Source organism: Myotis nattereri, assembly GCF_964212035.1.
Source record: "Myotis nattereri genome assembly, chromosome: 11".
NCBI lineage: Eukaryota > Metazoa > Chordata > Mammalia > Chiroptera > Vespertilionidae > Myotis > Myotis nattereri.
The window spans coordinates 27,794,239-27,932,791 of NC_138086.1; the positions used below are offsets into that span (position 1 = coordinate 27,794,239).

The 138,553-nt window shown below is 39.6% G+C and overlaps 2 protein-coding genes across 4 annotated transcripts in view; both read right to left on the reverse strand.

Moving 5' to 3' along the window:
* Window positions 1-25,679: 25,679 nt before the first annotated feature.
* Window positions 25,680-118,929, reverse strand: PTN (pleiotrophin). Of its 3 annotated transcripts, none has more exons than XM_081102235.1 (5): window positions 118,593-118,929; window positions 47,969-48,084; window positions 46,877-47,050; window positions 43,956-44,117; window positions 25,680-26,557 (listed from the first exon to the last, which is right to left on the reverse strand). In XM_081102235.1, the coding sequence occupies exons 2-5, from the start codon at window positions 48,081-48,083 to the stop codon at window positions 26,505-26,507; spliced, it is 504 nt and encodes a 167-aa protein (XP_080958361.1). In that variant the 5' UTR covers window position 48,084; window positions 118,593-118,929; the 3' UTR covers window positions 25,680-26,504. The 3 variants fall into 3 exon arrangements, with proteins under 3 accessions (XP_080958361.1, XP_080958362.1, XP_080958360.1); XM_081102236.1 differs by having other exon boundaries at window positions 25,680-26,560; window positions 118,593-118,830; XM_081102234.1 differs by lacking the exon at window positions 118,593-118,929 and adding an exon at window positions 49,402-50,121 and having other exon boundaries at window positions 25,680-26,560.
* Window positions 118,930-122,372: 3,443 nt separating this feature from the next.
* The window catches only part of LOC308527338 (uncharacterized protein), a gene marked incomplete at its 5' end in the record, with an annotated part of 26,533 nt that continues 10,352 nt past the window's right edge, over window positions 122,373-138,553 (reverse strand). Inside the window, 3 exons of the mRNA XM_081102649.1 lie at window positions 122,373-123,642; window positions 127,173-127,324; window positions 130,385-130,497. Coding sequence (XP_080958775.1) covers window positions 123,541-123,642; window positions 127,173-127,324; window positions 130,385-130,497 — 367 coding nt within the window. The 3' untranslated portion in view covers window positions 122,373-123,540. The remainder of the gene's footprint in view (window positions 123,643-127,172; window positions 127,325-130,384; window positions 130,498-138,553) is intronic.

Genomic DNA, 138,553 nt, shown 5'->3' on the forward strand with positions numbered 1-138,553 from the left:
CAGAAGTTCCAGGCACCATCAAACTTGGTTCCTTCCCTATAAGCAGTGATCGCCTTCATTTCTATTAATATGTTTGAGATCACAAGACATGGTATACAAGTTTATCGGGCAGTAAAACTGAAATCACAAATTATTCCACTATTCTGGTAGTTAATGAAAAATATAATTTGTGACAAACCATCACTAAATTGTTACAAAGAATATAAGACTTGCTGACCAAACATGGCCACCTTGCTTATCCCAGAAAGTTAATAAGAATTTTTTTATTACGTGAGGGCTTGGTTTCTATGCTATCAGAATTCTGTCCCCCACCTTATCCCACCAAGATCAGATAGTCGGCACACTTTCTAGGAGACGGTTAAGCAGAACATCAGGAGAAGGTGGAAGACGTATCTGGGGAGACCATCAGGAGGGTCAGGATCAGCCTTGGCATTGGAATGCTCCAGACATAATGTACCTCATACTTAATCAGTTCAGAACATGGAATCTAAACCCAGAGGGTCTAGAGATCCATTGTATGCAAGACGGTATGAGATTGTACACACATGGTTGGCTGCATATTAATAAGAGTTGTTGTTTTTTCCTCATTGAAATGACCCAAATCCAAAAAGTTTATGAACTTCTGATGTGGAGAGAAAACCACCAAGAGACAGAGAGGTATTGCTCAGGTAGGAATACGAAGTAGCGTCTAAGGCAGTGATGGCGAACCTATGACACGCGTGTCAGAGGTGACATGTGAACTCATTTTTTTGGTTGATTTTTCTTTGTTAAATGGCATTTAAATATATAAAATAAATATCAAAAATATAAGTCTTTGTTTTACTCTGGTTGCAAATATTAAAAAATTTCTATATGTGACACGGCACCAGAGTTAAGTTAGGGTTTTTCAAAATGCTGACACGCCGAGCTCAAAAGGTTCGCCATCACTGGTCTAAGGTCACACAGCTGAGTCAGGGTCCTTGCTCTCCCACTTACCAACTGAGTGATCTCAAAAAGTTACTTAACCTCCTGTTCCTTACTTTTCTCATCTGTAAAGTAGGATTACAAATAGAATCTACCTGAGAAGGCTTTTGGGAGGAGCCAGTGATGTAAAGCTTTTGGAACAACACCTGGTATATGGTAAATGCTAAGTACATGTTGGCTGTTATTATCATGATGAAATTTTGTCTGGCACTTGGAACAGAGCTTAAAATTCATTGTTCCCAACTATAAACGGAAATAGGGATTTGACCTTTGGAGATAGGGTAAATATGAGGCATTTTGCTCCTGAAAAAAAAAATGTCTGGAAAATAACTCATTATTCAATAAGAAGTTGGAAAAATTAAAAAAGAAAAAACCTCACACATGGATTCTATAAAGATACCAAGTTAAATAGAGAGCTATTTAACTTAAAGAAACTTATTGAAAGACTATCCTCTAAAATATATATATAAACAGAAAAAAAAGTTATGAAATGTTTTTTAATTCTCTAGAATATTAAAAAAAAATATTCTATAAAACAAACCAGAAAAAGCGCATAGTCTATTTAAAGACAAAATAAGGTAGAATGTGTTAGAGCTGAGTAGGATAAGAAATATTTTCATGGAAACAAAAAATAGCTAAAAAGAATATTAATCTTCTTTGGCAACAGTAAGAAGTTGAATTGGCATTGCCGAAAATTGAATCAATGATATATCAGACAAACTTGAGAACTTCCCCATGAGGCATGAGGCAGAAGGGAAGGGAAAGATAAGAAAATAAGGGGGATGCAATAGATAATGAGAAGAAATAATGCAGGTGCAAACTAAGAATAACAGTTGCTCCTGAATGAGCATCAAAATAACTGGACTCAAAACAGATACTAGTAAGGGACATAGCTAACATTTCCTTAGCTAAAATCAAACAATTAGAAAAACATGAGCATGAGGATAGAATTGGATGGTCATGTACAGAAGAATTCAATGAAAATAAATCCACACAACTTTTTTTGTTGTCATTACAAGAGCAAAAAATAAATGTCTGAAGGTATTATAAATGTTAAAATGTCAGAAAAGCTGGTTATGTCCAAAATACAAAACCTGCCTATACTTAGACTACCTTCTGCAATAGAACAACAAAGTAAATTCAGTAGCTACTTGAAGATGGTGAAATTGCATACCTAGAAAACCCAGGTGAATTAAAAAAAAATTTATGAGAAAAAAAATCAGGAAGTACCAGGGCTATAGCATAGCCATGTCAGGTTTATACTGGGTTGTTTTTTTTGTTTTTAAATCATGGTTTATCTATATACTGGTTAATGTGCCCACTGAATCATTGAAAATTGGCTGTAGTTTTTCTATTTTTTTTATATATTTGTATTGATTTCAGAGGGGAAGAGAGAGAGAGATAGAAACATGATGAGAGAGTATCGTGTTTGAGAGTATTGATTGGCTGCTCCCTGCACACCCCACCCTAGGGATTGAGTCCACAACTGGGGCATGCGCCCTGACCGGGAATCGAACTGTGACCTCCTGGTTCCTAGGTCAATGCTCAAACACTGAGCCACACCAGCCAGGCTGTAGTTCTTGTTTTAGCCATGATTTGGAATTATCCAATACCCCTCTCACCACCCACACCTGTTAGTCATGTTACATACTGACAATTAAAGTACACCCTCATTTAAGAGTTGTTGGTATGTTGGCCAAGACTGATTAGACACTTTTCCTTAAAAAAAAAAAAAGCCTCAATAAATTTCAAAATTAGAACTTATCATGTCATAAGGTTTGATAATTAGGTGATAAAACAAGACGTCAAACCAAGATTTGAACAAAAGTAACAACAAAAGCACCTAGAAATTAAATTACTCCTAAGTAAGTCTTGCAAATATTCCAAGAATTCAAATGTAAACTGACGGGGTGGCCTGAGGAGAAAAATATCCCAAAGTGTTTCGCTGTCTCTCTGGTCAGCCAATAGCCTTATTATCGCCTCACTGCTGGGGATCAGACGACTCTGGCTGGGGTACCTTCCCTCTCTTTCTGCCAGGGTAGTGATCGATTATACGTCTCCATCACCTGATCAGTTTGCGCACTGAATGTGGAATGGATTCAGCAGCAGAAAAACAAGGCTGTGGTTATTTGCAATGGGATATGACAGGTAAAAGCTCTGTTTTACGCAGCGTCATTCTAAGTCCATCACCATCCTGTTGGGCTCTCTAAAGAGCTGTTTCCTTTAAATTTGGTGCAGAGGTGAATTTGGTGCATTGAATCTGAACCACTAGACCCTCAGCCAGACACACTACAAAGCACCATTAAAAGAGATTGAGAAACAAACCAACAAACGTTGCCCTCGCTGGTTTGGCTCAGAGGATAGGGCGTCGGACCTTGAGAATGCGAAACAAGTCAGTCAGAAAAAGCTAAGAACCATAGTTTTCATTCATACGTGGGATATAAAACTGAAACTCATAAACACAGACAGCAGAATGGTGGTTACCCGAGGGGATGGGGGCCACAGATATGGTGACAGAAGAGGATTTGACTTTGGGTGGTGTGCACACAGCACAATATGCAGATCGTGAATCATAGAGATGGACATGTGAAACGCATGTAATCTTATTAACCAATGTCACCCCAATAAATTTTATTTAAAATAAATTTGGTGCAGAATGCTCAAACCCTAGAAACATTCTTTGCAGAGAGAATTCGGGAGCCAAGTCACCCCCTCTTTTCAGATATCCCCAAACACATTAAATAAAATGGTTTCATTCTCAAGAACAGGTATGTGCCTTCTATCCCCATCAGATGGGGAGCGTTTGTGCTGACCACATTCCTGAGAGCCAAAGTAGGCGGCAGTCTGAGAAAGAACATGGCTGTATGTCCACACAGCTGGGGGGGAAAGTTAGAGACAACTACGTTTGCGTCTTTCCGAAGAACCAAAGCAATTGTAGATCACGAGTTCTTTCAAAACAGAAGCTCGGCCCTCTGCCCTGGAATGGTGGTCGTTTGAATAATTGGAAGAGATAGGTGTCCACAGGCAGAATCTGGGGCCTCAGTCATGGGTCCATGATGACTGTTCCTCACTCCTCAGCGAGCCATGAGGTTTGGTCTATTAAAAATAACGATAAATGCCCTGAGAGGAGGAAACACGGGATGCTTTTCCATGTCCTTAGAAAGATGAGATGAGAAAGCTTGAGGAAGTGTCCAGGAAGGATGTGGGGAAGGAGGACATACACAGAAAGCTGGAACTGGATGCTGGCACAGAGAATTTATTGAAAACTAATAAAAATCTTAAGTTATTGTAGTGTTTTAATTTTAAAGGGTAATGCTTCACAAAAGGACAAAGATGAGCAATTCAGCTAAAGAAATCTTACCATACAGGTGAATGCACTGTGTGGCTATCTTAGGTGCCCCTCCTATGTTATATGTGATGCTCCATGTTTGTCCCTTGACCCACTGTGTCTATTTCCATTAGACTCCGAGACTCACAGGTAGGCTGCCTGCCTGGTAATAATCACTATTGGTCCAAAGAATAAGTAACATGGTTGTATAGATGAGAATTAGTGGTCAACCATGCAGTCAAACTTCAACTGAGAGCAGGCTTTCCAGAGAGCTGGTAATTCACACTGCCTTGAATAGCTCATTATTTATCAAGGCAGTTGGGGTAATTTAAATTATTAGGGAATTTAATTGGCTAATTTATTATTTAAGTTGTCATTAGGTAATTTTGATTATTAGAATATGTTAAATTAAAACCCTTTCTTCTATGTATTTTTTACCTCAAGGAAATATGTTGAGTTCTATGTATTCCTTTCTTAAAATCTAACTTTTGCTAGCATCTGTTTTTGTGGTTATTTTCATAAGCAATTTACAGATGCAGAAACTGAGGCTCAACAAACAAAATAACTTGCCCAAAGTCAGAATACCAAAGTTAATGGCTGTTCTGGGACTTGGAGTAATTCTTTCTGATTCCATGACATACGAGCTTACCCACTCTGCTGTCCTGAAAATAACTATAATTCCTTAAAATGGATCTTTTTAAAAATGGCTTGCTATCTCAAAATCCTTTCTCCATATACCTTTTGTCAGTATCTCTCTCAAAATACAATAGAGAAATAAACACAACGCCTCAGGTGTTATCTGGCTAGCATGGCATGCACTGGGACTAATACCAAATCTGATTTGGACCCAACAGTTCCATTTCAGCAAAATCAAATTGTGTAGGAGTTACAAAACTTGTATTTATTCTGTGGTAAAAAAAAAATTCCAAATTATTTCTACATGAGTTGTTTCAAAGAAAGGTCATTCTCAATTCATTTGTAAATTTTACTATTTTAACCAAAACACGAACTCATTTATCTTTGTTACATATATATTATCACTTTGGAATAGGCCTGTCACAGTCATTTTAAAACTTGATTCTGACATCTATCATATTAGCTAGCCTCCAAACCCTATGCCATCTGCACATCTTGTCTAATAGCCATATTTTCTAAGCATTTAGTCATGTCATTGCTAAAGTATTTTTAAAAGATAAGATAAAACACAGAGTTTAGCAATATTCTATTAGAAATATCCCTGAAAATAGAAAGAACTAAACATGTCTGGAGAACTAAATGGTTTGCTGGACAATAACCAGGCTATATTTCACCACAGTATTAACCAGGAAATAAGAGTAACATTTGTTTCAATGTTGTGTAGAAATCATTATGCCTTACATGTCATTCCTATCAGAACAGACTCCTTCGTTCTGACATATTGGCTCCTGGTAGTCACATAACACTAGTATTTTCTACAGGCTCAGAAACCATATGGCTGATAATAAATCCTGGAATTTTCCAAGGAGCAATTATCTGTGAGCTTGAGGGACTTTCTTTCACTTTTTAAATAATGCAAGTACGTTTGTTTGATAAAAATTTAATAAAATGAAACAAACTACCTGAGTTTTTATTTTTAAAAATATGCTTGTTTAAAAACATCCGAGAAGGTACACGCAGTATCACTTTGAAGAATGTAAGGATGGTTGACTTTCATTTTCTTCTTTTTGTTTGTATCATCTAACTTTTTTTATGAGGATCTTATTTCTGGAAAAGGGAAACTTGGATCTTTTTAATGGATGATATGGTGCATACACACTATGATGTTTGCAGTGGTTTTTTGGATATTACATGACTTTTCACCCCATTTTCCAACTCGCACACATCCTGGTCCTTTCATTAACTTCACAATGACATGAGCTCACATTTTGTGTGTTGGGCTATTTTGAGGCTCTCCTCACACTATATACAACGTTACAGTTTTTTCAAACGGGAAGATGGACTATGTTCAAAATTTTCTTACTGTTAGGCTAAGTTCCTTAAAATTCCAAACAATTTGACATTTGGAAGACATCTTGTCACTTCAGATCTTCCTGATGACTGACATATACATATAGTGTCTTGAATAGTCTTCTAAATTAATAACTCATCCGCCCATAACAATTTATTAAAAACCTCTATCTTCTTTAACAATGAAGATTTCCTAAAAGTTCCCGGTTGTGAAGCGTGAATTTTACCATATTATGCTTTAAGCTTTCCCAGGTGAACCCTGGTTTCAGCTCTCAGACATTTGTCTAAAGCCCCAGATAACATTTTATGATTTCATTGATTTTGATCACATATTATCTCGTTATTTCAGTCTTTCATTTCTTTCTTTTGAAATAGTAATTGGTCTTCCCTGAACCTTCTCTTCAGTTCCCATTTCTTAGGTACGCGAGCAGGCAACCTCCACGTTTTCTTCCAGGGGACACACTGGTAACTTGGGCATTGGAGTCTCCTCCCGGCAATGGGAACGTGAATCTCACTGCAGTTCCGTCAGGTTCCACATGATGGCGGCCTTGTCTCCACAAACCGGACCTCAGGTCCCTAAGTCCTCGAAGTGTATTGGCCTTGGTTTCAAGCTCCTGTAAGAAAGCAGCTAGCAAGTTGCCCGCGTAGGTCAAATAGCTGAGGTGTGGGCTTGCGCTCCACAATCTGGGGCAGAGACACAGGGACTGTGCGTAGTGTGACGCCTGCGGAGAGCGGTGGGAAGACCAAACAGTTTCAAATGCTTCTCTCATTTACACCACTGTGTTCGGGGTTTGAGTTTGATTTTTCTGTTGAATATTTCCCCAGCACATTTTTCCCATTTTGAAGATGGAAGAGGAAGATGCATAATGAAAGCTTAAATCACACTACAGTCCAAATTGAGGTTTGCAGTAAGTCTGAAACACACACAAGATTTCAAAGTCCTAATACAAAAAGCAAAACAAAACGGTCATATACAATTATGTTTCTTTAACATGAAAGTGTCCATAATTTGGAATTAGATTGAATTAATTTTACTTGTTACTTGCTACTTTAAAAAATATTGCTGCTTAAACACAATAAGAAAAAGCTAATGATAATAACTAGACTAACAATTTTGAGCAACTACTAGATGTCACGAATAGTGCTACTTTTCATATATTCTATCACAACAATTCTTTGAAAGAGGTAATATCTCTATTGTCACTATTTTGCTTGTAGGGAAATCTAGGTTCCCTGAGTTTAAGTTCAAAGTCACAAAAGAATTGAAGAAGCTGGCATATTAATCTAAGTTGTCTAGTGGCACTATTCCCAAACCATTGAAGATAGTACAAAGGACATACTTTAACTTTTTACAAAAAGAGGGATGTCTTAATTATCTACAATGAAGCCTCTCACCAAGGCTCAGAACAAATGCTTTATTCATTACCTTGTGAAATAATTGAATTGGCTTCACAAAAAATGAAAACCAGAATTCATTGTTTGCATATATTTTGGTTTGCCTATTTTTCACGAACAAGTTCCTTCCAAAGTATATGAGTCATGGGAACAAAAAACCTCTTCACGATAAATAGGTATCCCGCAACTTTAATCTAAAGATGAAGGTGTTGTCAACACAGTCTTCTCCATTTCCTCACCCTTCACTTCCTGGACCTCTCTTCCTATATTAGTATCATTTTCTGCTCCAGGAGGGGGACAACAAGGTGATTCAGGCTGGTCCGGGAACCCCAGAAAGAAAGGGGTAAAGTTATTCAGCCCTGGATCCCATTTGGCAACCACTAAATAGGAGTCAACATGCCAGCAAGAGTTGGGTAGTCACAATGGAAAGATTTAAATTCCTGAGTTCAAGTAACTGTGAGATCTAAGACTATGTGTGCACTTCATTGAATGGGCATCTGTTATTGCAGGGACAAGCCATGACATCATATTTATTCTTCTTACTCTGTTTTGTAAACTTGAATAAACAAAGCAAATGCAAGGGGCAAATGCACCTTGAGGAAATTACAGTTTTTATTTTACATATGAAGGAGGTGAGGGGTGGGGAGGTTCTTGAACTATCATGCTGAGTTTATATCTACTAATTGACTTTTGTGCTGATATGGTTAGGTGTTTTCACAATCATATGTCTACCCAACATCTCTAAATGGTGCACAGCCCCAGTGAGTCTAAACTAAGGGTTCAAAATTACATATACAACCACTAACTCTTGGCCCAAAGTCATACAGTTCTGATTCAATTGTTCTGCGATAGGCCCTAATATCATCATCATTTTATTTTATTTTTATTTTTTGGTTTGGATACTTTTGGATACTTGCTTGTTTTTTGCTCTCTAGGAAATCACAATGTGTAGTTCAGTTCATCCATTTCTCCCCCATCCCCTCCCCTGCCTCTGACAACCACCTATGGTTCTCTGTATCTATGAGCTTGGTTTATGGGTTCGTTTGTTCACTTGTTTGTTTTAACATCCATATGTAAGAGGTTTGTCTTTTACTGTCTGATTTCTTTCACTTAGCATATGAGTCCTTTGGCATCATCAAGGGCAGACTCTGGCTCCAGTTTGTTTGTATGGCTTCTGGTTCCTTTCCGCAAGTTACACTTTCTCTGCTCTCCCTGCTTCATAAAGACTTCAAGCCCAGCCCAGCATAGAATTGTCTGCAGATCCCACAAGTGGGTATGCTCTAAATCTCTTGTTCTGTATCACCCATTAGGATAGGTCCTTTGATAAAACCCTTCAAAAATTGCTGCTGAAAGTGAGTCCAGAGAAACAGATCCCTAAGGAGGGGTTCTCTGAGTTGATTCTGTGTTATCTGTACTTGTTATTTTGTTGGTGGTGGTCTTCTGACTAGATTGAAAAGCATCCATGACCTTGTTTCCAGTGCTAAAGGAGACACTGATACTCCGTGCCATGTGCCATGTGTCAACATAATAGTTACCTAAATTGTCACCTATAGGTGTCTGTAATGAAGTGCCTATAGAACAGCCCTTTATGTCCAGCTAGGAGAGTTAGTCTCCCTTTTCCTGAAGACCCTGTAATGGCCTGCTCTGAGATAATTTCAGAATAATTCAATAATCTTTTTTTTTAAATATATTTTATTGATTTTTTGCAGAGAGAAAGGGAGAGAGATAGAGAGTTAGAAACATTGATGAGAGAGAAACATCAATCAGCTGCGTCCTGCACACCTCCTACTGGGGATTGTGCCTGCAACCCAGGTACATGCCCTTGACCGGAATCAAACCTGGGACCTTTCAGTCCGCAGGCCGACGCTCTATCCACTGAGCCAAACCGGTTTCGGCAATTCAATAATCTTATAAGTTCAGGGAACCACTAGTCCTCCTTAGGAACTGCCTCCAACACTTCTCATTGTTTCTAGTCCTGTAAACAGACTCAAGTATTAGCAGTTCCCAGCGTGTAAAGTACAAAGTGTAACCGTCGAAGAGGTGTAACACCCAAAAGAAGAATTGCAAAAACCTGCCAATTTATATCAACAGAAATCTTGGAAACATATATGGTGGATTCTAATGAGTTTGATGAGGGGAGAAGGGATATACTGTTGGATTGGGTCCATTCTATTGCTCTTGGCGAATTAAGACGCAATTCTGTATTCAAAGCAGTGGCATAGGAAGCTGGAATATGCCCTAGTAGTTTGCTTGACCGACTTAAAAGCCGAGACTCGAAAGCGATGTACACAGAATGAAGATAAAATGCTTGCTAAAGATTCATCAGAGAGGCTGTTAGGACTTTTCTCAGTACTGAGTATGTATAAGGATCGGATTTCTGTTCAGCACTGCCATGTGATGCTGTGAGATGATATAAAAGGTATCAAATATGGCCGAAACTGGTTTGGCTCAGTGGATAGAGCGTCGGCCTGCGGACTGAGAGGTCCCAGGTTCGATTCCGGTCAAGGGCATGTGCCTGGGTTGCGGGCATATCCCCAGTGGGAGATGTGCAGGAGGCAGCTGATCGATGATTCTCTCTCATCGATGTTTCTAACTCTCTATCTCTTTCCCTTCCTCTCTGTAAAAAATCAATAAAATATATTTTTTTTTAAAAAAAGGTATCAAATATGTAGTTATCACTAGGCAGAAATTCATCTATAGCAGGTGGTATAGACTGCATGTTTGTGTCCTCCCAACCCTCCAAAACGTACATACTTTGAAACCCTTACCCCCAATGGAATGGTAATAGGAGGTGGGGTCTTTGGCAGGTAATTTTGTTCAGATGAAGTCATGAGGGTGGAGCATCCATGATGAGATTAGTGTCCTCATGAGAAGAGAAAGAGACTAGAATCTGCACTCTCTCTCTCTCTCTTCCTCCGTCCCTCCCTCCCTCTCTGCCGCTTGAGGGTATAGCAAGAAAATGGCTCTCTGCAAACCAGAAAGAGTGCCCTCCACCAGACACCACATTCACAGTCACCTTGATCTTGGACTTCCTAGCCTCCAGAACTATGAGCAATAAGTGTATGTTGTTCAAGCCACTTAGTTAATGGAATATGTCCGAGCTGACAATGACAAAGCATAGGCCATGCTTTGCTCTTTGAGGTAGTCACATGTGGGGTTAAGGAAGGGGGGCACGTGCACACTTACACTCCTTTGACAGTATGTTGGAACATTTATTTAAATAAATAAGTTTAGGACAGCACAGTTCAATTTAAATCCCTAGTTAGGAAACATATTTGAGAGATTTTTCCGGAAAACACAAAAGGCAAATTTACTTTGTTGTATATTCTACTTAATTAATCAAGATGATAATAGAAAGACCACACCTTTTCTATATTTTCCACATGGCTGAGATATTTTATTCCTTAATAATACTTAGTGTGCTTAGTGTATGTTGGAGTATCACTAAACATGAGCCCATGATACAACAGGATGAAAGAAAGAAATCTCCCTTTCCACATGCTGCCCATCTCTCCCCGATTAAATTTTCCTCCTTGAATTGACCTTTTAGGTAGTCAGGACATGGTCAGACACTTTGATCATGACACAGTCTATACACACTTTTTAATGAGCCTTAGTGCAGCTCATATAAATACTACGAATGTCACTCCAGTCTTGAAGATTTTTCTTGATACATAAGAACTCTACTCTCCCTACTTATTATTTTGACATCTCTCTTTTCTCTACTCTCATAAAATGTGAGACGAGGCTTCTTTCAGAAGGTTATTAAAGAGTGTTTTGCAGTCCACTGATTAAGAATGAGATTTCCTGGTAATTTAAGTTTGATGTGTTTTCTAATGGTTTTAATTCTATCCATCCCAATAGATATCAGAGTAAAGAAGTACATGTTACTGTGAATATATATAGTATGACTCTGAAGCTGATATTTGAAATAATTTAATACAGAGCACTTTCTAGTCTAGTAATTTTAATGACCCATGACAACCATAGAAATTCCAAAAACAGTTACATGAGACAGAATTATCACTTGGAAAAGGCAAGCTGCACACTGGAAATGATCCCGTGGGGCAGCATTACATTGACTAGTATTTCATGGTACAAGGGCTGACCCTGACTGACTCAAAGATTGAATTATCATCATACTAATATTAGACACATATCCTGATCTCCATGTATTAATTTATAGTGATGAAAATGACTATATTTCAGGCTACAATACTCACTTTGACATGACATTGATTTTCTCTCTTTCTGTAGACCTAAGTGGGGTACAGATATATTTTTTTTCAGTGAGAACAGTCCTGTCAAGTAAATAGGTGTGGATGTGGTAGGTTTTTTGCTTAAGTGTCTCCCTCCCCTGAGATGTCCATAATGACACTGCAATATTGGTTACTGCAACTCCCCTTTTCTATGCTGACCACCCCTTACCACCTCCAACCCCTCCCCCCTGTCTCCTTGTTCTGGTCCACACACCTGTGTTTGATAATTCTGTCTGAGACATTAATCTTACATCACTCAATTCCTGGCTCTAATAGGCATTCTTTTTAGGTTGCCTTTGCATGTGAACTATTAAACGCTGATTTTTTATTTCACTTTCAAATGGTTATTCATTTTTTTTTTTTGTAATCCTTACCCAAGGATAAGTTCTATTGATTTTAGAGAGAAGAGGAAGAAGAAGAAGAAGAAGAAGAAGAAGAAGAAGAAGAAGAAGAAAGAGAGAGAGAGAGAGAGAGAGAGAGAGAGAGAGAGAGAGAGAGAGAGAGAAACATTGATTGGTTGCCTCCCACAACCTACGTATGTGCCCTGGTAATTAAGCCGGAACCTTTTTGAGTATGGGAGGATGCTTCAGTCAACTGAGCTACCTGGCATCTCAGGCCAGGGTGGTAATTCATTTCTTTTTAAAATATATTTTTAAATTGTTAGAGTCTGACTCTTTGTAGACAGATGAGATAAAAATATTTTTATATAATTGATTAGAAATTAAAATGTGGTGACAATACAAGTCTGAAAACAGAAGCATAATTAGGAATTATGACATATGGTCATTAAAGAAACCCAGTGCAAGGTAGATGCCAGGAAAAAAGCACATTTTAGTGCCCATCGGTAGATGAGTATTACACAATGGAATGCTATGCAGCTGTAAAAACGGAGGATGAGACAACCAAAATGGACCTGGAAATGATTATGCTAAGCAAAATAAGCCAGGTAAGAAAAAGACAAGTATCACATGATCTCACTTATGTGTGGTATCTAGTGAACAAAATAAACTGATGAACAAAATAGGTCCAGGAACATGGGAGCATAGAACAGAATGATAGAACTTATAGGGTAGGAGGATGGGGGAGCAGGAAGAGATTAACCAAAGAACTTATATGAATATATGCATAGCCCAGGACACAGATAATAGTGTGGTGAAAGCCTGGGGTGGGGTGGGAGCTGTGTTGAGGGGGGCAAATGAGCAGTATCTGCAATATTCTCAACAGTGAAAAAAACACACAACAACAAAAACATCTTTATGATTTTGGGGAACAATGTGACTTCCTTTTGAGCACCACACGTTCATTACCAACACTAAAGACGATAGATTATAAAAAGTGAAAACCCATATTATAACAATTTTCCAACCCTCGTATTAATTTATAATAAGAATAATAATGACATCTCACGCTGAAATAATCACTTTGACATGGAATGAATTTTCTCCCTTATCTATTTCTTCAGACAAAACTTATCCTATCCATCATGGACAGTCACTGTGAGTGACTTAAACTCATAGGTCACATGGGCCAGTAGAGCTTGAAGGGTGTGAGCATCAGTATTTTAGAGAAGACAGATTCCTGGTAAGTGAGAGAATCTCAGCCACAGACAGTGGTTGTTAAATATAAAAACAGGCACTGGAAAGAAAACTCAAAAATACGATTGTTTATGCATGATTCCATTTAAGATTTGAATGGACTTTTAATTTTTCCTCAGATGTTCTTGAATCCTCTAGGAAGATTTAAATATCTCACAGAGATAGCCCAATACAGCAGCTTGGGGCAAGTAATCTTCAACAGTCCCAAAATCAGTGACCTAAACTTATTATTATTATTTACATATGTATGTATATATTTACCTATATATCTTTTCTTTCTTTCTTTCTTTCTTTCTTTCTCTCTTTCTTTCTTTCTTTCTTTCTTTCTTCATTGCAATTTTACTATTTAAAGTCCTAGACACAAGAACTGGGGTATACTATATATTTTGAAAACTCTGGGATAGGTGTAATCAACAATATAGACAAAATCATTATAAAGTATCAATTGGTGTAAAGGTTATGAAAACTCCTGAAGCTTCCTTCCTTCCAAATTATAAAAGTTTATTTTCCCCTTTATTTTATTTTATTTTATTATTTTTTGCCATCACCATTTAGCCCCTGTATACCCTCTTCCACTTCCACCCAACTCCCTCACCCCCAGAGTCACCACACTGTTGTCCATGCCCGTGAGTTCTTTCTCTTTCTACTTTTTTCTCAATCCCTTCACCACCTCCAACACCCTCATTTTTCCTTGTTTTTAAACACTGTTATTTTGAGTGGAAGAAACCATGAATCTCAGCTACTTTGCCTCTACCTTACAAAAAAACTACCATTTATAATAGGCAAAGATGCTTGAAAAATCAGTGTACTTTCTATATTTTTCCATATGAATATATGGAAAAGTATAAAAATTCATCAAGTTTATATTTATTTCTTAAGAAAGTTGAGAGTTCCACAACACCAAGCATTGACAGAAACAAGGAGCAATGGAAACGCACTCTCTGCCAGAGGGGTTGGAAATTTTGTTCAGCGAATCTGCAAGAATCTGCTTGCTTCAGAATCCCAAGGGCCTGTCTTAAAATTCTTCTGGCATTTGCAATAGCTGCCCACCACATCTTCCCCCATGACTGACATACATATGCATTGCCACGGTATCTGCCAAGTCATAATGCCCAAGCTTCAGAGCTGCTTGTACCACAGCCTGGATCTGCCACTGAGCCCTTTCCTAATTAAGGTCCCACTCAGTGTTGACAGTTCTGTGTGACCTATTTGTATGGGCCAGAGCGGTAGTGGCTAGGTGTGAAATATATTAACTCTATAACCAGAAGAAGCCCACCAGGCCCTGTGCTTCCTTTGTGTGCAGATGCAAGCTGCAGCCATTTGTCTTTTCCTTTAGAGTGGCAGATGTCCTGGAAATGTAGATGTCCCCTTGCCCTTGGACCCAAAAAACTTCACTGATGTGTCAGCCCCTGAATTTTCACAAGACTTATCTTCCACTCTCTGTAGCCTAAGAGTCTTACCAAGGTCTCCCACAGATGGCCCACCTTTTGTTCATCCTCTCTAATTTGCATGGCATCATGGACATAATGGATTTGTCTGGTGTTCCGTAGGATGTCCACATGGCTCAGATCTCTTCAGATTAGATGATGACAGAGAATGGGAGCATTAATACAGACCCGTGGCAAAACTATAATGAATAGGGTCTGTTCCACAGCATCAAACTGTGTCTGGAACTCTTTTCTCATTGGAGTCAAAACAAACACATTTGCCAAATCAATGGCTGCCTACAGTGTACCCGAGGCATCATCAGTCTGCTCCAGCAATGATACCAGGTCTGGCACAGCAGCTTCTATTTGGTTAACTTACAGTTTACAGTAGTTCTTTGTTACATTTAAGAGAGATAGGTTTAGGACCTATAAACCTTGTATCCTTCAGGTTTATGATAGTGGAACTAATGTCTACTATCCACCCGAGGATGTGGTACTGTTATTGAATAACTATATTGGCTGTAGTAAGAGGGATGTTTCAGAGGTTTTCTATGATATCATTACTTGAAGTCAATGATCCAATGTGGAGGTTATTCTTGATAGCTTATTGCTAAGATATCAATACCAATGATCTATTCTGGGACTGGAAAAATTACCCCTGTGTGAGTCTTTAGATGGAGCAGCCCCACCGTGAACCATTTTGAATTGTTCCCTTAAGCCCCAACTTGAGCCAGTGGTGGGGGATGGGGAATAATGATGATCCACATCTCTGGTATCAGTCTCAAGTTACTAGTAGACACTTTATCAATGTTTCTCAAATTATCTAGGTATTCCCTCTTCTCCAGTGTAGTCACCATTTAAGTGCCCATATGTGCATTTGGGGAAGGACCAAAGGAATCATAGTATTTTCTTGCCACAGTGTTGCAAGCCTTCCCTTCTTGAGACCTGAACATCCTTTCAGTCACTGGGTTCTAAATATAAAAATTGGCTCGGATTTAGTAACTTAACAAGGAATCATAACTACTCTGGGGGCAAATACCCTCAGCCTCTTGCTCTTCTGTTCGTACCTTTTCCTGGTTGTAGATGCCCAGCACCACCCTTGTTGACAGCCTTGCCTTACCATTTAGTCTCTAGAAACACGGTGCTCCATTCATCATCTCCAAAACCCCTTGAAGGTAAAGTCAAATTGGCTTAACCGAAGGCCTTGCTGGTTATTAAGATAACTAGTAGCCCTGCACAAGCTGCTGGCCTCAGCTTGCCACCCCGCCCACCGCTGCTAGTAGCACTTCTAACTCATTGCCCCGCCCTCCTGTAGCTCCCCACCCACTGCCCCGCCCTCCTGTAGCTCTCTACCACTTGTAGATTGGTCGTGATGTTACAGCGTCCTGGCTAATTTGCATATTCCTTTATTATTATATTATATTACAGCCTCCTGGCCCCTGACCTTTAAGCACTCACATGGTGGTTACACAGATGCAAGGAGACTGGCATTTCAAAGAAAAGAAAGAGCAGAAGCAAAGGCCCCGGGAGAAAAGAAAGCCTGTGTTTGCAGCTTGGAGTCCACTCAGGAGTGCAATTGACATAGATCTGTCACAACCTTCTAGTCTCGCCTATGATTGTAACTGCCATTGGATTAGGGTTCTTAACTAATGAGTACCTAAAGTGAATTCTGGGGTCCATGACTTAAATAGGCAAAAAAATAATGTTTATTTTCACTCATCTCTAACTGAACCAAAATTTTCTTCCATTGCACATATGGGCAACCACAAATATTAGCAGTATTTGTGGCTTGGTCATGAATAGAAATCACAGATAGTCTTATCATATGACAGTTGTTGCCAATATGTACAAGTATCATTTATATGTAACACTACTTACAGTAGTTATTAAACTTCACTCCAGATCTTGTTTTTTTAATGTATAAATAGGAAAGCAAAATATTTCCATATCAAACTTTTATTTTCTTAGTATGACAACTATATTTCAATGACATTTGGATAATTTATAATTCAATACTATTTATTTTAAGCATTTAAAAACAATATTCTGGGTCCATAAACTTCTCTGAACTGCCAAAGGAAGTTATGGAACAAGCAATGTTAAGAACCCCTACATTTAGAATTAGCACTTGGTTTTAGCTTCCCTCACCCTTTTCTCTATCAGATTAGTTCTTCAACAGTCTCCAGGTAACAGCTCCTTCTATTCACTCTCTTGAGGGTTTTTTACAGAATGGGTATTGAGGACAGTTCCTATCCTCCTTTGTGTGGGTAAGATAAAGAACTTTCACATCCCCTTCCCTTGTTTTCTTTATTCTCCTTTTTTCCCCATTTCCATTGCATTTCAGTGAACTCAGCACAAATCGGGAGATGAAGGGGATAACTTCAAGCAGATAGGAAGGTTCAGAAGTGCTTACTTAAATCTGGAAACAGAAATCTCCACACATGAAGGGGAACTGCCAAAGCAAGGAAAGGAAAGGAAGGTAATGGGAAGGAGACAAAATTGCAGGGGGTAGGAGGAAAGGCCAGTCCACCAGACAGAACCCTGCACTCAACATCTGGAAGACGTAAGTGTAGTCCATAGATTCTTCAGAGCCTAGAATCAGGGAAGTCCAGAAAAAGGTGAAAATATTTCCTGAAATGTAGCCCTGGAAACGTGGCAGTAGGTAATCTTAACAGGAGGCAGAATATGGATATACACCCTGAGCTGGAGATTTGATTTACATCAGACAGGTCTGTTCTGATGTGGTAAGGGATTCAGAGCACAACTACGCCTGGATGGTGATGGTGTGATGGCGAGAGGAATTGAAACTAACAGAGCCCAGTCTTATGAGGGCTAGAATACTGGGATGACTATGAGGAAGTTAATTAAGGACAGGGTCGAAAAGGGTAGTAAGATGGAGGCTTTATCTCAGGTGTAAGAAATGATCCAGATTACATCTGACCCTGACAGAAGATTGTGAGCCTGAGAGAAGATTGGCTTGATGCTGAGTCAAATGATCTTAAATAATTAGGAGATGATGGTTTACAAAGCCAATAGTCAAGGTGACCTTATTTATGCTAATGGAATGGAGGGCTATGTGGGTGGAGAACCAGAAAGTTTCTGACAAATGGTCAGCTCCAGATCTGCTTTACCCTTTGAGCAATACCTACTCCATATGACATTAGGCTCCCAAAGAGTGAAGCAAATGTATCATTAAGTCAGCTCTCCTGGGATCACAAAGAAAATAATAAGGCAACAATGAGAGAAGAAGAGTAAGAGAAATACTCAAGAGAGAAAATGACTGAGTGGCCAGGGGCAAAATGTATGACAGATCCAAATGGCCTTCATTATTTCTCAGTTGGAAAATTCTAGTAACTTCCTAAATTGTCTCCCCATGTTAAGTGCTTCATTATTCAAATATATTTTATAAACCACTTCCAGGTGACAAATTAGTATTCTTCCAGTGTAAACACTGTTACTCACATCAGTCTTCTACTAAACAATACCAGCAACTCTTCGTTGCCTAACAAGTGATTGCCCTTTCTTTGCATTCAAATTTTTGTACGATATGGTCCCAACCCATGTCAATGCTTATTTCCTAGTGTTCCTTATTTATACTAGCTTAACATTAAACATAATTACTTCAAATATTTATTACTTTATTACTTCATTTTTCATATTTCCTTTGTATTTCTGACAAGTGTGCCCTTCCGTTAAGACCTGAGCTACTTCATTTATGTGCCATTCTGGTAGGCTGCCAATTTGAAACCATGGGCTCTTGACAACAGGGAAGCCAGGTGGCCCATGTTAGGCTAATTTGAGTCCCTTTCCTATAAAGATGTCCCAGGAATGCAAGACCACAGAGAGACCAAATGTTATCAGACTGAGTCACGTGAGGAACTCTTGCAATGCTCAATATTCAGAGTGTTTTTGTCTGATATCTCTCTTTTTAAAAAAAATATATTTTTATTGTTCAGAAAGGAAGGAAGAGAGAGAGACATCAATGAGGAGAGAGACTCATTGATGGGCTGCCTCCTACATGCCCCCTACTGGGAATTGACAACAATCGAACCATGACCTCCTGGTTCATAGATCGATGGTCAACCACTGAGCCACAGCAGCTGGGCCTAATATCTTTCATGTTCCTCTGAGCCTCTATCCTCCCTAGGCTCTTCTGCTCAATTATTTGAACTATTGATTATCTTTTCAAGACATGATTTTGCACATGTCCACATGCAGTTCGATTTAAGAACATACTTTCTATTGCTTGCAACCAACGAACACTAAATGGTACAGAAATGAGCATAAATGCATAGGGAGGGCTGTTGGGGGAGAGTAGGGCACAGATCCCCAAAGATTATAAAGTAAATGAAATTAATTATCTAGCTAAAATGGCATAATAATCGATGAAACTGGCATAAATATTTAAGTAAGGAAATTAAGCATTTAGGATATACAGTGGAGAGTTGATAAATAAGGTCATTGACTGGGATCCCTGGGACACTGAGGGTGAAACTTTTAGAAATGGACGATTTGGCAATTGACCTGGATAAATTAATCTGAGGTCGTTATGAGGTCAGATTTTTAAATTTTCACTTTGAAGCATGGACTAAACTCCAGAGTCTTCTTGTCACCATGCCCCAAACATCTCTTTTTACTAGTTGTCATAGTAAAGGACCAAGAAGTGATCAAATACAAGGATAGATAATTCAGCTTGTTGAATTAAATCAGGGCCATTAAAAACTTTACCATGTCTTACATAAAACTCAAAAAAATGAAATAAATTAAGATAGATGAGCTGTTCAGTAGATATATTAGTAAGGGTTTGAAGAACCTGAAGGAATGTGAACCACCAAAGCTCTTGCCAACTTTTCCACTTTGCCTCTCTTGATGGAGGAAACAGTGTCTCTCACAGAAGAAATAAAATGACTCTTCCAGCACCTGACCTCATTTCCCATTGCTCTGATGATCTTTTATTCCTTTTCCCTTTGATTACTTCATCTATAGGCTCCCAACTATTCTTGGAATTTTCTAGAAAACCCAATCTCAGAGTTTTCGCTCTCACTGCCTTTACTGCTCTCTCTGCCAGTAATAATCTCTACCTAATAACCTCATGAGTTGCTCCCTCACCTTCAGTCAGGCTTTTGCTGACTTGAATGTCAGCTACACCAGGAGGCCTTTTCCAGTCACTATATTTAAAATGGCAACATTTGCCCAACATTATGCCTCGCCCTTCACTGTTTTATTTTTCTCTATTGAACTTACTACCCTCTAATATATATTTTACCTTTTTGTATACTTTGTCCCTCCTAAGATTTACTCCCTACTATAGTCCCCTCCTGGGGAATCTGGGCAGGGCCTGTGACTCATTTTAACCATTAGGATGTGGCAGAAACGATGCTGGACCAGTTCCCGGCCTAAGCTTTAGGAAGGGTTGGCAGCTTCCAGCTTTGTACTTCGGAGACTTCTGTGTTGCCATATGAAAGGTGGGTTACTTTGTTGGGATAGACTTGGAGAGAGAGACAGTGCCCAGTAGAAAGAGTGAGGCCTTGAGACTACGTGGAGAAATTAAGAAGCCCACTTGAGTCCAATTTTTCAGATACATCCACTGTGAAGTCAGACATGTGAGTGAGCTGTATTGGACATCCTAGACCAGTGGTTCTCAACCTTCCTAATGCCGCGACCCTTTAATACAGTTCCTCATGTTGTGGTGACCCCCAGCCATAAAATTATTTTCATTGCTACTTCAATAACTGTAATTTTGCTACTGTTATGAATTGTAATGTAAATATCTGATATGCAGGCTGTATTTTCATTGTTACAAATTGAATATAATTAAAGCATAGTGATTAATCACAAAAACAATATGTAATTATATATGTGTTTTCCGATGGTCTTAGGTGACCCCTGTGAAAGGGTTGTTCGACCCCCAAAGGGGTTGCGACCCACAGGTTGAGAACTGCTGTCCTAGACCATCAAGCTAATACCACATGGAGCAAAAGAACCACCCAGATGAGTCCAGCCAACCCACCATGGGAGTCATGAAATAATAAAATAAGTGTTATTTTAGGTCAGCAGGTGGTTTGTTATGCAGCGATATTTAATCAAAACATCATTCATTGTGTTCATTGTCTGTGTCCCCAAGAGGTGTTAAAATTCCATGAAAACGGGGTTGTTCTATTTGTTTGTTTGTTTTTGTCCATTTTCTTCTTTGCTACATCCCTAGTACTTGATAAACATGTTGAATGAAGAGCATAAATCAGTTAATGGATTTAAACTAGTCATGGCCTCTGGGGTGAAATGTATAATCAGAATTTGAAACAGGAAATATGCCCAAAGGGATTTTCAGGAATTAATTAATCTACATAATTAACATAGAATCATATTTTTTCAAACAGACTTTAGACTTCGTAGGAGAATGGAATCATATTTTGGATATAGTTAAATTTATTGATAAGGATTCATTCATCAGAAAGTCAGAACTCAATTTTCCAGCACAAGTTAAGTTTCCTACTTTAATTAATACAAACCTAAACCAAATGCTGCCCAAAGAAAATTGCCTTAGATGGCCAGATAACTTTGAGCTTGATATAGAGGGAAGGAATTCAGAGATTTCGAAAATGCTTGATTAGAGCAATTATCCACATCGTGCTTACTATTCTCCTGGCCAGATCCCAGAATAGATCTGAGATATCTCTCCTTTCATCCTTGCTACAAGACAGTAGATTGGTGAATCTCTAAATAAAGTAGTAAGAATTTTAACTATTAATTATAACTACCTTAAAAGCATACAACTTTTGGACTTATCTCTTAGAGAACTGAGATATTAATGCAGTTCTCTAAGAAACTCATCAAGTATGATACTTGAAGACTTTTTTGTCCTGTGTTTGATGAATCTGATCATCAAAGACAGAGAGGAAAAAAATCATTCTCTATTTAGTTTATTTTAGGTAACATTTGTATCTCTATTAAGAATAAGTTGAGCCCTAACTGGTTTGGCTCAGTGGATAGAGTGTTGGCCTGCAGACTGAAAGGTCCCAGGTTCGATTCCTGTCAAGGGCATGTACCTTGGTTGCGAGTGCATCCCAGTAGGGGGTGTGCAGGAGGCAGCTGATCTCTCTCATTGATGTTTCTAACTCTCTGTCCTTCTCCCTTCCCCTCTGTAAAAAATCAATAAAATATAATTTTTTAAAAAAAAATAAGTCGAGTATATGGATACAATCAATGTATCTGTGTAGTCTCTAAGGGCTGCCTCCTTAGCCAGAGTTTATGTATATGATGTCAGGATTTTCCATGCTTTCATTTTTTAATGTAAAGTCTGCAGCTGCCATGCACAGAAGAAAATATGTGGCAACAATCTAGATATATAACCACCTTAGTTAACCCCAGGAGTAACTTAATATAGTAGTTGTAATGTATATTTACATATGAAATACATCAAACAATGTTCTGCCTGTTAAGGTTTTGTCCTTTTGTAAAAACAAAAACAAAGAAACCCAAAAACCATTTTACAAAAATTAGATATTGAGAGCTAATTGTTCTTTATTTTTCTTTTTAAATTAAAACACACACAAACACCTGTAAGTCTGCATTCCTTTGTGTTGAGATGCTATTGAATGTTATTTTACATGAGACACAAACAGGATTGAGCATTTTACTCTACTTTCAGTTCCTCACTTGAAAAAGTGAAAGATTGGGAAGAACAGAAAAAGTAGAGGAGGGGCACATTTCTAAGACTGATATGATTTTCTCTGATTAAAATGGTCCACATCTTTTACTTCTAGGGAATTAGAGTCCACCTAAGTTTGAGGTAGGCAGTACTTATGGGATGCTCAGCATAACAGTATGCCCCTCCCAAACTCTGTATCTTCTTAGAAAAGTAGATTGAAAATAAATGTATTGAACAGACCGGGAGCAGTTACTGTCTGCTGCTAAGGTTTCCAGATGCAAGAATAAAGTGTCCTCTCACTTTCTGATTGTGGCAACCAGGATTGAGTGGGAGAACTCAGGAGAAAAACATGGCAATACAGGGAAAGATGGGAGGAGAATTTTTGCAACTTAGAAATAACCTTGTAGACAGTGAAGAGTTTGTTTTACCCCAAAAGAAGAATCTATAACTCAATTTTATATGAGAAGTGTTGGAAAATTATTTCCCTACACCCTTGCTTTCTGCTTGACTCTACTGTTAAAAGAAAGTGTAAGGATTAAAACTAATGAAATTAAAAGCAAGCCAGGAAAGATGAAAGGAGATTGAACCTTTGATATCCCACTTCCAAGGATGTCTACCTTATTGTTTTGGGAGAAGATTAATGAGAAGAAAGACCTTTGCTTGACTCCATTAGGAAACCCCATAACTAAAGGTTGATAAAGTTCTGATTTTAATGTTCGGGAAGTACTTTAAAATAATACAGTTTGTGAAAGTGGTATTTTATACTTCCCCAGTCAGTGCTTCTTATAGCATATTTACCTCTGTTTTTCATTTAAAGAAGTTATAAAACAATTAAAGACTTTCAGAACTATGAAACCAAGGGTTACATATTATAGGAAGAAATGTGTTTATCTTATTCCTAAAAAAATGATCTATCTTCTCAATTTGAAAAGAATTGTAGCCTTTCGTTCCTTAAATAAGACTCCTTGTGGTCAAGAACAAACAACTGAAATTATTTAACTTCTTAATTAAATAATTTAATTATTAAACTTAATAATTTAATTAAATTCTCACCCATACAATTTAATAGAACTTTACTTAGTAAAATATTCAGAGTATTAAGTTCTGTTTAGAGTTCCTCTCTTAGAGTTAACAAGATGTTAAGATGTCATCCAGGAATATATGACATAAAACATGTCCTTCCCCCTATATCCTCCTCTTGATAACATCTGTATATAATGAGTTTGACAGCATCCATGAGCTCAGACTAAGTCAGAAAGTCTACCAGAGTATAATGCGGTGGACTCAGTCACTGAGCTAAACAAGGACACCTTCTGGTCACTGAAGAATTGTTTTACTAGGGTTTGGGCCAGGCTATTTTATGCCCTCCTAATTATTGGAAGGAAAGCTTCTCTAACTCTAAGGCTACTGAAGAAAACAAGTTGACTATTTTACATTTCCCTTTCCTTCCTCAAGGTTTAATGAACTTTAGGGTAAAGTTCATAAAACTCAGAACATTTTGGAAGCGAGCATTTGCTGGGGAACTGCTCGATAATGGTCTTTTCCCATTGTGGGGACCAATGATTTTCGAACCCTGTCCTTCTGTATTTGCGTTTCAATACATTAGGGTGATTTAGCAAGATGTTTAAAGCTGGGGCTGGAGTAGAACAATTCTCCAGACTTAGAGGAAGTCTAATTTCATACCCTATGTGGTGGAGATTAGCACTCCAACCCTTGCTTTAACAGAGAATCAGGGAGTTATTACTATATGATTTGTTAGGATTCATGGTCCACACAGCCAAGAACCCCTGGCTTCCCGCCCTGCCCTGTGAATGAGGAGGGACACCTGGATTATTTATAGGACTGTTTCCTTTGGGAGGTTTTGTTCCAGCTCACCTTAGCTCACTCCTGATTCATGGGCTGCTATTTTAGCTAAATGCTGATGGAGAAGCAACATTAGGTGAGAGGCTAAGAAATTTGCTGCAGACTCTTCCGTCATCCCTACCCTATGGGACATAGCTGTCAAAAATTCCACTGAAGGCAATGCCTTTCTTCCACCGCCTCCATCCATCCTCCTGAGTGCTTCTATCCTATTAGAAGTCTGCTTGTGAAAGGACTGCATTCACTATTCATGTTGCCATTTGCACTTTACAAGGTACTCTGCTTTCATTAGGCACCAGTCCATAAAATGGTCAGTGTATGTGGCCAGAAGCCCACCCCATTCTCCACTCCCGGCTGACAGCTGGCTTGGACTTAGTTGGGTGATATGGACCTCCTCAATATTCTTCTCTCAAGTGGAGTCTTTGACTAGATGGCAAAAATAATTTAGCTTTGAAAATACCTTGGCTGCATCCTCAGACCAGTGTGTAATTATTTCATGGCTAGCCCAAGGTAAGTTGAAGCCATCAATTTTGAAATGGACTTAGTTATTTGAGTAGATAGGTGTTGTTTGTTTATTGCATCTTGTCACTTTAAAATTAGAGGTGGTTCTTTCAGGAAAAAATGCTTTGAAGCTAATCCCGGCTGATTTCTGAGACTATTTCTCTGAATAATAGAAACATAGACTTGTTTACTTAAAGATTGTTGCTTAAAGCCTGGCTGGAGTGGCTCAATTGGTTGGGCATCATTCTATGCACCAAAGGTTGCTGGTCTGATTCCCAGTCAGGGTATATGCCTAGGTTGTGGGTTCGGTCCCAGTTGGGGTCCATTCGGAAGGCAACTGATTGATATCCCACTCTCCCTTCCCCTCTCTAAGCATGTCCTCGCATGAGAATAACAAACAAACAAACCTGTTGCTTAGAGCCCAGCAGATGACGCGAGTCATAAAGAGAATGTTTGACACTCATATGGTAGATACTAAAATAGGAATTCTTCATTTCTAGAAACCAAGTTCGAAGTACCATTTTGCATTGTATTACTTCGACTCTGATTTGGGCTGTGCAAGCCCAGGTTTGTTCAATAGAAGAAGCATTTTCCTAACTACTGAACTACTAGACTACTTTGGGACTTTTGTACCATCAATCTAACCCAGTAAATACTGATAGAAAATAAAAATATAGACATGTAGCCATATAGGTATGTCTACCCACTATAACATTTGTGTCCAAGAGTGATTTAATTAGTTTGTATGATAAACTCTCACCACTAACAGGTTGACTGGGGGAGTGTAGATGACAAATGTAGGAGGGTTACAATATCAAATTATTGCACACAAAAACACCTTTTTTAGCATCACTTTGATTTATTTTCCTAGTCTTTTATTTTCCTCAGATGGAAAAATAGTTTCATCAAGAAAACAAGTGCTTCTGCCCAAGAGAAAGAATTTCATGTTTTAATGCTTTTCTTAAAAAAAAAACTTCAACATTGAACTAGTGCATGCTCTGTCCCCTAACTCAAGTTTACTGACTAAATTTCTTTTTAAATCCATTGGCAGAAAACAAGGTCTTTTCCTAAAATAAGATGATTGTATTTTATTGCTGCCTTGTTTAGTATATATTTTTCTCATTTTGGAAAAAAAAAGTCTAGGTGAAAAAATTACGTAACAAGAGAAGTAGTTTACATGGTCATAACATTTAAATTGCTGCCAAAAGGAAAAAAAAAATGTAAAAAACAAACAAACGAGATTTTAAATGGAAAATATCACATAACTTCAAAAAAACTTACCTCGATTTTCTATCATTTACCATGTACTATAAGTAAACTTTCTAAATAGGATTACAGTCCTTTATTATAAGCCCCTAGTGGTACTATGGTATACATTTAAAAAATGCTACTACAAAAATGTTCTTTTCTTTTTGTCTCTGCCTATTGTGTACTTAAGCTATAGATAATTTTCGAATAAAAAGCCTACGATAGGTATAAATGCAACAGTTAACTGATCCTGTTTGCTGATGTCCTGTTCATGTTCCACGAAGGTGGCCTCTCTTAGTCCAGCATCTTCTCCTGTTTCTTGCCTTCCTTTTTCTTCTTCTTAGATTCTGCTGCAATTAAAAATAAAAAGAGAAAGAAAAGCATCACATTAATAAGCTATGGGGAAAGACCACTCTTCTGATAACTGGCCAGGAATGAAATGATTAAATGGGTAGACAAGGCATGTGTGTGTGTGCTTTTGCCAGGAGAGTGTCTATGAGAATAGGCAGCAGTAATACAGGCCAGTTCCATGTGAACAGTTATAAATGCCTGTGATCTTATTGGTTGCTTCCATTTAATATACACAATACTGTCTCTGGGTCCTAATAAAAAATAGAAACACATCAGTCATCTCTGAAAGGAGCCAGGTCACTGGATCAGTGGAGCACTATCAAGAGCTTTGTTTAGCCCCTCACTTCCCACATTCCCTTCCCACTGCTGATGAGCAGCATATTTTCTGATGAGCAATTTGAAAGTTCTGATTTGCCCTCTGCTTATATATTTGACCAGTTATTCATATACAAAGGACCAGCTTTGAACCACATGGAGTTTTGACCCTCTAAGGACTCCTACTCTTGAGTGAAGCAAATGGAATGTACCAACCTGAGCCAAACCAGGTAAATAAAATTATGAGGATTTAAATCGAAAGACTCTATTCCTTTTCATTCAACCATCCTGTCATCTCCCTTTTCATAAGCATAGGAGACTGCAATACAGAATAGGACATGTCAGCTTTGGCTCCAAAGATGAGAATAGTCAGAATCCCTGGGCTGGCCAGTGAAAGGACATTGCTAAGTGCCACTAAGGACATTCCCCCATTTGGTCCACAGTAGTGGCAGAAACGTATGGGTTAGGTATAGGCTCTGGAGCCGGATGGCTGGAATTTAAATCCTGGCCCTTCCCTAAGTTATAAGACTCTGGGAAAATGAACTCATGTATTTGTGTCTCAGATTCTTCACTTGTGAACTGGCATATGTATAGTATAGTACCGCTTCATAGGGTTAATACCCAAATGAAATGAGTTGTATAAAATCCATTGAAAACAAAACAGGGCACAATAGCATGTACTCAGTAAAGGCTAGCAGTTTACCATTAATGTGATAATAGACTGAGAGTAAGAGGTCATTTCCTCTGTATAGTTAGTATTCGTCATCATCACCAGGATATATTGGCTGACAGGTCATTGAATGTGCTAAGCCACAAAGGAACACGGGGACAAAAGCAGTGGCCAGCAGGGATCAGGGCACTGTTCATTGGATTAGAAGGCCTGTGTCCAGGAGGGCCCTAAAGCTTGTGATGACAGGGAACATGATGCCAACCACAGATGTACAAATCCCACTTTATACTTAAACAGAGCTTGAACCTTTTTCATTCATTCATATGAACCTTTTTCATTTCATTCAAGATTCCTTCCCTCAAGTTTTAGGGGTACACCATATACAATTGGTCAAGGGTTGCTCAAATCCTGCTAAATTGTTACTCATGAGCATTCATTTTGTTCATGCCTGTCCTCAGCTTTCCCCTTTCTATACCAAAGAGACTTACATTTCTCACTATCTCAATGTTTGTCATTTAAATATCTCCTTCCCTTGATCCATGAAAGGTGAGAAGATGAGAACTTCCTAGTTCAAAGATACCAGAAGGTCAAAGGTTTTCTGTTTAATGTCTGAACAGTTAATAATTCCCAGTCTCTGACTGATCTTTTAAGCAACAGCTTGCATGGTATCCTCAGGGAAGAATCTAGAATGTTTACCAGGATAAACTCTGATTTCCCTTGTCTCAATTTCTTCAAATTCCTCCCTGGGCAAGAGTGAATGTTTGTAGCAGTGATTTGCATATTTGGTTAGCATATCCCTATTTCATACATAAATCTGAATAAATGCTATCCTGATGAGATTTTGAATACATTCATTTAATAAGATTTGAACTTACTCTGAATATTGGACACTATTACACTATTTTTTTGTTTTGTTTTGTTAATCTTCACCCAAGGACATTTTTTCATTGATTTTTAGAAAGTGGAAAGAAGGGAGAGGGAGAGAGAAAGAAACATTGATGTTAGAGAGACACATCGATCTGTTGCCTCCCGCCCTTGACTGGGAATCGAATTGGAGACCCTTCAGTGTGTGGGCTGGCACTCCACCAGGGAGCCACACAGGCCAGGGCTAGATATTTGATAGCTAATGTAGGTTGTTCATTTCAGGGAACACTTTGGGAATGGGCCTCTTCCCTCAGTTCTCCTAGGTAAAGGAAGGGCCATTAGATAAGTGCCTTAACTGAAAAGCAAACCTGCAATCTTTTGGTGTATGGGATGATGCTCCAACCAACTGAGCCGCCAAGCCAGGGCTAGAAACAGGTTGTTTAAAGATATGTTTGAAAGTGTTCAGAAAGTCCTAAGACTTTTCTAAAGAGAAACTTCTAGAATGGATTCTTGCTTCCTATATTGCTATAAATCCTAGCACCTGGAGTGCCATCCTTACCATATCCTCTGCTAACTCAAAATTTAGCCCAGACAATTATCTCAGTACATAGTAGCTATAGTAAATAGAAGGGGTAGTGAGAAGGTGGCACAGGAGGCATGCTACGTAAACTATTTTTGCTCTGAATACAAAGCAAAATCCTGATGGACACTGAAGTAGTATGTGGCACCGTGGCCCTTTGTTCAGTAAGGCAATGAGGAAACAATTCCATTAGGATCATACTGAGAACCAAACCTTCACCCAGGGAATTGCTTTTAATGGATGTCTGCCATTTACCAGCTCTGGGATGTTGGCAGATCAATCATTCTGCATCTGTTTCCTAAAACCTGGGGATAATAAAACTTAGTATGGCCTCCTCAGCGGGCCATCAGGAGCATCATGTAAGATTATGACTTATAAGATCCCAGTTTATTACTGCTAGGAAACCATTGACTGAGCAAACACACACTCTGTCCACTATCTATCCAGTGCTATTCTAGATGCTGGGATATAATGGCAAACAAGACTAAATTCTGCTCCCACAGAGCTTTCCTGACCAGTAATGTTTTCAGGATTGCTCTGTGTGAGCGTCTTTTAACATTGTGAAGTGCTCTCTGAGTATATAGTTATATTAAAGATCGAGGTATTTGGCAGCTATTTGAGTGGCTTCAATCTTGCTGCTAGTTTACTCTGAACTAAAAATACAGGTGATGTAAAAGAATATCCACAGGTAGAATGAATTACTATAGAGAAAAACCGTATCTATAATAGCATTAGCCTGAAAGGCAGAGTTATTTTATTCTTCTTTAAAACATATTAACTATTTTCCAGTTTTAAAAGTAATATAGGCTTGTTTAGAAAAATTTAAAAACATACACGTTCACAAATTCCTCAAAGTTTCATAACACAGAGATTAACAGCAGGTTCTATTTATGTTTTTTTCTATGAATATATCTACATCTATATCTATATCTATATCTATATATCTATATACTTTAACTAGGAACATAGTGACAGTTTGATAAAGTATATTATACCTAAAATTCTATCACATTGTTTTCCACACCATTGTATATACTTTGAAACATGACAGAGCAGTATTTCTTTATGACATCCCTGCCCATAGTTTTTATAATCTTTCTCCTTTTGTTGGTCACATGGCATGTTCTCACTTTTTGCTATTATAAATAATGATGCAGTTTGTGTTTTTGCAGACAAATCTTTGTATGTTTCAGTTTTGCCTTAGCATATTATTAGAAGAGGATCTCTTGAATCAAAGCCAGGATATTTTTAAAGCTTTTGATATGTATTAGCAAATTTCTTTCTGGAAAGGAAGTATTGATTTAAATTTTTACCAGAAACTTATATAAGAGCTGATCACAGTACACTTGTTCTCACAGGACAAATAAATAATCAAACAGTGTGCACCATTTCTTTTCCCATCGATTTACAGGCCTTTTTAAGGAATGCTTTGTAGTTGGTACAAGGAAACACCCAACCCCATTTTCAATATGAGGAAAATCTAGGAGAAATAGGATTGTGAGTAGGTGTTGAAAGAAAGATGTCAATTTAAAGGATTTTCAAAGATCTTGAGGGGGGATGTTTTTCCAAGAAGTAGAGGAGTTGAGAATTCTGGAATAAGCTTATCTCATTTCCTTTTTTCTTTTTTCAGATGGCCCGCTGTGTATAGGGAAAACATTTTTTAAATTAAGAGATTGATTGAGAGAAGCATCGATAGGAGACAGTAATATCAATCAGTTACCTACCATCCATGCCTGATTTACATAGAGTGGCTTTGGGTTATTAAACCAATGGGGATAATAATTCACTAGAATAGGAAGAGGAGATGTGCACCCTCTAAGAGGTAAAATTCATATGTGAGGAAGCTATGAACACTCAGAAATGGATTCCGTGGATTCAGAGGTCAAGATCGTGAGCAACAGGGAAAGCTAGAGGCGTGCCACAGAGACCACTAAAGCGTACCTGTGGGAACTCATTTAACAAACCCTGAGAACTGTGTAAGGCAGGGGATCATGCCACTGTCAAACAGTACTATCACCATGTAAACATGCTCCAAACCCTGGATATCGCCAAGATCCCTTTCAAGCTTCATGAATTTATTTAAAAGAACTTGTCTGTGCTTAAGAATCATCTGCCCAGTCACCTAATCCCTTGCACCAGCACTGCTGAGCCTCAGAACTGATAATAAAGCTTTTGAATTGTGAATGTACAACTCAGGGATCCACCTCGAATGCAGGCTACCTTCCTGACATGGCACCGTCATTGCATTTCCCAATCTCTCCATTTCAATTGGTAGCATATATTAAGTGCCACAGTCCAGAAGGAAAGTTTTATTTAAAAATCAAAAGTATAATCTTCGAAGTTTTCTTAAAATATCGTTCTTGGATGTGGTTCTGCCTAATGTCTCTGTTAGTACTATTTTGTCGTTTCTTCTTCGATTTCTTATTTTGTAACACCGCTACCTCATGTCTTCTTTATGGATTCGATGCATTTACTTCTAGACTTATGTATGGAGCATGCATGTACATATGATTAGAATTATGAATAAATGAATACATGCATACATACATACATACATACTACGACTGCTCCTCAGTGTTGCCCACAAGCTGATACCTGTGCTTTATTTTACTGCCCGCTTTGCTGTTTGCTCATCAGCTCTCTATTTCATAACAATACCTACCACTCCCTCTCAGCTATCTGCCTTTCTACATGTTTGCTTTCTGATATCAAGTAGACGTGAAGAAAATACATCATGCATCTGTGTCTAGACACAAACTGAACATGTCCAGACCCTTTAAGGAACCTCTGTTTTGCTCCCATTTCCTTTTGAGGTGACTCCGCACTTAACTGCAACTCCCCCAGATAGAAATTTCAGTGATGAAAGGTGAGTAATGTTGATTTAACTGAAGGTTCAGTGGAGGAAATGAGGAAATTATTTCATCCACTGCATAGAACAAGCTTAATAAAAGTCCTTAAACATGTCTGCTACTTTCCAAAGCAACTCACCAGTATCAGTAGACTAAGCTCTTCTCCCTTCACCCAAAGATGCCTCTCCAAGGCTTTTCAGCCTCTTTTCCCTCCTGTCCTCCATTTCCCTTTCTTTAGGGGAAGCAAGTCAGCTATCTAGTTTCTCCGGCACAAGAAAGGGACCGTCTTTAGGATGCACTTCTTTGTACAGTAGAGTCAGGAGCGTGTTGGAGTCACTCCCATATCTGACCTATATGCATGTGCGTACCAGGTAAGACTCCCCAAGCTAAACTCCTATTTTTAGCTCAACACACCCACATCACCCTTATGCATTAGCTAAACCTAGTCTTTCATTTGGGAATGTTCACACATTAACCATAAAACAAAAAGCTGAAAGTTTTGGTGGATTTTTCCTTTAAGAGTCAGAGACAAGAGCAGCGAAGACGAGAACCAGGGGTGCTTCATCCGTAAGTCTTTCAATCCAGGGATCTCTCACTTGTACGTAGTTACAGAAGAAAGACCGAAGCTTGTGTGTGTGCGTGTGTGTGTGTGTGTGTATTCAATATTCAGCTGCTACATTTTGTCTTTTTTACCTTTAGCAAAAAAAAAAATTTTTTTTTAAGTAATAATACAATGGAAGAGAAGCAAAGATAGTTAAAGCAAGGGTAATTCTGCAAAGAACGTATACTTTTATATAGGTAGCTTTGAGCATGTGAGGATAATTATGCCTGTGAATGTACAGGTGCAGTAGCATGCATTTCTGATTGCTACATTAGAGATTCAGGATGCATGTGTGTGGTGTCTTTATGTGCATGGGGTTGATTTCACAGTTGCTTTATGCTGTCACACCTGGTAGTACTGGCAGCCCTAACTACATTCCCATGTCTTACAAAGTTAATTTTAAGAACTCTATGGACTTAGGTGGAAGAGAGAGAGAGAGGGGGAGGGGGGACTAATGTTTGGGTTTCATCTGTTCAGCAAAAGCGCCTGCCTCTTCCTCAATGTGTAGACCACTCTCAAGACCTTACATTCTTGACAGTGACCTCCCTACACACAAATTCATGACTTCTTCCACCCCAAAACAGGAAAGAAGGACATCTACTTCTGACATGAGGTTAAATGTTTAGAAACTTTGTTTCTGCAATAACGACACAGAAATTTTATAAAATTTCATAAGTTATTTCGGTAGCCTAAGTCAGAAATGGGATGTATTATTATACATAATAACTAGCTCCCACCTGGCACATCATTATTTTCTATTAACATATCTGATGTTTAATCATACACAACTGGCGCTACTGGAAAATTAAATGATTATTTATGAAAAAGGAGGAAAACATGAACGCTAGAATCTTTAAAATTTCAGCAGGCACAGCCCCGACAATCATGTCTTATTTGCTCCCAAGCAGATTTTTCTGTTCAATTGTTATGTGCTGACTTATGTCTCCCTCAAAAATTCATGTAGAATCCCTAACACCCACCCCTCAGGATGTGAACATACTTGGAGATGAGGGTCTTTTAAGGAAAAATTAAGTTAAAACAAAGTCACGAGGCTGGGCCCTAATCCAATATACTACCTGGTGTCCTTAGAAGAGGAGGAAATTTGAACACAGACACCCACAGAGGGAAAACAACGTGAAAATGCATGAGCCAAGGAAAGAGGCCTGGGACATATCCTTCCCTCGGGGACTTCAGAAGGAATTAACCCTGCAGATATCTTGATCTCAGCCCTCTAGCCACCAGAATTGTGAGAAAATAAGTGTCCTCAAGAATTTTAAATATGCATCATTTAAATATACGACTTTGGTACTAGGGAATATGGCATTTTAGGTCTCATTAAAGGTCTCACAAATGCTCGGGGCACTAATCCTTTCACCCATCTCCACACTTGTCCTCCAGATTTCAAGCAGGTGAGCTATGTTCCCCTCCCCCGCACAGGTGATTTCTCGGACCCTCCCCCACCCAATGCACTGTCTACAGTGGCAGCAAAGGTGAGATCTGAAGAAACTCCCCTGGATTCTCTGCATTTTTTAGACAGCAGCCTTCGTAGCAGCTGAACCGATTAGTCTTGTGCATCTGAGTGAAGAGCTGAAAAATGCTTTTCTGTTTTCTGTCGAATAAAAGCGATTTCTGAAAGCCTTGCTAGAGCAAGTGCTGTTGATGTGTGAACCTCTGGCAAACAGCTCTGGGCCTTGCCCGCTGTGTGCAGGAGGACACCAGGAACATTGTCACCTGCCTCCAGCTCTTTGGATTCCTAATGAGCTCTTCTAAAAATAGCATATACTTCTCAAGAAAGAGTCTTTAGTTTTTCCTTGTCCCTGCCTCTGTGTGCTGAGCACCAGCCAGCCTGCTTTGATTTCCCTGCAGGTTCCCGGAGCTTTTGCATCAGTGCAGTGCTGGCTGGAGTCACTGGGAGTGTCAAGTGTCCCCACTGGCAGCGCCTGTTACCAGGACAGCGGTGCCTGGGACCCTGAGAAGCACCAGAGCGGCTCTGAGTCTCACGGTGGAGAGGAGGCAAGCCTGGATCTAGCCCAGGGTCCTGCCTGGGGGGCCGCTGGGTGTAACAGGTGCAATGCATTGCTTTTTCTTCCTCTCAAGAAACGTAGCCCCTTTAAAGGACCCCGGCTTGAGAAACAGCACCAACAGTTATCCTTTGCTTCAATGCAATTACTACACAAAGACAAGCTTGATTCAGGGTTATTTGACATGACTGCATTATAAATGACCTCCTGCATGCTGATCCTCATGTTTGAGGATTATCAGTGAACCAAAAACCAAAAGTATTAATTTTTTTTTTTAGAATACCCAAAGAGTAGGAAGCACTCGGTTTGGGAAGCATTGGTATAATAGACAAGAACTCTGGACGTAGATTTTCCTGACTTCAAGTTCAAGCCTGATTCCCCACTGGCTGGCTGACCTTCTGCAAGTTGTCACTTTAGTGTCCTCATTTGTAAAATGTGAGCAAAACTCCTTGAGGCTGCTGTGGGGATTAAGCAAGACCATGCATCCTACGAGTTTAGCATAATGCCTGTCACATCATAAATAATAAACGGGGACGACTTTTACAGCGCTCAGAAATGCTAATGACAATAGTTACAACTTAAAACACGAAACAAAAATTCTCAACCTGGTAGAAGTTAGAGCAGCGGTTCTCAACCTGTGGGTCGCAACCCCTTTGGCGGTTGAACGATCCTTTCACAGGGGTCACCTAAGACCATCCTGCATATCAGATATTTACATTACGATTCATAACAGTGGCAACATTACAGTTATGAAGTAGCAACGAAAATAATTGTATGGTTGGGTCACAACATGAGGAACTGTATTTAAAGGGCCAGAAGGTTGAGAACCACTGAGTTAGAGAAAGAAACACAAAATCTTCAGGGGTCAAAAAACAAAGAAGGTCCCTCAATCCAGTAACTTATTGGTGTGAACATTGTTCTATTATGCAGCTTTCCTCAATACTAATTATTATTTAGCTGTATTGTGTGTGCTCAGCTAATGAGCCTCTGAGCATGGAATTTACCAAGGGACATGAAAGCAGATCCATGGGGTGAGGTAAACCCTACAAATGTTTACAGTTCCTAGACCTCACATCTGTCTCGGCAATTAGAACTAAAAGTTCTTTAATAAGGATGAGAGTAAAACACCCAAGTGAGCCTTCTTCCAGGTGAGGTGAGCGTGTTGTGCTTTAACAGTGATTTCTCTGTACATTTGTGCAGCCAATGAATGAATGATGTGCCCTAGTGAGCCAAGTCAGGACAATTTAGCTGGTCACATTGTTCATTCATTCAAATAAGTACTAGTCATGGAGTTCCTCTCATGGACTAGAAACGATGACATGTAGTAGCTCTTTCAAAGGGGCGTGAGATGTGGCTCCTGCCCTCAAGATGCTGATTGGTGTGAGCAGCAAATCCACACAGGCTACAGAGGAATGAATGAAAGTCTTGTAAGAGGAGTGAGCCCTCCCAGCAACTTAATGTTTGGGAAGGGAAGTCTGGGAAGCTTGAACACTGATCTCTTTTCTAGTCTTTGAACAAAACAAGCTCTTTGTAGCCTCAGGGACTTTGAACTTCTAGTTTCACTTAGAACGCCTGGATGGCTAGCTCCTCCTCCAAATCCAAAAGTTACCTCTCAAAGAAGCTTTCCCTGGTTACTCTAACTTAGCTCCCTCCCCGACTCCAGTTACTACTCTAGCACTTGACTCTTCAGTGCTCAAGAACATTTACTCCAGTATTGTAGTTGTCATTTTAATTATTATTTACATTTGTCATGATTATCTATGCATCTCCATCACTAGAACAGAGTAGTGAGAGGAGAGGAATATCACTAGCTCCTAGAGTAATGCCTGCGCCATCCAAGGTTCTTAACAGATTTTATAAATAAATGAATACATAGGAAGCAATGCCAAAGGACTGTCATAGCATTTGTCCTGTGCTGGACCTCAGGATTTGTCCTGCTGCTCCTCCTACCCCACTACAGGTCCAGATGGGGCATTAATTTGTCCCTGGTGCTAACTCCAGCAGACAGTACTCCTCAAAAAATATTTACTGAATACTTACGAGGGTAGGTTTTACATAATGAAATATATGAACTACGAAGAGCAGGGTCCAGGTCTCTAGAAGCACAGGTACAGAGAAATGATGTTTAAGAAATCACGGCCCATGCGGCCATCCCTGGGAGTTTGGTGTGGCTGGGGCACAGCACGTGGGCAATGTCTGGAGCAAGGACCAGACAGGAGCCAAACTGGAAGATGCCTGAGCAGCATGTCCTGCTGAGGAGCCAGGGTCTGATTCTGGAAAACCATGATGAAAGAGGGAGTTCAAGAAAGAAGAAGTGGGTCTGACATTCATTACTCTTCTTAGGTAAGAAACTGAGATCACTGCGTTGAATAGATTCAGGGGAAGGGGCTGGGCATAAAGCCAGAGATCGACAATCAGGCTGCTTGTAATTCAGTCCTGGCCACTCTGCTGAGTAGCTGTATAACCGTGTGCTCAGCATCTAATTTCCCTACGCCTCATTTTCCTCATATGCAAAATTGGGAGTCATAATAATAACGATTTTACAGAGTTTTGTGAATTTTCAATGACACAATGTATGAGTAATGTACTAAGCAATAATCAAAACATACTATGCGCTCAATAAATATTAACTGTACTTGCTATTATCATAATCACTACAAACTTTTGGCTTGAAAAGGTGCTGAGGAAACACCTATCTCAAGAAGTTCATTTGGAAGGAAGGAAATAGTCTTAAAAACACTGCACATTTATCAAACATTTTTACATATGAACTCATTTCATCTTTAAAACAGTGCTAGGAGGTATTCATTGTAGATTTCAGTTTACAGAAGACAAAGCAGATATTCTAATAAGAAAAGAGCATAATTATACCTACTCACTTGACATACAGTAGCATGGAGAGGAAATAAAATACAGATGTTCAGACAGAGCAAGGAAACAGAACAGAGAGACTAGACATAAACCCACACTTATATGATCAATTAATCTATGACAAAGAAGGCAAGAATACATAATGGAGTAAAGCCAGTCTCTTCAATAAATGGTGTTGGGCAAACTGTACAGACCCATGGAAAATAATGAAACTGGATCATTATACCAAATACAAGAATTAACTCTACATGGATTAAATACTTAAAATAAAAAGCAGATGTTCAAAGATTTTTCACAAAGCGGAATAAAAACGAAATCAAAACCTTGAGACCAAACTGAGTAAGAGTTTTCCTCTAATCAAGAACAAAATTCCCACAAGGCACTCCGGGCTGCCTCTTTCTGCTCAAATGCAAGGGCAGCAGCCATCCAAACCCCCTTCCTCCTGTTTCAGGGTCTCCGAATGGGGGAGGGGAGCCCAGCACAGGCTGGTCTGTGGTGGGATTCTGCCCCTTCACCTCTCTCAACACAGATGTCACCAGCCTAGCACAGCTCACCCACAGGGTGTTGCCATGCTCATTCCTAAGGGGTGTCAGAGCCCAGAAAATAGAACAAAAATGTCGGGGAACTTCTTTCATCTTTAAAAGAATGAACAAAAGAATCTTTTTAGAGGGTTGAGAATTGAGAATGCTGGGAATATCACTTCCCTGACCCTTTTTCCATTTAATAATCAGCTGCCAAGCGCTGTGCCCCGCATGCAGCTGAGTCTTGCACTCAAACAGTTGCTGTTCTTTTGATCTTTAAAGTTGAATCATCAAACCTAAGAGAGGCCTAGGCAACTGTCCAAAAAAAGAGCAGCAAGATGGCAATGCTTTTAGAAAGGGCTGGGAAGATATAAAAGGAATTGGGGTTATCGTGAGCAGGGGGATTTACCAAGGGTCTGGTAACAGCAGAGCGGGAATTGGTGGGCAGGACGGCGGGAGGGATTGACACTGTTCCCTGGACCACCTGTAACACAGACATCTATCCATGTGCTCCTGCTTCTGACTGTACCAGAAACATTCGAGAATACCCTTCCTCCAGACAAACTCAGGGGCTGACATCATCCCACGCTGCCCTGTTGGTATCAAAAGGAGCTTCACAATACCCCTTATTGATGTATCTCATTTAAGCCAGTCAGAGAAAGACAAATATCACATGATTTCACTTACATGTGGAATCTAATGATCACAATAAACTGATGAATAAAATAGAACCAGAGTCATGGAAACATGGAACAGATTGACGAATCTCAGAGGCGAGTAAAGGGGGTGGTGAGGAGATTAACCAAAGAACTTCTATGCATATATGCTGTTCCCATGAATACAAACAATAGGATGCTGAAGGCCTGGGGCAGAGCAGAGATAGGGTGGGGGTGGGGGGTCAAGGGGGAGAAACGGGGGGCATCTGTAATACTCTCAACAATAAAGATTTTAAAAATAAATAAAAACAAGAAATAGTAACTAATAATCTCCATGTCAACAATAACTCCAGATTCTAGAATGTTCCAAAATGATCATCAGGCCAGGTCACCTGTGGCACCTGGGAAAATCTCAGTTCATCTGGGAGCCTTCTGCACAAGCACTGACTCAGCCTCTGCACTCCAGTGATATCAGCCAGAAGCCTGACCCACTGGTCAGCTCTGCTCCCACAGACAGGACTGCCTAGGCTAGGACCATGGATCCCCATGCTGGCAGCCCCGCCTGGCTTGCCAACTTCTAATTCCTCAGTAAGCTCATCCTGCAGGCGGACCACTGAGAAACACCTGTGGCCTGAAGAGTTATTTGCCTTCCAAAGGGTTCTGTGGTCTGATATTTTATACAGAGCCATCAGCACAGGCTGACCCACGCTTCCAACTTCTCCACTTGGGATACTTGATGCCCAAGTATCCCTGAAGAACATGACTGATGGCTCCAAAGAGGAGAGATTTAACTCTCTCCATGGGTGGTGTGCTTAACTGTCCCCAATATAACACTCAGTAACTCTTCATCCGTAATGGCATCAATGCCCATCTATCCCAATAGGAGAGAGGGTGGGGTCTAATACTATACTCCAGCACAGTCCAACTCCCTACCTAGGCCCTGGCAGGCTGCTCGCTCAGCTCAGTAACTGTTCAGCTTCTCTTCTCATATTTACAGACAGAGTTTGAAAAGCTAAAGACACATTTCCCTGACTCCCTTGCAGCAGCATTTTATACGTGATCAGGTTTCCGTCAATCGGGCACACTTCATGAGTCTTAGTTGTAGAAAAAAGGGCCAAACTTGGCCTGGCTGGAGTAACTCAGTTGGTTGAGCATTGTCCTATGCAATGAAAGGTTGCTGGTTCAATTTCTAGTCAGGACACATCCTGGATTGCAGGTTAGATCCCCAATTGGGGAGCAAATGGAAGGCCACTGATCAATATTTCTCTCTCACATTGATATTTTTCTGTTTCCTCTCTCTCTCTCTCTCTCTCTCTCTCTCTCTCTCTCTCTCTCTCTCCCCCCCCCCTTTCCTCTCGCTAAGCAAGGATTGTTTTTAAAAAGCCAAATTTGGAGAAATTGGAAATTACAGCAAGAAAGGTGATAGTAATCACCTCTGGTTTTGCAAGTGAGGACAGTGTTGGTTTCTAGCATGTGACTTTTAGCATTATGTGTGTGGCGCAGTGGGTGATTCTGCTACATCAGCCACGTGCTGTGTGATTAGACATTTCTCTTGGACCTTTTGCTGCATTATTCCTGGAAATGCAGTATTCACAGATGACTTGGAGATTCTGTGAGCTATGTAACACTCTTGACTAAACCTCTTCTACTTAAACTAGCTGGAGTAGATCTTCCACAAAAAATCCCTGGCAGATACAGGGTTTTCTCAACTGACAATCTTAATACTCTCAACCTCATTTCTTAGGAAATTAAGATCTCAAGTGTCCAACACAATCAATTATTTCACTAATATATCCTGGTTAGACCCTGGCAGTGATTAATCAAGCTCTGGTTACGACCTTTCAGTCAATCAATGAGCTTCCCCAGGGTAATCCTGTCCTATTGCCAGGAAAGCTGTATTCCAATTGTGCATCTCTCAGTTCTCTTGTCTACATAAGAAGATCAAGACTCTCCTCTTCTGGGTATAGAATGCAAATGTGGAGGACTGAAAGTTTCCTCAAATTAAGTGGATTCCAACACAAGGGGATCTTTAGGTAAGGCTTTCCAACTGATTATCTCGTATCACTGAAGTTGTGGACTAAAGCTAGTGTTTGCACAATACTGACAGCAACAGGAAGGGACAATTCTGTTCCTCAAGAGGCAATGCTGTTAGACTGGTGTGTGATGAATTTTAAGGCAGTTTTTAATCAATGCACATGGGATATGTAATAATGTCCCAGTTCAGATGGCAATTCTAGGTATTAAGCACCTCTCTCCCCAAGCAAGTCTTTTAATCTTTTAATCAAGCCACCATGGTATTATTATTAGTAATCAAATCACAACCATAGCTCCAGTCTTCCCTCGATTGAATGCTGGGTAGTTACAGCCTTACCAACATCTTTATGATCCATTCTAAAAATTTAAAGCATATGTTTTCATACTGGGAGTCATGTAGTTTGCATATTAATCCACTACCATTTCCCCAAACAATAGAGGCCAACCACAAATGTCTCTCAAACAAACAAACAACAACAACAAAAACCCCAGGCAAATTAAACAGAACCTGATCATGTGTTTATCAAAGTGTTTATCAATGAGAAGGATTATAATGGGGGAAAAGGGAATTCCTTGTTATAAGCTGAGTGATATGAAATAATTACTTATCAATATACTAAGTTTCTGCAAACACATACCCTATGCTGTTTATTTTGGAAAATCTGACACCTAGGAAAGGCCCCTTTACTATAATTTCCATTTGAAAAAAATGCAGAAAATATCAAAGGAGAATAAAAACCTGAACTGATTCTTCTGCTAACCAACAAGATACACCTGGATGAATCACTGATTTTCTCTGTCCCCATCTGTTATATGAGAGAAACATCAGATGATAAGCAAGGTCCCCAGATGCTCTACTGTTTAATGATTCTAGACATAGAAAATTATCTGATACGGACACAGTTCCATGGTTTATATTACTCAGAGACAGCACATTGTTTAAAAAAGGCAATGGGTCTTTAATGTCAGTCTGACTTTGATTTTGAATCCTGGTTCCACCACTTACAAACTGTGGAACCTCAGGGAAGTTGCCTGTGCTTTCGCATATACAGAGTAGGATAAACAAAACGTATGGCAGAGAGTTGCTTCAAAGCTCAAATGAAATGATGAGGTGTGCCTATCATAGTGCCCCATTCAAAATTAGTGGGGTTACGTCCCTCTATTCTTTTTGGGTACTGAGTTAAAATAGAAAAGAGCATTCTTTTTTGAACAAAGAAAGAAATAATTATAACTGTATAACTTTGAGAAAAGTTTATTTACATGAACTCTTCTATCAGCATGCTGGATTTAGTGTGTGAAACCTTTTTCCTTTTAGCATTTATTTATTACACAAATACTAGAGGCCTGGCGCACAAATTTCTGTACTGGTGTGGTCCAGCCGGCCCTGCCCTGATGGGGGCCACCAGGGGATGGCTGGCTGGCCAGGGGTGGTTTGCTGGCCGGCCCCACCCCAATGGGGTGGGGGTGCCCTCTTGGGGGCAGGGCTGGCTGGGGCTAGGGGCCACAGGCATTTTGGCTGTTCTGCCGTTTGGTTGATTTGCATATTACCCTTTTATTATGTCAGATTTATTCAGCCCAATGTTCTACTCCTTGTTCTAGGCAAAAAGGGATACAGTAAAGAGCAAAATAGACCAGGTCCCTGTCTTCCTGAGAGCTTTATTCTGAGGGATGTCTTCCAGAATAGTTTTAGAAATAATGTTGTAGAAAATGTCACCTTTGTTTGGGAGGTCATATCGCTTATCAGGATTGAGCATTACAAAACTTACCTTCTCCTTTTTCAAAGGAGGTGAGTTTACACCCATACCTGGCTTAGGTGAGAAATCAGCAGAAGATAAAATCAGTTTAGATTCAGCCAAACTAGGCTCTGTCATTTGCTAGAGATCTACCCCCGGGCAAACAAATTAACCAGTGCGCCTCATTTTCCTTCAAAAGTACATCTACTTGCAGAGGAATATATGGGACTTTAGAAATAACATATGTCAAACACCCAGGTCAAGACATGACAGTGGAACAAAACAATACAAATGATAATGTAGATGTCATTTTATTATTATTTGATTTTCCATTGATCAGAAAAAAATGAGCTATCTTAAGGTTAGAGACTCACAAAGAGAAAGCTGTAATATCCATTCATGGTTATTTCAGAAAAAATGGAACAGAAATATACACAACCCACACATGTCACTAATTCCATTTTACTTAAACTAGGAAACATATGTCATAGAAAATGTGTATGAGTCTCTCTCATTAAGAAAATCTTCTATCTGACACATCTCCCTAGCTGAGCTCCTATGATAAGATTTTTCTTTGTGCAGATTGCCTGGTGCCAAAACAACATTCACAAACCCCTCCAAATTGAGAGAGAAAGGACTAATTAGTTTTAACAAAGACATGTTATGCACAAAGTGAAGGCTGCATTTTAATAACCAACAAAATGCATAACTGGCTGTGAAATTCAGAATTCACTCAGGATAATACCTTGAATTATATACCTTGATTTTTGATATATGAAAAATTACAGCATGTCTACCCACTTGAAATATTTTTACCACCATTTTTCAGGTTGAGAGCCTGAACCAAACTGTAAACCTTCATTGCATATGGAAGAATGTAAAAAAAGTGAATTATCCACCAGGCCAATTAAGAAAGGAAGGGAGAAGGAGAGAGAGAAACACATCCATTGGCTGCCTCCTGCACATCCCCTATGGGGATGGAGCCCACAACCCAGGCCTGTGACCTGACTAGGAATTGAACCAGCAACTTTAGGGTGCACCTGACAATGCCCAACCAACAGAGCTACACTTTCCAGAGTCTGAGGTGTTTTTTTTAAAATCATATGCCAGTTTGATGTTTACTTTATCCAGTGTGAAAGCAGGGTCTGACTTTCTGGGAATGAATAGAAAGATAGCTCTAAATAATTTAAAAATTTCATGATAAAAGTAGTGAGCTAATCAAGCCAAAAAAAGAAAAGAAAGGCTCTGAAAGAAGGATAAGAAATACAGAACTTATCAAAGTACGCGGTGAAAAGGGAAAATATAAAATAATTTAGCTGATGTTGTGACAACTATATATGTTAGATAATCTAGGAAGGACTTGATTTTAAATATCCTGCCTCAGGACCTTTATGCGTTTGTTCATACTTCTCAGAATGCAGTCCCAAGTTAGGGTTTGGATTATACAGCCACCATATAGCAACTGTCTTACTTGGCCCGTTTTGCCAGACTGTTTGTTTGTGCTAGGAGACTAGTCCCCTCATCTGTGCAGAGGGCCTCAATCGCCTGCTGAGAAGTACTTGTAAGAAACTAATACAGGGGGCTTTTTCAATTCCTTTCTTAAGGTAATTCACCTGAAGAGCCTGCCTGAGTCCATGGATCCGTTCACATTAAAACTGTGGTCAAAGAGCAGGGCCTACCTTGAGGCTTGGGCTTGGTCAGTTTGCCACAGGGCTTGGAGATGGTGACGGTCTTCTGGCAGTCAGCATTGTGGAGGGCTCGCTTCAGGCTCCCAGTTCTGGTCTTCAAGGCGGTATTCAGGTCACATTCTCCCCAGGCCTGGAATTGGTATTTGCACTCCGCTAAAGGTAAGGTAGGACCAAGAGAAACCTTTGAAAGATCCTATTATAGTGCCATGAAAATAAACACACTTTAGTTTTTAACTCTTTGTAGTGAGGTAGTTATTGTTGTGAGAAATAAGAGAGATCCCATATGCCCTCACTTGTGATGACTTCTACAGCGGTAGTCCAATGGCACAACCAGGAAACGGACATGGAAACATTCCACAGAACTTATTCAGGTTTCCCCAGTTTTACATGCATTCATTTGGGTATGTGTGTGTGGGGGGGTGGGGGGTGGGGGGTGGAGATTTAGTTCTGTGCAACTCTATCACATGCATAGATACAAGTGAACACCACCACCATTTATACACAAACCAGTTCCAATGCAAGGGCCCCTTGGGCTGTCCTTCTATAGTCAGAGGCCACCCAGCTTTCTCCCCTCCCATCTCTCTAGCCTCTGGCAACCACTAGTCTTTCCCCATCATTATACTTATTTCATCTTAATTTTGTCATCCCTCCATGTAAATGGCATCAAGTACCGTGTAACCTATTAGACTGTTTTTTTTTTCATTCAGCATCATTTCTTGGAGGTCCATCCAAGTTGTGTGTATCATTAGCCTCCCCTTTTCATTGCTTAGTAATATTCCATGGTACACAGGGTGGGCCAAAAGTAGGTTTACATTTGTTCATATGGAAAAAAATAATACACTAATTAATAAATAATAATACAAGAATTGCCCTAACCAGTTTGGCTCAGTGGATAGAGCATCTCCCTGCGGACTGAAGGGTCCCAGGTTCGATTCTGGTCAAGGGCATGTACCTTGGTTGCGGGCACATCCCCAGTGGGGGGTGTGCAGGAGGCAGCTGATCGATGTTTTTCTCTCATCGATGTTTCTAACTCTCTATCCCTCTCCCTTCCTCTCTGTAAAAAAATCAATAAAATATATATTTTTTAGAAAAGAATAAACTATGTTACTCATACAACTGTAAACCTACTTTTGGCCCATGCTGTTGTGTACCACGATTTGTTTAACCATTCACCAGCTGAAAAATATCTGGGTGGTTTCCAGCTTTTGACTATTACAAACAAAGCTGCCATATACATTCATGTATAGATTTTATGGAAACATAGGTTTTCACTTCTCTAGGATCAATGCTTAAGGTAAAGCCACTGCACTGCATGGTAAACACATGTTTAGTTTTGTAAGAAATTACCATATTCTTTTCCAATATGGCTGTACCATTTTACATTCCCATTAGTGATGTATAGTGACCTAGTTCTTCCACATCCTCTCTAGCATTTGGTGTTTTTTTTATCTTTGCCACTCTGATAGGTGAGGGGGTATAGTGATAGCTCATTAGTTTTCGTTTTCATTTCCCTAACGGGGAAACATGTTGAACACGTTTGCAGGTGTTGCCACCTATATCCTCTTTGGTATAATGTTTGTTCGTATCTTTTGCTCACTTTATAACTGAATTGTTAGTTTTGAGAGTTCATTCTCTATAATAATAAAAGCGTAATATGCTAACTAGACTGGATGTCCCTCCGGACGACCTTCCGGACAAAAGCCAGGGCTGTGAGAGAAACCCGGGTTCCAGGTGTCTGCAGGAGGCTGGACAGAAGTCCAGGTCCCAGGTGCTGGTGGCCGGAGGGAAGCCCGGGTCCCGGGTGCCAGAGGGAAGCCGGTGCCAGCAGCGGGGGAAGGAAGGCCTACTCTTGCACGAATTTCATGCATCGGGCCTTTAGTATATTCTACATACAAGTCCTCTAATACACACTTTTAAAAACATTTTGTAGGTGGGCCTGTATGGTACCCACATATAATTTATGAACAAATGTATCTGAATTTTACCAGGCTTTTATAGAACTTATATACATCCATAAAAGTACCCCAAATGTTATAGAAAATGAAAAAGATATTGTCCTTCTTCCCTGGTCTATAAGCCAGAGCACATTTCTGTAGAACAGTGAGACTATCTGGGGCATAGTGTTTCACCATAGCTAACAAAGATAAAAATTCAAGAATATGAAAAAAAATACACACACAGGTAATTGGGGTGTGCAGTAGTGGGTTTAAAGTTAGATGTGTTGCAAGATTCCTTCTCAGACAGGTAGATAAGGCCAGTGAGACTGGCAATAGTCGGTGGGAAAAAATCCACGAGAAATGGCTACCATCAGCCCTGCTGGATTCAATCGCTAAGTCTATGGACCAGTGTGGAGGGTGGGGAAAGATCAAAAGAGAGAGAGGGCCTGAAAGTAACAGAAAGAGATCAGGAGAAGGGGGAGAATAAATAAGAAAAGAGAAAATAAAGACACAAGGAACTTAGAAGAAGAATAGAAAGGAAAGAGAAAAAGATCAACGAACACTATTAGGAGGAATCAAGAGTAAATTTTAGTCCCTATTGGTAAGGCGGTAGTACTTAATAAGGGACTATTTAACACTAGGCAATATCTGGAGACATTTCAGTTGTCATAGTTTGCGGAGGTGGGCAGTGCTAACAGAAACCAGTGGGTAGAAGCCAGAGATGGCGCTAAATATCTTACAAAAACACAGAACTGACCCCCACAGCAAAAACTACCTTGTCCAAAATGCTAGTTAGTCATGCTGAGGTTGAGAAACTCGGGAGTTAGGCAAAATGTCTTGCTTATTTTGTATCTGATAAAGTAAATTTATTTAAAATAAATGGGAGTCAACCTCAAAAAGATATTTGGTGAAAGAACGGAAGAGTTATGTCAGACTGGGAGATTCAACCAGTAGGACCACAGGGATGGGACTCACCTCCAAACTGCTTCTTCCAGTTGCAGGGGATCTTACATCTCTGGGTCTTCATGGTTTGTTTGCACTCAGCTCCACTCCGGGTGCCCTCCCGGGTGCCCAGCCCACAATCCCCGCTGGTGGGCACACACACACTCCACTGCCATTCTCCACAGTCAGACTTCTTCACTTTCTTTTCTGGAAGGAAGGAGACATAATCAACACCAGAAAGTTCTTTAACTCCTACGTAAAACTAAGTTCATTCCTGAGCGCCTTCATTACAGGGTCTGTGCTATTTATCTCTATCTTCAGTGTCCGGTACATAGTGGGAACCTGATAGGGGTTAGCAGAATGACTGAATCAATGAATGATCAAGCGAAGGGATAAAGAAAACTGCGGAATGGAGCTAGAACTTATATTACTTTAACTCTTACTATGTGCCAGGAGCTGTGCTAAGTGATTTACTGACACCTCTTAGAAGAAGACATTTCTATGAAAGAGAAGATGGTCAAAACAGTTAAACCTAAAAAGTGAGAAAACATCCTATTAGAAGCAACAGTTGCCAGATTAAGCTTTTTCAATGCAAGTCATTGTTCATTTCTCTGTTTTATAGATAGAATAGCATAATATGCATGTGGTGGAAACTGACTCCCAGCTCCACAGGCTACTCATTGAGAGTGGCATAGAAAGGGTGCGTTATCTTCTCTGAGCCTCAGTTTCCTTCTTTAGACATCAAACAAAAACTCCTTGAAGGACTCTCTTTGGAGAGAGAGGCAACATAAGTAAAACACCTGATTCCTGGTCAATGGTCTATACATAATAACTACTAATATGAAAATTATGTTAATGATCATCACCTATATTTCAGGACTTTACAGTGGTGGGGGATGAGAAGGGATGTCGCTTAGGTTCCTCGAAATATTAGGGAGGAAAGGAGAGGGAGGGGGGAAGTAGGAAGGGAGAAAGAGGGAAAGGAAGGAAAGGAGAGAAGGAAAGGAGCCGTGAGAGGAGAGATGAGGGAGTGAGGAAGGAAGAGAGGAAGGACAAAAATCAGGTAATGGGATTAGAAGGACATTAATCAGCGAAGAGCCTTGCTTTCATAACCCTACTGCTTACCTGGTTTCTCTTTCTTCCCTGCTTCAGCAGTGTCCACAGCTGCCAAAATGAAAATGAATGCCAAGAAGGCAGCTGCAAATTTTCGACGCTGCTGCAGGTACTGTTGGGACTGCATTCTAGGAATAAACAGAGAAACAGAAGAAGGTGGTATCAGCCTAAGTCAGAGAGGAAGGCTCCTGGAACTCCTTGATGGAAGGCTCCCTTGCCATTTCTGGAATATTCAATTTGAAAGATTTGTATCAATTACCTTCTGTACATTCTGTCTTGTCTCTCCACCAAAATAAGTTCTCTTTTGTAATCAGTCATGACAAAATCCAACAGTTTGTGTAAGACTTCACACACAGCCATTTGCTAAGTTTGACCCAAGAAAGACAGAGCAAAGGAATTTTGATGGCATGTGTTTGAGCAGACTCCTACAGTAAGTCTTACGGACAGGGAGTGATGCTTGGTAATGTCAATAGCTATAGTCATCTTCATAACTCTTGACACTTCCTAGAAACAACCATGATGTTGAAGTCCCCGTGGATAATTTGAATGGACACAATGAGTAGATTATCTGTGCAAAATTATGTTTGCTGGTATCTTTAGATGTATCAGTATTGATCAATATCACTGACATTTTACCATTTTCCATGATCATGATTATCTTATTATCATTAGTGTTCCATTATTCATTGGTCCACCAAAGATGGAAACACAAAACAGAATTAGAGATAGCACACCTATATATATATACATATATATATATATATTTATGTATGTATATATATACATATATATGTATATGTGTGTGTGTATATATATATATATATATATATATATATATATATATCAAATGCACTAAAATACCTCTAAATTATAGGATAATGAAGAGTTCACCCTCACTCATAATTTGAAATTCTCTACATTTGATATGACTAAAAATCCCAGAATAATATTAGAAAACTCCCTTAGAATTTGAAGTCACTTGTGACAGCTGGGTGTCAATATGGTCACCTGACCCAAACAAGCTTGAGAAATCTCTGTCCAAGCCCCAGGACAACCCACTTCCCAATGGCTACACCGAGGCATTGATTGCAGCAACTCACCTATTTCTAGTTTTACATGGCTAAACTTTTATTTTTTAATTACTTTCAAAAAGCTTTCTTGTAAAAAGTTCAATCCACTTAATTTCAAGGAGAAAAATCCCACATGAAATTATGTTTGAGTGACAGAATGGTCTATTAAGAAGTTACCAGAACTGCAGCGTGAGGAAGAAAGGAGGGATACAAATTGGGATGAGGGTTGGAGAGTTAGTAGAGTGGAAATGCACCCTACCTGGTTTTGATACTAATTTATAACAATCCAGAAATTAAGAAGTGGGTAAATGGTGCATGTCAGCTTTAGAAGTTCTAAGGAGAAATGTACACAAGTACATGTGTATAGCGAGTCACCTGTGTAAGATATGTGATCAGAAACATGTTTGAGTTGGAGACTATCTTTCTTCTTCTCAACCTCTTCTCCTTTCCTTATGTTTTGTCAATATTCTGCTTAAGTCTATATTTTGAGAGCTTAGATTTTTCTGGGTAGATAAAACGAATAAAGATTATTTGAAAGAAGAAAATAAGGGGGTTTAGAAAAGAGATGATTAAAATGATCCAAAAAATCCCAGTATGCCCAAACAATACCCAATTAACATGCTGGTCCCTTGCTGTTGTGGTAAATACTTGAGTAATTAGTGCATGTGTGGATAATAGGTCCCCCCTTGTGGGTGATATTTGCATAGTTGATTATTTGTCTTTAGCATCAAGTAAAAGCAAAATCTCTCCCTGCTCATAGCCTCCATATACTTAGTTTTATATTTGTAACCCTGCCTGCTCTCCAACAGAGAAGAGGCAAGAGAAATGATCTTAAGAACGTGGTCAGGATCATGACTTTCTTTTCAAACTGAGAAACATAAAACAGTGGAAGAAGAATGCTTGTTAAGTTGGCTCAGTTCTTTTGAATGATTTACTTATTTTTCACCCTCTCCTACTGGCAGCTTTGTTGTATTTACCCTGGCAGATTTAATGTCATAGGGTTTAATGGTTAAGTTGAAGATTATCATTGATGGAGGCTGTTGTCTGGAAATTATTATTGAGAAATCTCAATCACTAATGAGTCTGAAGCTCAACAATGAAAGGAAAAATAAAGAAACCAATTAAGAGGAAGTGTTAATTTATTGTCTCTTCTCTGGAAAAATAGCTTATGAGAAGGAAAAGAGGCTCCCCTTTTCTTTAACATGTTAACAGGATCTAGGAGTTTTAAAGATGATTAACATCTGGTGTAAACAGAAGACAAAGATGCTAGAATCTGTCCCATCCTGATCTCTGTGGAAGGGCTAGCATGGGATTCGGAAGCAGCAGCTTTGGCTCAGACTTTAGCTCCTCCATCTAATCTTTAGAATGTCCATGGGCAAATCACCACCACTTGAACCTCTATTTTGACTTCTGCTATCTGGTCTGTTAAGATGTTTCAGATCTTTCTGCACATTTCCTATCCCAGACCTAAAATCAACCATTCTTTCAAAAAGCCTTGTTTGTTTTCATGGTAAATAAATTCTGGGCACTAGGGTTGCTCAACATTACTAAGTCGGTCTTTAGTTCCAGGCTTTTTCCTTTTCTGAAAAGACACAGGCAACGTTAAAAATAAATAACATAAAATTAATCATTTGATTTATCCCACATTACATAAACAGTAGTCTCAGAATAACAATATTACTGCTAAAACCACCAATTATCAATCCTAAAAGCAGTGAGAATTACTTTTATTACACTATCTCCTTTAGTTCTCACCTTGAGGATTGCTCCATATCTATGTCATCAGACGTTTTAGTCAATACACACTATGCCATCTCCCTTTCAATTCTCACTCATTTCCATTATAAAAGCAGATATATTCTTAGTGTTGACCAAAAGTCCTGTGCTGTCTCTCTAGGCCTTCTGGTGGTCTGGAAGGATTCTCTGGTAGAATTTTTAGAAAAACTTTTGGAAACCTATTACTTGAGTTCTTGAATGTCAACAGTTTATCTAGCTAGCGGCCCTTTTGTCCTTGAGGCTAAGTTTTGCTGAATGTAACATCTTTGTCTCACAGCTTCTTTGTTTAAGTATCCAAAATACGTATGTTCCTCCCTTTTCTTTCACTACAAAGTGTTACTATTAAGAAGTCTAACAATACTCTAATTTTCTGTTCCTTATTATGTATTATTTTTGCTGAGATAGCCTAACAAGTGCTAAGGATCTTTTTTCTTTAAGGTGCGATAATTTTCTAACATATGACTTGGTGTTGTTCATCTTGGGTCAATAGTCTCAGACAATGAGGGACTCTTTTAACACGCAGCTTTAGGTGATATTATCTTATTTTAAATGAATGAGAACTTTTAGTATTAGTTCTATAACCTTTCCTTGGCTTTCTTCTTCAGGATCTCATATTATTTGTGAGCTGATTCTTCTTTGCCTGTTTTCAATATTTGTAAATTTATCAAAAATGCTTTTAATCTGTTATTTTAAAAAGTTAAATATTCCTTGCTTTTATCTTCTAATTATCTTAAGGTATTACTTGTGTTTATTCAATCTTGTGTTCCTTCTAGTTCCGTGGTCGGCAAACTTCAGCTCACGAGCCACATGCGGCTCTTTGGCCCCTTGAGTGTGCCTCTTCCTAAGCCTTAGGAGTACCCTAATTAAGTTCATAACAATGTACCTACCTATATAGTTTAAGTTTAAAAAATTTGGCTCTCAAAAGAAATTTCAATCGTTGTACTGTTGATATTTGGCTCTGTTGACTAACGAGTTTGCCGACCACTGAATCTAGTTTAATATTCATTTATAAAATATTTTTCTTTCTATTTATAATTTTCACTTGAGTTCTATCACCTCATTCCTGCACTTTTCTAATTATAATTCACGAGGTTCTTTTACATCTTGTATCACCTTTGTTTTCTAAATAATTTGAAGTACTATATTACAGGCTTTTGTTTTTGTTTCTTTCACTGCCTTTAGGTATATTATTCTACTTTTTATTTTCCCTTTTAAGTAGTTACTTTACAAGATATTTGACCTCAATACATTTCTCTATAGCATATTTACAGCTGTTCTAGCTTCACAAAATTCCTTTTCTGTTCTTTTCTGTTCTAAAATGTGACACTATGTTTCTGAGATTCCCTGGTTTTATTTTCCTGTCCCTACTTTAGATGGATCTTCTCTCTCTTTTGTTTCTATTGTTGTTCTCCTAATCAATTGTGATTTTATTACCAGCCATTTATCCTCACTATGGTTTCCTGTCCTGAATGAGTCATGATGGAGTCAGCTTCCAGCCTCCGATTGCCTCACCATGATTTACGGTGACGTGTATGGGCTGTTTTAGGGTTTTCCCACTGTCGGGGCGGTCAGATGCTCTGCTGCTTCCCTCTGCCTTCTTTTGTTCAGACACCAATAGCACAGGGGTCTGGTTGTAGAGGTTTGCTCCCACCCTCTTTTATTCTGAGGTTTGTAGGAAAGAATCTATCTTGAGTTTTGCTTTTAAACCTTGTCCTTGGGTTTTAGTTTTGCTGTCTTTTGGTAGCTGCCCCATCTGTTTCTGTTTTGTTTTGTTAATGATTATCCATCTTTTTAAAAATTTTTCAATTATAGTTTACATTCAGTATTATTTTGTGTTAGTCTCAGATGGATAGCATAGTGGTTAGACAATCATTAACTTTGCAAACAAACCAAACCGAAACAAACTCGTAGATACAGAGAACAGACTGGAGGTTGCCAGAGGGTAGGAAGCTGGGAGCTGGGTGATAAAGGTGCAGAGACTCAGAAGTACAGATTGGTAGTTACAACATAGTCATGGGAATGTAAAGTACAGCATAGGGAATATAGCTCATAATATTGTGGTAATTATGCGTGGTGCCAGGTGGGTACTAAAAGTATCAGGGGAAACACTTTGTAAAGTATATGATTGTCTAATCCATCTGTTTCTATGTGAGGATTCAGGAAGATTCCAAAGGTATCCTGACACTTTCTTCCTCCCTAAATTAGCATATTATTTCATTAAACATTTTGGAGGCACCTACCTCATGCCAGCCGTTGAGCTGTATTCTCAAGATACAACAGTCACAAGTGCTAAGGCAGACATTTTTGCTTCTTCTCATGAAGCTTGCACTTCAATAAAGTTTACACTGACACATAAATAGCCAATCATAATTCACCATGCTCTCGTACAAACTACAAACTGCCATGAAGTATAAAGAATGGACAACTATTTTACATTTCCCTTTCTTAACTGTAAACTAACTTAAGACAGGGATTAAATTAAGGCCAAAGATTTAATTTCCCTGAAGTTCTCTATGAAGCGAACAAAACCACTATAGCTAGAAATTCTGTTAGAGAATATTTAGTATGAATGTTGTTCCTATAATTTTGGTCATAGAATTAAATGTCTATTTTCTCTTACTTATAAATTATTTTAATTTAGTTTAAGGAAAAGGGTTCAGCTTTCATCAGTCTGAAAGGTACTCATTTAGTTAACTATATTTGTAGTATTTACTTAAAACAGGTCTTTACCTATATCACTTCATAAATATTAATTTATGTTAATGTTAATTGACACTTGAATTATCACAAATAAAGTATCCATTTACTTAATTATTCACAAACTCTGTAGTATATGTAACGGTGGCATCCTTTTAGCATAAATTGTTCTAGAGTCTAGAATCTGGACAATGGAGACAAGGCGTTGAACAAGGTGGACAGCATTGCTGACCCCACAATGTTTACATTTAATGGGAAAATTAGAAAATTACATGTGACCAGACCTCTGCGTCTGTGTCAGCCTACGCAGTGGCTCCCGGGAGCTGGGCCTTCGGTGACACCTTGGTCTCCTCGGCCTCGCTAACCTCCATGACCTCCACCTCCGGGTGGTCCGGGACTCTCAAGCCCGGCCCGCGCCCACATGCCGTCCCACCACCACGCCGCAACACACCCTCCCCTGCCCCGCGATGCTGAGCCTGGCGCTGGAGGCGCTGCAGGCGGGGGAGCCGCGCCAGGGCACCTCGGTGATGGCCATCAAGGTGTACATCCTGCGGAAGTACCCGACGGTGGACGCCACCCGGCTCACCTACCTGCCGAAGCGGGCCCTGGACACGGGCATGCAGCACGGCCTCTGCACCAGGTGCATCAAGTCCAGGGCCAGGGAGCCACTGGCAGCTTCAAATTAGTTCCCAAGCAAAAAAAAAAAAAAAAAAAAATTCCAGCCCAGGAAGACAGCCACTGTGTCGGCCCCTGGAGACCTGGTGAGACCAAGGAGGAGGCCCCCAAAAAAGGTGGCCGGACCAAGGGTGAAGAGGCAAGAGGGGGCAAGGCCAGGAAGGCCCCCCCACCAGCCAGACAAGGCCACAGAGGCCCCTCCTGGTGCCAGCGGGCCCCATGGGAAGTCAAAGGTAAAAGGCAAGAAGGACAGCCCAGTAGATGCCAAGGCCCACAGGAAAACCAAAGCTGGGACTCGGAGCTCAAAACCCACAGTCCCCAAGGGTGAAATGGTGTGACTTCCCCAGCCAAAAGGAAGACAGGAAACAAGGTCCTTAAAGAGGCCACTGCCCAGGGGGCCAGGAAAGGCTCGAGAGCCAAAGCTGCTGCTGCTCCTAAGGACAGCGAGTCCAAGATGGTACCTGGACCACTGCCCAGGAAGATAGAGGTCCCCAAGGGCCCAAAGGCTGGCATGTCCACCAAGGCCTCATCATCCAGAGAGACCAGGGTGAAGGCAGAAGCCAAGAGCTAGAGGCGGGCGGAGAGACACTAAGACTCAGAGTTTTGATTCCTCAAAAAGACATCACTTTATTTTACTGTAACCTATTTATCAATAAAGATTTTTTTCTCCCTCACAAAAAAAAAAGATAAATAAGATAATTTCTGATTGTGGTTTATCTTGTGAAAAAGATGATGTCATGAAGAATAACTAGGAGAGAAGCCCTGGTCGGGTAGCTTGATTGGTTGGCACATCCACCTATACACCAAAAGGTTGGCACATCCTCCCATACACCAAAAGGTTGCCGGTTCGATTCCCAATCAGGCTACATACTTAGGTTGCCAGTTTGATCCCTGATGGGGGTGCTGATCGAGCTTTCTCACATTGATGTTTCTCTCTCTCCCTTTTTCTACCTCTAAAAAAAGAAAATAAATTAACAAAACAATATATCCTTGGGTGAGGATTAAAAAAAAAAAGAGTGACTAGAGGGGGGTGGTGTGGTTATGGATGGCTTCTTCCACATGACTGGGAAAGAGCTAGTGAAGCATGATATCTCTTATAGGTAAATATTTTGCATCAGGGGCCCCCAATTATCACTTGCCAGTCTTCTGAGCTGAGATGGTCTTCCTTTTGCCTCCGAGCTTTTACAATTTGTTAGGAATTCAGTAAGTAGCCACCACCTTCTCCTGATTGACCCATTCTCTTCACTCTCACAATTTCTGGATCCACCAAGCTTTGACCAAAAATCAGCAATCAACAAGTTCTCACTCCTACTGGTTCACAGATTAGCAGCCCACTCAGACCTGAAACCTTGCCAGCTTATCATCTGTGCTAATATATAAGGTCATATTATACAAAAATAAACAAACAAGTTATCATTTTAGGAAATGTTCACCTTTACCAAGAATAATATTGGTAATCATTTATTTCACTTAAACACGAATATCCCAGAGGGCTCTTTTATTCATGTTTTCTGACTTGGTAATATATTAGAAAATCCATTTTGACTAAAAGCATGTAGCCTTTTCCCCTATGCCCTCTATTAATATTTACTAGGTTGTGTAGGTTGCTTGAAAATTGCTTTCTACTTCAAATTCAACTCTAAATCCACAAAGGCATTCAGGAATGAGAAATGAAAAAATAAATCCACTGAAACAAGTATTCAATGGAAATGGATTTGATTTTCCTTTATAAAATGACTTTGATGTGAAGGTCTGTTTATTCAATTATTTTTTGGAGCCAAATGAGTTCAAAGGGACTTGAGTTGGTTGTATTATTTCTTTACTGCTTTCATTAGTTATAATCAAAAGTAACTGGAAGAGGACTTTAAGAGTTTTCTAGTTTCCTTTTAACCCTTTTTACACCTATCTGTTGCAACTTGATATAGAGAGGAACAAGCAAAGGTTTTAGAATAAATCAGAACAAAGATAGAACACAAACTCTGGCGAATAATGAAGCAATACCTGTGATTTCTCTGAAACTTCCTTTCCTTGGCTGTAGACATAAATATCAAGTTTGTCCCACAAACGTTTGAGATTAGAGATTATGAAAAGTGAGCAACACAGACCTGGCCTATGGCACACCCACAATATCCCCTCTGTGTGCTTCCTGAACTTACATCGCAGCCTCCTTGCTCCTTCATCTTTACTAGGATAACACATTGACCTTTTGGAGGGAATTTTCCTATAATAAAATGCAAAAACACTGAATTTTCTCTGAGCAAAACCGGCACTCCAGTTCCCCCTGTTGCAGATGATCGTGCTGTCTCTAATTCAGCTTCCTGCTGCCTTGCTTGTTTCCTTCTTTTTGTTCTCCTCTGAAGCTGCAGTGTTTCAAAGCTTCCTTCCTCCCAGAAATCCATTCCACTTTGTCTCTCTCAGTGCTTATAATGCTGTAAACTCAGGCACATTGTTTGAATCAATGGATCCCATGCAATGGAAAGTCCTTTCCCAAACCCCTCTACCTGGCAAACCCTCATCACCTTCCAAGGTCTAGTGCAGGGATTTCACCTTCAATAAAGCCTTTGCTGATGCGATATTGCCTGTCTTCTTTATCTTGGGAGCTCACTGTACCATGCCCATTCCACATCCCCTGAATGTACAAGAGGCACATTATTAACTCATATGCATAGCATATAAAACTGGGAAAAATAACGTGAGCCTTCTAGAACAGTATATTTAGTAATCATCCCTCTTTTAGGTCCCTTCTATTTCTTGTCTTCCATTACCACTACTAGCAGTTACTTCAACAGAGTTAGACAGTGTGGTGATGGCCAGAGGGAAGGGGGTGTGCGCCAGGTGGGGACATCTGTAATAGCGTCAACAATGAAAATAAAATAAAAATAAAAACATACACTGTCAGACACAAAGCAAGTAAAGACTAACAAAGCTGTCCTGCAAGGCAGACATTGAAAAATCAAGGAAGGTTCTTAAGATTCCTCACAGCTATTCGACTGGTTCCCATACACCAGCCATGAAGAAAAAATTCTCCTCTAAGGAAGAACTACCAGCAATACAAGCCAGGGACCTTTGGAGATCCTATTAAAATTGTTGACATTTAGAACATTCTTTAGTGCTGCAGTTCTATCAAAAGCTTCTGAAAAAAGACTATAATTTTCAGCATGTGCATATGTGATTGTGTATGTGTGCGTGTAATAGTGCACATAACACTTCTATGCATCTTCCTTCGGTAATAAGTTCTTTAAGGGAAAGAAGACTATCTTTTTGTTGTTATGTTCATCTAAAAGATTCAGAATAGTGTTTGACACATAGATATCACTTATATATTTGTTTTAAAAGTGAATAAAATAACATGATAATAAATAGCCTTATATCCAATATAACTGACCACAGTATCTAAAATAGCACCAACTTCACACATCTCTCCAAAGATGCAGGTCTCTGAAGAACAGTAGCAAGTTCTGGTTATAGAAATCATACTGCAGACCGAGGGTGGGAAAGCACACAGAAATATAAAAAGTCATCCCAGGGGATACACTGAGCACTGGGCATTCTCTGGGACAGTAACTAAAATACATTTTATTTATTTTTTTAAAACAGCTAAAGAGCCTTGGTTTGTGGGTAGCTTATTTTTTTAACTTAAGTCTATTTTCTCCATAAAGAGGTTGGCAAATGAACCTATTGCAGTGGTTTGAATTTTGATAACTAAATTTGGAATGGAAAGCATTTCTAATGCAAGAAGTTAAACAAACCAAACTTTTAGGTGAGGAATCGTGAAACCAATTTGCAGCAAACAGTCTTTTTTTTTTTTTTTAGTAAAAGAAAATGTGGTATAGATACACTGAAGCAAATAGCAGGCAAGGCTTTGAAATCATAATTATTATCAGTGAATATTTAGTGATCACCTACTATATGCAACATAACAGGGTAGTTACAAGGAAGATGCAGGTGTGAATTATATTTAATCTCATGAATCCTCCTGATGGAGAACAAGACAAAGAGCATAAACCATATTTTTTGTGTAACTAAAAGCAACAGTTTTTATAATAATAGAGGAGTGTGTAATATTCTTGCCAAAATATCTTCTGCAAAATTAAAGGAACACTTCTCAATTTTTTAGCAGTAAAAGTCAAGAGAAAGGCATCTGCATTGGCAAACTAAATTCATTTCTCCATGCAAGAGTCAATAGTATTAGTAAGTCATGGATAAATGCTCCATGTTGACTGAAAACACAAACCCACACTCTTTCACCCTAGCTCAGTGAGAAACCACATTAAAAAATATGCAGATCTCAACTTCAAATAAAGGTACTTCTGTCAAGATTGCTAACACATTTTCATACTCCTCTAAACACCTCAGGATCGCTTTATTAACTACTGAGTTCAAATGGCATCTCTAATAACTGGTGGCTATATTCGTGTAGATAAAGTGACTCAATTAAAAACATAATTAACAAAGCAGCATGCAGATTTTCACGCTGACTAACATACAGCTAAGCAAATGAGCACTGTCCCACATTACCTGGTATTGGGGGGAGGTAGAGAATCAGTGTCAGGTGGCTTTGTAAGGCAGAGGCTTGAGGCAGCACCGAGCAGCCACTGGGAGAAGCTCCTTTACCTTTGCCACAAAGTCAAACACCTGGGAAGTGAGAATTGTGAAGAGGACCGAAATCTCTGGATTGGTCTACTGCAGACTATTACATTTGGACTTGAAAAGGAACTGATTATTACTTCTCATTAAGCAAGACATAATAAAGAGAAACTGTAGTCAATAGAAATGCATTCCAAGATGGCATAAAGGCTGGAATTAGCTGACAAGAGCATGGCAGGTATGATACATATTATCAACAATTTCTATGAGAAAATGGAAACACCATGGTAATAAATGGGAAAATCACAGCAGAAAATTAGAAATTGTAAAAAGGTTCAAATGGACATCCTAGAACTGAAAAAATACATATGAAATGTTTGCTGGATGGATTAATAGTGAATTAGATACAGCAGAAGAGCCGCTGAATTTCAAAAGAGGTCAAAATAAATGATCTAAGCTTTAAAATGGAGCAATAAATTATTTTTTTGTAAAATGAATAGTGCCTAAGTGTCCCATGGGATAATGTTAAACAATTTCTCATACTCCAGTTAAGGAATTCCAGAAGTAGAGAAGGGAGGAATGTAGCACCAGAGTACCTAAAGAAATAATCATTGAAAACTTCTAACATTGTATGAAAACATCCACCCACAGAACCAGGAAGCTCAACAACACCCAAGCATGACCAATATGAAGAAAGCCTCACACAGGCACTCGCATCCAAACTGTTGAGCACCAAGTATAAAGGAACAAACAAAAGAAAAACCCCTAAAAAAGCAACTGGGAGGGAAGTATATCGCCTAGAGTGCAATCACAATAAAAATGACAGATTTCCAAAAGTCAATGGAACAACATTGGCTAGCAGAAAAATATCACAAACTATATCCATATATTTCAAAACTGAGGGTAAGTAAATACAGTATCAAGGAAAAAAAGCTGAAAAGATTTGATACCAGCATCTTTTCTCTGCAATAAATTCTAAAGACAGTTGTAAGGGAAATATTATAAGGCTGTAATATACTGAATATTTCTTTATATATTATAAATGTTAAAATATATATATAATATAAAATATATCCCTATATATTCCCTATATATTTTATATATGTGTATAAATTTGTATACATAATTCAGATTTATAGGATGGAATGAAAGGCCTATATATGTACAATTATAAAAAGCTAGCTTTTTATTATTTTTTAAATCAATAACTTATTTAAAGTAAAAGTAATAAATTGTTATGGGGTTTATAGCATATGTAGAAGTAAAATATATGACAACAATGAAATGAAAATGGGGAAAAGTGGGATTCTATTGTTTTATGGATATTTTTGGCATTTTACATAAAGTAGTGTAATGTTTATTTTAAATAGAAACTTGTGTGTCAAGAATACATAGGGCAATTCCAAGAGCAACCTTTAAAAGAAATAATTCAAAGAGTTAGAGTTAAAAAGAATGTAAAAATTAAAGTTGAAAACTTAAAATAAGGTTTAATTAGCCCAAAATAATCAGGAAAGGAGGAACAAAGGAATAAAGCACAAATGGGAAAGAAAGAAATAGTAAGAAAGTATACTGAAACCTAAACAGATGAATAATTGCATTTAATGCAAATAGACTAAACACGGTAATAAAAAAACACAGACTGTCAAGCAAGCAATACGGAACCACATGGTACCTAAAAGGGACCCATTTTAAATATGTATTTATTATTATTATTTATTTATTTTCATGTATAATGCCTTTATTTGACATTATGGACACTCACATTAATATAATGGTTACAAAAATAAATAATATGAGTAAAAGAAAGGAAAGAAATGATTTTCAAAGGTTGAAAGTAAAAGAATGGGAAAAGTTATTCCACCAAATCAGTAATCAATGTATACATCAAGACAGGGAGCTTTAACAAAATAGTGATGTTTCATCATTAGAAAAGTATCTATTAAGCTAGGGCAGTGGTTCTCAACCTTCTTAATGCCGTGACCCTTTAATACAGTTCCTCATGTTGTGGTGACCCCCAGCCATAAAATTATTTTCGTTGCTACTTCATAACTGTAATTTTGCTACTGTTATGAATCCTAATGTAAATATCTGATATGCAGGATGTATTTTCATTGTTACAAATTGAACATAATTAAAGCATAGCGATTAATCACAAAAACAATATGTAATTATATATGTGTTTTCCGATGGTCTTAGGCGACCCCTGTGAAAGGGTCGTTCAACCCCCAAACGGGTCACGACCCACAGGTTGAGAACCGCTGAGCTAGGGGACAATAGTACCAAATTGGTTTGGCCATAAAATTTCAAAAGATATGAATTAATCACTGATACAACTAAATAAATAGTAAGTTCCAGAACTATAATCTGGGGTTTTAAAAATCTCTCCAATGAATTGATATAAATAGGAGGGGATGGGGGGGGGGTGGAGGGGGATCAGTATAAATGAACTTGACGATACCAAAGCCTTACAAGAGCATTTCAAGAAAATAGAAATTAAAGCAGTCAGCAGATGCTCTTTCAATAAGTAGGAAAACTTGGGATTGCCCAAGACATAGAGTAAGAATTGAAGAGGTAGCAAGAGGTGAGAATTTTAGTTCTTACATGAATATATTATGGGTAGTAGCAGAAGAATTAAGAAGAAAGCAAAGAGATTTGAACCATGGAAACCAAACAATCAGTAAGTAAAAATTGATGACCAAAGTCAAATTCTAGATAGATGCCCATAGGAATTAGCAAAAAGAAGTCAACAGTAACGTTAAGGAGGTTCATTTTAGCAAAATTTTAAAATTTGAAAAGCCAACAGCTATTTCAGAAGCATGCTAAGATAACATAAGTAGAGACTGTTTCTTGGCCAGTGACTACCCTGTGTGACTTGGCCAAGTTATTATGTGAGAAGAGCCTAACAAATACGCAATGTGACATGATGAAAGGCTTTGGGAACTGATACAGTGTTATAAAAAAAGCTCTGTCCAAGGCTTTGGGGCCCAAATGTCTGCTGAGGGAGCTGGTATGACTCGGAGTTCAACAACTAGGATTCTCTTCAGAAATAGACTCACCTGGGATGCTTTCAGGTAATTGCTGTTAGAGAGAGGAAGCTTTTACTCATAAAAGAATAAGAGAAGGAAGAGACCATCTCATTGCTCTTGGTTGTGATTCAAGGAGTTCTAGGCGCTGGATTGTTCGTGCTTTTATAAAGCCCTAGAGATGACATCCACGTCTCTCTTTCGAATCCCTTTCTACACCAAGTGTTACTTTAAGGACCAGCCACATCAGCACCAACTGGGAGTTTGTTAGAAATACAGACTCTGAAGCCTCCACCCCAGACCTTCTGAACCAGAATTTACATTATTACAAGGCCAAGGCCCCCAGGTGAACATCTATGCACAAGAAAGTTTAAGGAATCCTTCTTCTAAACCATATTTTTAAGGAATTAAAAAAATTAAATGCTTGCTAATTCTTTGATTAGTTATTTAATTTCTTTACAGTCCAACTTCTTCCCATTAGTTAAAGGTAGCTTTTACAGATATATACATTCTAGATATATGTAGAAGTATAAACAGTATATCCAAAGAATGTTGAATATTGTAGCAAAATCTTGAATAAATTTTAAATGGATGACTGATCATTTGTTATCTGACTGGGCAGGTGGGCGAGGGGAAGTGCAAGTGATAGTATAGAAATAATCCCTCTCAGTAATGGCCACTTTACCCAGTGACCACTGCATTCAGAGTGTCTAACATGATAGGCTTTTGGAAGCCTTCCGAAATATTTGACACATGAAAAATAGATGTCTCTAAAATAAGAAAATAGGAAAAAATTAAAAGTAGCATTTAATAATGATTCCAAAACAAAGTACTATGTCAACTTCATAAAGTACAGTATTTAGAAATTTAAAAACTTATCACATTTTACATTTGAAAGCCATCTTTAGATTAGATTTTCTCACATTGCAGGAATTATTTATTTTTATATAAAATTTTTAGTTGAATTTATTGGGGTGACACTGGTTAATAAAATTAAATAGGTTTCAGGTGTACAATTCCATAATACATCATCTGTATTGTGTATTCACCACCACAAGTCGAGTCTCCTTATGTGACTATTTATCTCCCCTTTACTATCTTCTACCTCCCCCCACCCACCTTTCCCTCTGTTAATTACCACACTGTTGTCTGTATTTGTGAGTTTGTTTTTTCTTTGCTTAATCCCTCACCTTTTTCACCAGGCCTCCAGCCCCTTTCCCTTTGACAGCTGTCAGTCTGTTCTCTGTATCTATGAGTCTGTTTCTATTTTCTTCATTATAACTAAAATCATAGGGTACTCATATTTCTCTGACTGGTTTATTTCACTTAGCATAATGCTCTCCAGGTCCATCCATGCTGTTACAAAAGATAAAATGTCCTTTTTTTTTTTTATCTTTGAGTAATATTCCATTGTGTAAACATAACAGTGCTTTTATATCCAACTCTTCTACTTTTTTAAAAAAATTATCTTTATTGTTGAATTGTTGAAAGTATTACAGATGTATCCTCCCCCCCATTAACCCCGTCCCCCTGCACCTTTGCCGCCGCCCTCCTCCCCCCAACACAGGCCTTCACCACACTATGTCTGTGCCATGGATCATGCATATATGCATATAAATTCTTTGGTTAATCTCGTCCACCTCCACTGCCTATACTCATCCACTCTTGAATACACTTAGTGAGAGTCTAAAAATGAATTACTTGAAAACAAAGAATTTTCAAAAGCAAAATTACAAATAAATTTACCTCCCCCAAAATATGTGTGTATATATTATCTCTTGTGAAAATATTACAAGTCCCTGCCTTTAATATAGATACAAAGTAGATTGGGCTGCCTGATATCAGAGCTCCTAGTTTCTCCTTTGTTCTGTACTGGGTTAGGGTGGAACAGGAACTATCACAGAGCCTGAAGGCTGCCTCCTCTAACCATCCCGCATCCCACCCGTAATGTAAAATCCCTTCCTACCCAGTTCCCACACTACTGGGAAGGGACCAAATGGGTACTAAGCCATCGCAAGGTAAAGATGAAGTGTGGTTTTCTTGGTTTAGCTTGCAAAGGCTGGGTTATTAATGCCTGGTTCAATACCAGGAACAAAACCCTAGAATAATTGCACAATTGCCCAGGAAGCCATTTGGATTGAAGTTAGTCTCTCCTTCAAGAAAGGAAGAGCTGAAACTTGCCAGCTTTGATTTGCACGCCTTTCAGCAACTATTTCCAGCCAGTTCAGTTCATGCAACTCCAGCTTTCATTTAGGGCTGAGCTCATTGACTAAAAAAAAAGAAAAAGAAGAAGAAGAAGAATGGGGGGAGAGGGAAGACAAGAAAAGAAATCAAGGAAAGGCTTAGTTGATTATGCAGAGTGTTGCTTTGGGAAAGAGGAAAATCTTGTTAGAAGCTTGGCAAACTCACTTCATTAGGGACCTAGTGACATCTAAAATCAGAACATTACATCAGGTTAGCTTAAAACACCAAGGGGCCTTATAGTTTGGTAGGGACACCCCATTCCTATCCATTCTGTCTACCTCATTCTTTGCATTCCTTATCATACTTTTAGCAATGGTGAAAAGTTTGCTATTAAAAAATATGCTGAAAGAAATGACTTATTGGAAATTAGCAACATTAAAACCAGGTATTGTAATTCTGCTCACTCACCTTGTCCTCCAAAAGCTCACTTGCTTTTTTCTGCTTATATGGTCATTTTTACCTCATTTCCACTATCCTCCTCTCTCATACTCATGGTTCCATTCATTCTCCTTTCACAGGTCTGCAATCTTGGTAAGTGAATGTGGACGTGAGTGTCAGGTCTCATAATGGAGCATGAGAAATAATTGCTTCTTGCCCTTCCAAGATCCTCTGACGTTCTTCTGCGTAGTTTCCATGTCAGGGAAGGAGGTTGCATAATTTCTTTTCTTCCTTTCTTTGAGAGCATCAGGCCCACTCACTGAACTCCCTCCTTTCTAACATAATTAGCCTAAGGACTAAACCAAATACTGAAATTTATAAAAGAATAACTAAGGGATCAAAATTGTTCAGTCATGCCAAATAAGTCTTATTGAGTTGTATGAGAAAGTGGCTAATAACGGTGATTTTATGGCCACAGAGTATCTTGGTTTCAAGACGTTTTTACACCTTCTAAAACATACCTCTGATAAGATAGTAAAGTTCAAGTTAGGCGACAACATTATAAGGTGGATATACTGTGAGTTAACCTCCAATCAGAGAGGTCAACTAGAAAGATGCTTAGGAGAAATTCACAGAAGATTCTCTTTAACTCTGTTCAGTATATTATACTAATACTTGAAATAAAAACATCAAAAGGATTCCATTTAAATGTGCAGGTTACTTAAAATTGGGCAAATATAAAATTATGTTGATGATAAAATCAAGATTAATTATATTCTCAGTGGTACAATATTGACTTGAAATAAATTAATTTAAATGTAATAATATCTGTAAAATCCTGCATTTGAATATATTTAAATCAATAACTTAAGTAATAAAAGATAACTGTTTCACAATAATTTACAGGATACAGTGAAGGTTTTACTGGACCATAGTTTAATATATATAATTAATGATAAAAATGGTTGAAGAAACAAAGCAAATAAGAAAATAAGTACATTCTATTTCTGAGAAGTTCAAATTGTTAGAAAATTCTTCCTTAAGCTAGAATCTATTCACTGTAAATTTCATTTAATGCCTCTCAGAGGGGAATGAAGTTAAATTCCTGGCAACTTGTACACAGATAATAGGATGCAAAATTAACTTTGATTACAATATAATATAAGGCATTGTGCAATCAGTAATGTGACTATAACAGCAGGAAACAATACTCAAATAGATGAGAGATGATTACCTTGCAGTTACAAAATTTAACTAGATTTAAGGTAGTTGCTCATCTTGATCATGTTATTTCTTGAAACCATACAATAACACCTTGTTTTACTGGCATATAAATCCAACAACTTCATATAATCCACCAAATTGTGAGATCTTTCTACCTCCATGCTTAGTAGAGTACCCAGCACTTGGACAATGTTTGCTAAATGAATGGATGAAATTCAGAAGACCAAGCAGCCAACACCAAAGAAACAATATGGGAAAATTATTTTTAAAAACTCAAATTCACATATAAATTATTTAGGGTAGAGTCAAATAACTCCTAAGGACTGAGTTTTCCCTGATGAGAGCACTCCCAGAGCTCACAGTATTGAAATCTATAAGATAGCTAAAATCATCAGCGTACACTACTATTTATAAGGCATTGTGCAATCAGCAATTAGGAAAGGTGTGCACAATAGCTCCATAAGGCTACACCTACGAAGTTAATTAGTTGAAACACTTAGTACGTAAAAACGTACATCCTCAGCTCTCTAAAAAGCCTCCAAACTCCACTATTCATGGTTATTTGCTCTCTCTGGGATCTTGAAAAACTCAGTTCCATCACACTTCTAGAAAACCTCCATACAAATTCATATTGCTAGCCCTGGCCAGTGTTTTCAGTGGTTAGGCATTGGCCCATGCACCAAATGGTCGAGGGTTCAATTCCTGCTCAAGGGCCTGCACCTAGATTGCAGGTTTGCTCCCACCTACAGTTGGAGTGAGTTTGGGAGGCAGCCAGTTGATGCGTCTCACGTCGATGTTTCTCTCTCTGTCCGTCACTCCCTTCCACTGTCTCTGAAAAAGCAATGAAAAAAATATCCTCAGATGAGGATTAACAAAACAGAAAAAATTCATGTTACTAGCTTTTAGCAATTCCTTTCACCTCAATTAGGATAACACCTCTGAGAGGCAGAATGAGGGCATTCTATTCAGTTTATGGATATGTAAACCAAATGAACACAAAAGAAAGTTAATCAGAACATGAGGCCAGTCTACTCTTCAAAGGTTAAGATTTTGCTTTTCACTTAACCATTCATTTAGATGGCATCAATTTATGTGGCTTTGTGCCAAAAACCAGGCACCAAGCTGGGTGATGCAAGCTACTTTTTCAAGAAAACATACACATAAACAAATGTTTGGAGCAACAGTTTTAGAATGAGTTAAAAATAAGCCCTGTCTGCTATGCTTACAATGCATATACATGATGCTGATTTTTTTTCTTTAAAGCACTTTCGTTTTAAAGCACTAATTAGACAAAATAACCATTAGCTACTTTTCAACCCCAAAATGGTATGATTCTATTTTGTTCAATTATATACAATCACTGTGAGATAAACAATAGCAGGCATTATTAATCTGCAATTAATAGGCTATGAAATTAGAGATTTAATAGATTGTATCATGTACCCCTCAAAAAACACAGCTAGTTAATTGTAAAGTCAGATAGAAGTTAACTTGATTTGAATCCTAATCAATTGTTCTATTAAAAATAATATATATATATATCCTATATAATAAAAGCCTAATACGCTAAGTGTCCAGTCATCCATTCAACCAATCAAAGTATAATATGCTAATGACATGCTAGGGCCACTCAACCGGTCATCCAGTCACTATGATGTGCACTGACCACCAGGAGGCAGATGCTCTGACTGGTAGGTTAGCTTGCTGCTGGGGTCTGGCCAATTGGGACTGAGCGAGATGGGCCGGACACTCCCTGGAGCCCTCCCGCAGTCCCTCCCCATCTGGCCAACCTCTCGTGTCCCTCCCCAGCCCTGATCGTGCACCGGTGGGGTCCCTTGGCCTGGCCTACCCCCTCTCACAATCCAGGACGCTTTGGGGGATGTCGGAGAGCCGGTTTCAGCCCGAACCCACAGGCCAGGCTGAGGGACCCCACTGGTGCACAAATTCGTGCACTGGGCCTCTAGTTGTTTTATAATAGGAAGTCATCACCTGATCCATTTCATAGACTGAAATCTCATTCTGGTGATATGTTTACAAAATAGCAGATTGAATAGCTTGTTCCCCAAATGGTGTAATCTTTGCTATTTTGCTAATAAAGTTTTTCTGTCTCCTCTCTTGACATTCCACATGCACAACTTGTGAATGACTTCACTGTTAACCTCTACATATAGTGCTTCTTTTTTATAACTGCTGTTTCCAGAAGACTTATAAAAAGTAATTTATGAGTTACCAAATCTGATTACTCTGTATATTTAAAGCTTGTCAGCTATTTGGAGGATGACGTAGCGCTCCTTTATGCTTAGGGTCATTCAGGATGTGATCTAAGTACAAACAAAATGTACATTTTTCAGAGAATTTTAGAAAGGGGACCTTAAACTGATCCTTCAGCTCCTAATCCATCAACAAGAATTTATTGAGTGCTGTTGTATACAAAACTCTGTGGATATAAGAAATGAATACAATATGTGACCCTTATCCATAAAGAACCTAAACTAAAACTTAAAGGTTTCCATGAAAATTGAAATGTAGCTCCTTTGCTCAATATGACAAATGTCCCATAGAATTAAACACCTTGTGTTGCATGCACTTCTCAGGAGCCAGAGAGAAATATTAGATGCCTTCTTTACTTTAATAAAGTCTTTTTTCCAGATCATAAAAGGTTATATGGTAATATCAACTGCTGATTCCCCTCCAGAAGACTAACCAGAAAAATCTATTGACTAACCAAAGCCAGTTTACTAAACCTACTATAGTCAGGAAGAATAGAAAGAACATTGTATCTTATGATCTCAGAAGGAGCAGGTCCAGGGGGATATTTGTTGGGTTTTGAGGTCTGGTCTTAAGTGGCTGAAATTAAATCTTTCAAGGCAGGGACTTAACTAAGATTGAGTGAAGTTCTCAATATAACAGTGGAGTGAAGTGAAGATCTTCAGGTGAGTCTTAATAAGTGACCTACTGTTTTATAACCAAACTGTTTACCCAATCAATTGTTCTAAGAGGAGCTAAATTTGCTCTGATGAGTAAACTATGTGTTTGGATACATTGGCTTTCAGGAATTTTATGAAGCAACAAAGTCATGAGCTGGTTTTACAGCCCAGTCTTCCTGGCCAAATATTTCCTAGAATAATGGAAGTAACTCAGGCACCCTGCCTGGCTTCATTCTCTTTGGTTCCTCACTTTCTAGTTCACTTATATGTTAAATATGATTGTGATCATTATTTATACTTTAAAAGATATTTGACCACATTCTAGAGGCCTCAAATGAAAATAGCATGTACATTTATTATCAAATATATTTGCTTAATGTTATTGAGAGCAAATGTATTTTTCAGTATGTTTTTTATTTCAAATTGTGACCCAGAAATTGAGAATATATATTTGCACATAGAGATGAAAACATTTTCTTGGGGAAAACAAAACTTTCACTTACAGTTTGGAAAGGTTAGACCTATCATTCCTCAAGAAAATAAAATAAATATATAATATATTCATTAATAACGATATTAATATGGGATATAACTTTCAGTTGTAAAAGCACTAAAAATGCAGAATTAGCCCTTCACTGGTTGTGGATTTAATTTTTAAAAAGTCCAAGGGTCTTAGCTGGTTTGGCTCAGTGGATAGAGCGTCAGCTTGCAGACCAAAGGGTCCTGGGTTTGATTCTGCTCAAAGCAAAGGCATGTACTTTGGTTGCTGGCTCCTCCCCGGTCTGGGCCCTGGCCAGGCCTTGTGCAGGAGGCAACCAATCGATGTGTTTCTCGCACATCGATGTTTCTCTGTCTTTCCCTCTCTTTCTCACTCTCCCTAAAAATCAATGGAAAAATATCCTCAGGTGAGGATTAACAACAACAAGAACAAAAACAAAGAGAGAGAGAGAGAGAGAGAGAGAGAGAGAGAGAGAGAGAGAGAACAAAAGAAAATAAAAAGTCCAAGAGAAGAAAAATAATATAAATCTGCATTTTCTTTGTTTTTCTCCTCCACTGAAATAACATTAAAATTACTATTTATTTTAACTTCAATGAAAGAGCTGTACCTAAGCTTTGTACACACACATTCGTACTCAATAGTCACAATGCCTTTACAAAACAGGTCACATTATTACCATTTTACAGGTAGAAAAACAGAAACAGGTTAAGCATGTTGCCCAATTCATATAGGTCTTGGTAGATACAAGATTTGAACTTTGTATATCTCATTTCTAAGCCTGCTCTCTTTGGACTAATAAAAGTATAACCAGCATGACTGTTACGGTGAAATCAGAACCTTGGTAATGAAATGTAATCACCCACTCACTAGAACGCAAACCTACTAATGACTTCTGTACTGGAGGGCGCCAATGGACGTTCCCAACAGCATCCTAGACCTGGCCAGGTACACTGAGCAAATAAGTTGGGGAACTCTTGTGTCCCCTGACTCCATTTCTCCTACGCTTTAACTAAAGTAGATTGAAAGGAATGTTCTTCCTTCACTTTCTCCTTCATGGGCTATGAAAATGGCAAACTCTTAAAATGGAGTTTCCAATCAGTTTCATGCTTACCATCTCATGATGCTTACAATTTTGGTTGTTTTTCTCAAAATTGAACAAGTCATAAGATTTTTTAATGCTTCTTTGTTATGTCTTAACTTCTATTTTTTAAAAAAATCTTTATTGTGGAAAGTATTACATATGTCCCCTTTTTTCTCCCATTGATTCCTTATAGCCCATCCGCCCCCAACCCCAGGCCTCCACCACCCTATTGTCTGTGGCCGTGGGTTATGCATATATGCATACAAGTTCTGACTTCTATTTTTAATGGTGGTATAATTCCTACCAAGTAGATGGAACGGGTTGTTATGTTGATTGTCTTTTTCCTTTTCGTGAATTTTAACAATGAAGATTCTTGCCTACACATTAGGCAAAGGCATGCAGGTCCCTTCGCCATGTTATGCAGCCCCCTTGCTTCAGACTACCTCTTCCACATGTCACCCCAGAGCTGCTTTCCTGTCCTCAAGCTATTCCTGTTTCTATAAATGGGTTAACATAAACTGGGTCCTTTGAGTTGCATAGGCCTAAACCACTTAACCACAAATTCAAGAGATAAGAGAGAAAAAGAAGGATCCATAAATAGATGGCCTGGAACCAGCCCCTACTTCCTGACTTGTGCAACTACAAATAAGTCATTGAAACTGGTTTGTGCTGATATAGGGCAGACATTCTTCCGCCTCCCAAGCAGTGTAGCTTTTTTCTGAAGAAAAGGTGAAACCTAACCACCTCTAAATACCTTCACAAACCATTTGTCATACAAATGATAAAGTTCCTGGGCTAGCATACTTTGAAATGCTAGAAATTAAGGATCTACTAGTTGTGCAGGGTGCCAAGGGCTGATAAAAATAGTTTATCTTGAGAAGTGAAGCTTTCGATGATTCTGGCCTGCACAGCACCCTGAAGATGACTGTCTGGTGTCCTGACTTTACTTTTAAAAAACTAAACTATTTATGATGGAAATAAAGACGCTGTTAAGAAAGGATAAAACAGTGCATCTTTTTAAAATTTTTGTTTCTTTTCAATTACAGTTTACATTCATTATTCTCTTGTATTAGTTTCAGGTGTACAGCATAGTGGTTAGACAAGCGTATGCTTTATGGAAATCCCTCCGATATTTCCAGTCCTACCTGACACCATACACAGTTATTACAATATTATTGACTATGTTTCCTACGCTGTACTTTACATCCCCACGACTGTTTTATAACCACCAATCTGCGCTTCTTACTCCCCTGCCCCTTTTCACCCAGTCCACCAACCTCCCTTCCATCCGGCAACCATCAGTCTGCTCTGTGTGTCTTGAATCTAAAACAATGAATCATTAAGTGCTATTTTTATTAGGTATGATAATAATATGGTTATCTTGGCATTTTCAGAATAAAATAATCAAGTGTCTATTTGCTTCAAAATACCTAAGGAAAGGAAATTTTGGCATACCACGCAAGCAAAACATGTTGACAAAATATTCTGTCTTGAGTCTGTTCTTTATATATGAACTTACAGAGTTCCTTTTTGCTTCCTTTTATTTTATTTCCTGGAAAGAAATAATTCCCACTCACATATAGACCAATTTCAGGTATATATGGGCTTCCATATTTTCGGCTTTGGCTACAAACGTATTTTTTTATTGTTATTTTTTTACAGCTCAGCGGGAGTTCCTCCTTCTAACCAGAGCTTGAGTGTTGAACACGGCTGCTCAGATCCCAAAGTGGGCTGCTGATGGCCCATAACATGTGGTACAAAATTGATCAATGTGCCTATTCTTCCAGGTGAACGCAAGCCCCAGCAGGGTCCACAGGGCGTGCATTTTACTACCCACTTTTCCCCTGTGTTGGGCGCCCTTGTGCAGGGAACAGTTTTGCATCATGTTGCAAGATGTCTTAGTCCTGAACACTGACGTTCCCTTTTACTTTTATTTAGTGTCTGGCTGCTTTGCTTGGCAGTCAAGTATCTACTCAGAAGCCAAATTAGGATCACTTGCTCCCCACCGGGACATCTCATGCCCCACCAAGAAGAGTTTGGCCTGTTAGCAAGTTTCTCTGCCATCCACCCAGCCACTGGCGAACAGGCCAAGCTGCAGTTACTGAAAAGCCCGTTATCTAGTGTGTCTTCAATGTCCCCACTCAGTGCTTCCTGTTAAGGGCCCTTCTATCTCGCATTTGTCCATCTGGGGCAAGGTGAGGAGGCAAATAAAGATGTATGCCACTCCCATTAGCCAAATGGTTTGGATGGATAGGGCTTGCTTCAGTTACTTAGTGTGGGAGCAGGTGTGGATGTCAGGCGTACCCTGCTATCTGGTTCCTCTTTTATGAGGTGACTCAGAATTTTACATTGGAACTCATCTTCCAGAGAATTGGCAAACAAACAAACAAAAGAAATACTGTAACTGGCCCTTGGTCATACAACTGGTGACTTAAGTTGGTGACAGAGTCAGACTTATATCCAATCTCTATCCATCCTGTCTAACACTGTAGCCACTGGCCACGTGTGGCTGTTGAGCACGTGAAATGGGGGTAGTCTGAACGGGGATGTGCTGTAAATGTGGAACGCACACCGGATTTTAAAGACTTAGTCTGAACAAAAAAACTGTGTAAAAATAGCTCAAATGGAGTTACCTCACCCATTCAATCAACAGTTCATTCATTTATTCAAGAGTTGAGCACCGTGCTGATCATTAAAAATAGAGCAAAGAATAAGAGAAGCTCAGTCCTGGCCCTCATGGAGCTAGAAGGAGATGCTGTTAAAAATTTTCTTCCCTTATTGGTTGGTCTTTCAAAGGAAGACTCTGACTATGCTTCTGATATTCTCAAAGCAGACACCACTCTGGCCCCGATGCAATGTCAAGGACAGGGATGTGCGTTAAGACTACATTACCAACTGCCGCCTGGCGAAAGTGCCACTTCCTATTGTCCAATGAAACAGCCACTCGTCCCAGTGAACACTCGAAATGTGATGAGTATGAATTATAACATGCTGTAAATGTCAAATACACACCGCATTTCAAAGGCAGTATGAAAAATGAATATAAGTATCTCATTCATATGTTATATTGACTACATGGTGAAGTAAAATTTATATATATATATTGGATTAAATAAAATATATTATTAAAATGAATTGTACCTGTTTATTTTACTTTTTAAAATGTGAACACAAGGCAAATTAAGATTACATATGTGGCCCACATATTTGCATTGGCCAGCACATCTCCAGAAGGATTTTTTCCACTCTGCCAGTGCAAATAGCCACACCAGATGGAGCGAGGCCCTTCAGGAAGCGGTGCAACACTGATGCAGGAGCTTGAACACCATGGGGAACTATAAGCTGCTTCAGTTTCTCCCTCTTTTCTGTTTGTGGATCACTTGCACCTTGAGTGATGAGGGAACATGATTCAAAAGTCTAAGGAGCAGGATGCAATGGAGAGGCAGAAGCTATTAATCAGAAACCCTTGGTTCCTTTGGTCTTGAAGTTCTCACTCACTGACAGACCAAGAACCAATGATGAGTGCCTGCAGAATCTCCATCACTTTAGGTATAAACATGAAAATAATCTGTTCTCTCCATTTCAGACAGAATTGTAGTGAGTGAGATAAGTATATGTGAAACCATCTGATAAACTATAAACTATATTGCCTTCATCATTTATAATAATAATCATAACAAATACTTCTGTAAGCAATCGGGAAAACTTCTGGGATGTAAAAGATGAAAACATCATAATTCTGGGGAAATTGCACATATAACCAAAATTTAAGTAGAAATGTTAAAACACTAATCTTTAAATAGTAAGGCTGACAAAGAAAGAGGTGAATGAGAGGACGGGGGACTTAGAATGGAAGCATGTATCAGAGTAGGGATAACTTGGCTTTGAAACTCATATCTATATCAATTGATGCCAAGAGATCACTTTGATATTCCTTGCTTTTCCAATGAATATTGTCTTATATATGCTACTAATATTTTTAAATAATAAAAAACAATCTCCCTATTTATACTGTGGTCAATTGTTTGAGTATTTCAGCTGAGCTAAAGGTGGGTGGCAGACCTCTGATTTCACACGCCTAAGATGAAACTTGTCGAAACAGAGGGCACTTTGTACAATTTCTGGCTTAGCAATGCCGGGCACCGCACCACTTATCCCATAATTGCACCCTCGTGAAACACAGAGACACAGTTATTTTTCTGGGTATCTGAGCAGGTCCCCACATTCCTGGTCTCCATCAAGCCCTGAAAATCAAGGCAGATCAATGACCTCAGAAGTCCTAATTTGGCTATGCTTGTTGTAGTCTGGGAAGCTTGCTGTTCTGTGGGAAATCGAGTTGTTTTTTCTGCTTACTTGACTACACAAAAGATTTTAAAAAGTATTTCCAACCAGAGCTAATTTAAATCAGTAAAGACATTTTCTAGGGTGTGTGACAAAGAGGTTGATATCATGGGGAAATGTATAGAATGAAATGGACTTTGCCCAAGGAAGATTCCCTATGATGTGAACAAATAAATAATATTGAATAGTACATTTTTAAATAAAGCATGTTATCAAATAGCACATGATTATTTTTACCAAAGAATCTTGCCATCACTTTCCTCTGGAATGGCCTGCCAAGAGGGCATAATGAGATTTGGTGTAGGTGTGTTTTTTGGTATGAAAGGGAGTGGGACATTACACATGTGGAGGTAGAAAAGCCACAGAGGATACTTCAGACACCGTGAGGAAACCTGTCTGATGAAATGGGTTACTCACGGTGTCCAGTAGCAACACAGAGAAGGGAGTCCCAGCAGGAAGCAGATGGCGTATTCCAGTGGATTCACTGAGCAGGGTTTAATGAATGCATTATTTAAAAAGAGGTAAGCAACCCCAAGGGGAGATGTTGGAACACACCGAGTTGAGCAATGACAAGATTTTAGCACCTTCAGGTGTGAGGTGAAAAGTGGAGTGATAATGGCGAGAACCTCCAGAGCTAGGACTGGAGGACAGGACAGCCTGGAGACCACCAGCCTCTAGTAAGTGATGATAGCAGGGAGCCAGGGAGAGAAATAAATAGCCTAGGCTCATGGCTTTCCCATTCTTCAATCTCTTGGCAGTGCCTCCATTGGCCAAAGCCAACCAAGCTAGATGGCAAAGGAATCTATTGGTGTTTTCCATAAAGGCCAATCTTCTGGTACTCAGAGTGAAATAGAGAAGATTGGGAAGGGGAGCTGGAGGGGGAAAATAGAACATATCCCAAAGAGCTGGTAAGTTAGATCCAAAGGGTATCATTGGGCTAAAGCTGTCCTTCAGTGGACAGGGATGGGGAAATGTTTGTTTCCTGTCTCTGTTCATTTATCCTGACACAAGCTTGCTCTGAACCTATTTCCTGTCACGTGATAGAGGTAGCTCATGCTACAGGCAGCAAAGAACTATTACAAGCAGCTATTCTATAGACTTTCAACATGAAACACCTAAATCAGGGATTAAGGAGCAAGAATAAACAAGAAGGAGTTCCACATACAACTTTAAGACTACAATAGGAATGCTTAGATACAAAAATATTACTGTTTTTAATCTTTGGCTTCACACAATCCTGAGATTTGTGCTAATCCAAATTGTGATTAAACTAATCTCAAACTCTGTATTCATTAGCTGAGTAAACATGCTTTAGATTTTCTTTTTTCCTGACTTAGCCAGATATTGATCTGAACTGTCGAAAAGCTTACTGAGTCTCTATGTAGACATTAAACAGAAAAAAAAAGTGTCCCAGTCATTTAATACAGTAGGATTCCTTATTATGAATTTCTTTTCAAATGTTCTGATCCTTACATAGGTTTCAACATAAAAATGTTAGTAATTAAAGAATCATAAACCTCTTATTATAATTCACGTTAACAAATACACAGCCTCTGGGTGGCTAGCCACTGGGGCACAGTGAGACCCAGTCAAAATCCTATGCACACTCTGGGTGGCTCAGCACACAGTATTGGGAACAGATTGTTTTCATAGAAGCTCTGCTTTATTCCTGGCCCTGTTGCCCATAATTATTGTAGAGCAGGACTACTTCCTGCCTTCCTGCCCCAAAAAGCAGGAAGCAGCCAGCTCTTTCAACCCACTTTGCTCATGGCACCACCTCTCTGCAGGGGTTAGGGTTCACTGCCAGGAATTTCAAAAAAAGCGAGCTCTGTTTGGGTTTCTTATCCAGAACTTTAGCTTGAGAACAAAGGATTGAAGCAAGATCTGTAATCTATCCAGGAAACAGAGAAATGAGATGGCTTCAGGCCTGATGAATAGCAGCAAGCCAGGGGCAAGACCACAGCCCTTGCTCTTTCCCAGGTCCATCTTGGGAATCAGTTCCAGGCGAGACTTGGTGAGCCTCTGACTAGTCAGGAACAACTGGGGAACTCTAGAGCAGTGGTTCTCAACCTTGGCTGCACATTAGAATCACCTGGGAATCTTTTTAAAATCCTGATTTCTGGGCCTCATCCTCCCGAAATTCTGTTTCTTTGTTACTAATGTTGTAGCCTCACCCCATAACAAAGAAACAGAATTTCCGGAGGATGAGGCCCAGAAATCAGGCTTTTAAAAAGATTCCCAGGTGATTCTAATGTGCAGCCAAGGTTGAGAACCACTGCTCTAGAGGATGTCTGCAGCACTAAGAGGAAAGAGAATATTCATTGCCCCTTGGGATGAATATACACTGGCACTGAGCCTCCCCACGTGCTGCCTCCGTGGGCCCATGCTACTTACCAGTGGGTTTTCACAGTCAGAACACCATTTGTCCGCCTCCATCCAGCCTTTGGTATCCCCTGAGGTCACATGACCCAGGCATCCTAGTGCCCAAAATAGATGACTTGTAATTATAATTGTTAACATGAATTGGTATTCATTGCTACTGTTGGTGATGTTTTTCTTTTTGTTTCTGGGCACAATACTAAATGTTTTATAGGCTCTTATCTCATTTAATCCTTACCCTCACCCCACTGGTTATCACCGTTAACCCCATTTTATAAATGGGAAAGCTGAGTTTTAAAAAAATCAAGTCATTAAACAAGGTTCCTAAGGAACAGAGCGAGGGCCCAAACCAGCAAGTGCTATGCCCTCAGTGCAAAGCACACGGTGGCACACACCTGCGGGAGGCCTCCGAGGGACGCATAACAGCACCTGCAGGACAAAAAGGAGCATTGTGGATGAGACCACCAAATATGGTGGGAAGTTTTGAAAAACACACAGTCGTCAAATCTTCACCTTAGACAGAGAATCTACCCTGATTTCTCATCCCTGGTTCTACCTTGGGAAAAGGACAAGTGTGGAGAAACAGTACCCTTCTATTTTTAACTTCTCTGCCTGAGAATCAGCCCTGAAGAACGAGTCTTCTGATTCTTTGGCCAGAAACCCAGTTCTGGCCCTGGAATCACAATGGCAGCCAAGTAAAAGGCAGTCCTTATTAAAAGGCCAGCCAAGCCCCAAAGTCCCAGTCATTGAATACAGTGGGATTCCTTATTAGGAGCCGAATCCTCTCAGTCCCCTTCATCGGGCCTAGGCTTAAAATCTTTTTATGGAAAAAAAAAGCCCATGCCCTTCCACCCAAAGTCTTTCCGTCTAGGCAATCTGCAACCAAAGGCCTCAAGTGAGGTGACTGCACCTCCAAAGTGGCAATGTTACTTTTCCTGTCTTTAAAATGTGAATCCTCTTTCTAGGTGGATGGATGGAGGGAAGGACGGGTGGACAGAAAGACAGAAAGGCAGATAACATAAACATTGGTATTATATTAACATTCATTATTTAAACACTTTCCTCACTTTTATCCCATTTGACTCAGAATTTTGTGATCATCAGAGTGACATCTGGGCTTAAATCACAGGTGATTGAGAAGCAAAAAGGACGTACGTGTCAGCTACTTCAAGGGAACGAACCATTTTTCCCTTATTTCTTCATGCTTCCATTCTCATAAATATGCATCAAGTGCTTCCTGGGTGTCAGCTATGGTGTTAGAGCCCAGAGATACAGTGCAAACCTGCCCCCAAGGAGATCACAAGCTGGGGTGGGAAACTGACAAATAAGCCAACAATAACTGAGAGGCTACGGGCACTTTGGAAACAGAGTAGAGCAAAGACCTCACTCTTCCTTGGGAGTCAGGGGTGAGTTGGGGAAGGTGTTTCAGAGATGGTACAGCCGCGTGAACCCTGGAAGGGATGAGTATGAGCTGATGTAGTGGCAGCGACAAAGAGGCACCAGGGTCTGGCAGGCTCTAGCACCGGGGGTCTCCTGACTATGGGGCTTTGGAGAAGGGCATTGCAATAAGAGCATGAAGGCACATCCTGTGTCTCAGATATCTTCACAGGGCTCTGATTTTTCCCCCCCTGAATTCACCTTGCTTCAACCCCAAGGGATCATCATTTCAACTGCTGAGCCCTACCTGGCCCAGCTGAAGGTTCCATTTTCAAAATAAATATTGTAAATATAGTACCAAGTTTGTGTAACCTACTCCTGCCATGTTAAAGGTATTATCCTTTTTTAACTTAATCCTTCAAATTGAACCTTAAGCTGATTTCTCACTCATTCCCCATTTTTAATGTTGTGCAAACAGGCTCTTCAAGGTTGTTTTGAATAATTACAGAGGAGTGCCAGTTTCTGGATAGCAAAAGGATAAAGTAAAACTGTGGTTCCAGTATTCAACATCACATAACTGGAGTTTCCTAAATAGTAACCTGAAGATTTGCAAAATGTGTCAGAGAGAGACATGAACCAAGGCAATTTGGAGCTAGAGTTGGCCTGTAAACTAAAGCTCTCCTGCAGTTAGAGACATGGGACAGAAAGCAGGAAGGGGAGAGCCCTAGAGACGGGAGGTGGGACAGCCTGTTCATCAGACCTTCACTGTAAATGCCCACAGATCCACCAGGAGAGAGATGCAGCCAGAGTTGTCACAGTGCTGCAGGTGAACCAGCTCGTGTAAAGACTGGACAGGATGACTAAAAAGACAGGGATGGTGAACATATTAGTCAATTCAGGTGGAGAATAATAAACAGAGAAGTCCACAGTTTCTCTGCAGGATGCCAATTATGTGCGAATTATGTATACAAAGTCAAAAAGGGTGTATAGCAAGCCTGCTGGGTGCAGAATACCATGTGTGACAGAAGTTTAAATTTTGGATTCTCATGGGAAAGTACCATAGAGCTCCCTGACAAACGCAGAATAAGCAGAATTCCAGGAACTCGGATGATGACAAACAAACATACAAACCATTTTATTCTTCTTCGAACTCAGTAGCCATATGTTTTGTCCTGTTTTGTTTTTTTAATTAATGATATAATCAAATATATGTACCTTAGTGTTTGAAGATCAAGACCTAACAAAGTAGATGTAAACCCAAAACTCTATTCCTGATTATCAAAAGTCCAGGATAAGACTCACAATGTTAACATATGTCCCTTAAGAGTTCTAGTAATTTATTATCTTTGTTATCACTTGGTTTTTCAAACAATAAATTGTGAAGGCATTTTTTAGAAATAAATATTATAAAAATGAATTCTTATAACTAAAAATTATACAAAGATTTAAGAGAAGTCGATATAAAAAAAAAAGTAAGGCCTAGTAATAAGTTCCTACATTTGGTTAGTAATTTGTGATTGACAAAGGTTGTTTTGCATATTTTCTTATTTGATCCCAACCATTTTGTGAAGTAAACAGGACGATTTGTATTACCCCCATCCTCCCGAGGTGAAACCCAATCCTCAGAGAAGCTAAATGTCGAAGATGCTGAGCCCGCCAGTAAGAAACAAAGCCAAGGCAACCTACCATGTCTGCTAGTTCTTAGTTATCGAGCAACTTGAATGTTGTCAGAACTGTATCATGCTATTTAATTACTAGCAAAAGGAAGAACGTGGCTGCTTTTAAAATGAAAACAACCGGTTCTATCAGTCAGGTGAAATTCAGTAAAATAAAGTACAGAAGCACAGACTTGCTGGAGCAAAGAAGAATGGAAATCAAAAATAGGTGCAAAAGTGTTGCATTTACTACCAGCCAATGCCAACTATCATGAGGAGTTTTATTGGCCCATCAGCACCCTCTCCCTCAAATCACTTGTGGTGTGTCCCCCCAAATTAACACTTTTAATAAGGAATTTCAAGAGGTACCCAATATTGTTGTTTTTAGTGAAGTGAAATGAAATTTTGTTAAGAAGAATGTAACAGTGGACTCTAGCTTGCACTTACTTGGTACTTTTTATAATCTTAAGGCATTTCCATTTGAATGATATCATCTTATTGTCTTGAAAGGCAATTGGACAACACAGCAAACGCCATTTAATGGTAGGAAAGTGTTGCATAAATATCTCAAAATACCACAAAAATTTACCAGTTGAGATCTGCTCTCTCTACTCCCAATGTAAACTGTGCAATTTAGTCCCTTCATGAAACAATAGCTATTACTTATACGGCCTCAGAGCGAAAGCACTGGATGCCCATGTTTATTCATTGTATAGCATTTATTGTAATCATATCAATAAGGCACTGTTTCTATGGGCCAGCTGCATGAGACATGGAATAGCTTTGTTTTAGAACACTCTCTTCGTATTTTCTGTTTTAATAGAATTTTGTCACATATGGCTGTGAATTCTACTAAGCGTGTCAGCTTTGGAGAGTTTATTTGCAAGATGTATCCCCTCTGCTTGCCCTGTGCTATGATGGCTTACTGAACAAGGTGAACATCAGACTCCCTAGTTAGTGGAGCCCAGGGAGAAGAATTTTTAACTTTCCCAAGTGAAACTGGTGATTTGCCAGATTTTGAAATAACTGTTGTATGGAGCATCCATTTTACTATAGATATAGATTGAATCATATTTTCGGGATTCTGTCTGATTATTATTATATTATTACAATGGAAACTTTTCTTCAGACAAAAAATAATCCCAATCTCATAAAAACTTTTCTTAGTATATGACTCTCTGTTTGTATTATGGTCATTTGATAGAGACCAAGTAATATCCTAGCATATAAAAATTGCTAAAGATATCTAAAAAAATTCTTAAATCCCCTTTGTGTATCTTTCATTCTTTCCACACAGCTGAGGTTTGTGCTATGAGCATAAACACAAAGAGAATGGAGAACTGAGCCCTTAAAAATTCAGTGAGAAAAGTACAGTTTGATTTTCATGTTAATCCATTCCTTGTCAAAATTATATTTGGGGATTTAAACAGCACATCTGAGTGAAAAACCAAGCACATCTCATTCACTGCACTACTTCTATAGAATTCATGGCAGTTTAGCCATAAGAAAATCACGAAGACACTAAAACAAATAAACCTAAGTGCATATATAATGCTCAGTGGGGTACAAATGGCCTCTTCACTGCTGGTCTTACAAAGTCTCTAAGAAGAGACAGTAAATTAACATGTAGCCTAACTCTCCCCAACCCCCAAAATCTTTGATCTTATACAACGGTTTGCCACCTGCTTCAACAGTCTTAAATAAAATTGTCTATAATGTTGGAAGGCTGTACTCTTCTCCATATAGACTGCACAATATACCCCAGGTCCAACCCGTGAGAAGATATGCAGAGTGGTACAAAGCATAATGATGTGAATCGGGAGTCAACAAACACTATCCTAAAAACACTGCAAATAATGTTAACTGACCCCAGGGTTTGCATCCCTCCCTTTCTCTGTGATCTTTCTCTCTTTTTTTTCTTCTCCCTCCCTTTGCTTTGAGCCTCCTGACAGCAAGTACTTGCACAGTTACTTTAGGTTACAATATGTTATCCCCAGTGGAAATCAGAAGCTTTCATTCAAAAGGTGGCCACTCTTGACCTCTGACCCTGGTGCCTCCCACCCCGCTGCTCCACTCCATTTTCTGTCTCCATGGAACTGAATAGCCAAGTGGAAAAATGGGAGCAGGCAGAGTCTATAGCTATTCACAGACCATCCGCTGCCCCCTTCCCCCTCACCCCTCACCCCCCAAAAAAGAGAGAGGGAAAGATGAATGAAACTCATTCATCAATAAGCAGGAGATGAAAAAGAAAGCACTTTTGGCTGAAAAGCAAGCTAAGAAGCAGAGAGGGGAAGAGAGGGGGGGTGCCAGGAAAGAAACCGAGAGGAGTAAGGGAGCGTGTGTGGATGCAAGTGGTGAGTTCTCAGAAAAACCCAGATGAAAAGCAGCATTGCACACGTCCCCAGACTGAGTTACCTATAAGGTTTCAAAATGAATGCCTGTTGCCTACGTCACCATCTTAAAACAGAAGAGTGCACCTATAGGGGAGTCAGCCGAGAGGGCCTGGAGCCTCTGGGATCTGAGAGTGTCCCTTTTTTAAGCATCCTGGTGGCACTGTTTTTGGAGCTGGGAGAATGGAAATAGGACCCCTGATCAGAGAGCTGGGAACTGCAGACTCCCAGAAGGCCCCACACTCATCCAGAGGAAATGTTTTAACCTATCAGAAAGCACGTCATAGCACATATAGTTTACACTATATCTACAGTCAATCTGTATTTCCACAATCTTGGCCAAACAATATGATGTGCCCAAATCAAACTGCAATATAAGACAGTGACTCAAATCAGACTAGCCAACTGCCTTACAGCTGACCAATGTGGTCACAGCACAGAGGCCGGCAAACAAAGAGTAGTTCCTCTCAATGTAAATGAAAAAAAAATCAGCATTTAACTCAGATCAATCTCAAAATTAGAAAGATTTCAATATTTCTGTATTTTCTCCTTCCCCCACAAGATGTAAACATTTCCTGAGTCATTAATCATTCACCTGAAAACCTGTGTTTTTTCCTCAGATGAGTGCTATGTCTGAGATTAGTACTCCAATATTGAAGTTTTCATTTTATGTGAATCAAAGCAAGTGCCACATGCATTCAACTAAAAATGTTTGGGCAAGAAGATGTTTCTATTACCTTTCAGTCCATTCCTCTGCCACCAACAGGACATCCCTAGCACCACCTGAGCTCAATGGGAGCTGTGTTTGCAGGAAACTATCTCCCTACTTCCTCACTGACATTTTCCAGCAGCTTCCAAAGAGAATTCTAAAACCACCGTGCCAGCAAATTTGGCATTAGTCCTGCCTATTTGCACTTTTCCTTTTATATTATTTCACCTCTAGTGACACTTTTCCAGCTATGCTTTCTAGACTGTGAGATCTTAAGCATAAGGATATGCACAAAGGAGGTGATGCGACTGGAGAAAAAATAAGGATGATGCTGATAGTAAGACTGGCAAATTCTCCTGAGCGTGAATCATTGAGTGGAAACCTCATGGACTCCAGTATACCTACTTACCCCCGTAAAGGGAAAGGCGCTTGAGGGTCTCCAAAAGTCACAAACGGGAGGGAGAGATGAGTGTGGAAGAATCCCACTTCAAGGAAACAATCAGAAGTTCTAGTTCTAACTATTGTCACCACTAAGAAGGACTAAGATTAACCTGTAGCAAATACTCCTGTAATTACTCCCTCCCTACACTTTCCCTTACCTCCTCCCCTTACAAGTCTACAGATTCTCATGAAAAGCACTGAAGTGGGGACTAGAATGCAGAAGCAGAGTGGATTCAATTCCTTTTGGGCCTCTGCCAAATTCTCATTAGGTCCTGGACATGTGAGCCAATGCTGATTGCCATGGCTGATCTACCCGAAATCTGCCCTTCCTGAAACACTAGCCTTTGTTCTTCTAGTCGCCGTCTTTAAATGGGGATTTGGGTGAGAGCAATACCAAAGGGACCGTCATTATACACCCATTCTTATGAAACTGATGGGCTCTACGTCTTTCTGGCTGAAAGCTCTGACAGGGTGAGATCACGCTGGATTGTAGAATCATTGCTTTCCCGGGTAAGTCGGGTTACAAATGAGAACTAGAATTGGGAGGGAGGGTAAGGAGAAGGATAAAGTAAGAGTGTTTTCCCTCAAATTCACTTTACTTCATGCTGGAGTGAGAGGCCCACCATACTCATGGAAGGCTAATTATATAAATCAGATGCCCTGGCTGAGTTTCCAACCCCTTGGGAGCAGGGAGAGCTAGGAATAAATGAGGTCTTCTGCAAAATGAAAGAAGCCCTTTGAAAAAATGCCAAAACCAATGGTTGTACAGCTTAACTCACAATTTATTTTATAGGAAGAGAAAAACCTGGACCAAGGATAACAAAAATAGCTGAGTTTTCATCTTCCAGCAGATTTGGAAATGTGTTCTGAATTTATTTACCTCCTTGATAGTATCTATTTGTCTTTACTTTGCATCATCAAATATGACAACTCCTGAGATGTTCAGATATCTGAATGAAATCTGACTAGTGTTTTAGGAAGATAGTATTTGTGTTAGGGCGTCGTGGGAATAGCCATTGCTCGGGTTGCCAGGGCTAAATATGGTAGGGAAAATAGCAGCAGTAAGGAACAAGGTTACAGACCGTTAGTTCTGGCTAGCACTCACGAGCATGCAATCTTGAGCAGTCACTTCACTTTCCAAGGCCTTAGATCCCTCATATGAAAATAATGGGTGTGTTGGACACTAGCAGCTCGTGATCTGTGATACTAATCTTCCATCCACGCCACAAGCAGTCAGTCTCAGATGAACAACTGCAATTCCAACCAGATATCAATGGTGTATATGACAGTTACTTTGAATATCAGATTTAAAGTTTGGACTTTGTAGATGTTGACACCTTCTTCTCCCTATGGGTCATCTCAGCTGCCATGAAAGTTCATCCTTATTCTTGTCCCAACTCATTGATACTGCCTCCTGCTAGATCCACTGAGATATACTAGTAGCATCTGAGAGCTATTTAATTTCTGACAATGTTCGTTCCTTTTTTTTAGAGCAAGACATGAAAGATACCTGGATTCCCAAACTGGGTGCTTGGACATCATTCAACACATGCTTGCTAGAAAAAATCATTATATAAATCATTATGTAAATTTTCAAATGAAAAGGCCATTTAATTATTTGTGAGAATGCCTCCAACTAGATGGAGGGCTGATTTATTCATCCTGATTTTTCAGTCCAATAATCCATTTTTCTTATGTGTATTTCTGATCAGACCAACTAATTAAAATTTATTTTGGCCTGATTAAGAACTCAGACTGAACATATAGGCATAAATCAAAATCATAGCAATGCAGAAGAGATGAAACAGATGACTAAGACCATCTGTTCTAGCCCATTTTTCAGAGGTAAGAGGCTCGGAGAGATGAGATGTCTTGCTCAAAATCATAAACTCATACATATGGCTTGTGGTGGGATGAAATCAAAAACCATATTTCAGTATACCCAAGCCAATGGTCTTTTTATCATGCCACGTTCTGATTCTGTTAAAAGTTTTTACTTAAATATACACTGTATATATATTGAATGTATATATATATGTATATATATATTTTTAATGTATATGTATACATATATATATATATACCTTTAATATACATATATCTTTAATATACATCCTTAATGTGGGTCATCCAGTTTGGTGTTTTGTATGCATAATATGGCTAATAATTCTGAGATGAGATTTCAGTGTGCTTTAAACTACACCATCCCATCTGATAACACCAACAACACTGCCCAGTAGAAAAGGATGCTGAGTCATTTTCCCACAGTCATTGAAGAACCCCCCATAACACCCCTGCATAGTCACTTCTGTCACTGCCCTTGTTCATGCAAAGTGCCAGAGCCTGGAATGAAAGAACATTTCAAGATTGGCTGTGTTCTTTGGAAGCAAGAAACCACTTCATCTGCTCATGGAACCTTGAATTATATTTCCTGTCCTCTTTCCCCAAGGGGAGCAGTTACAAGATTCCTACTGAGGGACGCACCTATGTCTTAGCAGTCCTGCTCCCTTTGACTTGTTTTTGTTCCAGCTTCTAAAATGTTTGTCTAGCCCAGGGAGAGAAATAGCTATCTCTTATAGAACCAATTCACTCTTTATTGTTATAACATTTTTTATTTTTTTAATTGAATTTCTTGAGATGGAATTAGTTAATAACACCATATAGGTTTCAAGTGTACAATTATATAACATGTCAACTGCATGCTGCACTGTGCGCACAGCACCTAAAGTCACATCTCTTTGTGCCACTGTTTATACCCCCTTTGCCCTCTCCTACCTCCCCCCACCCCCCTTTCCCTCTGGCAGTCACCATACTGTTGTCCGTGACTGTTGTTTTTGTTGTTGTTGTTTGCTTGCTTGCTTGTTGCTTAATCCCTTCACCTTTTATACCCTGTGGTTATAACTTTTGTGTGTGTTTTTTTCAAAGTAGGAACAGGTATTGAATCTGTTACCTCTGTTACAAACCCCTGCTTTATTGTTATAATTTTTATGCCCAGAGTCCCCATGGCTTTGGAAGCTCCAAAACTGAGTGCTACTCAAAAGTCATAAATTGTGCTTTCTTTTCCTGGATCTGCTATAACGACTCTCTCATTAGGATTACATTATGAAATCATTTTCTATCTGCTCCAAAGAAGAAATGCATACATACTATGCACATTGCTACATCCTACCACTAGTGATTAGATTCCCAAATCAGCTGACCCAAACCTATTGAAACCACTTATACCAAGTTGCTGGTGATTTCTGGGGTTCAGAGTGTGATAAGGCAAATTTTTGTTAATATCACAATAGGGGCTCCATTAGGGTGATCTGGCCATGATCAGTCTATAGCCTAAGAAAGGTAAAGATTAAAATCTCTGTATCAAGCAGAATGGCCAAGGATAAGGTGCTCCTGCCCCACCCTTTCCATCTCTCTTCAACACATTGGCTTTGAGGAAATTCCTGGAATTTAGCCACTGTTCTAGGAATTATAAAGATTAGGGAAGAGCAAGAAGGTCTGAATCAACTGGCTAACCCTACATTTATTGGATTAACCTAATATTCTGCCACTTAAAAGGCTCAAATGCAAATTAAGTTACCTCCAGACCTGAGAGGTTGACTTCATCTATCAATTCAAATGGCCATAGAAAGAGGGGACAAAAAGAGAAAGTATCCAAAACAGATGCTGAGATAGATCCTCAAGCAGAGTAGAGTGAGAGTTAGAGATGATTTCTCTATGAACGGGGTGGTTGGAATGAGTGAGGAAATTGGTTTATATTGTCAAATGATCTCATTATACAAAGGTAGGCAGGCCTGGTTTTAAGATACAGGTGGCAATTCTGAAGCTCTAACAAAACCCATAAAACCTACCAGGCATCATCAACATGGGCGAAGTGTTCAGATTGGAATGAGAGCATATTATTGTCTCTTCTGGGGCCGATCATTTTCAAAGCTGATTTTTAAAGATTATAGTTGTAATCATTTTCCAGTGGAAATGAACATAAACTAGGGTGTGCAGCAATGTGGCAGCCAAATGAACCCATCCATTTCTCTTTGGGGAGTCTCTGCAGTGAACATTTCTCTGCAGTGGGCAGTTTTATTGGGAGGTATTTCACTTGCTTTGCTACCTATGACAGAAATCGGGGTCGATGAAACAGGAAACAAGGAAGCGGGGTGCCTACTACAGTGAGAAATGAAAGATAAAACTTTGCCTGGTTTGACATTTTTCGGGGTGGTTTGTTCTGTCCACTTGCTTCCTTCATCTGCTGCTTAGCTGCAATCTCCAGTTCCTGAGCTATACTCTTTCTCAGCTTTCAATTCAGTTTAGGCACCTACCTTTTGAAAAACTGTCGCTATTTAATTTGTTTTATTAACTACTACCCTACCCCTCCCTCTATTTAAGGAAAAATAGAAGTTATTAACACTGAAGAGATTTTTAACATTTGGTCTAAGGGAAGAAAAAAAGGAAAGTGAAGAAAGGTCCAGAAAATTCTATATATTTTAATAAAAATTTCAAAGTATTGAAATAGAGTCATAATCTAACTTAATTTATGATGAAGCAAATGTATAAAACATAAATTTTGGAGTGAAGAAATTGGTTGAACACAAATTCAACTATTCTTTACTGACTCCACATGATTGTGAAAATCAAGTGAAAAGGGATTGAACATAATAAAAACTATAAAATAATTTTAAACTGTGATATGTGTTATTTATACTATGATATTATTACAAAACTCTTCTGAGTGCTTGAATGTATTTTAGTAAATATCTCTCTTTCTCCCCTTTGATTTCCCATTCCTCACCCATCTTGCTGAAGCCCAGAGCCCTCCTTCTGACCTCACTGCCCAAAGGAACACTTCTTTGAGAGTCAGTCACCTGACTTCTGTTTCCAAGTCTCTATGATGGACTGTCTTACTCAACACCCACGCCAACGCTCTTCCAGGAAGTAGGAAATGAAAATCAAAGCATAGAAAGAGTAACAAAACAAATCAAATTTAAAAACAAAAACAATAAAAACAAAACCCCACCAAAACTATATTTCCTAGCCTATCTTAGTGCCGTTTTGCAGGTAACTTAAGGAATTTTCACTCATAAGAAACTTTGGGAAATAATTCACCAGGAGACAAAGATAAGGTGTGTGGGTGAGGAGTGTGGCAGAAGGGCTTGGTTCTGGAGGGAGTAGCTCTGTTAGCTGCCTTGTGAGTCAGCCAGGGATCCTGGTTCCCTTCCTTCCTGTTAAAGACAGAAATGGTGTCACAGCTGTTTTTTGATTGTGGCAAAGGCAGCAGCTCCCACAGTGACCCAGATCTGCAGTGTGTTTTAAGAGTCATTCCCAGAAGCTCAACCAAGAATCCACTTATTTAGCTCTTCTAGTAATTGTGGGAACCATCTCTGTCCCTTAATCAATTTTTCATTGCTTAAACTAACCAGGGGGATTTTGTTGCTTGAAACTAAAAGAAAAAAGAAAAACACAAAACAGCAACAACAGCAAAACAGCAAGACCTAAACTAACTCCCAACCTACGCTTCCATAACTGTCAAAGGATGAAATAAATTCTCACTAAGATTTTCATTTCACACATGAGTAACTTCTGAAAATTTATGAGGCAAGGTCCTCTCTATCTTCCATAAAGTTTAAAATCTAGCGTAGTATATATATCCTATCTATGGATTGAAAAGCTCCTATTCATCTACTTGGGAACCCACCAAGAACCCATACCCACTCAGAACATAACCTCTTCTCAACATTGAATGTTCACCATATAAAATCTCACTGGACTGGGCTAGTCACAGATTTATTATCCAGCCTCTTGGATTAGCTGGGAAATCACATTAGGCAGGAAGAAGAAGGTATCTATTTTGGAGTCATTGAAAGGTAGCTCTAAGCTATGCAACACAGCCAACATTTTCAGAAGGTTGTATAATACCCAAAAAGATAGAATCTCAAGACAGGCTCTTTAGAAGAGGATCTTTATTGAGTACTCCATGGACAAAAGCAGGTTCAATGATATCAGGACTCATTACTGTTTTTCCTATTTATTGGCCTACTTTGTTCCGTGCATTAGGGCATATGGCAGAGATAAGACTCACCAGTGAGGTATCCACTATTAACCGAAGACAGATATGTATAAAGATACTTATAGCACAATGCAAGGTTGGCATTAGAGAAGTGAGTGAAAAGTGATGTAAGAATGCAGAGTCTGTCTCAGGAGATTAGATAGGCTTACAAGTCAAGGGAAAATATATATACAAAAGTACAGAAAACATTATGCCTATATTAAGTTCTTTGGGGTCCAAACCCATCCTTCTATATGCTGGTTTATGATGTTCCATGATTCCTTAGTGTTTTATTTTCAGTTATCTAGTTCATAACTTTATACATAGTTAACTAGTATTAAGATTCATTCTCTCTGTGAAAATAATTGGTGTGGTTTATCTGTTGGCTGGTCCTGATTGATACAGAAAATGACAGCGACATGAGATCAGGTATCAGACCCTCATAGATGGCATTTAGGGATGGGTTTGGTTATGTCCTTGGGTCTGAACCCAGTGATAGGCTCCATGCCAATGGAAAAGAGGATGCTAATAATTATGCCATGTAATGGCATCACAATTCATCAAATGAACACCCGGGACTGATTGTGATTGTGAATAAAGGTCAGTCTTGAGAGCCCAGATGGCTGTTGTCCTTGACCATGACAGCACTAATGATGACTATAAGGACTGTGGTGTAGGCTGGATTCTTCTGAATACTCCACAGTGATTATAGAAAGAAGTGAAAATTTCAGGTCTAAAATCACAAATCGCAGAGGAGAAGCAGTGTGACAGCCTAAAAGAATCTCATCTCTCATAACCTCTGGACTGATGTCGCTGAAAATCAAGCACAGTGTTTAACTGTGCATGCTCCAGAATTACAAACAATGTTGAAGTCACCATTTCACCAGCTCTCTCGTGTGTAAGTGAGGCCAATGTTTGGAAAGTGGAGTTCGTGACATTTGGAAAAGGGAAAATTGGTTGGACTCACACAAGACCCAGGCTCTAACATCTCTGAGTTACACTGAGTTTTCCTCCAGCAACTATTACGGACAGCCTAACCTGGAGCCAGCTGTCAAAACAGAGCCGTGGTCTGCAGTGTTCCAGCCCCAGCATCACAGGGTAGACTGTATGGGGAGGGTTGGAGCTGAGAGGCAAGAGCCCGGCACATGTGTGCCGCTGACGGTACAGAGTGTGAGAGGTAACGCTAAGTACCTGAAAGACCTAGTTATGCAGATCCGTGACCTGAGGTCTCCGCCTCTGTTTCTACATGTGCATGTCGAAAAGAAAATACTGGCCTAGATGGGTAGTTTCACTTTTAAGTAGCAAAAACCTCATCAAATTAAACCATGTAGGAAACTCAAGGACATAAAACAGGTAAAAAAATGACTTGCTCTGATTATATTTTGAACCGAAATGGGAGACCTCCACTTGCCTGCATCTACCCTCAGGCACCTCTTCAGAGTTGAATGGCTCGACTGAATATGGTTGGTAAACTTTTCAATAGAATAATCTCTTACCATCCTTCTTAACTCCAAAAGAAACTGATTCAGAGTACCTGTTCTTAAAGTGTGGTTCTCAGACCAGAGGTGGTAGAAAAGAACATTCTCAAGGCTGCAAACTCAGACTAGCTCAGCTCAACTCCTCCCTCACTTGGAACAAGGTGCTTACCCTCTGCTCTCATTTCTACCCCTGGAATTTCCATCTTGAGGGCCCCTCCACAGTAAGGGAACACAAATCACACAAGAAAATCCCCTGGGAGGACAAGCAAGCAGTGTTCCTGAGAAATTCAGAGTGAGGCATTTTCCAGGACTCCATCTAACCAAGTAATGCAATGGAAAAGATCTTTATAAAGGCAGGCCAGGGTCACCTCACATTAAAAAAGGGGGGCCTCATATCTTTTAAACAAGATGGGGGCTGGTTTCAAAAATGACCAATGGTAGATACCAAGAAGGCCCCAAGGAGAGTGGAAAGCATTTTCTTTGCTGCAGACACCGGCCAGCAATTCAGCAAGAACAATCAGCAGGGGGACTGAAGCCCTCCTGGGGAGCATTGGGTTACAGAGTGGGTTCCCAAAGCATCACCTTTCCTACAAATTAGCCAGCTGCCAGACTTGGTAAACATCATAAATCTCGAAGAACAGGGCTGCACTCAGGAGGTGACCCAGGTGTTTGACCACGGAGCATGTTGAAATATGCAAGGCCAGCACTGCCTGTGCCAAATGGGTCACAGCCATCCCTCTGTGCTCGAGTTTCCCAGGCCCCTGAGTGGAACTGCTCACAATTAACGGCTTTGTCTGTCACCAGGCCCGCCTCGCTGTTGGACATGGGGTTCCTCTCAGGTTGGTGGTCTCTCTCTCTCTCTCTCTCTCTCTCTCTCTCTCTCTCTCTCTTCTCCCTCTTTCTTATTTCTACACATGCATAGCAATCTTAATCAGAAATCACATCAGCCACCTAGAGATTTTTTGAGATTGCTAGCGAATCCATCACTTAGGATGCCGGGCTTGATGAAAAGAGAGGGCAGAGGGCTGGGAAGGGATTCAGGCTCCCAGCCCTCTCCTTCTTGCCTTGGACTCCACATCTGAAGTGCTTTTGTCATTCTGGCCTTTGGTGTCCTCAGGAGCAGGAGCAGAATAGGATTTTTTAAGCTTCTTCCTACATGGTCCATGAGAATTAAATTTGAATATCAAGAATTTTATAAATGTCCAAGCACATGATTTCTTCTTTAAGCTTTCTAACTGAGCAGTGGGTGTGAGAATATGGATAGAGAGGATGAGAGGAATCCTGGAGGTCCTCAGTGTGGCGGTCTGTACACCCCAGCCCTCCTGACCACATGCACGGAAGTCCCAGCTTTGGGAAATCTTATAGACTTTGGGACTTTACTGACTTCCTTTTCATCTAGTCCAGGAACTTCAAAATATTCCAGTCCCATATCAACACATGCAGTGATGGGTAACCATGGGATTCTTCTCTATCTCTGTATTTTGTAGGACCTTCTAAATTAAATACAGGGAAATAATTATATGTAAGGCACTCAATATGTAAATAGTGCTACCTTGCAGGGTATTGTTATATTTTATTTTTAAATATTTGTATTGATTTTTAGAGAGAGAATAGGGAGAAGAAGAAAATGAGAGACACATTGATGAGAGAGAAACATCAATCAGCTGCCTCCTGCACACCCCGCTGGGGGACCAAGCACACAACCCATGTGCCCTGACCAGGAACTGAACCAGCAACCTTTTGGTGCACATCATGATGCCCACAACTGAGCCACACTGGCCAGTGTTATTGTGCCATATATTTTTTAAAAAATAGACATAGTCCCTTCCTGAAATAGTTTACAGTCTTTGCAGGAAGAAGACGCATCAATGAGAGGCTGAGTGACTTGGGACATGTGAATAAGTACCCTGGGAGCTCAAGGAGTGCACGGACAGGTCCCAGATAAGATGGACTTGAATCTCTCTTCATAAAAAGCAATCTAGTGGCAGAGAACCCACTGGAGACAGAGCTTCAAAATGGATGAAGAATTTCAGTACCTTGTCACTCCCATGCTGGCCCCCGGGAAGAATTCCAGTAATTCCAGAGATTTCAAATAGGTAAGGCAGGTAGAATTCCACAGATTCTTTTGTGTAGCATTTATCATATGTGGCTCCTCATGAAATACTTGTATATCCTTTGGCTCATTATGTATGATTTTAAGACAACACATGGCAGGCTCTATGTTTAATTGTGTTCCCAGTTTTCTCAGAGACCTGACACATAAACGTGTGTTTTATAATTGAACAAATGGCCACGGGCTTTTTCTGAATCGTGTGCTACTCCTCCATCATTCAGAATGTTTGCTGTCATTCACCATGAGGTCACCGTGAGGTTACAGACAGGGTGTGGATTTCGGAGTCAGACAATGGAGTTCGTATGTAGCTTTTGCTAATTACTGTTTGATGACTCGTGAAATCTATGTAACCTTTCTGAGACCTGTCTCCTTCATTTTGAAATGGGACAATAACATTTCACGTGAAATAAGGTATGTGAAAGCAATAAACATAGAACTTAGTACAGAATTACCAGCACCCAAGCTTCCTTGTTTGTTCTCTGTTTTTGTCTTATTTTTTGTAACCAGTGTCATGTCTCTCCTTTATTACATTACTAAAGGGAGAACCTTTCTGATCCAGCTACCTACCTGTCCACAGGGTGTCCCCAAAACATATATACACACTTTAACAGCTGATAGCTTAATTGATGTTTCTTTCTTTCCAGACAGACTAAACTTTGAACAAAGGAAATTCATCCTAAAATGCTACTGGAAGTTTGAAAGCACAGTTGAAATACAAACACAGCCTTTATAATTATTCAAAGTGTGTATACATTTTTGGGACGCCCTATATTTCTCTATCAGTTCACCCCACTAATACCCAAGCTATGTATTTCTACTGATTTGCATAACAGCTCATGACTTGACTTCTCTAGTGATACACACATTTGCCTTCAAATCTCACCTACTAACCCAAAGACTTGTGCAGTTTGCTTAACAATTCTCAGCCTCAGTTTTTTCATCGGTAAAATGGAATTAATTTGTTTCCATGCCTTATAGAACTGTTGTGAGGATTAGCTGAAGTCATATACATAAAGAATTTATCCGAGTCTCTGGCTGGAAAAAAAAAAAAGCTAGATATTACAGAGCTTGCTCCTCTTCCCCTTCCGTCTCCAGGGAGGCTATACTTTAATACCCCTAATCTGAGAGTTTTTTCTGCGTATTCCCTTAAAACTTTGAATCAAGACACTGCAAGGGACTGAGAGCAAACATCTCCTGCATGTCAGTGAGACAGCAGTGTTCCTCCCACCGCTCAGGGTTCTTTTTTTGGCTGCTCAACTTCCTCTGTAGTCATTGAAATGGAAACTCAGAACTTCTCCCCTGTAGGGTTTTGTTTTCCATTTCATCAGAATCTGACCGAGATCTCAGCCTGTCTCTGGGTATCCACAAAGGGTATTCAAACCTGAACAGATGAGAAGACAAACTGCCAAGACTTCAGGGCCCTCCAGGCTGGGCAGTCAGTCTGCCTGCCTGCCTTCCGCCCCCGAGCCTTCACAGTTTGCTAAAGAACCCGTTGACATTACATTTTTCTACATTTAAGTGACTTCAAAGAGTTAAAGGAAAAGGTGAGACAGTCTAGGTCATTTTTCCAGCCCATGCTCAATACTACTGCCCTCCTTGATATGCCCTCTGCATACATATTACCAATCCACATGTCTATGTTCCCAGGACATTGTAAAAGGCAGAAAACAAATCCCTCCCTCTTCCTAGCTCCGAGATTCCCTTGCACTCTGCATGTATGCTCAGTATGTGCTTGCTGGCTTAGGATACAAATATATGCATTCATATTTAAATGACATCCATTGAGCATTCTCAATTTTTATACTATTGTTATTACTGTTACTGTAATTACTGTTATTATTTCATGCCATGGGGGAATAAAATAGTCTACTTTTTTCTTTTCCTACTCATCTGTCAATTCACACACATACTCTCACACAAACCCCTTTTCCCAAGCTCACACTCACCCCTCACTTCACCTGATAAAAAGAGTAAGAGCCACACGTGGCATATAAAATCTTTCTTTAAAGCAGAACACTTTAGTGTTGAACTAAAAATGCAGACTATATTTTCTAACTAGCCTATTCATGGTATTTAATTATAAATGGATCATTTCACACTTCTGGGAAATTTGGCAGCGCTGTTTTTCTGTTAGACTTCACTACCCGTCCTCATATTCATAAATATTATTTATTATCAAGATTAGAACATGTCTGCTCTATCTAAAATGTGAAGCTATCATTGGGAGAAATAAAGAAAAAAAATCTCTGGAAGATAGGATTTAAAAAGCTAACATGCAAATGTGAGGAATACTGTAAAAAAAAATATGATGCTGGGAACTGAATAGAGAAAAATAAGTAAACTTTTATGACATGGTGGGGATTTTTTTCAAGTTGGCATTATTGCTTTCTCTTGATTTTCTGACATTAGCTTGTCAATTGAATTTCCTTTCTAGCAGTAGCTTTCCACAGACCAGCACTCCGGCTCCTCTGGTCCTAAAGTTCCTTGTCAACCTGCTCACAGGAGACCTGCTTACTCCTCTTCAGGTATCTTGACCTGCAGCTTATTCATCTTGCAGAACAAGCTGGGACCCCCTGTGTTATAACTCCTGGTTTTCCTTTACCCAGATTTAAAGTAAGCTCTGAGGTGAGCTGTATGTGTTGTGGCTTGATAATGAGTATTCATCAATGCACTTTGTGTCTTCCAGCATCCCATTCAGAGCATCCAAGCTAATGGAAGCTAAGGAAATAACCAGACAGCTGGTAGACCTCCTTTGCTCTGGCCAATCTTGTTCTGATGCTCCAGGTGGTGTAAAGTATATAACCCATGCACAGCTGAACAAGCAGAGCTCCAAGTTCTCCACTCTCTCCTCCAAACTCTGAGATTAATACCACTTATCAAACTGGCTGCAAGGCAGGCTTTCTACTGGCTCACAGTTTGGCTAAGAACAAAGAGATGTTTGTTTTGTGAAAAGACAATCCTTTACACCAAATATGGTTTGGATTTCTGTTTGGCTTTAAAATAGTTTTTAACCAAATACTTTTATATAGACTTTTCTCTCTCTCTTTCTCTCCATATACATATGACTTTAATAACTATAACCTGAGAAAGATAGATATTATATATAAATATATATACACATATATATGTATGATCTATATCTTTATATATAGAAAAATACTTTATATATAATATAGTTATCATATCTAATAAAAGAGTAATATGCAAATTAACCATCACTCCCTCACTCTGTCACAAAGATGGCAGCGGCCATGGAGCTGGAGCGAGCAGAAGGCTTGAGTTGCCCCTGTGATGGAGGAAGCCCAGCTTCCCGCCTGCCCTGCCAGCCCTGAGCTCCGCTCAAGGCTACAAAGTTTCAATTATAGAAGATAAATAAATCCCAGATACCTGCTTCCAGCCCACAGCTGGCCAGCCTGCAAATGGCCATCAGCCCCTCACCCAGGTTGGCCAGGCACCCCAGTATGGACCCCCACCCTGAAGGGGCTGTGGCTAGCCTGGAAACGGCCCTCAGCCCCTTATCCAGGCTGGCCACACTCCAATGGGGTGAGGGTTCCCACTGAGGGGCTTGACCAGCCTGCAAACTGCCATCAGCCCCTCGCCCAGACTGGCCAGGCACACCAGTGGGACCGACCCCTCCCCAACCTGAAGGAGCCGTGGCCAGCCTGAAGACAGTCCTCAGCCCCTCACCCAGGCTGGCCAGGCACCCCAGCGGGACTCCCACCCTGATCCGGGACACCCTTCAGGGCTAACCAGCCAGCCCCCACCCGTGCACCAGGCCTCTATCCTATATAATAAAAGGGTAATATGCAAATTGACCCTAACAGCAGAATGACTAGGAGTGACTGGTCACTCACTATGACACACACTGACCACCAGGGGGCAGAATGCAGGAGCTGCCCCCTGGTGGTCAGTGCGCTCCCACAGGGGGAACTCTGATCAGCCACAAGCCAGGCTGATGACTGCCAGCACAGCGGTGGTGGCGGGAGCTCTCTCCTGCCTCCTCAGCAGCACTAAGGATGTCTGATTGCAGCTTAGGCCTGCTCCACACTGGCAAGTGGACATCCCCTGAGGGATCCCGGGCTGCCAGAGGGATGTCTGACTGCCAACTTAGGCCTTAACCCCCTGGGGAGTGGGCCTAAGCCAGCAGGTGGACATCCCCAGAGGAGTCCCAGACTGCAAGAGGGCACAGGCAGGGCTGAGGGAACCCCTCCTCCCCTCAGCGCACAAATTTTTGTGCACTAGGCCTCTAGTATAACATATACACTTCCTATCCATATATATATTTACATTTCACATTTCACTATCTTTGTTCATGCCCACACGCTAAGCACAAAATTTACATGGCTATAGTGGCAATATTTCTCTTGTTATTAGTAGTGTTCAATATTGATGTCAAGTTCTTAGATGATAGGTAATAAAAGATATTTTATATGTGGATTTATAATTTATCTTTAACAATATTATTTTTGCTAGATATTAACTTGTGGCTCTTTTCATGGTTTCCTCTTCTTGTCCAAACATTCTTTAATATTCATTTCTCAGTGGCCCTATGATAATAACAGGCTTTGGAATTCAAACATATGGGCCCAGATTAAATATATGTAATCAGAAGAAAGAGATACTGTTTAATGCTTAAGTTATTAAAAACAGTTATCATAGTCTTGAGTTCTGATTCTATTTATAAATTTATTAGGTTTTTTATTTGTTTTATTTAAAATAGGCCATTTTTGATGAGGGTAAGTAAAGCGCTATGTTCAATGTTAATAATTTTAATTGTCATAAATATATGATGCAACACAATAAGGAACTTAATTGAACTTAACTATTGAAATTGTTTTATCCTTTTCAGGGGCCAGAAGCTGTTTGGTAGGAACTCAATAGGCCTTTCCTGGCACCCATCTTCCTGAGCCGTCTCTCCTTCCCTGGCACATTCTCCATCTCATGGTTCTGCTTTATTTCCTTATAACCCTTACCACTAACTGAGACTGTGTCTACTTATCTGTTTCTTCATTTACTGAGAAGGAAAACTCAATGAAAGTAGGTACCTTTTATGCATGATGCAGGGCTTAGAAGAATAGTATGTGGACATGCTATAAATATTTGATGAGTGAGAAAATGGATGGTGACCCACCTATTAGAATGCCCCAACTCCAGAAAAATGACACCATCAAATGATGACAAGGATGTGGAGCAATAGGAACTCTCATTGATTACAGGCAAGGCCTGTATAGAGGAATATAGGACATCTCTTAATTTTGCTATGAACCTAAAACTGTTCTTTTTTAAAAATAAACTCTTTAAAAGATAATAAAAGTTGTTTTAAAAAGAATCACTAAACTCATCATCTGATTTTAGTACCAGTGAGGAAAAAGTGCATTGAGTGGAACTATTTTATCATAGGAATTAAAACTTGCTTATTTTTAATATTGTTCATGTGCTGGAAAAAAACTAAAACTAATTTAAAAATTAAAAAATATATATATTATGCCAACCACACGCAAGGACAGATGGAGTTAAGGGAATATATCTCATTTTGGTACAAGGGAATATATATCATTTTGGTACATTAGCATAAAGCTAACCAACATTCTATTGATCCTCCTCTAAGACCTCCCCTAAACTCCCAGCTTTTAAACCCCCTCAAAAGGAGGATCCAAGTAAGGGCTCTCCCTCCCAGGAGTGTGCCCACCCCTGCCTTGCCCTTCCCTCACAGGCACACATCTGGACTAAGCTCTAAAAGACCCCAGGAGACTTGCAAGGAGTAATGCGCATTGGCAGCTTGTCCAGGGCTCATCTCTGGCCCTGTCTCCAAGGCTCCCTTTGCTCTGACTTCTTAGTGAGCCAAAGCAGCCCAGCCTAGGGTCACTTCCCCATCTAGGCTCTCTCCTGTTGCTTCTTCTATCCCAGGCTCTACCTTCTTTTACTGTCCCCAGCTTTAATAAACATCTTCTAAAAATCACCAAAAAACGGGAAAAATTAATGGATATTTTCAAGTGGTGACACCTATATTTATTTTAAAAATACAAAACATATAATAATATGTAGTTGTTTTCCAGGTGTAACATGTACACAGATATGTACCAGCAGTTTTCACTTTGCACAGTAGTGTGGGCGCATAAACATGATCATGTATGCTCAAACCATGGAAAGCAACCTTAATAATCAATGAGGAAAATTATGATTTTTTTTCCTTGATCTTTAAAAATGTTGCCAAATCATTAAAAACTTCTACTATCTGTTACTAGGTCTGGGGTGGTAGCTGGGAATTTGCCTTTCAAAGGAGTAACCAGAGAAGCTGATGTTTCAGATTCGGGAACCACATTTTGAGAACCACTGACTTAAATATAATCAGAAAGATATTCCATGGGGAGGGATGAAAGAATCCAGAGACCAAAACAAGTGCATAGACACTGAATCAGGAATCTTAGAGACCTTAGAGTTTAGAAGATGGAAGCCTGCAAAATTTAAGTGATTTTAATTAAAATACAAAGTTGGCCAGTTTTAGAGTCTGGTCTACAACCCAGAATCAGTTTTCAATAATTTCTGGAAGACAGCTAGCATCCTAATAGACCCTAGATAGATGCTGAATATGTTTTACACACACACACACACACACACACACACACACACACACGAAAAAGGGTTCTCAAACATTACTGCATATAAAAACAGTCCTATGGCCTGATTTAAAATGAACATCCCTAAACCTTCATCTAAAGGCTCTGATTTCACAGGTGGATCAGGAACTTCAACAGCCCCATGAGATTCAAACACAGGTGGGCTGTTCTTGAAGAAATAGTGCTCAAGAATTGGACAAGCCAAAGTTTTAAGCCACAGAATCTATACACAGGAAGAGCAGAATATCAACATTTCCTTGATTTTTTAAATGAAATTCTTCCACAGACTATGAAAACCCCCCATGCTATAAGGGAGATAAGGCAATCATCATTCTTTCTTCTTGGAATGAAGTCTCCATTCTCAGAGTCTTCTTATTCCACATCTGTATAAAGGTCAATAATATTCAACAGATCTCATACAATTATTCTGAGAATAAAATAAGACATTCTAAAGCAGCGGTTCTCAACCTGTCGGTCGCAACCCCTTTGGAGGTCGAACGACCCTTTCACAGGGGTCGCCTAAGACCACCGGAAAACACAATATAATTACATAGTGTTTTTGTGATTAATCACTATGCTTTAATTATGTTCAATTTGTAACAATGAAATTGGGGGTCACCACAACATGAGGAACTGTATTAAAGGGTCGCAGCATTAGGAAGGTTGAGAACCACTGTTCTAAAGCAATGTGCAAATAAATTTAATACAATGTTAGCTGTTAGTTTAATATAGAAAAACCTAAACAGAGTATATATATATTTTTTTCATATTAACTAGGTCACTTGCAGATAAGAGTCTTACTTATATTACCACAAGCTCATCTTAGTAGAAGCTTACTCATTGGTCAAAGGAACCAAAAGCTGCAAAACCTCCATAAATCATAAAATTTCACCCTCCAGGCCACAAATTCCCTGGACCAGGACTTACAGACTAAACTGTAATCTGGAACACGATTAAATACAATATATTTTGGGCTAAAAGGCTTTCTTAGAAATCCTCTTGTCCTCAGGACATATCTGATTCATGATGGAATTGGAGGTTGGAAACTAAATAATGTTGACTTCCTGAGCTTTCTTTTCTCTTAGCAAAGCTGCAAAACTGATTTTTACAGAAGGAAAATAAAAAATGATCCCTTTACCTCTGCCAAAAGGGAAGAGAGAGTCCCTGTGTCCCAGCAAGGCATGAGAAGGAGGTGCCTACCGGGGACAGCAAAGAAGAAGCCAACCTCACAAAATACCCTCCCGGGACCAGAGCCCTTTCAGCAAAGTACCTAAGAAACACACTCCCCAGCACTTGTTTTTCTCCACATATTTTAATCCATATTTCGTGAGACCTCGCAATCCAGCTTCCACTGTCACTCTGGTATCGAGTTTCCTGAGGAACTACTTTTTCCACTGGCTGCAGAAGTAAGGACTCTCATTTGAGCAAAGAAAAATGAGTTGTTTCGAGGAAAGAGCGGGCATGTCAGTGTGGGACATCAGTGTGCATCCAAAATGCAGTTACTCAAATTACAGAAGGTTCTCAAAGGCCCACTGAACTATTTAGGAAAATGTGGCTTCAACCATTCCATTTGCATGTGCAATGCCAGGACCTGAATGTGGTGTTTTCTTGAAAGCTGAAGCCTCCAAGGTATTATTAAAGTAAGAAGCAAAGTAATAAAAATATTCCCAGAAAATAAATCTGTTAACATGGTCTTACCTCATTCTAGCCAAAGCATGTTGCAAGAGCTCCTGGGGAGGAAGGTACAGTAACGAGCGGGGAATTTGAGTTTTCATGGAAGCCTGGTCACCACTGACCAAATGCTACATATCTGAGGCTCATTCTTATCAAAGGGCCGCCCCAGACATTGAGTTTGCCCACAAAGTCAGAGACACCTGAGAAGCCTGGGTCCAGCCCAGGCTCAGTTCTGAAGAGAATCCTGTCTCTCCACAATTATTCGGGCTTGGAACACTCACCTCTTCCCCCAAATCAGCTCTTTCTCCAAGTTTCTTCTATCAACAGCACTAGTGTGCCCCCAAACTCAGCTTCAACCTCTCATTTTTCACTCACTTTTCATGTACCCAGCTTCCATCCTAATGTACAGACTTCAGATAACTTTTATTTTCCTTCACAGCATCTCCAGAAAGGATTCCTTCTAAGTATCTACTGTCACTAGGCATTTGAAATTTTTCTTTCTTCCTTCCCTCTCTCTCCCTTCCTTCCTTCCTCCCTCCCTTCCTCCCTCCCTCCCTCCCTTCCTTCCTTCCTTCCTTCCTTCCTTCCTTCCTTCCTCCCTCCCTCCCTCCCTCCCTCCCTCCCTCCCTTCCTTCCTTCCTTCCTTCCTTCCTTCCTTCCTTCCTCCCCTCCTTCCTTCTTTCCCTCATGCCCTCATCCCTTTGTTCTTGTGCAAAGTATTGGGCTAAGAACTCCATAGTTAAGTTGGGAAGATAAAGTCATTTAAAATAACCATTTTATGACAAGAATAAAATCAGGATTCACAGCATTGACTCTACCCAGAATTCCTCCTTTCTCCCTTCTATTCTTCAGTCTTTAAACACAAGTCAGCAGACATTTCCTCCTGGAAGCCTTCCCTGAATCAACCCCCAGCTGAATTAGGTGTCTCCTTTCAGGACTTTTAAAAGTGCAAATCTAGATCATTGCCTGGACACTGTACTGATTAGCTTTTTATGTGCCTTCCCCTCAACTAGACTGTGAGAGTTGAAGACAGTGTCTTCATTTCTATATTCCTAATACTTAACATAGAGCCCAGCATATTGTGCTCATTGCATATTTTGAATGAATGGATGAATAAAAATGTTATCAAAGAAAATATCATAGAAAGCTGTGGAACAGAAAAAGAAATGAGTACTCAATTTAACTAGACGAATAAAGACAATTGTTATGGAGGAGATGGTATTTAAGCAAAGCACTGAAGCATCAATAGGAATTCTAGAATTTGAAAAGATTTAGGGTGGTACTCAGAGGCCTAACCTAACTGATTTTCCCCCATTCTGTTACTTTTCTAAAAATAATCTACCAAGTTTTTCTTTCCTTCCTTGCTTCTGGAGAACCTTCAGTGATTTCTTATGATCTAAAATGATACAATTCAAGCAGAGTGTTTACACTTCAAAGGACTTGGTATTATTACCCAACACGTCTTTCTAATCCTAACTTTTTGTCTAATGATAACTTTCATTCTCTGACCACCCACTCTCTGCACAAATCTGGCCCATCTGCTCTCTGACACGCTCCCCCCCTCCCTCCCGCCATCTTGATTTTTATCATCTCCTTGGGGTTCTTTTTTCTCCATCCCTCCCCTGGGGTGCTTCCCCTGCCGTCCCGGCATATATAAACCCACTCTGTCTTTGAAAATCCTACCCCTCTATGCAGTATCCCTTTCAACTCAGACCAGAATGCCTTCTTCTCTAGAACCTGATGGGACCATTGCTTTACTAATTAATCATATGCTACGTTGTATGGTTTTCCAACTATAAGTCCACTTTGTCCCTCTTGTGAGGATCCACATCAGGTGCCCACTGGCAAAGATAATGGTGTGTCTTTTGTCTCAGACAAGTATTCTATTGATTAAAAATTCTCAATAAGTAAAGCACTCCTCTGAGGATATCTGAGGTGTCTAGACACCCTCCTGCCTACACTCCCCCAGCTCTCTTTATAGACACCTTATTATTCTGTGAAGGAAAACCCCTATTCTGTAAAACTACTGTTCGGAATTCTCTGCTATTCTTTAGACGGCCTCTTATTCTGAAAAAGTAACTTTGCTTTCTAGCCTGCTTGAATAGTGGGGGAGATAAACTTAGCTATCTGACCTTGTAGGCCAGAGACTAGATACACCCAATGCCATGCCAGGTGCATTTTTTAATTGGATAGAACTGTATAGTTTTCAAGGCCGCCACCAGCAAGCACACAAAGGGCTGGCTCTTCTATAAAAAGGGAAGTTCTGCTTGTAGCTTTGCTTAGATTTGGATTCATTTCCCTGAGCCCGCTGCGGTGAATAAAGTGTAACTCCAAACTCTCAGAGTGTTGTTTGGTTCTGGTCCGGTTTTTCTGTAACAATTCATCTACCAGTTGATGAATAATCACAATAGACAGAAGATTTCATTGAATAAGAACAAAATTCTATTGTCAGTTTGTCTGTTAGAAATCACTAACTTTGCCTATGTTATAAACACTTCTGACTTCCCTCTTTTTCATAATTGATAGAATTATTGTCATAGTTATTTTTATCTCTTCCATGCAAAGTAATGATGTTTATTCATTGTGTGACTAGCCCTTTAAGAGAGATGCATCCCTTTCACTGTATTTACACTAGATCTTGTGATCCCCGTGCTCCTTCATGCTTTCCAGCCTCCTAGCCTTTGCCCCCTCATCAAACCACATCAATACCAGTCCTGAAACTTAATTGTAAAAGATATCTAGAGGGATGGACGCTCAACACTTCAGTAAAGGAGTGACGTCATCATGCACAACAGGCTGTGGACACCGAGAATCCATTACCTACTCTTTCCCAGCCTCTTCCATCTGTGCCCCACTGCTGGATGCCCAGGCTTGACAGAGAATGCTTTCCAATGGGAATCTGTAGCCGGATTCTTTCCCCCATCTTTTGGTCCCTATTGTGTGTTCAGCTGCACTGGAGCTAGCTGCTAATCAAAGCCAGAGACTATCACATACAAACAAACAGGGCATTGTGGCCTCCCCCAGGGCTAGAGCACAGCAGCCCAACAAACAATTTAGTCAGGTGATAGCAGGCTGGACAAACAGACAGAACATCTCCCAGACACCCTCCTGCCTACACTCCCCCAGCTCCCTTTTAAGCACAGGCTGATTGAAGGACCAGGCCAGGCAAACCGATACTTGAGAGAACAATGGAGAATGAAACAACATACAATAGTATGCAATCGAAGAGCCTCACAATAGGATTTTGTGTGCAAGAGATGGTGTATTGTTGGACAGTGGCTAGGAAAAAGAAGGGGACACTGAACCAAAATATCTTCAACTTCTCACAGGGCCCTTCTCCTGGAATAAGGGGGTGGAGGCAGAAGAGCATCACGCTTAAGAGATTGGTGGTTAGAAATATTAGGACTATAATACCTGTTCTCTCTCACACTAGCCTGCGATCCTGGACAAGTTACTTAACCATTCAGAGACCAAATTTCCTCATTTTTAAACTAAGAATAAAAATTATATTTATTCCATGGGGTTGTTGGGGAGCATTTTACCCATCATTTTTAGCAAGCACTCAATAAATATCAGATATTATTATTAAAGTTCATGAATGATGCTCAGAAAATAAAAAAAGAGGAAATAATAAAAAAGAAAGCAAAGTCTTCAGCTTCTAGAAGTAGCGATGATGAGAGCTGGAGGCTCCTTCCTGGCCCTGGAAGTCCCTAAGAACTTCATCAGAAATGCTGGCAGGTTCTGAACTCTGACTTATCGCCATGTGTCCCCAGGGCACATCAAGGGAAGCTAGGAACGCCAATGGCCAACATGAAGCATGTCTACATACAATAAATAGCAGAAGCCAGGACTCTGGGTGTCTGAACATTGATATGGAAATATCTCTGAGTATAAAGGAGAGAGCAGAAAAGAAAAGCTGAAGATGCCAAAAAAATAAAATTTGTTCATGTCACAACATTTGTCTCGGGCAGCCAGTTAATATTAAATCTTTCCAGGAAAGGAGGAAAGGAAGCTGGGTGGATGAGTGAAAGAGTAGAAACTAGGTAAAAAGTTATCCTAATTCTATGCAAAAACAAACATGAATTGAGCACCTCCTGTGTGCCAGGTACTATTTGGGTAGTGGTAAAGTGGAAGAACTAGAAACAATTAACTAGCAGTAGAGTAGGGACAATGAGGTCCTTAGCAAGATACATGGCCAGTGAAACTAGGAATTAAAATAGCGACTCCCTTTACATAGAAAGGACCCATGATCCAAGATGACTGAACCATTGAAGTATCTTCATTTGGAGACCTCCAAACGGAAATGATAGCTGTCAGATGCTATCTGGAGGAATTTATTATAATATTTGCAAATTTGCTTCAGAAAACACCAGTCAATATTTCCATACTTTGTCCTTTTTAGATGTTCCTAATGTCCCTCAGTTGCACATGGTGCTCCACACTGGGTATTTCCTCATCCTCATTTTAGTAAAATTTATCTGTTGAGCCACTGTCCCATAGTTTCTCTACTCCCTGAGAGAATTTTGTTACTTGCTCCTTAAAGCCTTACTAAATGGTCTACACTTCATTGTCACATTTCTCCCCCTCTCAGTTCAGATGTCCTTGGCCTTTCTGCAGGTCTAAAGGACATTTTGGTCTGGTTATAACACTGTAAGTCATAATAGGTACAAATATATGCACATTCTCCAGGAACAAAGTGTGATTTTGCCTAAATTTCGCCAAGAACAGAGATAAGCAATCCCATGTCATGTTAGATGAGACTGAAATCCATTCCCTTTTGAGGAAAATAGGCTCTGATACTTAGGCTAATCTTCCTCACCAAAGAAACATTAAATCACCGTAAGAAGAGTAGTGACAACACCATGCCCTGTTCTGTACTTGTGGATGGACTTGGATATCAGACAAGGAAGGGGTCAATCTGAGATGGGAAGAAGACAGGGAATAATATTAGTTCTTTAAAATAAAGTAGAACTTGTTAATAGAAACGTACAAACCTAAAGGTTTTCCGATTTAAACAAGATACTTGATGTTATACTTTGCAGCTTGTAAATGGATGTCATGGTAGAAAAGTAACCCAGGAAGCTCACTGGCATTTTATGCATCGAAACCTTGAACCCAGAGAGATGCTGTTGTGCTCCAGCCCTTGAAAAGGAAGTTCTCAGTCTCCTTGATCCCCTTTGCTCATCCTCTTCCTCCGTCAAGGGAGGGGGAGAAATGGATGGAAACAATGAGTTTCAGGGATCTCCTATTCTGTCCAGGAACTCTTCACTGGACAACTGATACTGTTTTGTCTTCAAAGGCTTCCCCTGAGAAGAACAAGACGGAGTCAGGATTGCTTCACACAGCCGACTGACTTCATGTCATTATTATTCCAAGAGGCCTCTAGAGCCCAGGAGATCTGGAAAGCAAACAAGACAAATCCACCCCAGAGAAACCTCCTAACAAACCCCATCAGAGCCACATGCGCCCAAAGGACCCAAAGTTCATTCACAGTGAAGGAAACCTCAATGCTACCTGAGACCATTTACTGTGAGGTCCGAGTTCCCCTCCTCAAGCATAAGGCTTCTGTCAGATTGCTGGATGTTTTTCCTAATGTCTCAGTTCAAGTGCACTACTTTTGTCTTCTTGGTTCTGCTGCCTTTGAAGCTGACCACCCTCATTGGAACCTCTTGCAAGAGAAGATCATCATTGGATGAGACGTTTGAAACCAACAGTCAGCTTGCTTTAAGAAAATGTGGATCTAGTTAGAGAGAAATTGGTAGAAATCCACCTCCACCCACGTATTGCTGCTGAACTGCTTTTGATCTGTTTCTCCAAACCAAATTTCTTTACGACAGCCTTGAAGTGCAATACAAATCCCCATATATCACATAGCAGAGGGCAAGCTCTGTGATCCCCAACCATCAGACTGAAACAGCTATTTAAAAAGGCTCAAAACCAGTTAGGCTCTAATTGGTGGGAATTCCAATACTGGCCTAGATGATAACAGCATTTAACTCTCTTCATGCCCCCTCTACGACTAGGAATGCAGCTGTCAGACCCAGATTTGATCTCACTTTAAACCAGAGCCAATTTGTACACTAGTCATTCCAGATCAAAACAGAGCAAATAAATAACTCCCCAAAGGGTTGCAAGCCCTGGAGGGACATGAATCAAAGAGGTCTGCTGCTCCCATAGTTTGCCCACCTGTCGTGCATTGGGCCCATTCTTCTTAGCTCAGAGCAGCTCAGAGGGTCCCCAGGCTCCTGGGACCTGCTAATGCGGTTGGCTTGGACCTGGGTGGGTTCAGGCAGCTGGGGCTTCCCTGGGGACACTGTTACCCCCTGATAAGCATCTGGAAGGATCCTCAAGGCTAGACTGGAAGATCATGTTTACTCAGCTTGACCTTCAGTTGGCATAAGCGAAGTTCTCCAGGATTATCTGTTCCCATCTAAACACCACAGCCTTTGCTGGGACAAAGATTTTGTTTGTTTGCTTCATGGGATTATGTTTGTTTTCATTTTTCTCTTTCTAACTTTTTTATGAATCCACAATATTAATTTGCTAAACTTTTATTTTAATGACTTAAATTACTCCTGTCAAGCAAAATAAATGGACTTTCCATCTTAAGTGGTCAATTTAATAGAAAAAAAATGTGCAGCTATTAAAAATATAGCATGCATCAATTATAATGTTGACTTTAAAAAGTAGGATATATTATTCAAACAATTATTTTTTTAAGTTACATCAGGAGAACTGTATATCAGAATGTGAATAGTGGTGCCTATTTTGAGCAGGATTATCAGTGAGTTTTTCCTACTTTATAATTTTTTAAATATGTGAATATCTTGTACCATGAATACATACTTTTTAGAATGAGATAAAATAATGTTTATATTTGTGTTTTCTAATAGCAAACATAATCATGAGGAAGGCCTTTTCATTATTATTTACATGACTAAAATTAATCTTTCACAAGTCTGACAGGTAATGAGCTATATCTAAGATTTCTGCATATTGCCAGAGACATTGAATTTAATAGTTAAATGTATATCATAACCAAGGATAAAAGATGGGGGGTGGAGGGAAGGCATTAAAAAAATTTAATAAGCTACCTGCTTTCTTTCCTATAGCAGCTTCAAGCTTCCTCATTTGAACCCCTGGGGCTATATAAAAAAAAAATGTAGTGCACACAGAAGCCACATTTTTTGTGGAAAATATCTTTTGGAGAACTAACTGGATTCTGGTATAAGAGTCTCCAAGGCTGCAGTGCATTTTTTAATTTTAACTTAAGATTCAACTTGTAGCTTACCAAGGACACCCCGTCTGGCCAGCTGGCATACGCCCAGTGGAACCTCTCTCACATTCTGCTCAGAAATGAAGACCACTGCATGTTAAAACCTCAGAGATAATTCTCTGCATTGGGAGCAATAGTCCCATAGCTAGGTTTAGAAAAGGCCCTATTGGAAAGCCATTATGAAAATAGTGTTTTAAAGTTTTGTATGGTCTCCAGTTGTTTAGCTTGAGTAAAGATTTTCCATTACCTGAGTTTGTTACCGAGATAAGTTCTTTACTGATTAAATATGAACTTTGAGACAAAAAGCTCTGGCTCCTTCTCTGGCAGCCCGATGTCCCCCAGGAAGTCACATAGAAAGGTGACAGCTGCTCCACTTCCGTTAGAGTTGGAAGGGGACAATCGAAGGGAGTGAGATGTTTAAACCCTAACTAGATGATACTCTAGCACAGAGAAAACATTGCATTACATCTATTTAATATTACAAATGAAGTTTCCTAAACACTTCTCACTACCTTTTAAGGCAAATTAAGAAGGCAGCATTTAGATCACTTGCACCCTCTCCAGCAAAGGACTCTAGCAGAAGCACTGATAAAGCAGCCTGTGATCACGCCTTGCAAGGGGCCGATCAGAGGACATATGGTCTTATCCAAAACATCCATGGAGACATCTGGCCCACGCCACAAGGTCCTCGGTATTTGGTCCTTGACATGTGCCATTACCAGCTAGACTACCAAGGCAAGAAGGATTGTTACTGGCAATACAGCCACTACACAATTTTTTATTGGACCGCTAAAACATGATAGTACTTATTAGATATTAATACTGTCGGTAAATATTATGGGCTAGTTGAGCTTAGGGATGTTTTCTAAGAGTGTACATTCTGGACAAGACCAAATATCAAGAAGCATTTGGAGTGGACCAAATGTCTATGCAGATGTATTGGACAAAACCCAAAGTCCTACAAGGAAGGTGACTCTTACTCTTTTTTTTTCTTTTTTTTAAAATATATTTTATTGATTTTCCACAGAGAAGGAGGGAGAGGGATAGAGAGTTAGAAACATCGATGAGAGAGATCGATCAGCTGCCTCCTGCACGCCCCCCAGTGGGGATGTGCCCGCAAACAAGGTACATGCCCTTGATCGGAATCGAACCTGGGACCCTTCAGTCCGCAGGCCGACGCTCTATCCACTGAGCCAAACCGGTTGGGCCACTCTTACTCTTAAGGTGCTTCAGTTGAGTCAACAGCAATTCAGATGGTGATTGCAAATTTATTTTACAAAATAATCAAACATTGTAAAACTTTTCAGACATGAAGATATAGGCGTGAGCATCTTTTGCATATAGCAAGAAGTGTTACTGTCCATAACCCTCACTGTTTTTATTAAGCTATGGATTTTGTGATTGGGGAGTTCTGATCTCTCTTTCATTCTCTCAAGTTTGTTGGGCTGAATATCAGCAGCTGGTTATTCAAAGTTGGGTCCCCAGGCCAGCAGCACTATCATCAGGAACTTGTTAGAAATTCAGACTCTTGCCCTGGCCAGTGTGGCTCAATTGGTTGGGCACTGTCTCGTGCATTGCATGGTTGCTGGTTCTATTTCAGGTCAGGGCACATGCTCAGGTTTCAGGCTCAATCCCTGGTAGGGAGCAGTGCAGGAGGCAGCTGGTCAATGTTTCACTCTCACATCAATGTTTCTCTCTCTCTCCCTTTCCCTTCCTCTTTTTCTAAAAATCAATAAAAAAATGTTTTTTAAAGAAAAGAAATGCAGACTCTTAAAAATCTACAGGAGACATAGTGAATCAGAATCTGCATGTTAGCAAGATCTCCAGGTGACTGATAGGCACATCAAGGTGTGAGAATCACAACTATAGTATAAACAAGGTGCTGCTAATCCTCTGTAAAGACCTAAATTTAGTGAAAACACCAATTGAAAATACCGACTCTTAGGAAGAACTATAATATATTACTTTGTGAAAGATCCTTTTTAGGATTGTCTAGTCACTTCTTTTTTCATTATGACTCAGATTTCCTTTTCTTCACACCTGTCACACATCTTTCCTCCTACGCAAACTTACCTTCCAGCATCTCAGGCAATCTCTGGGTGTCCTGAGAAAATGACAATGACAAGCAGCAGAATTGGGGAAAGAGAAAGATAGAACGGGCCCACCGACTTTATTAATAATAACCACATTTAGTATAACAGGTTATAGTTTATAATCATAGCATTTTCACAATTTACCTTTAACACCAACCTGTGAGGTAGGCAAAGCAGGTGATATCATCAGCATCATCTCCATCTTACAGCTGACAATCCTGACGTTCTGAATCTAGAAGATTCAGTGACATACTCTGCATCCCACACCAAACAAAAGTCAGAACTATGATGGAATAACTGCTTGTTCCTGCATCCAAACTTGACCCTTAGTTTGTTAGAGAACCAACTGGGCACAAGAAACAAAGGCAGTGGGGGAGGGAGAGCGAGGTGGACTATCATCAGGTGCTTTGTCACCATTATCACCCTCATCAAACACTCTCCAGCAATCAGACTCTGGAATCAGTATTTCACATTCATTTCTAAATTAATATTCATGTCAATCCCAGAAGGTAAGTACTAGTGACCTCATTTGAGAGATAAGAAACTTGAAGAAAGACTACACTATTTGCTGATGGTCACACAGGTAGTAAGAAGTGTAGCTGTAGCTTTTACCTTGATTTCTTTGACCTGGAAGTTCACATATTTGCTTGTTTGGGTTAAAGTTTCCAATGCATCACTTGTGTCCTGATGTCACATGTCAGTTCCCTTGATTCCACCACTCAACTCAGAACCTCTGGGGATGGGCTCTAGCCATCTGGATGCTAAGACATGACGCTGGTTATTCTGATAAACACTGAAGATAGGAACCACTAGGTTATTTGGGCTCTTACTTTACAAACATAGGATTTTAGTTTTGATGTGAGAGGCAACTGGAACATAAAATTACTTAGCCAAAGAAAGAGATGGCAGTATATCATAGAGGAGAAAAATATACCCAATCTAACAAATTTAAGGCCTTTGTTTCAATGGCATTTAATGGACTCATCTTAACCTTTCTAAGCTTATGTGTCCCTATCAATTTTTTAAAAATCTTGCTCAGCCTACCTAAATAGAATTGTTGCAAACATGTAATGAGAAAATAAATGTGAAACGTTCTGAAAAGCAAATGCTTTTAAAAAAATATTTTATTGATTTTTTACAGAAAGGAAGGAAGAGGGATAGAGAGTTAGGGATGAGAGAGAAACATCGATCAGCTGCCTCCTGCACACCGCCTACTGGGGATGTGCCCGCAACCAAGGTACATGCTCTTGACAGGAATCAAACCTGGGACCCATGAGTCCGCAGGCCGATGCTCTGTCCACTGAGCCAAACCAGTTATGGCAGCAAATGCTTTTTAAAAAAATATGTTTTTATTGATTTCAGAGAGAAGAAGGAAGAGGGAGAAAGAGATAAAAACATCAATGATTAGAGAGAATCATTGATTGACTGCCTCCTGCATGCCCCTTACTGGGGATTGAGCCCTGACTGGGTGTCTAACCATGATCTCCTGGTTCATGGATCGATGATCAACCACCAAGCAACACCAGTCAGGCTGAAAAGCAAATGTTTTATAGCCACATTGGAGCTATGATGAAAATGCATCAAGTGATCAGTCTAGCAAGTTTTGAATTATATGGGTTTGCTAAAGAGGTAGGTCAGATTTCTCTTTCCAAATTGGAAATAGCATGAGTCAGAGACCACACAGGTTTGGAGCCTTTAAGGTAAAGGAGATGGAATATGATTAGGAAGACACTCCGGAGAACTGGCAGGTATGTCTGGTCTTTGGAATGAAGGAGACGAAGAAAAGAGAGCTGGACAGGTTTCTTCTAGATGTGTGAGACTGCAAATGGGGGTACTCATGTTCAAACAGGAAACTGGCACCAGGTGATGTTTAGGAAGATTAGGTATGAAGACAGTCAAGTTCATTAGGGGAAGAGAGGCAAAAAAAAAAAAAATTGTATTCGGAGACATTTACCTATTTTTTCACTCAAATGCCAGGCATTTGGATGGTATTTCAAGGGTCCTATACTAGATATTCTAGGGTTCTTGAGATGAACCTGCCTTCAAGGGGTGCACAGTGTGGGTGGGGCAGAGCCAGTGGTAAGGGTGAGTAAAAGGTGTGTTCATCCAATGTCAACACTGCTGGGAAAGCAGGAGCTGGAGTCACTGGACGGGTGAGTAGAAGGTGGTAATAGGAGGGGAGAATTAGAGCGCCACCTAGAGGGAGGATTTGCTGGGAAAACCTTCCCTGGGCGTCTTCCATCTCCAGCTCCTTTACAGTTTCATCCAAATTCCACAGCGCTGGTTGGAGGACTTGTGTTCTTTTCCTCTGTGTCTATATTTTCACTGAAGAGCAGTCATCTCATGTCTGGTATAATTTTCCTGAAAAGAATATCTAGAGCGAAGTGTCATGCCTTTAAAATTATGTTTATTCGAAATAACTCAGACTGAATTCTTAAGATGTCACTTGCAATAATTTTTTTTCTGCTCTATTATGCGGCAACTGTGAAATAAAAACATGAAGGACTGGAGAGTTCAACTGCTCATCCAGAATAAATGACATGAAAGCAACAAAAAGACAGTGATGCTTTGGAAATAAATAACATCACCATTTCCATTTGGTCATTTGAGAGTTACTTTCCTTTTTCTCATAAAAATGTTTGTTTTTTTTAATGTCTTTGTCACTGGAACTGCTTAGGATAAAAATCTTGTGTGTACATACTTTACTATAACTTTTCTCCATTTGTGTTTTAATCTTATTATTCACACGTATATTGAGAGACAGCAAGTGCTTAAAGGCATATTGATTTATCTTCCTATGCCCTGCCACACAACCTGGCATATAATCGGGCAGTCAATACCTGTAGGTGTTGTTAGGGCTAAGAATAAAATAACAAGAGATCTTTTATTGCAATCTCCTTCCCCAAATAGGACTGTGCTCAAAGCGTTCCCTTCAGTATTCATTCAAAAAATAATGAAAAATGTGAGACCCAAAACTAATAAGAGAATGGCAAGATCTGGAAACTCAAAGAGGAGTCCTGATCAACAATGAAGCATTGGGGGAGGGGGGGGGGCGGCAGGGGCGGGGGGCGGGGGGGAAGGAAGGGGAAAGGAAGGGGGAGAGAGAGGGAGAAAACAAAAATATTTGGAAATAAATGTCCATATTTGGAAGTTGAAGTGGTGGGAAAGGAAAAAGTAAAGATGAGAGGAATGGCCAACAAAGTTGGGAAAAAACTAAGATAAAAATAATATGTCAAGGAGGTTAAGAAGGCACATTAGCAGCCAATGGGCTATATGACAAGGAAAAGAAAGAAATGCAAAAAGCCAATGGTTTGGTAAAATGTATGTGACTTTTAAAGTGTTTCTTTCAGAGGTGGGTAGGGGTGTGATGGATTTTCTTTGTTTGAGATGTCTTTTAAATAAATTTCCAATAAAGGATTTCACAAGTTAGCACCATTTGCCAAACACAAAGTGTTTAGAATTGTAAAACTGTGAGCCCTAGAGAAAAGAAACTGGGACTTAAGTATTTCCTAAATATACCACATGCCCAACACAGTATAAGACATCCTGCACCTATGTAATAAATACTGTTTATTATTAAACTGGTCTACCACTGTAGCAAGAAACATTGTATGGTTGAGGTAAGACCTGGGGGAATGTAATGGGGGTGAGCAATTCTGGTTCCACCCCTTCGCTGCAGTTGAGAAGCAGAGAAGAGAATACAGTCAATATTTATTATAGTGTTGAAAGTACAAGCTGATCTTAGCCAGGGTGTGCGTCAATACAGACAAAAATCTATGGAGTCAAGGTTCAACCTTGATTTCATTCTAGCGAGCAAGTTTCAACCTTCCATGCATTCTAAGATATGGGCAACCACCCCTGATGTGTACATAAACAGAGATATGCCATCATGGGAAAGGAAGTAGGCAAGTCAATGTGGGACTTGTTGGATGGGAAATAATGGCAACTGGATCAGAAAAAGGAGAAATGAGAGCCAGGAGCGGGGTAACAGGTAAGCATAAGAGTTGGAAGAAGTGAGAACAACATGTTGAGATCCATACAGCGTGCCTTTTGTGTTTTAAAATGATGTTTTGGGTTTCACTAAATGCAATTCTTAGAATTAAGAGCTCAAGTGTCAGTTGCTATGACTCACTTCTTCAAGACCAAAATACAGGGGGATTTTTTTTTACTAAGTATGAAATATAAGAATCTAAGGATTCTGCTTTTAAGAAACTCATTATGATGATCTTTTTCTATGTGAAATGCCACTTTATCTAAACCCACTGTGAAGAAATGGCTCCAAAATAAAGCCCAGTAGAAGAAATGAAGTTTTATTTCTCATACAATTCAAGCAAGCCCTTGCCTACCCTTAAGAAATAGGGATTTGTGGTGAATGTGATCTCCATAATCAGTCCATAATATTATCATAATTACAGTGCCTTCTGATAATGTTACATTATAGCTGCCCTTTGAAACCACAAAAATTTCAACTTCTCATTTACCAAATGCTAAAATAGGGAGGAACAAAAGGCTTGTTATATTTGACAATCTAGAAAGATCGTATGACACCTGGAAAGCTATGCCACATCCAAGCCTGGCATGAAACGTGTGGAAAAACGACCTCATGGATGGAAACTAGAATTGGCCAGAGACATCAGAAATGGAGAACAACTTTCCAAAAGGAGGCCATGGCCCAAATTCTACTGCAGCCAGTTGACTGGATTTTTTTCCAGCTCAGAAAGAGAGGGGCCATATCAGAATATTATTCTCCCCCAGGGCAATGGCATGGCCTTGTGCCAAGAGCAGGCAGAATTCTCCTGACTGTTCATTAGAACAGCAGCCAGGGGAGACTCAGCATCCGAGCGACGATGACAGAGAGCCCTGACTTTGCTGATGCTCCAGAGAGGACCACATCCTGAAGTGGATGGGGGTGCACTCGGCACCTGCTGAACCATGTTAGCTCACTGGGTGGTCTCAGTTTTGACATTACCTTCAGGCGAGAAGTCAGGAACAAGTCTCTCCATCACGATGTTATCATATAAAAAAGCATAAGTGTTGGGAGAACTGGATTTTATATTCTGAATTCTGACTTCTGGCCCTCAATCTACAGTTGCCTTACTACAGGCACCATTTTGAATAAGCCAAGGAAACTCAGTCTCCAGAGACAATTTTTGAAGAGTAGCAAAAACACCACATGGCGAATAGGACTATGTTCTGAATGCATGAGATCCATTTAAATGAAAAGGCAAGATTCATTTAAATGAGATTTATTCAAAGAGAAAAAAAAACACCATTGAAACTTAAAATATTTAATTTCTAAAACTGATTTTATTGATAAGAGCAATTAAACTATTTGGGGGCCTTATTTCTCTCGGGTTATTGCCAATAATCAGGTTTTGTGAAAATGCAAACCAGGCCATTGACTTTACTAGAGTTAAAAAAAAAAAGGGGGGGGCCCATTATGCTAAGCGAAATAAGCCAGTCAGAGAAAGACAAGCATCACATGGTCTCTCACATATGTGGAATCTAACGAACAAAATAAACTGATGAACAAAATACATCCAGAGACACAGAAGCATGGAACAGACTGTGGAATCTCAGGGGGAAGGCAGGGGAGGGTGGGTGGGTGGGAAGAGATCAACCAAAGAACTTGTATGCATATGTGCATAACCCATGGACACAGACAATAAAGTGGTGATGGCCTGGGATGGGAGGTGAGGTGGGGGGGCTAGAAGAGGTCTATGGGGGAAGAAAGGGGTCATATGTTAATACCTTCAACAATAAAGATTTTTTTAAAAAGCCCATTAAATAAAAATGTGAAAACTGCAACATAGTGCTCTTTATAAAGACCAAATAAGGTACATGGAAACTTTCAATAAATGAGTAAATATATTATTCCAAATATCATGGAAAGAGGTCTGGGGAATTATAGTTATACATTATTATATAATACATGTTATACTATATATACTATTAAATATGTTATTTTTTATTCTGTATAACACCTCATTTAAAAGGTAGGTAATAAAAAGTTATTTATTAACAGCAGTTTCATTTCTCTCACAGCTGTAACTTTGAAAATATAATGTGACTGTGTCCACAAGTGAACGGCTAGAGTACAGCGCCTCGTGAGATATATATGACTTCAGGTTGGCAGTCCTTACAGAGGAGTTTCACTAAGTGAGGAGAAAAATGTTCTAAAGGGAACTGGGACCAGCAGGTGAGCAAAGATCACTTTCTAAAGTTTTAAAATGCAATTAGAGAACTCAAAGCACCCCTTTCTTAAAGCATGGAATAAAGACATTCGTTTATTTTTAAATAAAGTAATTAAAAAATCTCATCCTCCACTTTAAATGAAAAAGGACAAATATCACCACTCTGAAATAACTCATTTCCCAAAAAGGAGGAAAGAGAGAACATCCACTCCACTTCCCATTTGAATGTAACTGGATTAAAAACGTGTGTGTGTGTTTTTTAATGTTTTGGTCTTTAAAATGCATAATTTACTGAAAAGGAAGCATAATGGAGCTGGAAAACACAAGCTCGATTTTCTGTGCTGGGAGACACTCCCATTACTTTGTGGTATTTCCACATATCAATTCATCCCCAGATGACCAAGGAGCTCAAAGGGGCTCCACTGCTGCATCAATTCCACATTTGCCTGGGGTCATGGAGTTGCTTCAGGATGTTATTAGTTCAAAAGCTCTTCTTGGTAGTTCCTGAATCTCCTCCCAGGCCCTTCCCTCTCTCTCTCTCTCTCTCTCTCACACACACACACACACACACACACACACACACACACACGGAGGTTAAGAAGGCACATTAGCAGCCAATGGGCTGTTGCACAGAGGTGCACACAACATGCCTACTAAGATAAAAGATTCTCAAAGCCCGGGGCTTTGCTGTCCCTCGCATGGCCATTCTCCCTTCTCACCATCATTCCTCCCCCAACAGGCCACTCCTTTTTTTTTTTTTTTCCAATATGTTCCCAAATTTGCAAAGCTGTGTTAACAGAGATATGTGTAAGTTAACAATAGAGTGTAGATGAACTCAGGGTGTGTTCCTGAGTTTGTATGTCTGTGTGTTAAGGACAAAGGGGTGTGTGTGTGTGTGTGTGTGTGTGTGTGTGTGTGTGTGTAGTGTTTTGTTTGGTGTGTAAAGTAGAGAAGGAGAGACATACGTTCATCGCTTTCAATTACTTTGTTAACTTATTAGAAACATCAGCTCTGAAACTGAGAATCTGACACATTGGCAATAAATAAAACCTAGTATTCCAACGAGAGACGGGGTGAAAGGTGTGTCTTTTAAACTTTGCACTTAACCCTTTCCAGAACGATCCCCTGCGTGGCGGGCAGGAGGAGGAGTGCTGGATGCTGTGAGAGATGCTGGGTGCAGCGGGCACTGGGAGGAACCAGCCCCCGCGAGGGATCGAGAAATGCCCGCCGAGAGTCAGCAGCAGCGGGCGAGCCGGGGCGCCCCGAGAAGGATGGGGAGGAGGCTGCTTGCTCAGGTGCCTCACTTTCTCTGCCCTCCGCAGCCGCAGACACACCTACAGGCAGGTTTACAAGAGCAGAGCCCCGGCCATGTCCTCCCACTGGAGGCAGGAGCGGTCCGAATGCAGGCGTGACATCGAGAAGCTGCTCGCCTTCCACTCATCTCGGGGGCCCCCTGACTCTCCTGACCCGACGCCCCCCAAATACGCATCAGTTTGCCTCTGGAGCAAATCCATTTAGAAAGCGCTCCCCCACCCCCACCCCGACCCCCGACCCCGAAAGCCACCGAGGCAGCCTCTCTCCCACTCTTTCCTCCATCAGCTGCAGGCGCCCCGGGAAGTGGCCGAAGGCGCAGGAAACTCGATGGAGACACCTGGGAGAATGGCGCGCCCCCTTCACTTACTTTGAGTTGTGAACGCTGCCTGCGCTCGGCTGCCTTTGTTGAGAGGGGCGAGGCTGGCTGCTCGCGGTCCAGGTACCCGGTGGCTGCTGCGGGCGGCGCGGGCTGCTCCCTCCCTGCTGGCGGGGACGGGCTCGCGGGGCTCTTTCTCCCCCTGCCTTCACCTCGGGCTTCCTCGGCTCAGCGGCTGCCTTGGCGGGATTTTCGGACTGGAAGGCGGGGAACCTGATCCTGCCTTGGACTCGATTCCGCCCCGAAGGGAGGGGACGGAAGGGAAGTGGAGGGTGGGGGAGCTGCGCGCGGGCAGGGAGGACGCCGGCCGGCGAGGGAGGGAGCGCTCTTCCCCGGGCGAGCTGATTGGGAAGCTTATTAAAAGCGGAATTCTCGGGGCGCGGGGGGGGGGGGGGGGCAGGCCCGCCCCGCGGGAGCTCGCACACCCATTTGAACCCGGAGGCCAGAGGTGGAGCAGGGCTGTGTTTTAACAGAGAGACCCACACAGTGTTTCTTTTCCCAACTTTCCCCACGACCTGTTAGTTCATCAAGAAGGACATCTTAAATGGAGCATCCATCGCAGTTTAGGTTACAGTTTGGGCCCCAGTTTTTGTTTTTTTTTATAATGATATTCAGAATGAAAAAGCACAGTCTTCAAAACCAGCCTCTCCATCCTCCCCTACTCGCCCCCCCCCCTCGCCCCGCGCACCCCCCCCCCCGAACCCCCCAAGGCCCTGCCTACACACAGCGCTGGTTAACTTCACGGTCAGGCATACCACCTGTGCTTCTTAAAATGTGCCAGTGCTTTTTTGCGCTTGTCACCAAGAGTGACAGATGTCTGAGAGTTCCCAATTAAATGTCATTTTTTCTTTAGGGGCTCTTTCCTTTTTTGGCTTCCTTGGCGCCTTTAGTGGCCTGTTTAGCGACATGTCTTTGACACCCAAGAATTTAGGGGATTAATCAATGTAGGTAACACTCAGAGGCTGGGCTTCATGGGTTTCTGGAATTTCCATTTTGTTCAAATGAAAGATGCTAAGGTAATATCTCTAAGACTGTTTGAGTAACACAGATGGATATTTATGATTTAGATGAGATCAAAATATCGTGTAAAATGATCACGTATAAAAACAAGTTTACCCCAGACCTTCTAAAAACTTCATGTTGAGATGCTCCGCCACTTCAGTTCTTTCTTGTTCATCATCTTGCTCCATTTACTCTCTTTCAGCGTATCATTTGATGGTGTCCACCCCAAAGTGACTGCAGAATATACTTCCAGTTCCCAAAGATCCAAGGTTACATTCCTTCGATTCAACTTGAAAAATATCTATTAAGTGCCTTCTGTAATTCTTAAAATTTACATTTACTTGGAACTATACTTAAATCCAAAACACAGAAATTGATTTGTAGCAAGTACTTCTTAGGGACTCTGGACTCTTATATTGACTGCAATGGTAGACAAATGGCTCTGAGGAGGTGCCAGGTGGGGACAAAGGCCTGTCTCTACAAGTAGGGCTTTAAGTCAGTCAATCAATCTTTGTTGTTTTGTTTTATTTTTCAAAAGAAATTGACTTACACACCTCCTGTCTACCCCCATAACTAAACTCTCCATACACATGCCGCATACCATCCTCGAATGAAATAAATGAATAAGGAACAAACATCCTCAAATGAAATAAATGAATAAGAAACTAAGTTCTACACACAGACTTCAGGTTGCCTGTTTCTCTTTTGTAATTTTATTTATCCAATGAAGCAAAGTAATGTTTGTTTTCATCTGATCGTACTTGTATAAATTGTGTAGGAATGCACATTATCATTTTTTTAATTATTTTTCCCAGGCTCTTTACTGAGACTTCCCAATATTTACTATCAGTCCATAGAGATAAAGGTTAAAGGAAGTTAAACAAAGGGTTATCCATTCTCTATTTCTTCCTAAACTTAAAATGTCTACAAATGTGACATGTTGCTACTAGTTATTATGGTGCTTATCTATCAGGTCGATAAAGTAAGCATGAGATTCCCATGACTTCCACTCCATTACATGTGCTATCAAAAATATAACCATTGCCCAGCTGGGCTCAGTGATTGAACATCGACCCAGGAACCCAAGAGGTTACCAGTTCGATCCTCCATCAGGGCATATGCCCTGGTTGCAGACTCCTTCCCCAGTGGGGGCTATGCAGGAGGCAGCTAATCAATGATTCTCTCCCATCATTGATGTTTCTCTCTCTTTCCCTCTCCCCCTCCTGGCATCTAGTGGATAGAGGCCAGGGATGCCATTAAACATCCTAAATGTAAAGGATAGGTCCTCTCCTCCTCCCCCAACAAAAAAACACAAATAATTACTTGGCCTGAAATGTTAATAGAGTTGAGATTGTCAAGCCCTGAATAGCATTATTAACCATTGCATTTTAAAAAATATAAAGGAAGGTTAAAGAGAGATTTGTGTGGGTTTTTTTTTTTAAGAAATCAAAATCTATGAGGTTGAAATTAGTCATAATTTACCTCAACCCAGCTTGCACACCAAAGTTTAAGTAGAAGATGTTTTCTAATGCACTCTGAAAAGTTCAACTTCAAATCCAAACTTCACCCTAAGGCATAGTCATGGGTCTGTTGATTTAAGATTCCAAGTAATTTCATTCATTTAGCCAACATTCACTGAGCACTTAAGCTTTTGAGTGACTGGATTTAGATGAGATAAAAGCCTGTGTAGCTCAGTCGGTTGAGTATTGTCCCATGCACCCCAAAGTCGCCAGTTCTTCCCAGTCAACGCCCATGCCAGGGTTGGGCTCAATTCCCAGTAGGGGGCATGCAGGGGGCAGCTGATCTATGTTTCTGTTTCTCCTTCTCCTTTCCAATCTCTCTCTAAAAAAATCTAACAAGATCAATAAAAGCATATTTTTAAAGTAAAGAGAGTTCAGGGAGCTGGCTAAGTAAATATTTGGGAAAATAATCTGCAGACAAAGGGATCCACAAAAGCAAAGGCCCTGTGGGCAGACCTTGCCCACGTGTTAGAAGACCAGCCAGGAGTCACTGTGACAGGAACTCAGTGCGTGGAGATAGGCGTCCAGGCCAGGGAAGTAACAGGCCAGATCCTGCATGGCCTTTGCTCTCTGTAAGGAATTCCACTTTTATTCTGAGGTGGGAAGACATTGAGAGTGTCAGAACCTGACTCTGGCTTAATAGGATCTGTCTGCTGTGTTGACTAGACCACAGGAGGACAAAAGTAGAAACAGAGATTTTAGTTAGGAGGCTGCAGTAATCCACGGTCCAAACTTCTTCCCCTTGTCCCTGTTTCTTGTGAAGAATAATTAATTCCCAACTTCCCTTTCACACTTTCTCTGCCCCCAAAAGCTCCTCTCAGTGGTTTCTTGGCTTAGGCTCAGCTCGCTTTCTCTGCCAGGTCCCGGCCTCTCTGGGTGTAATTAATGAGCCCCCGGAATGAGTGCTACCAGGCTAAAATATATCTAATGCTAGATCTTTTGAAAGCATAGAAATTATAACATGTCCTGAAGGTGTTTTGGAAATGAGGTCGCTGATTTTGCAGTGACAAATATAAGGAGACATGTGATCAGCATGAAATTTTAAAATGTGATGGAAAATTTGTCAGCATGTCCCTTGGATTGTCTGTCCACTTGGCAGGATGTTTAGGTTCTTGATTATCATTTCCACTTCCTCAATACTGCTGGAATGCAAAAGGACAATTTATCCAACTCACACAGTTTGATGGAAGTTCCATTACCACGTTTCTCTTCCTATCTCTTAAATAGTTCAAAAGTAATTTTTTTTTTTGAATCATATATGAGTGCTTATTCCAATACTGCCGGCAGTATGGGAGAGCAGCAGGTCATCCACAAAAATCTGCTCTGCAGTTCCCCATAAGCCAGCTGCTTATATGGGGTAGGACAAGCTGTCAGGACAAGGATTACATGGGGAAGTAGGGAACAGAGGCACGGGGAAGTGGGCTTTGCAGGCTGGGATGGGACTCCACTATTTGGGCAACAGGTTGTTAATCTTTCCATGATAATAGGCAGGTCTTGAATGAGAAAAACTTTATTGTCTTGATATCTGTGACTAGATTACAGAATTTGTTGGGGTCCAGCCCCATCAGGTCCAGGGGTCCCCAAAGGTGTGGATGGAGTCAGCGAAGAAGGAATGACACGGAGGCAGCGTTCAGTCGATCAGCAGCCTAGCCAGGTTCTGTCTAGGTTCTCCAGCCAAGTTCTGTGGCCATGTTCTCTCACTAGGTTCTCCAGCCAGGTTCTGTGGCCATGTTCTCTCGATAGGTTCTCCAGCCAAGTTCTGTCGCTAGGTTCTCTCTCCAGGTTCTCCTGCTAGGCTCTCCAGGTTCTGTCTTTTATTGTCTTGTTACATCTGTATTTATACCAGTTGATTTTAATACTATCAATTTATATTCCAAAGATTAGGTCGTTTCTTATCTCCATTCCAGGGAGTAAAGATTATGTAGCTTAATTGTGATTGTTCGTAGTTAAAGTGATTAACTACCTGCCTGGCACTTAGTTAAGGGGTTTTATTCCCTCCCTAACTTCAGGGGAAAATCCCTACCTGGGGAAACAACCTTTCTCAGAGAGGTGACCTTGGTTAAAACACATAGCGCCAAGAAGGGGAGCAAACATATTAAGAACAGTATGCCATATGCGCCAGGTCCCTTGAAACATATGCTGTGCAGATGTTTCTTCCCTGCAGCGACTGTGTCAAGCAGCAAGGATGACTGGCTTCCAGCAAGAATTCATGTCTATCTTTTTAATATTTTGTAATGATTAAACTATTTTTTTAATTAAAACAAACACACACAGAAATGCAACTAAGAATGGCTTGACTAATTAAGGAATTATCTCACAAGCAACAGAGGTTGGTAAAGTGAGTGTTTCTGAGTCTTCAATAACTCAGGGCTTTCCATCTTTTGACTCTGCATCTTCAGTTTGTGAACCAAGGCTCTTCAATATGGTTTCAAGGAGCTTCTGGCGTATTTGGCTTGAAGTAGATAGGCCCAAACCCAGTGGAGAGCAGATGAGCTCTCCAGGTCACAAAGCCACACAATCTATCAGAGCAAAAGAAAGAGGTGGAAAGGATTTGGGAAGCAATCAACAATACCTGCTACAATTTCTCCCTGGTATTTCATAAATTTGCACTCTATCAGTGAATGGCAATAGCTTGACTTAAGCCCCTCAACCTTGTCTTTCTTGTCTGCTAAAATTGAGGTTCTAAACTAGTAAAGCTGAGGAGCAGACCTTGAGCAACGGTTTCACCCAGACTCATCCAGGAAATCAGGCCTGATATAGCCAAAAGAGTGTGATCACACATTATAAAAAATAAAATCTATAAATGCAATATCCCTTGTGAACATGGATGCAGAAGTCCTTAACAAATATCATATAATCAATGCCAGTACATATAAAAAATAATAATAGTGTAGAGCATTTGGCTGTTTATCCATGGAACACAAGTTTGGCTTTACATGTAAAAATCAAATAGTATAATTCACCATATTAACAGATTAAGTAGAGGAACAAAAAGAATACATTAAGTATATAGAAGAAGCATTTGAAATGATTCAACACCCATTTAGGATAATTTTCAAGCAATTTAAGAATATAAATGAATATCCTTGTTCTGATAAGACATATCTGCAGAAAGCCTCCAGCTAAAATGATACTCAATAGTAAAGTGAATGCTTTCCATCTAAAATTAGAAACAGGGCAAGAATGACCACTCTTACTGCTTTCATTCAATATTGTACTGGTGATCGCAGCCAGTAAAATAAGGTCAGAAAAAGAAATGAAAATAATAGAAAGGAAGACATACAATTATCTTTATTCTCATATGAATAAGTAAGTACATAGAAAAATTGGCAGGAATGCACAGAAGCTTCTAGAATGCACAGAAGTGTCTTCAGCTGGCTACAAGCCCAAATGATAAAAATTGATTTATGTTAATTTCTACAATGAACAAATGGAAATAAAATATTTAAAATGCATATCAAATGCATTAACTACTTGTGAGATAAATTTAACAAAATACACTGAAAAATAGCAGACATTTCTCATTAAAGTTATAGAATACTGAAAGAAATGGGAGAGATTCATTATATTCATCAATTGGAAAATTAAAAATTGTTAGGATATAAATTCTGCTCATATTTATAGAGTCAATGCGATCCAAACCAAATCCCAATAGGTTTTTATTATAGAAATTAAAAACGGATACCAAAATTTCTATGACACTGCAAAGTTTTTCAAATTAGAAAAACAGTTTTAAAATAGAGAACAGTATTTGCTTGTATCAGGTCCCACTGAAAAAGCATATATATATATATATATATATATATATATATATATATATATATGTGTGTATACACACACACACACACACACACACACATATATAGCAATATTGGCATAAAGATAGACTTATGGGTCAATGGGAAACAAAGCTATTAATTCATAATAGACTCAAAGATATTTCAGTGGGAAAAAGACAGTCTTTCCAAAAAATGGTCCTGAAGGAACTAAACAGTAACACCGTAGAAAAAAATAATTCAAAATGAATCATATATCCAAATATAAAAAGCAAATGCTATAAAACTTCTAGATAAGAGTAGGACAAAATCTTTGTTACCTTGGAGTAGGCAAAGATTTCTTAGATAGAACATAAAGAGCACCAATTTATTGAAACATTGATAAATTGGACATCATTGAAATGAAAATGTTTGCTCTTTGAAAACCATCAATAAAAATAACAAGAAGGCAATCCTAAGAATGCAAATAAATACTCTCAAAATACACATCTGACAAAAATTGTGATCCAAGATAGTAGAGTCCATATTAACTCAATAATTAGAAGTCAATCAACCAAATAAATAATTGCTGAAAGATCTCAATAGTCACTTCATAAAAGAAAATATGGAAATACCAAGAAACATATGAAAAGTGCTTCACGTTATTTTTCTGTCAAGGAAATGCCAACTGACACCCCTAATGAGATACTACTACATACCTACTCAAAGAGTTAAAATTACAAAGACTGACAATCCCAGATGCTGGTGGAAATATAAAATGGTACAGCCACTTTGGAAAACAGTTTGGCCGCTACTCATGAATTAAACATCATCTACCATATGATCTTGACTTTTCACTCTTAGGTACTAACGCAAGTTAAACAAAAATATGTATCCCATACAGAAGTTTGTACATACATGACTATTACATCTTTATTCACAATAGCCCTAAATTGGAAATCCATTACTTGATGAATGTGTGATAACAGTTAGTAGATCTATTCAATGAGAAACTATTCAGCAATAAAAGAATAAACGACTGAGACATGCAATCTCATGGATTAAATTCAAAAACACGCTGCTGAGGAAAACAAGCCAGACACCATGTGCACATACTGTGTGATTCCACGAGATGAAATTCTAGAAGAAGCAAACTTGATCATCATTGACAAAAAAAAATCAGTAGTTATCTATGACTGCAAGTTGATTTGGCGAGAAGTAGATAGAACCACTAAATATTCAATTGATGTGGCTGTTACATGGAAGTAGACATTTGTCAAAAATTTTCTGAACTGTACACTTAAAATGGGTGAATTTTATTATATATAATCAAAATTCTTAGATGTACCTAGATAAAGTTTATTTACAAAATAAAGAGATAGCATGGTGTAGTGGATAATAGCATTGACTCTCCTCAAACTGCCTGGTTTTGAAGCCCAGGCCTCTCACTTACTGACTGTGTGACCTCTGGTGAGCTATTAATCCCTCTGTGCCTTGGTTTACCATTTGAAAAGTAAGGATAATAGCAGTGCTTGTCTCACGGATCACTGTTTAGAACAACGGCTTAGCAATTAATAAACACTATATTATTATTCAATAAATTGACAAAGAACCTTTAAAATCACTATATTAAATTCTGGGCCAGATGCTACAAGCAATTGGGTCAAGGCCCATGTGAAAAGGAATGTTGTGAAGTAATATATTTTTTACACATGTACATTCCCTTAAAGCAAAACTGTATCCTAAGACTTTTCAAAAGGAAACTCCTATAAGAAACTAATTTTTCTTTTCTCATTTACCAAAAATAAACTCCTATGATTAATAGATATTCTGTTGGTAGTCAATCAAGAAGACTGTCTGCAGTGTGTAGGTGTCAGACTAGTCAACCCTCAGATTCTGCTTCAGGACCAGCTCATGTAGGGCGGCACTGATGGCTGGGGATACACCAAGACAAAGTGACATATAAAGACATGTGCCCTGTCCTCAAATAGATTATCAGCATGGCATTACCCTACTCATACATGCATATTCGTTTATAACGAAGGGTTATTTCCTCAGTTCAGAGGAAAAAGCACCCACATCAAAGGTTAGGAAATATTAAAAACACAATGTTTTTAATAAGAAAAAATAGAAGGTCTTAGACTGGGTTTTGAAGAATGGAGTTTTCAAAACGTGATGAGTGGAGTCAGACATGGCAATTTTTCCAACCAAGGAAGCCCAGAGTCCAGAAGGAATTCTGGATTTGGTTCATAGACAATTTGGCTAAAGCAGAGGGGCCAGATCTGGGAACAAACCTGAGTTGGTGTGAGGTTCATATGGTGGCAGATCTTGAATTTGCTTTTATTGTGGACACTGGAGAGGAATGGGGACTTCAGAAAGAGGCTGAGACGGTGCAAGTAGTGTTTGGGAAGATGAATTTGGCAGATGTATAAAGCATGGAGAGAACCTAAAAAAAAAAGAAAGAAATTGTTAAGAACTGCCATCTCCTCAGTCTTTCATGCAAGAATCTCAAATTCATTTGAAAGGAATCAGCTAAAATTTGGCTTTTCATAATTCTTACTTAATTTCTTACAGTCTCTAATGAATTATTTCTATGGTAACCAGGTAGCTCTCCTCAATGGCCTTTATGCCTTCATGCTTCTTTATGCCTCATAGGTTGTTGATACTTTCTGTGTTGATGAGGGCTCCGCTGCTCTACTGCTCTACCTGAACCCTATCCTTCCGTAAAGTTCCTCCTGTACCCTGATGCTTTTCCAAGACTACACAGCCATACTGGGCTGCCCGTCACCACCACCACTTCCCTGAGCTCATAATTTGTTCATGAAAAATCCACCAAGCTGTCATGTAGAAAGGACACAGATACAAGGAAAGGGGGGTAAAATGAGCAGAGTTGATTCCTCTAATCTGCTGTTGGCTGGTTTTCTGATTTTGGATAATTCCCTGATGGCTCTTGACCTTGATTCTCTTATCTCTAAAATCTAGCATGACTAACAATCTTTAAGAGTCCTGCTTTTCTGAGTATGGGGTTATAATACAATATATAAAAATACTAAAATTATAATAAAATAGTAATACTTTCTTGCAATAAGTGTTATTGTTATTTTAGCAAGTTGGAAGCCCTTAGCTAAGATGTATTCTCAAGAACAAAAATCCATCGTCCCTTTAAATATTATCTTCAAGCGCTATAGGAACCCTACTTCCTTTGAATAATGTAAGTTTTATAAAGTCTTTCACATATACTTTCTCATTTGATACATATCAGGAACCCTATTGTTACTAACTGAGATATTAGATATTAGATATTGTTACTAGCTGAGAAAGCGGAAGTTTAAATTGCTAATGAGGAGGGTGACATGTTTTCAGAGACACTTATGGGTTATCAAAGGATCTCTCTCTCTCTCTCTCTCTCTCTCTCTCTCTCTCTCTCTCTCTCTCTCTCTCTCTCTCTCTCTCTCTCTCTCTCTCTCTCTCTCTACTTTTGCCACGTAGCTAGTCCAGAAAATTTACATATTTTATACCTGAGATTCACTAACTTCTCACTAATGTCAATTCTGTAATAAAATGAAAAGAAACTATGTGATGAATATGTAATCAATTTTGCCTTCCTTAAGACATTCTTATTTCCTTTCTTGTATCAGATAAATTTTTTAGGGGAATCAGGCAAAGAGATGTGAGCCTCAGGCCTGAGTCATTTTGTTATGATATGTTGAGGCTCTGTGGTTTATTTTAAGATCAGTTGCTATTTAGTAATTCATAGTCCTAGTTTTATTTTGGAAATGACTTTCAGTTTCCACTGGGCATGAATATTTAAGACAAGATTATCTTATTTGAGACCAAAATTTATCCTATGGAACACAGCAGAACATTTTCCAAGACTCGAGTAGAATATGGCTATAGGACATGTTATTACTGAAGGATTCTGCAAAGTATGCACCACAAACCTGCACACAGATACACAATTATGCACATACATGCAAAATAAGGAATCAAAGGAAATCTGTCAACAAATCATATACCACATACGGCCTTTTGACAAAGAGCACACACAAGCACACACATCTAGAAATTGAAGGAAATGTGTCCACAAATTTTGTTTACCATAATTGCTCCTTGCAGTGAAATTTCAGAATAGCATTTATCGAGAGAGAGAGAGAGAGAGAGAGAGAGAGAGAGAGAGAGAGAGAGAGAGAGAAAGAGAAAGAAGGGAGAGGGGGAAAGCAGAAGAAGCCTTAAGACACTGAACACCTTTTATGTCCAAGGTTAACATTCAGTATCTTATATCTATAAATCATTTTCCTTTCAGGGACATACCAGACTATCCATTTCCTGTTAAATGTGCATAAAAAAAAAACAGATACAGACGTTGGATAACTGAGTTGTAAACGGAAATTTTCTTCTTCCTTCCGTAGTCCAAGAGCTGAGAGGTTGTAGTAATTTCTGCTTCTTTTCTCCCCCAACTTCCCTGCACCCTCTACACGGGTTTGGGTTGTGCATGAAAAGGGAGATTCTGTGACTAATATCAATGAGACAAAGAAATAAAAGCTCTCTAATCCTTGGGCCAGGCGCCAGCCGTCCCACTGTACGGGGCCATTGGCCAGAAATCCCACTGTATGCCAGGCCCAAAGCCAGTCAGGATTGGATACAATGAGTTTCACAGCCACCTTTTCAGAGCTGACAGCAAATGTTGGGGCACCAACAGCCTTTGATAAAAGCTCCAACTTTCCCTCTAACATTTCTACCCAATAACAATAAAGCTTTTTAAAATTTATCATGCAGTACTCTCTTGAAGATTGTTTAGTGCTTTTAATTATTTTATTACTTTTTATTGCATTTATTGGGGTACCGTTAGTTAAAAAAATTATATAGGTTTCAAGATACAATTCCATAATAAATCGTCGGTATATTGTATTGTGTTCACCACCCAAGTCAAGTCTCCTTCCAACACCGTTTACCCTCCCCTCTTCTACATCCCCCAACCCCTTTCCCACAGACAACAGTATGGTGATTGCCAATATGGTGTTTAGTGCTTTTAAAGACACAAACTCATTCATCTCAATCCTTATAGTGAAAAAGGGGTGGGGCTGGTGGCCAAGAATGGGAAATCAATATTCTTTTCCTGTTGAGAGAGAGAAGGAGCGAGCACATTACTTTATGCAACAGTTCATTCTATTATTGAAATTTCTAGACAAGTCTCATAGGAATGTCCTTCCTTAAATTAAATGTGTTTGTCAGGGACGAACTAAACCTTGCTGTGCGATTCCTAAATAAGTTGTTTACTTAGAATGTCTTCTCTTAAGAGCAAGGTTCTTTGAAAGGCCAAACACATCCGCAAACCAGTTAATACTGGCACCCCTCACTGAAGTTTCTGGCTGTCTCAGATTTAATATTGATTTTTTTCTCTCACTCTCCCTTGTCTCTTCACAATGGCAGCAGCTGTCAGGAAGTTGGAAACTTCATGCCGGGAAAGCACCCAAGAGAATATGAATGCCATTAAAATATTTTTTACCTTTTACTTCATTGTTGTTCTCTAAAGCTCTTGAGCAGCTAGCTGAATATTGGGTAACCCAGAAGAGCCGCTCCTCCACTGGGGAACACTGGATCTGATTTCCATTAGAGATTCTGAATTATTTAGTGGAATGAGTGCCCCAATCAGCTTGCTTTCTGAGTGGTTGCCTCTGGGCGTCCATTCACATTCAGGGTGTACTAAAGCCTCATTCTCTTGAAACCAGAGCATTCGCAATTTGCAACTCATTCATTTTCATTTCAAATAGTTTGGGAAAAGAAAACTTAGTTTCCAAGAATTCAGCTGAATATAATATATATCTAGTATGCAAAGTGAAGCCTAGTATATTGAAAACCAAAAGAAATGTGAATGCCTTATTTAATCACAACCTGTTCTCATTTCCAAATTTTGTCATAACATATCCCAGCATATAATTTTCAGGTTTTGCATCCTTTCAAAGTTTAAATGAATAGTAGTTGCTGCAAGAAATGAAATTCTTAGTGCTCATGTTGCCTTGCTGACTAATCAGTTTATATTTAATGGAGTGAAAGATTGGATTCACACTAGTAGAGATTTCAGTGGTAACCTAGACCATGAAATTAAAAGGTTAGGTTAAAGGAAAAAGCCAATAGATAGATACATGATATAGATTCCTTTCTACTTCTGTATATGTGTGAAAGAGTAATCAAAACCAAAACAATACAACTGATCACTTATTATCGATTTGAATTTTTTCCATGACATAAGATATGTAGATAGAAATTGAAGGGGACGAATCTGAAGAGATGAACATTGGTCAGATCTATGGATCCTCTTGAAATATTCTTAAGGAAGTTACATTTTACTTTATTACTATCGGCATTCCTGGATATGTTTTAAGCCACGGAGTATCAGATTTCCATTTTAATGGTCTCACTCTGGCTGCAATGAGTAGATAGAGTTGAAAGAGTGAATGTGAAATGGGAATACTAGTTGAGATAATCCAGGTGGAAAACAAGGTGGTTGAATAAGTAAACAAGGGCAATGGAAGGACAACCAATGAGAGAGAAGAGAATTGACAAGAAGCAGTGATGATTGGGTATGAGTGGTGAGAGATGGTCAAAAAGAACCCCTAGGGGAAAAGGAGACATATGTAATACTTTCAACAATAAAGAATTCAAATAAAAATAATAGTAATAGCCCCTAGAATTCTAGCTTTGTGGATGATGGTGCCAACCCTTGAGACTGGGAAGAGAATTGGACAACTAGAAATTAGTCCACATTTGGAAATGTTGAGTGTGGAGGTTTCTGTGCAATTCAAGTGGAGAACAAATTATTTAGAAGAAATCATGGCACAAATTGACAATTTTAAATTCACCTTTTATGTATTTTCACTTGCTTTAATTGGTCCATGTATAATGCTTCCCTGAATCAATTTGTACAAGAAGCTCTCAACCCCATAAAAAATCTTTCCAAATGAGAGATTGCCCTTTTGAAGGGAGTGTTTAATTTATCTTTTTGATGTTCCTATGTCTAAAGAGAAAAGGAGAAATTTTGCTAATGACGAATTCTTTCATTTGTCTCCCGCTTGGAGGTAAATATATTTTGGTGGTTCCTCTTATCAAAGGCACTGGAGAAAATGGAAGTCATGTCTTTGTTTAAAATAAAAAGCTGGTGGTCTGTTACTTAAATGCCAAAGTTAGAAGCTTAACTAAGCCTTTTTTTCCATCCTAATCTCCCACCCCTATCCTCTAGGCCAGTGGCCTTCTCTTGCTCACTGAAACAATGATTCTTTATTTCCTTTTTATTGTATTTATTGGGGTTAACAAAAATTATACAGGTTTCAGGTGCACAATTCTACAATACATCACCTATATAATTATTCTAATAAATATTTAGTAAACTAAACTTGCAAGCAGATTTCCGCTATTCTTCAAAGTCTACAATTCCAATGTTTAAATTCCTCTTGCTTTTTGTTTTATTGTATTATGTATATGTTTGTGAGACTTCTTTCTTGTTTTGTTTTCTTTTTGTGTGTTAGTTTTGGTTCTCTGTATATATTTGCTACCTTAGCTTCTGCTCTATCCCCTGCCACAGCTAGTTGAAATTTCTCTGGTATTATCTTTGCATGTATGGGGCTTAGTCTATGTCCAGTTAATTTTGCATCCCTATCATGTACCCTTCTCCCCCAACTTCCTTTACATTACACTCATTTTGGCCTCATCCTATTTACATGAGTGAGGGCGAGTTTGGTAAAAAGAAAACAATGGTTGGTTTGTGCAGAATATTTGAAGGATTGGAATAACTACTAAGAAAAAAGTTTGGCACCAATGGGAATTTTGTCAAAAAAAGGGAAAATAAGTATATTTTAGCAGCAAATTCAGAATAAAGGTTTCCCCAAAAAACTGGAAAAGTGCCTATTAAGATGACTATAAAAGTGAACATTTATTTTGCAAATGAATTCAGGAGTATAGTTCAGAATGCAATTATCTTCATCTTGCAGGCACTGGGGTAAGCAATTTACAAATATTGCATGTAATTCTCACAACCCTATGAGGTAAAGGCACATTATCCTAGTTTTCTGATGAGAGCACAGAGCTAAAGGTGGTCAAATTGTGGTTTGAGCCCAGCCTGGCCCAGAATTACTCTGGTCTTTTTCAGTCATCATCTGCCCCAGTTTTTTACTACACTTTTGCCACCAAGTATTGCATTTTGACCTGTGGGAAATGAATCATTATGACTACTTACCTTTTGAAACTGTAAATTGTTACAGAAAAATCACAATGGAATTCAGGTGAGGACGTAGATTTCTATCCCAGTGTGGCCTCCATTTTTAGGAATAGCTAGAAATGCTTTCAGCTTCAAGCAACAGAACAGAAAGCCAGACTATCAATGTCTCATATAACAAGGCTCTGGAAATAAGTGGTTGCTGATATTGATTGTGTCTCAGAATTTCTAGCCTTTTTCACGTCTCTGCACTCCTGAAGCCCCATAGCGTACGTCTGTAGGATGGCTCTGTCTCAGGGGATGGTGCTGGGCAGAGGGGTTCTCCTTGAGCATCTCTGTCTCACAGAGAGAGAATAAATCCTTTCAAAGGCTATCAGAAGACACCACCCCCCTTATATGTTATTAGCCATGACAGGGTCATATATGATCTTACCTGGAATAACAGGTGAATAAATTGAAAATAGGATTTTTTTTGAGCCTTCGTAGTGGGAGGCAGGCAAAGGAGTTGGAGGTTGCCGAAAGTTATGGGGTAATTAACAAACACATCTGCTACAACCATTACATGGCACAGGCAGATGGGTTTGCCTTCAATATCATGAACAAATTGTAATGATCTCTTCCCAAAAGATCAAACATAGTTACTTGCACCTCCCTGGCTTTCTGTTGTTGCTTTCCTAATGCTGAATTTCAGGTCCTGAGTTTTAGCAACATTTTAAATTTCCTATTTTAACTACCATGGGCTTAATAAAAAGCTGTTTCAATGAAAAATAGTTATTTTATCTTCATTTTCATCAGATCACCTACTTCTGCCCGTGCCAATAGTTTTAAGTCCTATTTTTTCCCCTTATATCTATCATTTTCTATTTCAGTCCCTTCCTTTAGAGTTTTTGAATGATCTCACCTTATAAACTCTACAGATTACTGATTTGTGTACACTGCAGTTGACTATATATTTTAGGTATTAACATGTTTGTTTCTCTGGCTCAAGGAGAAGGTAAATTTAGCAGCACTTTTTTTCTATGGTAATGTTTAGAATAAGATAATACTGAATGCATAAGATATACTCCTAATAATTCATGCTAATGCCTCATTCAGTGAAATATTTTATCTCTAACAGTGGCACACAGGATGTGTGGTGTGGCCAAATGTTATTAGAGGAGTAATATATGCTTAAAGAAGATTCCTTTTTCCTGACCGCCAATCATTGATCTCTTTTTGATGAATTTTCTGAAACCCAATTATTCCAATTCATATTTCTTTCCACTTTAACTGTAGGAAGATTTTTGGGAAACACGTGGAATGCCATCCCATGGGCTGGGCTGTGTCATTCCAGAAGCCAGTAATGGGAAGCCCACCTATCTTTCTATATGAGCCATACTTCCAACATCAGATTTATCCATAATCGAGGTAATCTGTGGGCTCCTATTTGTTTTGTCCTGTTTTGCTTTTTATTTTTAATTTAGCAATTGAGTTAGAACTTGAGCAGTAAGGTGGTGTGCTATTTACTGGATCATCATTGAATCCCATCAATAAGCAACTTCTGAACATAATTCCTTCTCCTTCATGCAAGAGATATTTACTTTATACAGCCATTCTCTCACCTTCTTCTTTCCAAAGACTTGTTTATTAGCATATACTATTGTTCCCTGATATGTGTACAACCATGGATCTGGATTCACATTAGCAGAAAAAGTACAATAATGAAAACAAATTAACTCACAGCTAATTAGCATGGACCATGCTCCTGATGTTGTTAACAGGGGTCAGCTTCTATGACCGTATTGGAGACCACTGGTGTCAGATAACCCAAAGATGATCAGATTTGAATCTAGTCCTAGCTTACCTTTTTTGGATTCCAAGTTTGTTTTTTTTTTCAAAATGGAGAGTTTAAAAATACAAATAAATGCCTTTTGAGGAATCTCCAACTTTATAATTCCATTACTCTCTAGTGTACTCCAGGTCACTTCAATATTACAAATTTAATGATTGATTGTGCTGAAAAAGAGTTATCTAGCTTTTCCTCCCCCTGCTCCCAATAACAGAATGGAATGGATCACAAGTGACCAAGCCAATTAGGCTGTGTGTTTTTTTTTTTCAGATAGTGAAATTCTAACTCACTGCTGTGCTACAAACACTCAACATCTAGTGGTACTGACTACTCATAAGTTTATGGCTTGGTCAGGGCTTGTCAGGCATGTTCTACTCTGCCTCATCCTGTGACTAGAACTTTCAAGGTGTCCTTCTGATGGCTGCCTCAGCCGAGGTGGACTGGCTAGACATCTTTCTGTCTTATGTGCCCCTCCAAGTGGCTAACCTGTGACTTGTCATAATGGTGCTGGGTTTCAGGAAGGAGCCACCCAAAGGGACAAGCCCCAATGTGCAAGGGTCTATCAAACCACCACTTGGTTCGCACTAGCTAATGTCCTGTTAGCAAAAGGACAGACCCAAAGTCATATAGGAGGGGACTCTGTATAGGACATTAAGATCAGGAAGTGGGGGTTCATTGGGGCCAAGAATAACAGTCAACCAGAGACACCAATATGGGATTTCTGGTTCAGTAAATGGATACCAGTGAGTATACTGGCACCACTTCTGCAAGGTTCTTATGGTTGATGTTTTGTTCTTTGAAAATAAAATTACAACAAAACTAATAAATCTCTGAGATATTCATTTTTCTTCAGTGGACCTATTAAATCAAGCATCTAGCTTGTTATTCTACTATAAACCACATGCATGATATTTAGTATTTGTTGCTCCTCCAACCTTTACTCCCTACTTCTTTTCAGACACGATAAATGAAATGGAAAATATGACCCGGGTTTGGGTTAGAGCTAGAAAATTCCATTCCCTCAGCATCACCCTCCTCTTGACAACCTAAAGGGCCATTTCGCATTTGGTGATTAAGTATGTACTTTTCACCAGAGGCTATGCTAACAGAGTTGAGAATCCTGCTCCTGATTGCCCCTGTCAGAGGAAGGAGTGTGGATGCAGACAGAGCAGCTGTAACCTCTTCCTGAAAAGCTCACTGAGCCAGCACAAACTGCCACCATTGATTTTTCTACACAGATAATTGAAAACAGCTCGTATGCAATATTTCATAACCATCACCAGTGACAGTGAAAACGCCTTAATTCATGTGAATATATTATGGTCCCCATTGCAAACCTTAAGTTTGGGCTGAAGAAGCGTTTTCCTTTCTGTGGAAGTATAGGGTGTCCCAAAATTCACGCAAGATTTGAATTTTGCGTGAGCATTAACAACAACAAAAAAAAATAAAAGCCTAATTTTACTTGGTTTATTGAATCAGATTTTAATATCTGTTGCCCTTTGATTTCAATCCCTTCAACTTGATAAGCATTACCAAGTACCAGTTATGGCCCAGGAGCAGGGACAATGAAGGCCAATGAAGACCACGGCTTTGCGTATGTGCCAGCAAAGCCGTGGAGGCCATTTACCCGATGTGCTATTCCATACATAACCCTATATGTATACTTGTATACTTTATGAATCAATAAAAAATTTACAATTTTTAATTATAAACCTGTGTTTTCTATCAAAATTACTTCTTGCGTGAATATATACACTAAACTCAGAGGAGTCAGGCCAAACAATTTCAGAGCTGAGATGAAAAGTTATGGATAGAAAAGTTATGGGATTTAAAGAGAGACTGCAAGCAGTGGCACTAGCCACTGAAGTGGACTCTTATGGGATATCAAAGTACTATGGAATAGCACTACAACTTACATATTGTCAGAGGTGTTAATATTATGAAAGAATCTTCAAAAGCTTGGTCTATGCCATCTAAGTTGGGAAATGTGGTGATTCTCAGAAGAATGAAGACAGTTTTAGAACAGGCGCATTTAGAATGAGAAAACTATCCAAAGACTTTATTTTTTATTGTATTTTTATATCTATTTTTCATCACCTTTTATCCCCTCTACGCCCTCTTCCCCCTCCTCCCATCCCTGCCACCCCCGCAATCACCACACTGTGTTCATGCCCATAGTTCTCGCTCTTTTTTCTTTCCCTTTTTTTCTCAATCCCTCTACTCCCCGCTCCCAAGTTGTCTGTCTACTTTCTATAGACGAGCCTGCCTCTGTTTTGCTTGGTAGTTCGGTTTGTCCATTAAATTCCGCATGTGAGTGAAATCATGAGGTACTTGTCTTTTTCTGACTGGTTTATTTCATTTAACATAATATTCTCCAGGCTCATCCATGCTGTCCCAAAGGGTAAATTTCCTTCCTTTTGACAGCACAGTAGTATTATCTAAAGACTTTCAAACTAAACTGGTAATACACATTGTGCATGCAATCATTTCTGAAGGGACTGCACAATCGTTCCTTTTTAAATCAGCAACACCCAGCATGGCATAATATAAACTAGACTTTAGGTCAAGCTGATGATTTCTTTTTCATTTTAAACTTTTGGTTATATTTATTCTACATTGTCTCTCAATCTACATTTTCAGAATTGTAGCTTATTTATTACTGTCAAAATTTATATGCCTTTAACTTTTGAAGACATTTTTATAAGCTAGAAGGAATTCAAAAAAAAGTAAGGCAAATTTAGGTTAGGCCTTCAATGCCAGAGCCAATATGATTAAATAAACTAAGTCATTCAATGTAAGGGCAAACAGGACCCTTTCTCTTTGCTTGTCTCCTGCCCCACAGTGCAGAGAACAGTGCTAGAAATAAAACCATTTCATCAATGTAATCACCCTCAGTACATTTTAAGAGGTATAATTTATGGAGCATTTACTATGTGCGAAGCGTTGTTCTAAATATTTTCTAGCCAATATCTCATGTAATGTCCACAACAAGTTCATCTGACTGGCAGTGTTGTTTTCTATATCTGTGATGAGAAAAATAAGGGTCAGAAAGAGAAAAAATGTTACATGACCAAGTTCACCCAGTTTGTAATCAGCAACATAGATGCCAAAACCAGGGCTGTCCACAGTGATTCAGGAAATGTCAAGGAGAAGCAAAGCCTCAAGACCTAATAAGAGTGATCAGAGAAAGAGAAACATCCTTCCTCGTCATCATTACCCTATCCTCCATGTAGTTGTAGCACACAACAGTTATTCAACATCTGTGCTCTGAGTAAGTCCTGGTCCTCTCCGTCTGCATGAAACTGAGCTAATTATCTTTATACCTTTGAAGGATAGCCTGTAGAAAGGTTGGAAACTAGCAACCAGTGGCTCAATGTACCAATCTCTGAAAATAAGCACACACAGTTATCAAAGGTTGAAGCTCAGAAGAGGCTATGGGGAAGATGTTATGCAGGGCTTATTAAAAAGACATTTTGCATTTGTGAAAATGCCAACAATTTTAAATGTAATGGCAAAGATTGCTCAAACAACATACTTCGGGAATGGCTTCAGTGAAGGTTTCTAAAGTCAAGGTTTTGAATGAAGATCATTCTGAAGTTTTTCTCATCTTCATAATGAGTCTCTCACTAAAAGATCCC

Excerpts from the sequence above, each read along its gene's own strand:
- PTN (XM_081102236.1), bottom strand. The coding sequence starts at position 48,083 with ATGCAGTCCCAACAGTACCTGCAGCAGCGTCGAAAATTTGCAGCTGCC. Across the intron at positions 47,051-47,968 it reads AGGGAAGAAAGAGAAACCAG|AAAAGAAAGTGAAGAAGTCT; the intron begins GTAAGCAGTAGG and ends CCTTCCTTCCAG. Across the intron at positions 44,118-46,876 it reads CTGGAAGAAGCAGTTTGGAG|CGGAGTGCAAATACCAATTC; the intron begins GTGAGTCCCATC and ends CCTTACCTTTAG.